Source organism: Cyprinus carpio, chromosome B4, assembly GCF_018340385.1.
Source record: "Cyprinus carpio isolate SPL01 chromosome B4, ASM1834038v1, whole genome shotgun sequence".
Classification (NCBI taxonomy): Eukaryota; Metazoa; Chordata; class Actinopteri; order Cypriniformes; family Cyprinidae; genus Cyprinus; species Cyprinus carpio.
The window spans coordinates 33,879,330-34,023,508 of record NC_056600.1 but is presented as its reverse complement, the minus strand read 5'-3'; the positions used below and the strand labels follow the sequence as shown (position 1 = coordinate 34,023,508).

General features: G+C 37.5%; 2 protein-coding genes, 1 long non-coding RNA gene and 1 pseudogene across 5 annotated transcripts; 3 read left to right on the top strand and 1 right to left on the bottom strand.

The window, feature by feature from the left end:
* The window catches only part of LOC109073695, a 33,331-nt pseudogene extending 3,790 nt beyond the window's left edge, over positions 1-29,541 (top strand).
* A 5,268-nt stretch (positions 29,542-34,809) lies between these two features.
* On the top strand, positions 34,810-42,466 carry LOC122137208. 2 transcript variants are annotated; one of them, XR_006154693.1, is made up of 3 exons: positions 34,810-34,905; positions 35,504-35,641; positions 42,338-42,466. It is a non-coding gene; the product is annotated as an uncharacterized LOC122137208 (long non-coding RNA). The 2 variants fall into 2 exon arrangements; XR_006154692.1 differs by lacking the exon at positions 42,338-42,466 and adding an exon at positions 42,123-42,274.
* Positions 42,467-67,991: 25,525 nt separating this feature from the next.
* LOC109081144 (gastrula zinc finger protein XlCGF57.1-like) lies at positions 67,992-96,448 on the bottom strand. Of its 2 annotated transcripts, XM_042722961.1 has the most exons (4): positions 96,196-96,448; positions 90,293-90,481; positions 78,891-79,650; positions 67,992-69,518 (listed from the first exon to the last, which is right to left on the bottom strand). In XM_042722961.1, exons 1-4 carry the CDS (start codon positions 96,239-96,241, stop codon positions 68,969-68,971), a joined length of 1,545 nt encoding a protein of 514 aa, XP_042578895.1. In that variant the 5' UTR covers positions 96,242-96,448; the 3' UTR covers positions 67,992-68,968. The 2 variants fall into 2 exon arrangements, with proteins under 2 accessions (XP_042578895.1, XP_042578894.1); XM_042722960.1 differs by lacking the exon at positions 78,891-79,650 and having other exon boundaries at positions 67,992-69,618.
* Positions 96,449-101,802: 5,354 nt separating this feature from the next.
* On the top strand, positions 101,803-113,948 carry LOC109060545 (gastrula zinc finger protein XlCGF8.2DB-like). Its single transcript, XM_019077715.2, has 2 exons — positions 101,803-101,855; positions 113,031-113,948. Exons 1-2 carry the CDS (start codon positions 101,807-101,809, stop codon positions 113,804-113,806), a joined length of 825 nt encoding a protein of 274 aa, XP_018933260.2. The 5' UTR covers positions 101,803-101,806; the 3' UTR covers positions 113,807-113,948.
* The last annotated feature ends 30,231 nt before the right edge of the window (positions 113,949-144,179 follow it).

The following is a 144,179-nucleotide window of genomic DNA, read 5'->3' as shown; positions in this document are numbered from 1 at the left end:
AGGGATAATCAGAGACTCCAAACTCTGAAGAATGTCTATCCATTGTAGTAATAATCATAGAATCATCCATCTTGGTAACCATCCCTATTTATCACTGAAATTGCTAAATATTTAATGATACATGATAGTCCATGAAAACATTCATGGTGGATACTGTAAATCACTGCAGTTTTCAGTCCTGCAGTACAAGTGCAGTAATTATGATATGTGTAACTTGTATCCTTAGAGTGTCTCTCAGCGACTGACATCTAGTGGTCATTTTATTATCTGTGGCCTTAGAGATTTGCAGATACACCCATTTTGCACACTTCTCTCAAACACAAAAGCAGGAAATAATTTCCACTCCTCACTTGCGGGAAACTGAAACTTAAGAGTAGCTGAGCTGTGGTGTGTTTGTATCTCTGTATACTTGCAGTAAAATGGCAGAAGCCAGATTTTCTCAGGATGAGTTCTTGTGTGCAGTGTGTCTGGATCTCCTGAAGGATCCAGTGACGACTTCCTGTGGACACAGTTACTGTAAGATCTGTATTACAGGCTTCTGGGATCAGGAGGATCAGAAGAGAGTCTACAGCTGTCCTCAGTGCAGACAGACCTTCAGTCCAAGACCTGCTTTAGCTAAAAACACCATGCTGGCTGAAGTGGTGGAGAAACTGAAGAAGACCAAACTCTCTGCTGACTGTGATGCTGGAGCTGGAGATGTGCAGTGTGACATCTGCACTGGAAGAAAATACAAAGCCGTCAAGTCCTGTCTGGTGTGTCTGAACTCTTACTGTCAGAGTCACCTCGAACAACATGAGAGTTTGTTTAAAGGAAAGAGACACAATTTGACTGAAGCCACTGGACAACTGCAGGAGATGATCTGCCAGAAACATGACAAGCTCCTTGAGGTTTTCTGTCGCACTGACCAGAAGTGTATATGTGTGCTGTGTACAACGGATGAACATAAAAACCATGACACTGTATCAGCTGCAGCACAGAGGGCAGAGAAACAGGTATGAGCTTATAACAGTAGTTCACTTAAAAATATATATATTATTTACACTTCCAATTATCGTCCCAAACTTGTATTACATTGTTTTTGTGCCTAAGGAACACAAAAGAAGGTATTTTGAGAAATGTCTCATCTGTACATGCACTGAAAGTCAACAGGATACAAAAGTGTCAATCTACTAAAAAGGACATAATGGTAGCAAAAAAGTAATCCACACAACTCCAGGGGTTTAATCCAAGTGAAATTTAAATCATTATTCACACTGAAATCAAATAAAATATTTTCAGTTCATGCAATATTGGCTCCTCACTGTGAATTTAGGTGAGGCAGATTCTGGGTCATAGTTCTTGTTTATGATAAACCATTTGCATTATCCTAATTCTAATCAAACATATGCAGAAAATCTTGTCCTTGCCTAATTCCCGAGAATAGTGTTCTAATGTTTCTTGACAGGCTCAAGTACAAATGTGTAGAATGCTATCTTAGAATTGCCTTAATGTGCACTGTAAAAAAAAATATTTTATGAGATTAAATTATTTTACAATTATTTAATTATGGAAACCACGACTATATATATTTTATGAGAACAGGCTTTTGAGTTCATCAAGAATACATACAAAAATATACATATTCAGTCTTAATTTATGCCAGGAGTTATGTCAATCTAAAAACGAAGTCGAGATCGATATGAAGCTTGAGTCTGATGTTAATTGCATTCTTTTATATTAAAACTAGCAGTAACTCTGAACTAATGTAAACAAAGAACACTTCTGTGCGCTGGCGTCCTCCCAACGGTTAAGAGATCTTAAATAAACACTGTTAATAAACATTTAGTTAACCAAATGAAACAATACACATTTTAATGTTATAAAAGTGTGCACATTGAGAGAAATAAACAGCATATTATATTAAAAATTGTCTTTGATCTTTCAAGCTCTGTCGTTGCAGTCAGCGGGTGTTGCATTCCTTCAGTCCAAAAGAAGTGAAATAAAAAGCGCCCTTCCATAAAAAAGTATCTCACACGATTCAGGAGGGTGAACAAAGGCCTCCTGTAGTGTATCCATGTGTTTTTGTAAGAAAAATAACCAAATTCAAAATGTAATAGTAACTTTAATGTAGCTTGCGCCAACAGTTGTACACAGAAGCAGTTCCGGGAGCATAACAAGTCAAGAGAGTAGCGGTGCAACGAATCACAATTCTCATGATTCGGATTATATTATCACATCACATTTTGAGTGACAGATCTGATAACTTTTCTGATGAGTAAAAAAAATATGGTTCTTTATTATTCAAGTATAACACTTATTATTTAAAGAACAATTTACTACTTTGATACTACAGCAAAAACTAGTAGCATAAGTAACGATTCACTTAACTCATGATGTGATGTGATTCACGATACTCATTTCATATTACAATTTTCTTTTTTACCAAAATTAAGATTTTAAAAAAGTTATTTCTCAAACCAAAAGGCTGCACATTACTTTGTGAAATTGAAAATGTCAAACAATATACTAACTTGAAATTTTAAAACAAATCCCAAAATCAAATAAATAAATAATACAAATAAAATATTTTTTTTTAAAATAGGTTTTAAATAGGTTTTTCCTGTGCATTTTAATCGGGATCCAAACAAAGATGCTGCATACATGTTATTTAGATTGTAACATTTTTGAAATTTGAAACAAAAACTGACTTTATCTTTGTGATACTACATAAAATATCTTAACGAAACAAAAACAGCAGACAGGCTGAATGAGACACAAATGTCACTATCTGACAGCAGGTGGCACTTAAACAGCTGGTATTTATAGGCTGCTGCCCCTTTAAGACCGAATGCACGGATCCAACATACACAAATCCGGCGAAACACGGAAGTAAAGCCATTACTGCATGCCTTGCTGCTAAGGAAGTAGCAGAAGTAGCGTGTTGGTCCCGTAGGCAGCTGTAGCAGATGTTAGCTGTACGAAAAGTTATTTTTATTTAGTTTTTTTTAGTACGTATGCTGTCCAGTGATGCCGAGAAGAGCGTGTTGTGTGGTTGGCTGTTTTAACAACAGCACAAAACTACAGGCCTGGAATAAAACCGTTTGTGAAATTCACGAACCTTTGTTGCACATTGACTGCCCATGTTTACGGCCATACGGATTACACAGAGTTCCTGGTCGAGCTCAGTAGTATCCAGCTCGGTCGAGCGGAGGACCAAGATGTATTTATTGTTTGAATTTCATAATAAAATCGACAGAATCTGAGAGCTTTTTTCTATCATAAGTAACCTGCTCTGTCTAGTCTGTCGGTCTCCGTGTCCTCTTTGCTTCACGATTTTTCTGTGCGTGAGAAAATGGATGTGTGGCTTGAGAGCGTGTGAAAAGCGTCAATTGCGTGTGTCTCACATTTTATTGCATTTGTATTAGTTGTTTAAAGAGTAAAAAAAAATCTGTGGGTCTTAACGCAGTTAGAATCGGCAAATCGGTCGGACTAAAAGGGGAAATAATAATTAATTGGGTCGGTCCTAAATTGACAGGGTCGGTCGGGTTATGGCAAACAAGAATATTTTTAAGGATGGCCTAATAGTTATTTGAAGCTTGTGAACATATTAGCAACACAGCTAGTAATGACAGCGTTCGGTTTTATTGTTGTCATCAATTAATACACTTCTTAATTACATTACATTACATATTTTTACATTATTACATTATGTTGTCAATAAATTACCTTTATCAGTAAGTTTTGGCCACTGCCTGACATCATCTACCCAATGTTCCCTTTCACCAGACATTTTCTTTAATGAGCAGGATCCGCTTTCATTGAAATGTCACTAGAGGGCACCGGCAAGTGTCACACCGTCACACTTCGCAGGCACGCAGTAATGGCGGCAGGCAAGATGGTGGCGCCCATAGAGTTCGCGGCGGATTTGTGTATAATGATGCATGTGCGATTTCCTTCTCCACTGTTTACGTTCATTTAAGACATGAAAATACTTGCCGAGATAGCTATTTTGAGATAATTTTACTTGTATGTGTCCACTCAAGTGAAAGAGGAATCAATTCTGTGTTCGTGCTCTGCCTGAAACGCCGCTCTGTATGTGCTCACTTTGAGTGTGTGCGCACGAGGCACGAGCCCTGAATTAAATTCTTCAGGTGCATGAATGGTTTAAAACGCTTGAATGTTTAAATTGGTAAGACTTATTAACACGTGTAAATTATAAACTTGTGCAGTGTATATGGGGTCCTTTCAAATGGTAGAGTGGAGGGCAAGTGAACGCGATCATTTCTTCCTCTGTACTTTCAGTTTTAACACGAATAAACATGAATTAACATTTCATGCCTCATGTAATCGCTCAATCAGTGCTTCAATCACGGAAAGACATCAACAAAACAACTTGTATACAAAATGTCACGAAGCATTTCATTTATCTCAGCAATTCAGCAGTGTCCACAGCTTGTTAGTTCACTAGAGAAATGTAGTCTAGAGAAGAGCATTTAGCGAAATATCACACTATATACTCATTATATTTTACTTTACCTGTTAGACTTAATTAGGCTGATTGATGTATTTTTAAATGTATCTGTTTAAATTTATTTATGAAACATGTTATGACAGCCACTGTGCAACTGAATATATTTTAACAAATATTTTTTTGTAATTTAAAAGTTAATTTAAAAACTGCATTATGTGCAATTTACATGTTTGCTTTATTATTATTAAGTTTTATTTTTAAGTTTAGTGTTGATTATTATATTTAAAAATAAGCAGTAATTCAATTTAAGTTTGGGTTAAGTTGTTAATTGTAACCTTATAATGTAAAAGGGCTTCCTATAGTTTAAAGCATAAGCTGAGGTAAATTTTTATCATTAAAAAATTTTTTATTATAACTGAATGTATTTAAATAAAGAGCAACTTTTTAAGTAAATCACTGATCAAAAAAAAAAAAAAAGGATAGTTTTTTCCCCCTCCTTAACCGAAATCATACTTAACTGTGACGTTAAAACCAAGGTACGTACCAAACCGTCATATATGTGTGTACCCATATACCCTTATATTATAGTATACTTTTATTGGTTTGTCTTCTAGAAACAGTTAAAGGACATGCAGAAAACATTCCAGCAGAGAATTCAGCAGAGAGAGAAAGCTCTTCAGCAGCTGAGAGAGGCTGTGGAGTCTCAAAAGGTGTGTCTGGAGAAGAAGAGAAGTTTGTCTTAGTTTTGGTTAGGACTCTCCTCTTTCATTGAAGCTCACTGTGTGATTGTGATGTCTGTCCTAACAGCACTCTGCACAGTCAGCAGTGGAGGACAGTGAGAGGACCTTTACTGAGCTCATCTGCTCCATTGAGAGACACCGCTCTGAAGTGACACAGCAGATCAGAGATCAGGAAAAGGCTGCAGTGAGTCGACTTAAAGAACAACTGGAGCAACTGGAGCAGGAGATCAATGATCTGAGGAAGAGAGATGCTGAGCTGGAGCAGCTTTCACACACACAGGATCACATCCTTTACCTGCAGGTAACATTTAGAAGAACAGGATCATATGGCGCTTTTCCACTGCATGGTACAGTTCGGTACGGTTCACTTTGAGGGGTTTTCCACTGGGTACAGTACCTGTTACTTTTTTTAGTACCAACTCGGTTGAGGTTCCTAGCGAACCGTACTGTTACCAAAACGTGATGTGTAAACTCTGCTGATCACGGATTGGCCAGAGAGAATCGTCACTACCTGCAAAACAACCCATATTTTTCAGTCACTGCTAATCTGCAGTTTAATTTGGCTTTAAAAATAGAGGCCAAACCTCCTCCTCAGTCTGATAAGTGGGGAGAGATATGGAACTTAAATTCAAGCAGTAGAAGTTCAGAAAAATGGCTCACATCTCCAATCATGAGCCATATTTTAGTAATAAACATAAAATCCAAACCACATGACGCAAAACAGTCATTAAGAAGAAAAGTTATATTCATCACTGACCTCGCATTGATCAGCGCATTTCTCAAAATTATCAGGTACCTGTTCATCTAAGGAATCTGAAGTAGCGTCCTAATATGGTAGATTCCCACACTGCCACGCCAAATGTGAGGCAGGCGATACACATGCAGAAAACCAGATGCGGCAGGATTGGAATGTTCCAAACATATGATAACTCCAAGGAACGCACATTATGAAACAATAAAAGTCTGATTCTTTGGCAGAAAACCCCCGCTGGGTCCACTTTGCTACAAGAATAGACTGGATCCTGACAGCAAAGCCTTGTCTATTTTCTTCTCCTTCTTTGTAGTTTACATCTTGGTGGCAAGCACAGTGGATGGCATAGGTATGGAGGCAGAGATGCTAGTTGGTGTAGGTGTGTCATACACACCTTGCGTGCTTAGTGAGTTATACCAGAAGTTTAATGTTCAGCACAAACATATAGAGTCAAGTGCCCAGCTAAACACCATAGACTGTAAAAAAAGATGGATGACGCACCTTCAATCTCTTCCATTGAAGAAAAGTGAAGCCACCATTGTCCCAACAGGGCGCGGCCATATTGTGCTGATTTGGGACCGGAGTCTGTAGCGAGCGAAGTGGAGCCGCATCCTGTCCACAGTCCTGCAGAGTCGATTGCAAGCACACGCCCTTAACCCCGTTTTAATTAGCCTGACTGCTCTAATTTTTGTCTGCTGATAGGATTGTGTTAAAATAAGGTAAATACAACTCCAATATCCAATATACTCCTAAAGATACAGAAAAGGTCTGTTGGCGCTATCAGAAGCTATCAGTCTCAGCTGTCAATCATGACATCACACTCCTGTTTTTATAGCATCACTTAACTAACTAAAACCAAAGTTGTTTAAAAAATTAACACTTGAACTTACATCAGCATGATAAAATCTACATCAAATGACAAAAGCCATCTTTGGAAAAAAAATATTTTTAAGTGAAATTTAATTATTTAGTTTGTCTCATGTTCCATTAGGGGGTTTATGACTTATACTGGGACCAGGCACCTGTTGGCGATTGAAACATGATGGCAAACTCTGTTCAAGATCTAGGATATGAGTGCCTTGGTCCTATGATAGTCCAATGTGTAGTTTACATGTTATATGTTATATGCAAACTTAGCGGCCATTGAACCAAGGAAAACTGGAAATGAAATGAAAGAAATATGAAAAATTTATTAACTCTTTCCCTGGTAATGTTTTTTAAAAAAGTTGCCAGCCACTGCCAGCATTTTTGATCATTTTCACAAAAATTTCATGGCCCCCAAAATATTTTGTATGAATATATGCACATGCAATGTCAAAAGAAAGAACAGAGTCTCGGCTTTTAAACAAAAAATGTTTTTTTTTTTTTTTATAATAATAACAACAATAATAATAATAAAAGTGAAAGCAACATTTTGGACAAAAAGTCATGTTTTTGTAAAAGACTGTCTGGATCAGATTTAAAATGACGATCAAAACATAAATGGAATAGATCGCTTCCATCAACACATCCAAATCCTGCATACACCTATCCCATTTCCTGGATAGTCATTTAAAGGTACAGGTTGTAGGATTTGTATATTGGGGTATTACTCTGGTATAACAACATTTGTGTTGGTTTGATGATGGTTAGAAGGAGCGTGGAATGATGGGATTTGTTGTCTTCTACCCAACCGCTGACGGCCATCAATCAGACGGAGTAGATTACATACAAAGTCAATGCAAAGACGTGATCAGACTATGGATCAGACGCGTCCTCGCGCGGGTCTAGAGACGCGGTGCCCTGCGTTTGGCGTGTATGCCCCATAATACTAATCTTGTTGATCGTTATAATAGCATACGTTTTCTGTAAAGATACGAATCAAAACAACTCACCTGTCGAGTAAAACACAAGCGAGATCATCATCTCTTTCTAGTTGAAGTTTGTCGCGAAGCTCTCTCCATCTAGAAAATGCAACACCGATATTGATCCTCGCTCTTTCTCTCCTCTTGTCCCAAACTCTTCTTGGGTCATTTGGTTGGCCCGTACCCTTACGTTTACGGGAGCTGTCCTTGTCGACAGAACCAGCGGCAGACGGTAAACAGTAATTATGTTCCATAAATAAGTAACACAATCCACCATAAAACGTGCAAGAAGAAGTAAACAAGGAACTGCTTGAAGCAAGCTAGTGGTTTGCTGGACGCTAGACACTACTTCCGCATTTGTCCCCGACACTGTTGTCATGTGGTTTCTACGTCACAAAGGGTAACTAATGTCATTGACAGGCGACTGCACTGCCCCGTGTCACTGTTTAGAATGGGAATTTTCTCATGATTTACAAGTAGTTGAAAACATTAGAGATATTGTTAGTAATCAGCTGTACAAAATATATAACACTAGCCTAGTGGTTTTTGGATATTTTACTGCAAATATCTTACAAATTGTACCTTTAATTCTGTAAAATTAGGTGGCTTTGATTTATATGCTGTTTAATGCTTAATGATTGCGTTATTTTACATATACATCTGTTAACATACGCGAATGCTTGTTTTTGCTTCTTCTTTGACAGAGGCTTAATAATCTTTCAGAAGATGTGTAATAGCGCCCCCTACCATACACCAGTGAAAACACAAAAAGATGGAAAATTTCGTCAATGGCGGGGAAAGAGTTAACAATCAAAATGACGACAAACTTAACCCTCTGGAGTCTAAGGGTATTTTTGGGGCCTGGAGAAGTTTTGTCATGCCCTGACATTTGTGCTTTTTTCAGTTTCTTATAAATATCTAAATGGCTAAAGTCTAATCTCACTGTAATCAGCACAAACTGGGCTATAATAATATGTGAGCAGCATGTATGTACATGATTGTGTTTTTGAGAAAAAAAAAATTTTATGCGTGGTTAGTAAAAAACTAAAAATGTTAAATCACTTGAATAAGGCAATAAAACACATACAGAAAATTGGTTCCCAGGAATTTTGAGAACTGGAGCTTGTAGCCTAGAATTTTTTTTTTTCTAAATGATGTGAAAATCATCTTGTTTACTCACTTACAGAAAACAATATATTGATTTAAATTTTCTAAGACACTTTTTTGTTGGTAAAAGTCATATGCGAGTAGGCGTCAACTATCATGAATTCACACCTGAGAAGACAAAGGCCTGCATAATGAGCTGCATAATGAGCCATTCAGTCAGCTGTGTGACTGAGAGGGATGAGTTACAAGAAAGAATGTGAGGACAAAATAAATCTATATAATTTTATGTTTGTAGTTTATTTAGAATATATTTAATTATCCCACAACATAATTTAATATTCACTTGTGAGTGCAGTTAAACAGTTTATTAGGAAAAATCAAAGCTGACTTTCAAACTGAATTTTTTGCATCATTACTCCAGTCACAAAATCCTTCAGAAATCCTTTTAACAATCTTATTTTCTACAAAAAAAACATTTATTGTTATTATCATTATTATTATTATTATTATTATTATTATTATTATTAATAATGTTGAAAAGAGCTGAGAATTTTTTTTTAGGTTTTTTAGGGGGGATAAATTGAAAGAACAGCAATGATTGTTTACATTTGTTACAGTTACATTTATTGTTACATTTATATTATTTACATCAAGCTTTTGAATGGTATAGTAGTGTATATTGTTATTGAAACTTCATAATATTTCACTTGATTTATACATTTAGTCAGGAATTATAGTTTGGAAAAAAAAGTCTTTGAAAAAGTCTAACTAGTAAAATGTTTACACGTTATGTGAAAACTAGTACAAGTATATAAATAAATAAAAAGAGACTTACTCATGTTTATGAACTCTGCTGAATAAAGTGCTTCATTCTTTTTTCTGAGGAAATCCAAATCTCAAATCCTCAACCACATCGCATCTTTTTGGGGAGAATTATGTCTTATTCCTCTCATCGCGAAGCAAACAGTAAAATAAAAAAAAACTTGAAGAACAATCTCTCTGCGTTGTCTTCTGTTGTGTGGGCGTATTCAAAAGCCGCGCGCTTCAGTGAAACATTTGAATCTCAAAAGCGCGCTCGGCGCGGGGGGGCGTGGTCGCATTAGAAGATAATGAAGGGAGACGTGAAAAAACGGACATCGCGTTGTTTTCATATGGATTACTTTATCACAGAATATTTGTTTTCAGCAGCACTTGTTTAGTTTAAAAGTAGACATGTCAGGCTTTCTATAGATATCTCTCTCATGTCTCTGTGTTGAGTATTCACTGAGTTACAGTTCATTTTAATGACGCATTTGTATCTGAAGATCAGCGCAGACAAAGGCTGCAGACAGCACTCCTTGTTTGTTATCTTTATTTTATAAGTGCACAAAGTTTTGTTGTTATTATGTCTGTATACAAATAAAAGTAGACCCTTTACAGATTCGATTGATGTATTGTAATTGTATGTAGGATCAAAACTGAAAGTGTAATTTAAGTTCTTTTCGGGGTTATCAGGAGAAAATACCCCAAAACGCGTATACGCGTTAATCGACTCCAGAGGGTTAAAAGTATGCAGATGCATTGCTAGCTCAGGTTAGAAGCATAATCAATACAGCATGCCACTGCCGGTCGCCAATGAAATCAACTTATTATATCACGTTTAAACTGAACATACTCTCAAAATTATACTAAACAGATTGATGATTCAAATAAACTTACAGCCAATGCTTTCGACAGGGTTTAGAATGATTGACTCAGATGATATGCAAACATATGTTGAGTGTTCTCTGCGCCGTGAGTTCACTACTATCCAACGTGCATCACTTGTGGAAATACATCAAAATGTCCTCATATAGGAACTTGCATAATAGTGGCAGGTAAAACAAAACTTCTACAGAACATTAAACAATCATGGAATATAATATTTATAAATGCAAATGTCCACCATATATTATAACTATACCTTTATCCTCTACCTTGCGGACCTGTCCATCACTACTTGGGAAGACAGATGTGATTAAGGCCGTTTCTTGGGGACTGAACTTCCTTTAACAGCACAACATCTTCAGCTTGCCAGTTTTGGTGGGTCTTGCCACTTGCATTGAGGTTGGAGTGTACTGATATTTTCCTTTTGTCATCGGCTCCAGAATGGTTCTATGATAAACTTAAGCTTACGATTATTTTGGGAAATGCAAACCAGATCTGTTTTTCTGGTCCACTCAGAGCAAAAAAACCTTTGCAGAGTGATGCAACTGGTAGTGTTCATAGACTCTATGACTTCTATGTGTACTGCTCGTATACTTATACATGTGGAGTGTATAGCCCACCTTTTGTTTTCAACTACACCACCTCTGGTGCATCGAGTGACCACTGTCCATGGACAAAACCCCACGTAAATGGAGGAGATGTACTGAAGTGTTTAGGTGGGAGATCTGCCATCTTTTGAACTTCTTGCTTTCCTCTGAGTCTACTGTGGCATGTCACACAATTAAATATAGAGTTTATCATTTTTTTTTGCACCTACAATCCAAAAGCCAGCCAGCTGGGCTGCTGCTTGTGTGAATTGTCTGCCTTGATGGTGCACTGTGGAGTTGTAGTAACTCACCAACAGTTTGGCGACATGACTTTGCTTTGGGAGGATGATTGGATTCTTCACTTCTGACTGGAGAGAAGCGTGCTTAAGATGTCCTCCGACCCTTAAGAGCCCTTCGTTTGATGTAGGGATCAAGATTCTGCAGTGCATTTGAAATGAAAACTTGTTCGTCCCTCTACAGAGCAGCATTCTCTTCTGGATATAGGTCTTTCTGGGCATGTAGAAGTATTAGTCTCTTTGCTGCTGTCTGCCCTTCAGGTATCCTTTGCACAAATGGGATGTGCTGATGGAACTTGATGTGCAAGAACGTGCTTGACGAATCAGAAAGGAAACAGCTCTTAGCAAAGTTTCCCAGGTAGAAATGCACTGAAACCATTCCGAGAGGAGGCTTCTTTCAACTTGAGTAGCGAAGCTGGTTACGCAAGGTCTGACTTCAGAATTCACCAGTTCGAAGAACTCACACTGTTGCTTATGGGGTGGTTTGTATAGGAAGCTGGGTCCTGTGAACCATGTGGTGTCATTAATCTGCAATGTAACCACGGATCTTATTTCCAGGTCAGCTGGATTCTGGACTGTAGGCACAAAAATCCACTGTTCTGGAGAAGGTTACTGATGTATCCGCTGAGCACGTTTTTGCACATAATCAAAAAAGCATCTGGACTGACTATAAATATATCCTAGGACCATTTTGCTGTCACAATAGAATACTGCATTCAGCTGGTGGTATATTTCACAGAGAAAGTGTTCAGCCATTTCTACAGCCAGTACTCTCTGCACAGCTCCAGGCGAGGTATAGAAGGCTCAGGATGAGGTGACTTGATGTCACGGTTCATGGGTCAGTGCGTTCATCTTGCGTCTCTGTCTGATTGTGTGCGTCTGTTAACTAGCAGCAGCTGCGGTAATGAGCACTGGCTGCAACTCATTTGCGCTGCCTTTAAGTTTGGCTGGCATCCTGTTCGTGTTGTTGGTTCGTTGATTTCTCGTCTGACTCTCTTGTCTAGTTGTGTTCCTGTACCTTCAGTTGGTATTCTCTGGACCTTATTCCTCGCCCACCTGGGATTCCTGCGCTTGGTTTGAGTTACTGCAGCTTGAGGGATCTGGACCTTATTCCTCGCCCACCTGGGATTTGTGCGCTGGGTTTGAGTTACTGCTGCTTGAGTGGTCTGGACGTGATTGCCATCGTCTTCCTACATTCTCATTGCTGGCTATCTGAGCTACAAATAAACCATTTTTACCTCGCACTTGGATCTCATGACTCAATCATTGTGACACTTGAGGCATCTGAAATGACACAATTCAGTGTATGAAATTTAGAAAGTGAATGGTGTAGGTATATGGGTGGGATTTGAAGGTTACTTAGCTTTTGATGTGAGGTTTTCCATTCTTGACACTGTTTGAGGCTATCTTGTGGAGTTTAAGATTAGACTTGGAAAGTGATTTTTGAGTGCGCTTGAGTAGGTTGATTGCTTCAGCATTCTGTGAGAAAGAACTTGAACCCACATAGAAGTGCCTATTGACAAAATGTGAAGTGTCAGTAATGTACTTTTGTTCACCTCTCCATGCAGCTAACTGTAATTCAATTCAAGTTTATTTGTATAGTGCTTTTCCTGATACAAACTGTTGCCAAAGCAGCTTTACAGAAAATTAAAGTTTCTACATTTTGTAGTAGTAGCTTATCAGTGGTGAATATCTAAACTTGATGTCCATATGGAAGAAATGTACAATAAAAATCATGCGGTTAGTTTATGACATGTAATCAAACAGATAGTGAACACTATTAACAGCAATGATTATATGTTGCGATCAAGCTTCTAGCAAAATTTGGTAGTTTTGTATGTTGTTTCAGGGTTGGCATTTGTTGTGTTGAGAAGTATACAATACTTGTTCAATTTATAGTAATTCCTACTATTAACACATGTAATGCGGAACTGGCTCTAGTGGGAAATGGTGTTGAGTAATGCGAAGAACAAGAATAAAAAAAGAAGGTTTTGAGTGTTCGTTATACACCGTATGGAGTGTGTTCTGTAAGAGAGTTAAAAACACCACAGCATTATCTAAGGTCCTCTGAGGGGTTGGCATTGTCTCTTTTCAGGTGTTCGGTCATCTCAGATCTTCGTAAGGGCTGGATCCAGAGTGAAGCTTGTGTAATTCCTAGTTACCTCTGGATGCCCATCCCATAGTAGAAATAGAGAAGCAAATAGAGAAAAATTAGTGTAGCTGCTGTTCAACCTATGCAAAAGAATGATAATATCTGATAAGTATATGATCATGTATAATGATAAGTATAACTGAAGTACAAGGTTATGAGATGCATTTTGTGAATGCTTGGCTAAAGAGATGTATCTTTAAACTTTAATCATCCAAACTTTTAAATTTTTATCACACTCTGTTAGTTTAGATAATTTAGAAGTTTCATCTGGTCTAGTTGAAATATATAGTTGAGTATCATCAGCATAACAATGGAAACTAATACTGGGGTGCTCCGATCAGGATTTTTGAGGCCGATCACTGTTCACTGTTCACAGAAAGCAGTATCTGCCGATACTTTTTAAAGGCTTCTTTTTATAATTTATAACTACATATATTGATACTCCAATCAGGATTTTTAGGAATTTATTCAGGGCCTGAATTTCATTTTTGAAAATGGGGGAATTCCCCTCTTAGGTGACTCTTGTGAGAGGGGAAGCAGTACAGACTGTGCTTTCACAGAAGAGTCTGCTACTGATCCTTGGCTGTTTACCACAAAGGCACAAACACAACATTTATCCATTATTCAAATCCAAACATTGTAATTTTTTGCAATTATTATTTTTTTTACACAGTACAGTAATACAATCTTTAAAAGACATGTTTAAACAATAAATAAGCAACACGTTATTCAATACTTTTACTTTTGCATTTACTTCTAGATTTCTATATTAATTTGCTCAAGCAAGTGGCAAAACATTTAAACTACTTTTCTTACGTTATCACAAACTTACCATTGACAGAAATAGTCAACTCTACTGCCTTTCCTTTTTTAAAATATTTATTAAAAGGAATCCTGCCGTTCATAAAGGACTTTGTTTTTCTACCTCCACGAGTGCCATCTTATTGCCTTGTTTATCTAAAAGTGCTCTTTCCCTTTAAACCTAGCCAAAAAGCCACGTGTTTACTGTGAAACACAGTAGACTTTAATAATATGCATGTATGGTCTAATTGCTACATTTTCATGTCAGTCCATGTTCATATTTAATGAAAACAGCGCGCTGTTATTTTAATTCAGCACTTGCAGCGCAGCAATAGACTCGGTGCGGAAATGACCTCTACACGCTGCTGGACCGCAACTGTGTGTGCAGTGTGAACACTTTCCATTAACAATTCGTTAACATGAGTGCGGGAAAAAAAATACGCACTGCAAACGGAGTAATGTGAACCTGATGTGCGCTGCAAGTGTGCATGAGCGCACAGTCTCCCGGAGAGCGCTCAAGCGCTGAATGGTTAAACACAGGCAAGAATTAAAAAGTAATGCAATTTATAAACTTTAGTGACAATGTGACACTGCCTCAATTGTGCAAGTGACAATTCCTGTGTCAACTTTGCAGCTCGCTTATAGACAGACACTGTGTGTAGTGATTTGAAGCCATTTGTGTATTTTGAAAGAGAAAGAGAGAGAGAGAGCATGCGGTGATTCACTCCCGCTGTTTGTGAAGTTACTTCTCACACAAGGTTTTCAAATTACTTTGTTAGTTATTTAATGAAGAAATATAGCATTATAATTATTTCACCCGCACCGGAAAGAGACTGAGACGGTGCCGCTGCATGTCATGCCAATCCTCTGACTGCAGGCACATCATCAGCTTGAGATCCGTTTTTGAGATCGGCCTTTTTAGAGCCCGCCGATCAATCATCCCAAAGCGATTATCGGCCGATTGCGATCGGAGCACCCCTAACTAATACCATATTTTCTAATAATATTACCAAGGGGCAACATGTATATTGAAAATAGCAGAGGGCCTAGGACAGATCCTTGTGGCACTCAGGAAAACATTCCAGAATTTTTCTGTTACAATGCAGACTCAAAGGGCTCTACACGATCCCAGCCGAGGAATAAGGGTCTTATCTAGTGAAATGATTGATCATTTTCTAAAATAAATAAAAATCTTTTCAAAGACATGAACATCTTGGATGACAGGAGTGGCCCAGTTTTTCTGTTCGTCTTGGTGGAACTTTGCTTGCATGATCTTTAAGAAGATCTCATCTTTGAAGGCCATGAAATGTTTGTTATCATATTTATTTCTGTCAAATATCTTGAGCCAAAGTTCATCTTCTGCTTGCACACAACAAGTACCATGGTTGAAAAATGGGGAAAACAACAGATTTATGCTCCCTGCCATGGCACAATTTCTCTTTCATTTTGATCTGATTCTGGCATGGAGTGAGAAGAGATCTTGTGCACCACTGATAAGGCTGCCTGACGCACACCTAAAATTCAAATGCAACATTTTTGCATTCAGATGTGGATTTTTATTTTAAAATCAAAGAATATTCGAAATTCACAGCCCTTTTCTCCAGGATTTTAGTTTAAAGACACTTACCATCGGCTTACGGGCTTTGTCGATGCAGACATCACCTAAAATCACCCAGCCTAAATCTAACCATTACGCAAAAGGTGCATTGTGAGGCCTGTTGATTTGTTGTCACACTTTGTGGATGTACATGGATCATCCCAGCAATATTAAGATCTGAGCATCAGGATCTAGCTCCGGGATGGACTGTGCCAAAGATTTCAAGTGTGGATGATTTCATCACTTCATCAATGGTGGACGATCAAGATATGTCTTACCATCCAGTGTCTCTATTTGGAAGACAACCACTTTCCTTTCAGACATTTCTATAGAACCAGCACATGTTCTCAACAAATATGGAGAGGGGTTACTTTTGATTCAGAACAGTTGAAATAACTCTCCTTTGGCTAGCAAGACAGCTGGAGAGCACCTTGTGGACTAGTAACATACACATCTTTAATCCTCCTTACATTATCTGACGATTCCTTCCCCAGCCATTTAACTAACAGATCTAACTCTTTGCTAGTTGAGAGTTGCAAGTCTTGCTTCCCAGGCTCTAAAGTTTTCTGGATTATCATCAAATTTGCTAAGTCCTGTCCAAAGTCTAACATAGGTATGGTTTGGCTTTGAAAGAAATGTTGCATATCTGAATGGACTGAATACCTTTGTGAGGCAGGGTGCTGACATGTAGATGCTTTAGATGCAGTATTCAGGATGGAAAGAGGCAGATGGTATGGGGAATCTGGATATCTTGTACTTTGCAGACATTCACGATCACATATTCTCCTCCACTTCTGAACTATATCTGCTACACTGTCATATGCAGAGCTTATCCTTTGCACAGGCTGACAAAGAGTCTGGTGTCTCACCCGAGTCTGATTTTTTATATACTCCTCTTTTCTCACTGAAATCACATGTGATGAAAGTGCGCTTGTTTCACTTGGATCTAATGCTTCCACTTCTGCCAGAGTGGCTGCAGATTCCTTTTCTAATTTTAATGCTTCCAGATTTGCTTCCACTGTAGCGCTTTCCTGTTCCAGCCTTGCTTTCTCCTTTTTCATTTCATGTAAACACCATCTTGGCACGTGCTGCTTCTGCTGAGGCTCTAGCTTTTCAGAAGCACTAGCAACCTCTAAAGAGAGATAAAGTTTCTTTTCCTTTGTTCCCTTCAGTTTGAATGTTTCCTCTTGCACCCTCTGATCCATGGCTTTTTCTTTTTATATATTTTGCTTCCCAAGCATGTATTATAAGTAAACAGCAAGCCAGACTCTGTTCAAGATCCAGATATTATTAGAGTGTTTGACCATTTTGTTTGTTCAAGCAGACAGTACTTGTAGATCAGTTTAACTTTGTTTTTATTTGGTGATTTGCTTTTTTAAGGTAGTCCTGAGCTGGTCCTGAGCAGGAGCTAGTTGCTTAGAACCAGTTTAGCACCAGCACATGACAGCTCAAACCAGCTGACATGTTTTCAAAACGTACCTATCCAGCATATGCTGGTTTTTAACATTTACATTACATTTACATTTATGCATTTAGCAGATTCTTTTATCCAAAGAGACTTTCAGTGCATTCAGATTATACATATTTTTATCAGTAGTGTGTTCCCTGGGAATCGAACTTACAACCTTTTGCGCTGCTAACGCAATGCTCTTACCACTGAGCCACAGGCTCATATCCAGGGAGGATATGAGCGCCTTGCTCCTTTAATAGTCCAATGTGTGTGTGATGAGTGGGGCGAGGCTGAGAACCGTGGGAACGGAGTGAGGCCGGTGGAGTAATTGAAAATGAGTGACACCAGGACCTTTCTCGTCCTTCACTGTCGTTACTCCTCCTCTTATCCTTCCGTAGCTCCTCTGTGGGACTCGAGACTGGTGAGTGGTGCAAGTGTCGCAGCCACCCCTCCTCCACTCCCTCTCAGACGGCAGCGAGCTCTCCGTCCCACCTCGTCTTCCATTGGTCCAGCATCACCACCTCGGGCAGCCACTCGTGGTCTCCGCGCCTTCCTGCTCCCAATCTCCCCAGCACCGCAACCCCCCCTCAGCAGCAAGGGCTCTCTGACAGCGTGCCCCTCCTTCCTCCCGGGTTTCGGCACCAATGTAATGCAGTTCGTAGTTCGGGAGAAGGAGGCGGGAACCGGCGAACATTCAAATGAAACTTTAATAATAAACACAAAAGAGTGCGACAGCCCCTCACGGACGACTGTCGTGCACAAACAGAAACAAAACACCAAATAAAGTCCAGGCCTGGTCCTCTCTCATCCTTCACTGTCGTTACTCCTCCTCTTATCCTTCCGGAGCTCTTCCGTGGGACTTGAGACCGGTGAGTGGTGCAGGTGTCGCTCATTTTCAATTACTCCACCGGCCTCGCTCCGTTCCCACGGCTCTCGGCCCCGCCCCACTCGTCACAGTGTGGTTTACATAGGCCACTGAACCAAGCAAAACTGGAAATGAAATGAAAGAAATATGGAAAAATTATTAACAAACAAAATGACATTAAACTAATGAACAGTGGAACAAGTAAAATGTATGACTGAGTTACATCTGTTTGAAGTCAATAGAGTCAGCAAAGTCAGTTTTGAGAAAAATCAAGTTAAAAGTTTTCTTAAGATTCCAAAGCAAAATCAGAGAGAAACATTGCATATTTTTCCTCCAGTTCTTTTCTTAATAACAATTACTATATTAATAATCACCTTTGGTTTGCAGCGATCGACCTGAAGGGACAGCTTGGAGGGCAGGACCTTGTACTGATATACTCATCCTTCGAACGCTAACCGCAGCAATGGTCTGTGGTACGGAAGGATCGACACATGAAAGTAAGCATTCTTCAGGTTGATCGCTGCAAACCAATCTCAGGGACGGATGCACCCGAAGATGTGTTTATGCGTCAACATTTTGAGTTGTAACCGGCAAAGGGCGAAGAACACGCAGGTCCAAGATTGGTCGTAACCCACCGCCTTTCTTGGGTACAATGAAGTAAGGGCTGCAAAACCCTGTCTTCATATTGGCTGGAGGGACTGGCTCTATCGGATCCTTCGCCAGTAGGACTGCGATCTCCGCACGCACGACAGGAGCATCGGACGGGGATGACAGGCAAACTGAATCGCATAGCCAAGTCTGATGGTCCGCAGGATCCAGCGAGACTGTTTGGGTAGCCAGGCACTCTGACACTATAAGCTGGACCAGCAGGACCACTGACGTACTGCGGTGGGGCAGCGAGGTGGAACGCAGGGACCTGGTCCATGGCAGACTGAAAAGGGGTCTCAGTATGCAGTGCAACACTTACCTGGTTCCATGGTTTGGCAGAGGGTGCGTAAGTAGGGCCTTTGATGACGCTCTAGAACCACCCGCTGCTGCCAGCTGGCGAGAGAGGAGGATGAGTGTGGTCCGGTTTTGGTCCTTCCGGGACTCAGAGACAGAGAAAACTGCTCTCTTGTCATTATTTTTGGGAAACCAGATTCTCCACCCAGCCCTCCTCCGAGCAATTCCCTCTCTCTCTGGGTCGCCCGTCCTGGGACCTCTTGCTCTTATGCTCACTGCAAGGTTTCACGGGGGCCTGGACAGGCGGGGTGGCCTGCCTATGCCCAGCTCCATGGCGCCGCTTGCTCAAAGCTGCTGCGGATGCGGCGTGGGAGCGTGGGTGGACGCAGGGAGCCTCCCTCAGCGACGAGCAGGCTGGGGTGTGCGGCCGGCGGACGGGTGGAGGCAGCAGCTGCCACCGGGGCAGGACGTGTTGGATCGCCTCAGTCTGCTCCTGTGCAGCATAGAAATGCTAGGCCATGTTTTCGACTGCGTTGCTGAAGAGGCCGGTCTGGGACACATGGACCTTGAGGAACTGAACTTGTCGGCATCCCTCATGTCGACCAGACGCTCCTGGACCACAAGTGTGGATGTCAAGTTTGCCAGACGCAAGGTCGTTTTTAAAAAGACGCACCCGGGAAATGGTCTTTTAAAGAAAAAGCTCTTTTAGAGTGCTGAAGCGCACAAGGGAGATGGTCACCTACAACCCAAATGAGGTAGTGCAGCCTGATGTGTGCAACCCACTCGACATGGGGAACCTCCTCCGCTGAAGCACCGTTAAGTCTTCTTCTCTCTCAGTAGAGTAGTCAAGAGCAAAACGATGTGATTGCTCGGCTCTGAAGCGAAAAGCTGAGTATGCGTTGCACCTGCTGCCTAATTATACTCGTGCTGCGATCAGCGGCAGCTGGATGTAATCATCACATGCCAGTATGCATTGGCTCGTTTAGTTTACACTCAAAGTTGATTGAACTCTCTAAGCGAGATCCCAATTCGTCGGTCACAACGTGACTCATAGTGACCGACTGAAAGCGAATTAAATTGTATACAGAACATTAAACAATCACAGAAATATAATATTTATAAATACAAATGTCCATCATAATGTATACACAGGCTCTAACAGAGGCAGAACAATAATGCTGGATTTTCAATAAAACATCAACCTTGACTACTACTGCTAAACGTCATATTAGTTTTGTAGACATAAAAATAAATGTAAACTTTTATTTATCTTTACCTTTTATTTGCAGTTGATTTCATCTAAGGCTGTGTGGCTGCAAGTCAGTTGTAGTTGTGGTGTTTCTTGTTTTTTCTGTTCGCTAATGCTCATTTATCTCTTAGTCACTTCAGCTTTAATTTAACACTGGGGATTTTGCTGTGTAAAATTTGTAGCTCTAATGTCAAACAACAACTGTTAGAAGAATATAAGCTAATGTTGTGAAAGTGCTAAATTGAAGTGTGTTACTAAAGATCAGTCAAGTCAACAAAAGCACACAAATCTGATAGTAGTGCAGGTCACTGGGTGAAGTGTGGAGATGATGGCCTTTCTTGTTTTCTGTAGATTTTCCAGGCTCTATCGACACCTGCTGAAACTACAGACATGCCCAACATTCCCTTCAGTTCTCTCTTCTCTTTTGATGGTGTGAGAGAGAATCTGTCCAACAGCTGAGAGACAAATTGGAGGATTTCTGCAAAGAGGAGCTCAAGAAGATCTCTGACAAAGGTAAAGTTTTGGAGATTCATCTGCTCTCAGAAATGAGTCCTTCATCATCTATTTTCTGTTGACATGATTATTCTGTTTATTTCCACAGTAACATTCACCAACATTGTTCCCAGGACCAGGAATGACTTCCTACAATGTAAGTTAACAAGCAGAAAGACTCACTGAGTTTTACATCCACCCAAATAATCCATTAGTAATTGGTTGATGGCTTAATCAGATTGAAAAGACTCCTGTTGTGTATCTGTTTCTGTTTAAAAAATTTTTATTGGGGAATCCAACATTCCAATACACATTGTAACATACATCTTATGATCCCACATTACAAACAAAAAGAGGAAATAATAAAGGAAGACCAACATACAAAGCACCAGAACAAGAAGGTAGAGAGAAAAAAAAAATACACCCTCCCTGCCCTAGGAACTTGAACCATACCACATTAATGTTACAGTCAACACCACAAAACAACTCAAACTCTAAAATTAAAAATAAACCAAATTCTTTCGAAATGTAATAACTTCATTTCTTTCCAACAACATTTTAACAGATGGGGATTCAATCTTTTTCCAAACCTTGATACAAGTTTTTTTTTTTTTTTGCTACAATAAGAACATAGGACAATAACTGTTGTTGACATTTTTTTAAATGAAGTAAGACTTTCTGAGATGCAAAGTATCACCAAGAGTGGGGTCAGGCTCCAATTCAGTATGAATCATCTGAATTAAGGAAATCACAATCGTCCTGAGCTAGAGTAGGGAGGTTGCAGCAATCCAGGAAGCTTTTTATGGCAATGTCATCGGCTAAGGCCCTAAAAGAGTATAATTCTTCATAAAATTGTTTGAACCTATCATTAATGTCTTTATGAGACGTTAAAATATCAGAGTTTTTCGACTTTACTTTTGCTTATAGTGCGATCACTTTAATTTTCTAATTTGTCTAGCCAATACTTTGAGGTTTTTTTCACCAAATTCAAGAAATTTTTGTTGTATAAATAAAATTCCCCTCGTTTTATGGTCTGAAAATATCTGATTGTATTTAAATTGTAAAGAAAGTATTTTTGTATAGATCTCCATAGACAGATGCATTGCATTTTCAAGGTCAGCCAATTCTACCCTTTTTCTTTTCAGCAGCCTGAAAATAAATTATACAACCCCCTGATATAAGCTTTCATAGTTTCCCACAATATTGAAGGGGATGTCCCAGGAAGATTGTTTATTTAAAAAAAGAAGGACATTTTTTCTCTAAAAAATGTGCAGAATTTTGGTTGTTTTAGAAGCTGCAGGTCAAATTTCCATACTCTATCACCCTGAGGCAAATTAGTTATGTTTAAAGAGAATGAAAGGGAAGGATGATCTTTAATCACAATATCATGATAAACAACGTTACTAGCAAGAGAAATCAGTTTAGTATCCACCAAAAAGTAATCAATTCGGGTATACACATTAGGAACATTAGAATGAAAAGAGTATGCTCTATCCTGTGGATTGTGTATCTGTTTCTAATGCGATCTTATATATCTCTTGTCCTTCTGAGTACTTTCTGCTGAATTAAATCAGTTATATGCTAGATAGCATTTTCCAAATAGACGTGGGCCATATGACCAAAATATGTGTCAGTCGATTAAACTTTTTAATCTAATTAATTACATGATGTTTAAATTTTCCATCTAATTAACTGCAAAATAAATTTGACTGTGAAAATACACACAAAAGATTATATAAACCTATTTTTGTGTTAAATAAGAAAGTATCAAGTAGACATTACAAACTGTAGCTTTAGAAAGAAATATTTTATTTGATTCAACATAAAATTTATTACACATAAACATTTAGACTACAATGGCCTAAAATAAACTATGGAACATAAAATAATATAATTTGAGAAGCTCAGTAATTTTTGTTTATACAATGAAAGTTATTGGTTTTGATTATAGCTTTATACCAGCAGTCTTCAAAATGCCTTCTTTTATGCTCCAAAAAAAAAGGTTTGAAAAGAGGGGGTAATGTCATGAGAGTAAATGATTAGAGAATTAAAAAAAAATTGGGGTGAACTATCCCTTTAATGTTATTATTATTATTATTATTATTTAATGACAATAATAAACTAAATCTGCCAGTAGCTGGTGTGGGATAAATGTTTTTGAGTCATTCATTCATTCGAATGGCTGATTTATTCAGGAATGAAGTAAATGGCTCTCTTTGTGGGCGTTTGAATCATTGGTTTACACGATTCAGAAGAGAAGCAGTTCCTACATCTTTGAGCTGTCCGTGTCAGGGCTGCCTTGTCATCTTCCTGGAAGACTTAGGGGCCGGCTGAAACAAGGGGGTGGAGGCATAGTCTCAGCATGGGGCGGATCAGCCGCAGGAGGGCGCCCTCGGCGATGGGCAGGCTGAGGCGTGGCCCGCGGTGGAACGGTGTAATGCTGCGTTCACACCAAACGCGAATAGAGCGTCAAATTCACATCTACCGCGTCTAGTTTGCCGCTTGAACATTTTGAATGCATTCGCGCGTCTAGAGCGAAATAGATGTTCACACCAAATGTGAATAGAGCGCGAAAATTGACGCGCGTCCGAGGCGAAATAATCCGCTTCTTGCGGGAGGGGCAAGTGCTAGGCAGTTGTCTGTTTGCATGATGGCTGATGTTGATCGAGCATTCGAGGCTATTCCTTTTTTTTCCTGCACACGTCCTCTGAATAAACACATTATCTTGTTAGCAAAAAGTAGCTATATTAGGGGGAAAATAGTTGTAAAAAATGGCGGGAAGGCTGCGGGTCAATAAACGTGTACGTGACTCGAAAGTTAAATGTGTATTTACAACACACTCTTCCAAGCGAGGTCCTTTTTATTCCTGTCCTCTATAGAAAATATGAACTTGTATCATATAGCTCCGGGTGACTGCTCACTGACAATATCAGTCGTTCCTCCATGTTGAATGAGTGACTCCTGAGCAGGCTCCTGATTGGTTAACGCGGCGCAAACTGACGCCAAAGTTCACCATTTTTCAACTAGGGCATCAGACGCGAATTCGTGTCAAACGCGTAAATGCACAAAAAGCACATTCGTGCCAGACGTGCGAATGAGGCGAATTCGCGTCTACCGTGCCGCGCTAAACGCCTCATTCGTGCTGCAAGACCTCCAGACGCGCGTAAACGCGTCTTTGCATTGACTTAACATTGAAATCATTCGTGCCAGACGTTCTATTCGCATTTGGTGTGAACACAGCATAAGGTGGAGGATCACGCTGCAGGATGTGCTGGATGGCCTCAGTCTGCCTTTGTACTGCCGAAGACTGCTAGGCGAAGTCCTAGTCCAGCCTGAGAGATTGGAGTGTAGAAAAAGCGCACTTTGTCGATGTCACTCATCTCAACCAGGCTAAGCCACAGAGGTCGCTCTTGGACCAGGAGAGTGGACATCGCCTTCCCAAGGGACTGTGCCTTGACCTTCATCATCCAAAGGGCGAAGTCATCGCCGTGCGCAGAGCTCCTGCATCAAACTTTGGGTCAGTTCTACCCTCGGTGCATTTAAGTGCCTTGGCTTGGTGGACCTGCAGGCTTTGCCATAGCATGCAGGGCAGTGGCGGCTTGGCCCAGCCAGAGCAACATAATCCCATTAATTTTCAATGGAGAGCTGGCGACACGAGCGACAGTGACCGTTGGCGAAGGAATGTGGGCGTGTCAAGCGATGCGTGTCAAGCGATGCGTGTCAAGCGATGCGTGTCAAGCGGTGAAACTTCAGAATTCTTCAACTTAATGCAAATAAGCAACTACCAATGGGAGTGAAGTCAGTGAAGAGCACGTGATTCATCTACAGTAGTGGAATGTCAGTGTTTGCTATGGGTGTAACTAGGCAACCAGTATAGGGAATGCCCACTAGTGACCTCAATTGCCAGCCACAAGCGACAAGCAGCAAAAAAGTTATTGGCAGTGTGAACGGGGGCTTCAGACCCCCATATGTCGAGTCACGACATAACTCGTGACCAACACATAGGGAACTGAATTTGCAAAGGCATGCTGTCTGAGGGAGGCTGCTTTCTGTGCACGCTCCTGTTTTAAAAGATATAGATAGCATTCTGAAGATACATATATTATGACAACACCCACAGTCGGATAGAGACTTCACTTACTTGTTGTCTCTGTCTTGCCTAAACAAATAACATATTCTAATATTTAAAGGTGAACTAAGTGGTTTTTGCCAAACGATGTTGATATTTGAAAGCACCAAAACAAACATGCCCATACCCCAAAAGGACCTTGCCCTTTTTTGAAATCTCCGCCCCACACGTACGCACACACCCATGGCAATGACGATCTTGGAAACAAGTGAAGATGGGACAAGCTTATTCAAACAAAAGCCAACACGGATAAGTTGTGTGAAACAAAGCAAAATCATTGATACTCACCTATCAAGAAGAAACAACGCAACCTCAGCATCCGCTTCGAGCCCTTCCCGCTCCTTGAGTTTCTCTCCACCGCTGTAAAGCTGCTCCGATATTTACACGGGTCTACCTCTTGCCTAATCGTAACCCTTCTTTTAATGTTTTGTTTCTCTGATATTTTCCTCATTTTTTATCTGCCATCTCTCTATATCTAAAGTCGATCTGCTAATATCCGTCCTGTGGACTCAAATTGAGTGCTCTCTTCTCTCGATCATTACAAGACATGCCCCCTTACTGCTGATTGGCTACAAGTGTGTTTGGGACTCGGTCCGATGCTGTGGTCAAAAACATTTTTCAAAAATCACTTAGTACACCTTTAACTGACAAGCATCATACTCCTTAACTCGCTTTGAATTTATCAAGCCACAGACATGACAACACTGTTTGCATTCGCCAGTTCAAGAATGCAAACAAAGACAAAGTTCATAAATTTTTGAGGCAATTTCCTTTTCCTTTGGGGCTTAAAATATGTGTCATCTTGGTCAGGGGTTTTTCAGACTTTTTGGACCCAGGGACCCCCTTACAGGGAATTTTTTTTTTTCAAGGACCCTCTCATAATTATAACAGTGTTTAAGGCTAAAGTTAATGTGGGTAGGAGTAATGCACATAACATGAGGGTTTTATTGGTGCAGATGGTTCCCATTTTATATGTACTTTTTCATAAAAGAGCACAAAAGGTGTGGCGCTGAGGCCATTTGCTCCCCGCTATATAATGTGTTCACTAATATTTACCTGCTAATGGGGGGAGGTGTCTGGGGGGATAGTTTGGGGGGGAGGGGTGAGGTGCACGCGGCAGAGGAGAGTTTGTTTGAGTTCAGCTTGGGGAAGAGAAAGTGGATAGCCTGCCGCGTTTTTATTGTTTTTGGGAAAGTTAGGACCCAGCGTTTTAGGTTGTAACATTCAGGAAATAATCAAAGGCCATTGGCTGCTTTGAGAACTGGGTCTCCATCTCCTGCCTGTTTATTCTGAGAAGCTGCACAACGCTACAATATTATTTACCATATTTTCAGGGATATTCAAGGGTTCACCTGCCCATTCAGCCTTGCTAGATAATGGTAAATGAACATGACTTGCCGTCTTCGAAGGAGGCACAAACCCGAGGCTCAGCACGAGCTCTGAGTTAGAACCCTCCATATGATTGTACCGCGTGTGAAGGAGAAATGAAGGATATAGAGGAGGAGAAGGGGGGCGGAGAGATGCTGGAATATCTGTCGCTGGGACGGCGTCTGCCTCCCTCTTCAGTGTGCCCAATGCCTTTCTGCATGAGCAGAATTCACATAAAGTTTAAGTGATGTATTCTAAACTGACATTTTACAGGATTCAGAGTCAGCCCTCATTCTCTCAGACGTTCCATGACAGCATGTAGGCGATGATTGTATGGTTTTATGGTTACACCCCATAACTAACTACTGTCTGTACACACCATCACTAAGCAGTGTTGTTTTGTAGATTTGTAATGTGTGTTTTTGATTTTTTATTGTTGTCGTTTTGTTATGTATTTTGATATTGTGTGTTTTTCATTGATAGGTGTAGGCGCGTAATTTTTTTTCCTCTCGAGGAAAGTCATTGCAATGGATTTTGATGGGATTTTGGCTACACTAGCCATTATATTAAATCGAAGAATGCGTATGCGTGCATCTTGACAGAAGCAGAGCAGAGAGCAGCTTCTGGGACGTGCCGTGGCGCGACTGGTAACACAAGTGTTGAGTGGCCGCGATCAACTCCGATGGCCATTTTGGAACCGTAACACACCGCAGACGTGTGCAGTGTAAATAGTCTAAGTATTATTGGCTGTGAAAGCCCCTTACACTTGAGAGAAGCCACAAATGAAGTGTTTCTTGGAGGTTATAGTACATTGAGGAATGATCATATGACATTTTATATATGCCATGTGACCTACTAATACGTTTCCATTGCAGTTTTTCAAAATAATCCTTTTTCGAATTGCCTGAAAATCCCCTTTATGCAAGCGTAAAAACTTTTTTTTGCGATACATGGGGAATTTTTGCAAAATTTACACATTTCCATTAGGCGTATTTTCAATTCACAATTTCAATTTGCGTAATTTGAAGAGTAATGGAAACACGCCTACTGACTCCCTGAAACACTTCTGGATATGGTAAATGGATTGATTGCTTTAGTTATGTTACTGCTGCAAAATTTTATGGCTGTGTCCCTTCTTAGTGGTTTACCAGTCCCTTTATTGACATTGAACTTGGCATATTCCATCTGACTGCCTTTTCTTGCTTCACACTTGAAAGTTACCTTTATTGGCAATGGCTGATCGAATAAGTAAGAGAACAATTCTTTGCGTACAAAAAGTATTCTCGTCGCTTCATAACGTTGCGGTTGAACCACTGATGGCAGATGGACTATTCTGACGATGCTTTTCATACTTTCCTGGACCTTGACACTGTTATTTATTTGGCAGTCTATGGGACAGTCACAAGCCTCCTGGTTTTTATGAAAATAAGTGCATGTTAACATAAATGTTCTTCCTGTAAAAGGTGAAATAAGCCATGATGTCCAAGTTTTATAACTAATCATATAAATCATGATTTAAACAAGACATCTTTAAAAATGGGGGTTTTTAACTCACATTCTTAGACATAAACTTTCTCTAATCAAACGACCAAACCAATAACACTCTACACAGAACACAATGCTCTACTATGGGAAGTGACAACAGGTCTAGAACACCAATCAGGAAGAACCAGTTATTATCAGCACTGTACCTGGACACAAAACACTTCCAAAACAAAAGAGAGAGAGGAAAAAATATAAAATAAAGGGTCTTAACAGACACTGCAGATTCACTGAACAGAGGCCATGACAAGTTTAGCTATATTAAAAGATCAAACAGATTCATAATTCCTGATTTTGATGTATTTTATCTCCCATCAGATTCCCATCAGCTCACTCTGGATCTGAACACAGTGAATAATTTCCTCCATTTGTCTAAGAGGAACAGAGTGATTACTTTCAGTAAAACCTTTCAGCCGTATCCTGATCATCCAGAGAGATTTGATAAAGTGTATCCTCAGGTGTTGTGTAGAGAGAGTGTGTGTGGACGCCCGTTTACTGGGAGCTGGAGTGGAGTGGAGATGATGGTGTGCATGTATCAGTGTCATATAAGAGCATCAGCAGGAAGGGAGAGGAATGTAAGTGCTGGTTTGGACGTAATGATCAGTCCTGGAGTTTGTACTGTTCTCCTGACAGATACTCATTCATACACAATGACATAGTGACTCATCTCCCTGTGAAGTCTGTCAGCAGGAGAATAGGAGTGTATGTGGATCACAGTGCAGGAACTCTGTCCTTCTACAGCGTCTCTGACACAACGAGTCTCATCCACACAGAACAGACCACATTCTCTCAGCCGCTCTATCCTGGGTTTATCGTTTCTATTGGATCATTAGTGAAACTGTGTTGATGAATCAGGATAGATTGTAGAAAGATTCTACCCGTGATGAAAGTTGGGACATAACAAAATACATGCAAAATCCCCGCTCGGAATCAATATGAGTCCATTCTCAGAGTGTTAAAAGTAACATTGAAGCAGTGGTGCAGTTAAATGGTAAGTTCACATTACACAATATTTCACTAGAAAGAATCCCCAACAACTCTGTCTCATTTGCAAAACACATACACAAACGGAGATAAGGGAATGACGTAAGATTACAACTCCTGCCTCTGAAATTTCCCTTCCCCTGTCTTGCTCTCTCATTGGCTGTAGGTCATCACCAATGTCATTTCCGGTCAAAACACATTTCACACTGCAAGTCACAGACAGGTCCATATATTTAGAAAGAGCCTCAATTCAACAAAGAGTTGCATATGAACAATTCAGACTTAAATCTTTATATTAGATGTTAGGGTAGTATTATTAAAATGTAGATAAAGAATTAAATCATTTATGTGATATAGTATTTATGTAGTATTTATATTATGATTTAATACATTGTGATGCACCATAATATAATAATTGGATCTAGATTTAAAATGACCAAAGTGAAAGACGAACTGGGTCACAATTACCCAGCATGTCTTCACGCAGAAAGCAGCGCTTTGTCCTTGGCAAATCCAGCCCATCCGGCCCATGAGTTCACCCATGAATGTTTTGCTGAGGTCAGGGCCTTAAATTAGAGTAAATAATAAATAAGACAGGAAAGAAGCAAATAATAATAGATATTATTGAGTATATGTACTGCAAATGTATTTAACAGAACTAATCTTTCATGTTTTTTTTCACATATAAATGTATATTTGACAGTAAACAACTGTTATTTATTTACTTTTTGATATGAAAAATATCCTAACTCATGTAGAAACTATAAAAACAACCTCTTTTAAAAGTGATTTGTATTCCCAATACTTAATATAACTATATTAACGGTAATATTTATAATACATTCTGACAAAACACAGTGTGAGTAACTGTAAAGTAAATTAATTTGTCACATTATTTATTAATCCCTTTATTTGAATTCTATTGTTTTAGCTATATCATGGCTACCTTTAACTTCTTTGTTTCTTTCTCTTTTTTTTTTTTTTAATCCCTTTATTTGAATTCTATTGTTTTAGCTATATCATGGATTCTTTTTAATTTTTTGTTTTTTTTCAATAAAAGGGATCAAAAAATTATTAATTCATGGACACCATTTTGTAATACGGTGAATAGCTGTGTCAGAAAAAGACATAAAACCAGTACCAAAGAATGTATGTGACCTGTTGAAATGCATTATTAAATGTAAGCTTCAAACATTTTATTTGTGACATTAAATAAAGTTGTCATAATATTGACAAAGTGAAAAATAAAAAATAAACCTACATATTAGAAAACTAGGCCATCAGTCATAATGTTCCCTTTCATAGTAATCATACTTTTTATTGTTTTATTTATTTTTTTGTTTTTTATAATATTATATAATGACTAGTTTTGTTCAGTAAAATGTAACTACATTAATTTCATGTGTCATAGAAGAGATGTTCTCAAGAGCACACATAAACGTCACATTCTTTGAATTTCCCCAGCAAAAATCTCTTGAGTACCTCATATAAAAATCCATCTACAGGCTTTCATAGACAACCTAGGAAGGCAGGGAAGGTCTCAAAGTTTTGTTACATTGGCAATTAGCAAGCATTTAATTCATGGAAATTCTTACATACAGTGTCACGACATTCTGAACAATGGTGCCAACCATCCCTTTGCACCCTTGGTGGCAATTTCATGAAAGAGTTACATGTGACTGGGTTGTATTTACCACCGTGGCCTTAATAGGCATTTTAGTTGACTAACTACTGTATCTCACTGACCACAAAACTGCTCAGTTTTACTCTTTAACACTCTGAGGATGGACTCAAATGGACATTGAGCAGTAAGCAAATTCTGAGAAACCGTTGATATTGAAATCACCAAAACAAACATGCCCCTAACCAAAAAGATCATACCCCTATATTGATAGATTCACCACCAAAATTCACGAACACGCTATGCAACACAGGCACCTCCCCCATCGTGATTGGACACACCCCTTACTGTCGATTGGCTACAAGTGTGTTTTTGTACTCTGTCCCATCCACTTTCAACAGCATTTCTCAGAAATCACTCACTGCACCTTTAACACCCGTACATTTAAAACATACAGTTGAAGTCAGAAGTTTACATACACCTCACAGAATGTTGTGGCCAAATTTTATTTTAACTTTGTAATAGTTGTGTGTTATTTTTTTTTTAGTTTTGGAATGAATAAGATACTTCACATAAAAGATGTTTACATGTAGTCCACAAGAGAAAACAATAGTTGAATTTATAAAAATCACTCCGTTCAGAAGTTTACATGCATTTGATTCTTAATACTGTGTTGTTACCTGAATGATCCACAGCGGTTTTTTTATTTTTTTATTTTTTTTTGCTTAGTGATAGTTGTCCCTTGTTTGTCCTGAACAGTTAAACTGCCTGCTTTTCGTTTTCCCTTCTGGAGCATCAATGAGTGTTTGAACCTTCTGTAATAGTTGCATTTGAGTCCCTCAGTTGTCCTCAGTGTGAAAAGATGGATCTCAAAATCCTGTAAACTTTTGAACGGGGTCATTTTTATAAATTCAACTATTGTTTTCTCTTGTGGACTATATGTAATCATCTTTTATGTGAAATATCTTATTTAGGCCAGTACCAAATAAACAATAACATGCATTTTTTATGATCCCTCTTATTTTGGTAAAATAATGAGCATTTTTGCAGATTCTGCAAGGTGTATGTAAACTTCTGACTTCAACTGTATGTTAAACTACATATTAAAAATATGAATGACTGTATTTTGTTATAGTTACATTTATAACCAAAAATAAATAAATACAAGTTCCACACTCTAAATATGTAATTTTGAAATGTTTATAAAGTCAGTTGGCCAGACGTTTCATCTAACAGTAAACATTTTCAAAGGACATTTTTTGAGTGCAGACCATTTTGTTGTTGTTGTTTTAGACACTTTAATCAAATTACAGTTACATTAAAAAAGTATTTCAGATTAACATTTAGATTACTTTTTATTAAACATGTCACATTTCATTTAAATAATGTAAACTCTTTAAAATGTTTTAACCAATGAGGAAATTGGTCATTTTCTTAATGTTTAAAAAAGCACATACTTACAAACTTCTGCATACTTCTTTCACTTTTCTGTCTCATGACGGATCTTTGATTTAGCCATTTGTTCAAATTAAAAGCTTTTTTTCTTTAAGATAGTCAGTGCTGGAAATAATGCAGTGGAATGATGAACCTTGTTGTAGGATGGCAAATAGACTCTCAAACATGACTGTAAACTCTTCATTAAAGCTGTTATGTCTTCATCTCTACTTGTATTCACTCATTTCTTAATATTTATTTTATATAGTCATTTACACGCTTTTAATTATATTTACTCTTTTACATGCTTTTAATTTTAATATGTTTCTATTGTTCCTTATTGTATTGTATTGTAATATTGTAATGTTATGCTGTGTTCTCTGTTGTCTTCAAAAGTTAGAGGTAAGGGAAGGTTTTCAGCATCACAGGATGATGCTTTGGTATTTGCTGAATTTGTGCTGTTTGGAGAAATCTGACTGAACATCGAAAAAGACATTACTAAGATTATTAACCACTGTGCCATAGTAACATTCAATAAAATCACTTGCATTTATCATTCTTACGCGCTTCACTAACTTATCCATTCATGGAATTCATTTCGTAATGTAGTTACTCTTGTCTATTTTTTTGTTAATAAACTTTGTTTATTACACTTGTGTTGATAATACACAGCAGAGAGAATAAAGGCATATTTACAATTCTGACCATTCTTCTTTGGATTTTTGGTTACATTATTGTCTTCTGTTTATCTGAATAATCCATCAGTGTTGTTATTTGCACATATATATTTAATAAAAAAAAGACACAATAGATTATGTTTGCATACACAGTGCTGGTACATATTTGGAGCACAAGAGTATATGAAATATATGAAATAGATTAATGTCCATAAACACTTTAAACAAGCTGTGAGCGGTGTTAAAATCATTGCAGTGTTCTGAACAAAAAACACTCTCGCCCATACCGCATGTGGTTACATGGTTCTTACAGAGATACGCTAATAAAGACAAAGTATTAGGACACTTGACCTTTAAACCACCTGTGTAAATACATCTAAGTGCCACTTCAGCTGCTTTTGTTTCTTCTGCTGTGGAATGATTAATTTTGTTGATACTGATTTTATTTGATTGGTAACAATCAATTATATAAATTATATGATAATTATATAAACTAAAAGTATTAGTAAAATGTAAGAATTTACATTACATTTACACACACATTTACACACAGACACATATTTATGTATATTAGGGGTGTTACGATACACGTATTCGCATTGAACCGTTCGGTACAAGGCTTTCGGTATGCATTACAAACCGAACGATTCGTTGGACTAATCCTATTACATTTGGAAAAATAGCTTAAAGTGTGTGAAATATAATGTTCTCAGTGCCACTGCACTCAACAAGGCCCCGTGGCGTAACGTTAGCGGACGCAAAATGAAAATTTTGTCATTAATCACTTACCCCCATGTCGCTCTTCTGTGTGAGCCGCGCTGCGCCGATGCGCTGTTTTTTGTTTTTTTCAAACCAAAGCATAATTATAAGTAAAAAACATATCCTTGTGGCGCAGCTGACACAGAAGAGTGTACGCCGCCTGCGTACAGCTCATATATAAATCCCACAAAGATATCAGAAAAAAGGATTCTTCATGCTGGTCACAAGCTGATGATTTTGGGCTTGTTTTGCAGCCACAGGACCTGGGCACCTCCCAGTCACTGAGTCGACCATGAACTCCTGTATACCAAAATATTCTAGAGTCAAATGTGAGACCATCTGCATGACAGCTAAATTTGGGCCAAAATTGGTTCATACAACAGTACAGTGATCCCAAGCACATCAGCAAATCTACAACAGACCGGCTGAAAAGAAAAGAAGCAAGGGCTTGCAAAAGCCCAGTCACAGTCCAGAGCTCATCCTGACTGAAACGCTGTGGTGAGAGCTGTGCATAAACCAATACCAGCAAACCTCAATAAACTGGAGCAACGCTGTAAAGAAGAGTGGGACGAGATTCCTCCAGAACCATCTGAGAGACTGATACAGAAAATGATTACTTAGTTATTGCTGCTAAAAGTGGATCTACAGGCAACTGATTCAGAGGGTGTCCTAACTTTGCCACACATGGCTTTTCCATCTGGGCTTTATTTCTGCTAAATAAATAATGACATGTTGAAATATGTCATGTGATGTTCTTCTTCTGAGGTTTTATTTCCTAAATTTTAAGACCTGCCAAGGACCAGATCATTTTTTTTTTTTATTATTATGTCCTGATGGAGGAAAAAAATAAAATAAATGACTTCCACATTTCCGGGGCTCTCAGAAGTGAAAGTCATCATAGTTGTGTAAACTTCTGTAGTGATGAATGGAAACGGCAACAAATATATGTTTGTGTTCTCATTTGCTCCAATAGCAAAATAAAAAAATATCCATGATAGTGTTTCAATGACTTTCCAAAAGAGGAAAAAAGGTAAATAAATAAAGAGAGAATGATTAGTAAAGAGTGAAAGATATTTGCAGTCACTCCCTCAGCCTTTGTATAGAAACACTTACGCAGCAGCGTTGACTAGTTTTATGTAGTTTAATGGCAAGGTAAGAAAAAACAAAGTATAGTGTTGTAAATGTACATTAATTTAAAGATAAAATATGTACATTTCTAGATTTATGATACTAATAACTGGAAATGTATTGTCATATGCATATAATAGACATTAGTGTTTAAACGGGACTTTTATTTTGGTCTGGCGATGTGACGTCATAAATCCGCGCCCCTTCTAGCGTCAACTCGCTCCCTGCGTTTGTTGTGATTCGGCTGAAGAAAGGTTTGTGGGTTTTAAGTATTTTAAATGCAAACTGTTCTATCAATTTATATGTTTTTACAAGCTACGAAAAATGAATGAATGAATCAATTTTAAATATAACGTTGTGATACTTTATTACTATCATTTCGCTCCCTATATCGCGGATAAGTACATCGTTCATGTACTGGAAGAAAAGAGAGAGAAACTGAGAATCCGAATCTTCTGAACCGAATCTTTCGTTAAATGATTCAGTGATTCGAATCAGCGCACGCGGACGATAAACGAGAACAACAAACAGACTGTGTAATGACAATTTTTACAAACTGCAAATTTACTCATGAAAGTGTAATCTATTAAATATTATGTACAAATATAATAATAATAATAATATAATTAAATACCAAATATAAATTATAAATACCTAATATTACCTTTATGTATTTATATAAAATATATATATATATATATATATATATATATATATATATATATATATATATATTTATATATATGTATATATATATTAATCAGGTCATTTAAATCCATTAACTCTATTAACCATGGATTAGAGACGCAACTCAGAGATTTACTTTCTGTTAATTATCCTCATCTTAAACAGGAAAAAGTGTCCAAACACACAGAAAACTCCTTGACTGAGATCCACTGAATATTATAAAGATGGAGTTTATTAAAGAGGAGAGTGAAGATATGAAGATTGAAGAAACATTCAAACAAGAAGATACTGAGGAACAAACAGGTTTGTTTCATTTTGAAAGCTGAACTCACTCATTTGATCCTCAATAAATTGTCCAACTCCACAGAAATTAATGATAATGATTGTAGAAATGAGAGTGTTTTGAGACAGACGTGTTGAGATCACATGACCAGACAAATAAGAAGATCCTGAATCAAATTGGGGGACAATGGTTGTCTATTTCATAAAAAACATGACAAAATTGAAGTTCTTCATTTAATCCCTTTAAATGGAAAAAAAGGTCATATAATAGATCCACTTAGCTCCACATTGTAACAGTCTTTTGTTAGAATCACCCCCTCTTCTTGAACTGGTCAATCTTTGAATACTAGAAAATATCATATCAGTAGGTTTATGGCCAGCATCAGCAAAATGTCTGGCCACAGGAGAATGAATGTCCATCCTTCTGATAGAGCTCCTGAGGATCTTTAATCGTCGATTAGTCTTGCGAATGTATTGTACACCACATGAAAGCACTTGAAATCAGATAAATGACAAAAGATGACACACAAGTGATAGACTCTTTCCAAATCAGAGACTGTTTTCATTGCATTTTCACAAGCTGAGCAAATCTTACACGGAAAGAAGCCAGTGGAATGAGCCAGAGTCGCATATTTGTTCTCCTTAATGAAGCTATCAGAACTGACCAAATGATTGCCTGACTATGAACAGTGAAGCTGTTATAAGGAGGTCTTTGAGATCTTGGATTGTGATGTAACTGGTGTAGATTTTACCTTTTCAATTGCTTGCTTAAGCCATTTATTAGGATATCCTCTAAGAAGAAACTGCTTGTACATCTTATCACATTCCACCTCAAAATCACCAATGTTTGTACAAATCCTCTTAATTTTAAGAAACTGATTATAAGGGAGACCTTTCTTCAGAAGAATGTAATGGAATCTTTTGGCATGGAGGATGCTATTCCGATCCGTGCGTTTTCTATACGGAGTTATGAATAAAGTGTTGTCATTGACACAAACATATGTATCCAAGTTGATCTTTTTACAACTTGTTTCCATTTTAAAGGGTCAGTTCACCCAAAAATGAAAATTGGCTTGTGTTTTACTCACCCTCGAAGCATCCTAGGTGTATATAACTTCCATATTTCAAACGTAATAAACACTTTTCTATCACTTCTGCCATCTGCCATCTGCGGAAGTCAGAAGTCTTGGTACTTAGGCGTTGCATGATTAGTGACGGAAACGGAGAGTGAACAAAACAAAACGCCAATCACGAATTAGAAGTACAAAGCGAAGATTTGCAAAGAGAAATGTCGGAGGATTTCGATATAAACCAAGAGGAGACTGGTTTTCCTTTGCTAAAGTAAGGAAACTTTGCTTCCTTTGCTCCTATAAACAAACTTGAGACACTAGCATTTCTCAGTGGCACACGCACTGCGCATACGTGTTGTGTTATCTGCCAGAACGGCTTCTGTGTATGACTGTGGATTCACTACAGAAGGCCTTCATTCACCTCCCGGAGCCATGTGAAGCACGTTTTATTATGGATGTGCACACTTTATTTGATGACTTGTGGACTGTTCGACTGCAACACCCGCTGACTGCAATAATACAGCTTGAAATAGTCAGGACAATTTTTAATATAACTCAGACTGGATTTGTCTGAAAGAAGAAAGTCGTATACACCTAGGATGCTTTGAGGGTGAGTAAAGCAAGCTAACTTTCTTTTTTGGGTGAACTAACCTTTTAAATTTGATTAAAAATTGATAAAGGTTCTGTAAGAGCTCCTATACAACTGACGATGGGACGTCCTGCGGGATTTTGAAGTGTTTGGTATACTTTAAGCAGCACATACAAATCAGGTCTCACTGGATATTTGCATGTTTAAAATTGCAATTTTGTTTCGGTAATCATTTGGTTGTCCATAAGTATCTTTTAATGGTGCAATGGATCACAAAACTCACGGTTCGGATCACATTTTAGTTTTTGAGTCACGGATCGGATCATTTTTCGGATCAGCAAAAAGGGGAGGAGACAAATGTAATTTGATTTCCATTTATTACAAGAACAGTACAGCAAGGAGTTTTCGGTTTTAACAAAAATAAACTATAGAACCTATGATTTTAACAAAAATAAAATCAAGAAATAAAAAGCCGAATAAATAAAATATTCAATACAATAGTTGAGAAAAACAACATGAGACCTGAAAACAGACCAGACCTTATGATGACAATTTATTTTTAATTTTTTTTTGAAAAGATGAGGATGTCTTCATTCTCTGGGGAGAGAGTAGATCTCTTAGCAGTCACTATGTCAGCTGCCGTGGAGAACACTCTCTCACTAGGAACTGAAGTGGCAGGCACAGCAAGGTAGCATCTTGCCATCTTTGCAGTGTGAGGGTTACACTCATTGTGTTTCCACCATGCCAGTGGATCACCACCATCCATTGGCATACTGCTTGCTGGCCTGTACGATCCACCTCCTCTATGATGGTGTTGGAAAAAGTCTTGTCTGTGTCTGACTCCTTCACAAAGGTATCCCCAAAAAGCTCTTCCATGGCCGACTTCTTTTGTGGAGGAGATGCCTTTGGCTCTGTGTCTGCTCCAGTGGGTGTTGACTCTGTGGCTTGACCCTGCTTTAACAATTTAAGTTAAACTATATTTCTTGGCATATATTTCATAGGCAATCAATAACATATGCCAATATTATTCAAAATAAAGATAAATCATTCACATAAATAATAGTTAATAGTTAAAAAATAATTGCACTCTTAATTATATTAATATTAATAATGTTATTACTATTTTACAGTGGTGAGATCACTGTACTGCGTAGGGCAGGTTCTAGGTAAGTCAAGGACTTGAACCTTGGATCAAGTGCAGTAGATCTATGAAGATAATCTTGTATATCAGGGAGTGGGTGTATCTGGAAATCAGGTCCCCTCTTATGGCAGCCTTGACATCTCTAGTAATGCTGCTGTCTTCCTCATTTCCACTCATGGATTGTAGAATCCTGGTTTTCAGAGGTTGGATCATGGACATAGATGATGCATTTTCAGTGCTCAATAGGGTTGTGATTGTTTTGAGCAGCTGGAGGCCCTCTTCTGCCACTTTCACATCATCAGACAGGGTGACAATGTCTCTGCACTTGTCTTACAAGGGGTAGTCTGTGATTTAATAGCCGTCCGAATCCAGAATGTCGGTGTTCATCTCTCACCACCCCCGTAAAAATTCCCAGCCGCAGTAACTACTGTTTTTTGGTAATTTAATTGCCGTCTGAATCCACATCTCTGAGTTTACATGAAGAAATCGATTCAAAGTTCAGTATTTAAAATTTCACTGTATGGTAGTCTAACTGTTGTACTTTGGTGTAATTTGCATACATATTTATTTCTGCAATGCTGAAAAGCATTTAAAAGAACAATACTTAATAACTGCTTCACCACAGTGACTGGGAGCAGAAAAAGAAAAGCACATAAACATTTGAAATGGGTCTTTATTATGGTGGCAGGTATGCAATACAATTTTAAAATGTATATTATAAATAGATATACACATAACGTATGCAGTTACAAACGTAACCTCGGTTCCCTGAGATACGGGAACGAGTATTGCATCTGCTGAGACGCTATGGGAAAAAGTCATTTTTTCTCCTGAACTGAAGCCTTCTTCAATAACGCAGTGTAACTGCACGGCCATTGGTTCATGCAGTACACTTTAAAAACAAACCAGTGGCTCGGCAGCGGTGCACGAACCTGTGGCCATGGGGGACGGAGGAAAGGGCAGGGCCATCTGGCTATATAAGTGGCCACTTTTGCCATAGGATTCAGGTTTCTCTGATCTGCTACGGCAGAAGAACAACTACATGTGTAACCTTGTTCTAGGCACCTCAGGGCCTAAGGGGACAAGAATAGTGAACACCTTCCAAGGCGAACGGGCTAAGCTCACAGAGGTCACGCCTGGCCTGAGTGATCACTCCAGACGACTTACACAGCCCCGGCACCCATGAGGTAAATACTCTGATGGGTTTGAGCATGTTACGGCAAAACTCTCCTGCTCAAAGCAGTACTTTGTAAGCAGTTACGCAGAAAAAAACCTTTGCCTGCAAGGCAGGTACATCCAGATATAAAACCTAAGACCTAGCTGACAGGACAGAGTAAATGAGGGCAGAAGCACAGAGTGTGTAATGACCTGTGCCCTGAATGGAGTAGAGAGCACCTTAGGTATATAACCTTGCCTCGGTTTCAGGATGACCTTAGAGTCGCCAGGCCCGAACTCCAGGCAGGTGGGGCTCACAGAGAGTGCCTGTAAGTCTGGCATTCGTTTGACTGATGCTAATGCTAGCAGCATAACGGTTTTTAAACAACAGGGACCGAAGGTCAACAGACTGCAGCCGCTCAAAGGGAGGCCCCTTCAGGGCTCTCAGAACAGTGAGCAGGTCACACGTAGGGACAGTGAGGGGAAGGGATGGATTCAGCCTTCTAACCCCCCTCAGAAAATGGACAACAAAGTTGTTTCTGCCCACCGACTGGCCTGCTATAGGGGCATGAGAAGCCTTTATAGCTGCTACATCGACCTTGAGCGTGGATGGGGAGCGCCCCTTACCCAGCAGCTCCTGCAGGAAGGACAATATTACCGATATGAGGGATGGGACCTCGCTGCATCTTGCAGACGGAGCTCTAGCCTGAGAAATGGTGTTTAGAACACACTCTCGGAGGCTTGCAGGCTCCCGTTGAGTGGCCAAAGATGCAGAGCCCACAGCTCAGGTTGCCATATCGTCCTGTTTGCCTGAGAAAGGAGATCCCGCCATGGGGCTGCTATGAGCAGCTGCGACAGCTTTCGCCCCAGGCATTCTAAGTGGCTAAGGAGGAGGGCTCTGTGAGATAGTGACTCCACCTCCGACTGGTCCAGAACATGCCATTCGGCAAGGTAATTGAGAATGTGGAATATCTGCCTCAGAGGGGAAAGAGCCGCATCCAGACCGCCATCCTTCTTTGGGACGAGGAAGTAATGGCTGTAGAAGTCTAACTCGCTCTGAACTGGAGGAACTGTCTCTATGGCTCCCTTTACCAGCAGATTTTTCACTTTGGAGCACAGGACGTGTGTGTGTCCTTGCTCTGAACCGAAGTGGGGACCACCCTGCTGAAAAGTGGGGGTCTTCGAGCGAATTGAAGTGAATAGCCTTGCATTATTATCCCCAGAACCCACTCTGATACTCCGGGGATGGCTTGTCATGCCTCGGCCTGGAAAGTCAGGGGTGGATTGGTTCGAGTGCCTGGTCACTGCAAGGGGACCACAGTACTCATGAGAAATGGAAGAAGAAATCCGCTTTCTTTCTGAAAATGTTTGTGTATGAATCTGACCGCTATAACAGCGGATAACCACTTGCCGCTTGAACGGGCCCAGATTTTGCAGCAAACACAAACTGACTGCTCCCGGAACAAGCTGACTGCTCCCGGAACTGGATGGGGTGATTTGCAGCTTAAGAGAGGCAGCTTGGGTTGTTGTCCGGCTGCAGCAAGACTTGGCAGTACAACGCCTGAGGCGCAGGGTCAAGCACTATTTTGGGCCAGGGTCCCTGGCGCTTCGGAAATTCTCTGAGTGTACTACCATGCAGAAACAAACTTGGTTTATTTTTGAAGTAATGTCTTGAAACCATGATCAGGACATTGTGGTATTTACTGAGGGTTCATTAAGGCCATCCATGTTTGGAAACAGAATCTTCTCAACTTCTTGTTCAGTAAATGCATAAGTAACTGCCTTATGCTGTGTTCACACCAAAACGTGAATAGAGCGTCAAATTCACGTCTACTGCGTCTAGTTTGCCGCTTGAACATTAAGAATGCATTTGTGCATCTAGAGCAAAATAGACACGCGTTAAAAAAGCAAGCATTTGAAGGGAAATTGACGCAAGTGCTAGGCGGTTGTCTGTTTGCAAGATGGCTGATGTTGATCGAGCATTCATTGAAAATAGTTGTAAAAAATGGCGGGAAGGCCGTGGGTCGATAAACGTGTACGTGACTCAAGTGAAATGTGTATTTACAACTTACCAGGTTGCCCGATCTCCTCACCGACACTCTTCCAAGCGAGGTCCTTTTTATTCCTGTCTCTATAGAATTATGAACTTGTGGTCATATAGGACATGATCAACCTTGATTACTAAGGTGGCAGCAAGTGAGATGAATAAGATAACAGAAAAACAGCCGTAGACTCACTGCGCCTTCAAAACAATCCAAACGAGGTGCGTAGGCAAACAAAAAAAAAGTTTCCCAGTGAGTAAAAGTACTTTAAAAAAAAGCCGCACACTCTCAAAAAATCACAAGCAAGTATGTGAAAGCAGTGTAAGTAAGTAAGTTTTATTTTCTTGAATTTTAATTTGAGGAAAGTTAGCAAGAAAAGGAAACCAGAATGAAAAAAAATAAAGGAATGTGAAGCACCCTATAGCGCATCCCAAACGTTAAGGGTGTGCTCACTTTGAAAGGCCGACACTTTTAAAAGTCCATAAAGGATGCTCTGCTTTTGCAGGATTTCCTAATTGCACCACCAGTGGTTCCTGATTACTGCTCCAGTCGCATAGCAATTGTGCGAGATGACAGCTGCCATCCTGAGTCTTGACAGCCTGGCCAATTTCACACTTCTGGATATAGCATACATGCATAACATATAAATATGTTTTGATGTTGACTATTTTTGTGCCATTAAACTGGGGTTAACTTTTGTTGTTTACTTTTCCACCTTAGAACTAATGGCACTGAAAGAGAAGAAAGTACTTAATGAAATTGAGAGGAAGATCAGTATGAGATTCTTCATGATTTTCACAACTGGAGAAAATAAAAATCTTGACGTCCACAAGACTATTAATTCTATGGTCAATCAAAATGGAAACCTTGATTTTGGAAACAGTTTCACTCATAAAGGAAGCCTTTACAGGCACATGAGAGTTTCAACACTGGAGAGAAGCCTTACACATGCCCTCTGTGTGGGAAACCATTTCACTCATAAAGAAAGCCTTAACAGGCACATGACAATTCACACTGGAGAGAAGCCTTACATGTGCCCACAGTGTGGAAAGAGTTTCAGTGATCCTGGAAACCCTTAAAGTCCACATGAGAGTTCACACTGGAGAAAAGCCTTTCATCTGCCACTGGTGTGGAAACTAGTTTCAGTCAACATGTAAATCTTGAAGCTCACATGAGAATTCACAACTGGAGAGAAGCCTTTCACCTGCAAACAGTGTGTGGAAAAAGTTTTCAACAGAAAAAGGAAATCTTAATAACCACACATGAGTGTTCACACTGGAAAGAAAACCCTTCACCTGCCATCTGTGTAGAAAAGGTTTTAAGGAAAAACGAAAACCTTTATTGCCCACAGGCGAATTCACAATATGGAGAGAGATTTTTTTAACCTGCCTACAGTGTGGAAAAAGTTTTCGGTCATAAAGGATACCTTAACAGGCACATAAGAACTCACACTGAGGAGAAGCCTTACACATGCTCTCAGTGTGGAAAGAGTTTCAGTCAAAAACGATACCTTGACGTTCACATGAGAAATTCACACTTGAGAAAAGTTTTTTTTAACCAAAAATGTAAAACCTTAAAGGGTTGGTTAACCCCAAAATGAAAATTCCGGGTCTGCGTCTTTTTCGAGAATGGACTGCATAATTCATCAGGCTCCATCAATTTCCCATGAACTCTACATGAATGAAGTCTTCCATTTTAAGTGCTGACAGAGTTAAGGCCATTTTACAACTGATCACGATGCGGAAAAAGCGAGGCGAATCGCCGACGAACATTGCTTTCACATAGAACAAAAAACGATTGTTTACCTTATGATAATTCACTTCTGCACACTAGGTGTTGGTTGCTTGCTGTGCATTTTTCCTCAGATATGCTTATGTATCTCGTAAATGAATTTAACATCATCCCCTGCTCAATACACAGCATTAAATTAAGATAAACAAGGTTCTACACCAGAAACAAACTATCTATAATGCTTACAAGAATAGGCTATATCCTAAAGTAAAATTAGAAGTACAATTAGCATCAAGCTACACTTGAAAATGTATGTAATTATTAATGTATTTGCTTACGCACTTTAAGCCATCATCGAGTGCTTGTAATAACTTCTGATGATGATCTATAGTTGGATTTTGATTAATAAGCAGACATGCACTATTTGTATGTTTGATAATGCTAAACTGCTAATAATCGTCATAAAACGTCCTTTATTGCTATAAAAATACCATGAGCAGCATACAAAAATACATACAAAAATATATTGTCAAAATTCATGTCTATTTGCTTTTCATATTTCATGTGTAGAAAAAGAGTGAGCACGCTCTAACTGATAACACTCATGCACATGTAAGAAAATGGAATGGTGCTCTACAGATCACATAATTCAGTGTTTAATTAATATAAATGTTATTCTGTATAAAGCCCAAACACATGAGAATAAATATGTGTTCTCTAATACCAATGATAACAAGAACTTAGCATCAACTCTCTTCTCTTATCTGGGATACTCTTCCTCTGTTTGTTTACACTATGTTTGTTTGTTTCTTCTGTTTGTTTCTTGCCTTTTTGTGCAACAACAGCAGCTGCTTCCGGTCACGTGATCCTAGCTCAAATCTTATTAGGGACGGCCCATGTTTTCGCTGTGCCCGAAACTGAAAAAGATTCGTCGGACTGGTTTAAAAATTTTATTTTTTACAATTTTCGGTGCGCGAATGTTCACTGTCTATGTGGAAGCATACATAAAAATCTATTGTTTTAGTCCAGTGCATCATCACGTCCGATATTCATTTCGCTTTTTTTCGGCACTCCATGTGGAAAGGCTTTTATGAATGGGGCAACTATGGAGAAAAGGGAAAGACCAAGAAAAAACACTACAAAGGACGATGAAAACAATCCAATCGTACCTGAATAAATTAGCGACGAGTGACGACGCAGCCACATGGGGAGAGCAAATTAGCCTGTCGAAGATTCCTAACGAGATCAAGGACTTTTGACAAGACAGCCACAGACAACTTCTTCAGGATATATAAAAAAAAGAACTGAACAAGCCTAATAAAAGAATCGAAGAGGCTGAAAATAGAATAGATGAAGCGGAGACCCGAATTCAAAACATGGAAGAAGTGCTGAAAGAGATGCTATGGATAACAGAACAAATTGAAAGCCCGGCTAATTGACCAAGAGGGTCGAGCCAGACTGTCACTACCCAAACATCAGGATTTACGGCAGAAAACCAGAAAGAGTTGAGGGAAAACTCTTCGGACATGATTTCTTTCCTGGAGGATTTTCCTTAAAATCGACCCTGGATCTGAACCCACCGGTGGATCTCCAGATTGAACGGATTCACAGAGTACTCACGCCTAATCCATCAACCGCAGCCAGACCATGATAATCGGCATTTTCTCAACTACAGGACAAAAGAGTTGGTTATCAAAATGGCCTGGAAGAGGAAAGTGATGGAATGGAAAGGCAACAGGATTTTTTCGATAATGACTATGCCCCTGATGTGCTGTGGAAATGGAGGAAATATCAAGAAGCTAAAAGGATCTTGAGGGAACACAACATCAAATTCCAAACACGATTCCTGGCCAGGTTAAAGGTGTTCTATTCTGAAGACACGGTTCTCTACAACTCCACGGAAGAGGCAACAACCGATATGGGGAAAAGAGGTCTCCCAGTGACTGTACACAGCACACCTTCTTCGTTGATTGAGCATGTTCAGTGGCTGACCTGGAGAAAGAAACCCCTCAGAGTAATCATGTTATCTCCATAAGAACGATATGATTGGCAGAAACAAATTTACCAGGATTTTTGAAAAGGTCCTGTTCACACATGATCTCTTAATGGTAACCTCCCGGTAATTTATCAGTGAAGACTGTATGTGTGAAAGGGGCTAAACTCTTCTTCTGTATGTGAATTTGAAATTAATGTTCATCTGGGAAAACTGTGCATTATCTCTAGATTTGTAACGGAAATCATATTATAAACTTTTGCCAACACAGGAGAATACATCAACCTGTTTCTAAATATGCTATTTATTGTACATAGTGATTTCAAAATAAACGTTTCTGGCATGTGGCCAACATTAAAATATAATTGGATTTAAACATTGTTTTATCACGCTGTAAAAGTGAAACGTCACAAAGGGCCGTTGGCGCCCTCTGCAGGTATTTGTTTTAATACATAATGTGCTTATGTTGGTTATGTTCATATTATGTATAGGCATATTACATTATGTATTTTAACAGTGTTGTTCAATAAAAAAACCATGTAATTACTTGGTTTTTTGATATTTTATTTTTGAGCCAAATTATTATTTCCTCATCGTTAGTTTATCTATTAATAGTCAATAAATCCAAAGCCTGGTTTTTCACTTAGGTCCGTTTTGTGTTACTACAAAATATCAATTACTCAGTTGTCAAAATAATCAAGTGGATTACTTGATTACCAAAATAATCATTAGTTATAGTCATAGATTAGTTTTTCTAAATACATTTCTAAATATTTCTAAATACAACTGCATTGTATTTACTTTTTTGTAATTAAAATACAAATTTTTGTCATTGATGATTTCTTTAAAATAGTATTCAAAAATTAGGGGTGTAAAAATCGGATGGTTCGTCACGATATTTTCCGATACCTCAAAAAAATTTAGACAATTACGATTCGATCCGATACAGGAGTATATCGATCGATATATCGGCGATATTTTGATATTATATATCTTTTTAAACAACCATCTTAATTTTTAATAAATCACAAATGCAACCAAAATATATAACAAGAACATTTATTTGAAATTGTTACATTCTGTACTTCAGTTGGGACAAAAAAAAAAAAAAGGCCTACACATTTTTTAAAATAATAATAAAAAAAATAAACAATAGGAAAAAAACAATTCTGGCTGGTGCAACCTATGGGCTCCAGTTGCTTAAAAATCTTTTCTGACAGATAACCAAATTACAAGCAATAGCAGAAAATAAATACAATACAACAAAGACAATAAACAGTGTTCAATTAAGTTCAATAAACAGTGCTTTTCAGGTTTTTCAGCTCAGTCTAAAAGAAATTTCCAGGGTGCGCTACAGAAATGTAAGGCTAATCACATGTAAAAATAACTGCAGCAGTCTTCACTGTATAAATTAAATGTAGATTAATCATTTTTTGATGTTGCAAACGATTATTTAGTTCAGGAGCAGTGAGCACTTGTATTTTTCTTTGACAGCAGGGCATTATTTATTATTTTGCTTTCACTTTAAGAACGAAGCACGGATTTAATTATTGAGACACATGCCATTTCTTTTTCTCAAAAACTGTCTATATGTCAAAGATATGTCTAACTGACTGTGTTTACTAGGATATTCGCCAAAAACGCGCATTTTGATTGAATTTTTGTCTGTATTTATTCATCCATGCACAAAAAGTGGAAGATTTAGTATTCGCGCGGTCTAGACGGCAGCCGTCTGTGTGCTAGCTTGCACTTCAGTTGTGTGCACTGAAAACTTTTCCGCCACACAGCGACTGTTCCACCAACAATCCTGAGCGTCTTTTTAATGCTTCACCTTGTGCCTTCGGGCAAGGGCAGTCCTTATAAATCGAGTCCTGATACGCGAGTTTGAGTAGGTAGGAATGGCACGCCTTGGCGATAATGCATAGACGGACATTATGTGAAAATGTGGACGAGTGCTAAAAAAAAGGTGCTTATAGTGCTTTATTTATTTATACTACAGATATTGATATTTTACGTGTGGCATCGATGCATCGTATCGTCAGACATCGTATCGATATATCTCTTACACCCCTGATTAAAATAGTGTCTTGTTCTACTATTGAACAAGTATCTGTATTTTTGTCTCATCCTCAATCGTGATACTAAGTGTAATTGTCAAACACCCTAGTCTTGATAAGTGGTCATCTAGGCTCATAATTTTCCAAGTGTATGATACAAGCTTTCATTCTTCAGGTCAATCATGTATTCATGAAAAATAAAATCAATTTGAATGAAAAAGCAGCATGAACGAACTTGCCATATATCCTTTCAAATGTTAAAGTTTGTCACAGTCCATTGCATGCTTTGCATGTGCTGCTGCTCCGCCCCCCAGACAAAAGTTCAGGCTCAGATTTTTTTTACATTTTTTTTTGGCTTTAATCCTGTAAATATTCCCAGGATAGATAAACAATTTAGAAAATGCTTAATTATGGCTTAATTATTTAATAAAAAAGAAATCAGTGGATTGGTTTGAGATTATTCTGTGACTGTATTGAAATGGGGTTCATATGATTCTGATTTTAAACCAAATACTTTAGGGCCTGGTTTCACAGACAGGGCTTAGACTAAAACCAGGACTAGCCAATAGTTCAATTAATGACCATTTAAGTAATTTTTATTTACGTGCCTTAGAAAAAAAACATTACTGTTGTGCATTTTGAGACAAAACAGATGCACTGATATATTTTAAGATCAGCGCATCAGTGGCAAGTTTCTTTCCAGTTAAAACAGCTCAGACTTACACTTCAGTCCCTGGGACTACAGGCTTAAGCCTTGTCTGTGGAAACTGGGAGAATATGTGCTTTTTAAAGTATGGGCTGAGAAGGGATCACTGTGCAATTATACAGGAGGGTGAAGAGGCAATCACAGATCAAAGGACATCTTATTACTACTTTGAATCACCGATAAGGACAAGAGACTTTTTTCGTTCTTTTAGAGAATTTATCTAGATTCCAAGGATTTTCTTCCGATATCTTCATCTCCAACAACATTTCTATACCCTTTCTATCAGAAAATTAAAAAAGGGACTGATGGAGATCCAAATAAGAGTGCTGCTAAGTTAAAATACAAGGCTGAACCAATGTTAAAGACTGTTTACTAAACTATATAAGAGCATTGAGATATTTCTCTCTGGCACATTAAGGAGAAATGGGAAAAGAAAGTGGTATTACTGTCTCAACTGAGGACTAGAAAAATATATGTACAACGGAACTTCCCCATTCTTTATATTGGGGGAGAGAATTTTGCTGGAGTAATACTGTTGTTGTTTTTTTTCTTACTCCTCCACAAACAGAAAAATAATTTCTAGGCTGCACCTAAAAGTCTTGGAGAGCATTGTGACTAACAGGATGCTACGCCATTTTCACCTATTTGGGGGATGTCCTAATATCCATAAGCTTTTGGAAAGATATGCAGAACGTATTGAAAAGCGCCTCAGTTGATTTCAGTTTTGAGGTACTTTACATGAGCAATGTGTCAATGGTTTTCCTGGGAATGGGAAGGTAATGCACCAATAAGTTGTTTGCCAACCGCCAGTAAAACCTAGAAGAAGAAAGAAGACTTTTATTTGGGCTTGACCATGGTGACTCGTCATAACGCTGTGCGCTTCTCGCTGAAGAAAGGTGTGTTATCCCCGCTTATTCCTGGTCATGTGCCAAGTTAGGGTGCGACGTTAAAACTAGTAATGCCGCTTTCTAGCGCAATATTTGACGCGGAAGGTAAAAATGACAGTTATTTGAATGATTATAGCGTTGTTTAAATGAATTATCGATGGAGAAAGAGAGAGATGTACCGTTGTGTTGTGCGTTACCACCCTGCGTCTGCGGCGTCTCTCTATACAAAGCAATTCCATTAACAAAACATAGATGTTACACACCTCGTGATAACGAATATAATGTAGCGATCTAAGTATCTAGCTATTTTGTTAATAAAATCACGGGGCAGCGTTGACAAGTTTTATGTGCGATCATCCGACTCTCTCTCTCTCTGCTGTGTGTGCATCAGTTAAAGGCAGGGCGCATTAATAATAAACGGAGTCGGATACTACTTTACATTACATTAAACGGTTTTACTGCATACTGCTTCTGTTCTGAATCACTCGCAAGATCTCTTCTGGCCTCAAACAAGCAAAGAGAACAAACAAACACAAGCATGTGTAACGACAACTTTTACAGACCAACTGAAGATGTTTTCCAGCATCAAAAACCAATATAAATGCTTAATAGGGCAGATCGTGAAAACTGTAATGTTATTTGTGTGCTTTTAAGAAATTTGAGCGCTAGTTTTGTTGGTTGTGTTTTTCTCTTGGCTGATTGAGACGCACCCAAAGGATTTAGTTTCGATTTATATTTCTCTCTGTCTTATATTAAACAGATGATTGTTGCAAACACAGAAAAACTGAGGTTCACGTGACACACTGTTATAAAGATGGATTTATTAAAGGAGAGAGTGAAGACCTGAAGATTGAAGAAGTAAAGCCTTCAAGAGTTAAAGAAGAGATACTGAGGAACAAACAAAGATGGAGTGTATTAGAAGAGGAGAGTGAAGACACAGTTCAAACTATGAAGATAACTGAGGAACAAATCGAAAAGGTTGGGTTTCATTCGCAAAGCTGAACCACGATAAATCATTTGAATTCTTATTCAAATGTCGGCATACCCTCTATGAAATATAGAAGTTAGCGTAAACACCACCATTTTTTTTGTATAACATAAAAACGTATTATTTTTTGCGTTGTAACGGGGTGATTTTTCGACCCGCCGGCTTGTTCCTCAGACCACAAGTGCTATACTAACCATGGTTACGTAGCATATTTACTAGGCATGTAAATAACTAGTAAATGTTTGCAATACAAGCAATAAATAGTCTTGTGTCAGAAACTCACCAGCCAACTTATAAAATAATAATCATTTCTCCAGCTGACGACAGTGATGCGGTAGACGTCCACTGGCATGCTGCTTATCTTTGTTCTTCATTTAAAAGTCTTTGGTGAAGCAAATAATATAGTCGCAGCGGGCTATAGATGTCAATAAACGAACTGCAGTCAGCATATCAATCAAATTTTTTGGGGGTTCATCGTTTTGAGGCTAACACAAACAGGTGATATCAAAATGCACCAAAGGAAAACTCTCAGTCGTGACTTCCTCCAACTTTCTTGTCAAGCTCAGTAGTAGAGATGTATCATCATAGTTGATCTAGGATGAGTGTTTTCCTTCTCCTTGGTCGTCCGTTTCCTGCGTACGTCGGGCTAACTCAGGATCAGTTGGCTGGATTTGATTGTTTGATGATTTGGCTTGATAAGATTGGGATAGTGTTGGATTCTTCCGAAGCAGCTCGATGCCCGGAGCTGCTAGTCAAAGTCAACATGGGTCGCTTAAGCGTGAAACTCTGCTTGGGAGGCAGCTTATTTCATGTAAACGAGTATTGAGACTTGCATCGTTTTATAATGTAGAATTTGATACTTAGAAATCTGTCCCAGCTACACGCGGCTACTTATTAGCAAGAGTATCCTATACTTATCCAGGGCACTAATAAATTTAAAAGAATATAATACTAAAAAAATATTATTTAAAGATAATATGAAGCATATTATTGTAAGTCTTTAAACACAGCAAGTTTTCTTCTTTAAGAGAATTCGTCATAAAATATTCATAATTGTATTAGAGTGTTTACACACATGCGTAATATAGGTCGAATGTTAGGAGTCATGCATTAATTGGAGTGATGACCAGCTATTATGGAGTGGCTTGATGGAGCGTCAGTCGAGATGGCAGATAACAATGAATCTTGACCCTTAAGAAACTTTAATTAAATGCTGTCATGTGAACGAATCTAGTTCCAAAATATAAAATACATGAGATTGCTAATGTAGCTATAATAATACATTGAAATAACAACTGTAAGTCTGTAACAAATAATTAGCTCAATCGTTTTAATATAAATACTTGGGAATAATTGTAACATTGGATTAAAATAGAAATAAAAACATGCACATCTCTCATTTATCTATTTATACAATTTAGTTTTTGTTCGGCGTTGGCTGTGTCCTTATAAAGTCAGTCCAGAGAAGTTTGTCAAGAAGTTTATTCGTAAGGTGTCTTTTTTAATTATATTATGTCATTAGGTTGCTGTCTTAGCCGCGCAGGCCATCTCGCTGCAGGGGGCTTCTGATCGTAGGTTTTGAGTATGCATAACTAACGCCGCTTTTAAAAACGGCTAACCCATGAACGCGGTCAATTATGCTCAGTTATAACTCCATCCAGTTATACTAATCATCGAACAACAGGTGCGCTTCAAAGAAACCGAATTAGCCAGATCGCTGATTAGGCGGCAATGATATAGTCTTAGATGTGACATTTCATCTCTCGGATGTTATAAGCGCTTAACGTCCAAAGAAAATGAACCCCTGAACTCAAGTAAGCATGCACGCGTGCAGGGATTTTCTTCACAATGTAAATTATGATTTTTTTTGGGGGGGGGGGGGGGGAGCCTCTTGTGTTTGATAATTTTAATTATGAAATAAATCATTAATTAATGACCCTTAATAGCGTTATGCCACGAGTGCCTAGTGGCATAAAGTCACCAGCATGACAGGATGTGGAAATGCAACTCACAACACCAGCTTCTCCTCACTTCCTCACCCGAATGAAAGGGATTTTTATTCTGAAAGAAAGTTTTTTTTTTTTTTCTTCTTTTTTTTCATTGTGTCTAAATGAAACACAATTAGTAATGACTGTAAATGAACAGATTGATTTGATGAAATTAAATTGTGCTGTGTTACATGACATTAACCCATTTAATCCCACTGGTCACCAATAGTGACCCTAAAAAAAAGTTTTCATTGATAAAACTATAAAAACTTACTGACTGATGTTCTAGGGCACTTTCTGCAAAAGGAAAAATAAGGATCTCAATTAGGTGGCTGGGCACGGCTAATCGAGACATGATTAATCGTGATTGTCATGCAGCATTTAGTCAGTAAAGGTCTGGTTCTGTGATTAGCAGTAAATCTTCCATCACCTGCTTTCAGAAGGAGCAGCGCATTTACTACACAGAGCCGTAATTTTCTCTGACAAGCTATGCTTCATAATCGTGCAGACGATATAATCGTAGGATTATGAAATCGTTCGCAATATGACAGCTGTTTGCGTAGCTTCTCAGTGAACTAGCGCTCTGTGTATAAATGCTGCTCCATCTGAAAGCATGTGAAAATACCACATTTAATACATGTTTTTACTCCCAAACTCACTTCCTAATGTTAGGCCGAGTGTTTGAAATAAATCCTTCTGTGAGGTGATGTGGCTTCTTAACAGAATAATTATAGGCACACAATGTTTCATTGTATTCTAAGCAGTGATAAAGGCTATGGCCCAATTAGCATCTCATATAGAAATACTTTATATTATGAATGAAAGCATTATAATAAGAACTCAGATAAACCGTATATTGCCGTAGTTGTGTGTTTATTTAGTCTCATTGATCAATGAAAGCAGGTAAATCGTCTGTTTATTTCGCTGCTGCAGGCGATTTCCCGGGATTATTTCTTCGGGGCATATTTGGATTTTTCAGGGCACGAGCGCGCCCTCTGGGCTTTGGATGGAGATTTACTGCTGATCACAGAACTGCGCTTCACTGAAAGATGCGCATGACACATCACAGCTTCTGCCTATTGCTATTTATTGCCCTTTGCATTTTAATTTCAATTAATTGTGCAGCCCTAGTCTCAATTAAATTTGTGCAGTTTCACATGGTTAGTGAATTGTCACATGACCAAAGCAGTTTCATTAAGCAGGCGCTTCAGATTCTAGAGAGCATTGGATTGGTCAGATGATTTGATGAGAACTGAAGTGCGAGGCCATGTCAAAAAAAAAAAGTTGTTCTATTTTGGCGGAAGTGATGAACTGCAAGGTTTGAATGCTTTTAATCTTCTAAATGTGAATTGTGTCACTGTTTTGAAGCACACTGGCTTATAGATAACCTTAAGACTAACATATTGATACTAACACCCAAAAACTTTAATTTGGATTTCACAGAGGATTACAGGCAACACCTCTTTCAGTAGCTTAGTGGGTAATATACAGCACACATGATGGTTTTGATCCTTTACATGACTGAATGTGATGTCTTGGCTTTGTTATTAAAACAAAAAACTTGTATTTGGTCTCTTTTTTTTTCTTTAGACCTGATGCTGCTGAAAAAGCGAGAGTCAGAGACTGAATGAAACGAAAGACAAAGTTCAGTATGAGAAACATCATGATTTCATAAGTTGAGAGAATTTTAGTTCCTCACAGACTAAAAAGACCTTACACAAAAGAGCTCAAAAGAGAGGAGCTATAAGTAATTTCAACTGCCAGTCTTAAAAAAAATTGTGGAAAGAGTTTCAATAAAAAAGGAAACCTTGTAGTCCATATTATGATTCCACAGGAGAAAAAGCCTTACGCCTGCCAACAATGTGGAAAAAGTTTCTCTAAAAAAGAACACCTTGAATACCACAAGTAGAATTCACACTGGAGAGAAACCTTACACCTGCCAACAGTGTGGAAGAAGTTTCTCTATAAAAGGAAACCTTGAATACCACAAGAGAATTCACACTGGAGAGAGAAACCTTACACTTGCCCACATGTGGAATACGTTTCAGTAAAAAAAACAGCTTTTCGAAAGGGCACATAAGAATTCACACGGGAGAGAAGCCTTACACCTGCCAACAATGTGGAAGAGTTTTCGTTAAAAAAACAGTCTTTCAAAGGCACATGCGAATTCACACTGGAGACCAGCCTTACAGATGCAAACTGTGTGGAAAACAGTTTCGTTTCAAAAAGGAGACCTTGAAATCCACACGAGGAATCCACAGCCGGAGAGAAGCCTTTCACATGCACTCACTGTGGAAGAGAGTTTTACACGTAAACAAACTCTTAATGCCCACATAAGAATTCACACAGGAGAGAACGCCTTACACCTGCCAACAGTGTGGAAGAAAGTTTCTCTTTAAAAGGAAACCTTGAATACCACAAGAGAATTCACACTGGAGAGAAACCTTACACTTGCCCACGTCATGTGGAACGTTTCAGTAAAAAAAACAGCTTTTCAAATGCACATAAGAATTCACACGGGAGAGAGAAGCTTTATTTACACCTGCCAACAGTGTGGAAAGAGTTTCTCTCAACACGGGAGCCTCAAAGGCCACATGAGAATTCACAACTGGATAGAAACCTTTGAGCCAGAGAAGGATTCACAGCTAGAAGAAGTTTATGTTATCAGTGCGGAAGGTATTTCACAGACAGGAAACAACCACAACAATCATGTAATAACTCACATCGTAGTAAAGGATTCATTGTGCCATCACTGTGGAAAAAATAGACAGAGCAACCCTTGAAATTCACTTGAGAATTTACAGTGAAGAGAAGCCTTTCACATGCCGTCACTGAGGAAAAAATTACAGATCCAAAGAAATCTTAATACTCACGAGGCATCGCACTGAAGAAAATGTTTACGTTTACTACATTAAAGGGTTCGTTCACCCAAAAATGAAAATTCTCCCATAATTTACTCGCCCCCAAGGCATCCTAGGTGTATATCAACATTTTTCTTTCTTTCAGATGATTCAGAGTTTATAATCTTAAAAATGTGCTGGGCTCTTCCAAGCTTTATTTTGGGGTGAGTGTTTTCTGTTCAACATTCCAAAGAAGTCCAATAAAGCGCATCTATCCATAGATAAAATGTGCCTCACAACGGCTCTGGGGGGTGAATAAAGGCATCCTGTAACAAATTGATGCTGTTTGTATAGAAAAAATATCCATATGTTAAAATGTCATAAATGGATGTATGTGTAGCGCCATTTCATGTGTGACAGTGAGGAAAACAAAAACACTGGTCACGAATTGAGTAGTACAAACGAGGATGTGTAAAGAGAAATGTTGGAGAGTTTTAAAAAAAATTTTTTAAATTAAAATTTTAATTTATGCATTAGCAGACGCTTTTATCCAAAGCGACTTACAGTGCATTCAGGGCTATCAATTTTTATCTATCATGTGTTCCCGGGGAATCAACCACCCCCAACCTTGCGCTTGTTAACGCAATGCTCTACCACATGAGCTACAGGAGCAGTTAATTAATAATCCAAGAGCCAAGAGAGACTGGTTTTCCTTTGCTAACAGTAAGGAAACTTTTGTTTTTTTTCCTCCTGTAAACAAAACATTGGGTTCTTGTGAGACTCACCAGCGCATGCGCTAAGCATACATTCTACATTTCATCCGCCCGGAAACGGCTTGCCCAATTAAAGTCATTTACTCACTCTCATGTTCCATATCCTGTGTGAGTTTCTTTGATTTAACATAACCCCCTAATTGAATGTTCTCAGGTCCATATGCTGATGCCTCACCTGAAGACCGGCAACTTTTGAAATGCTCCTAGGACGCTGGAAAGTGAGGAGAGTTGAGTTAGTATATTTGAGATGGTGACTCTATTTTAAAGTTGACAAGCTGCTATAATCTGGTTAGAGTGACTTTTTTTTTCTAGTTGGATTTTTTTTCCTTATATATTTTTGATTTGCTATGATTTGCCCCTTGTCTTTTTTGTCATTTGTTTGAAAGGGTGTTGCCCTTTGATTTCATTGTAAATAATGCAATTATTACCATGTTCCATCACCAAAGAGTCAGTAGACCTTGGGTGCCTTTTTGTTTCGGATTGTAAATTCTTTTTCTCCGGTGTTTGTTGTAGTCATGAAGTTAAAGAAGTACACTTTTATTTTCTTTACATTTCATCTATCAAAAGGGCAGCTGTGTCCAATTTTGGTTTTGCAGGTATTGAGAGGGTTGCTTTGTATTTGAGTGGTGTAACAGAAAAAACAAAATAAATAAAAAAATTGTGAAAAAACCGTAAAAGCAGGCACAGTACTCTGCAGTAGCCTCTGTTTATGTGTAACCTCCCTGACCTTGGACCAGTGTCATAACAAAGGTCTTTATGTATTTAGCAGACACTTTTTATTAAACCTGCTCCTTGAGTCTAGGTTGCATAGCTATGCAAACATAACATCTGGCAACTGCAGATATTTGTTTTGTTAAAGATAACTGCTTGATAACCTCTTCATTTAGGTGTTCCAGCTGGCTTATGATGTTGCTTCTCAACACAAGGGGTGATAACAGGATTTTTACAATTTTAAATGTTATATTTTAATTGATTTATATTATTTTATTGTGTGTTTTAAAGTGATTTTATGGTAGTAAATATTTACCTCTAAATTATGCATCATTTATCATCTGTAATACCATGGTGTAGCCAATAGATGGCTTATATTCTAAATAAATATATAAACATGGCTTTATATTCCTTAACTGCTGAGAGCATTGTTTTCAAACCTGATTACTTGTATTAGATTACACATTTGTATATATACAAATTTATACAATAGTTTTTTTTATCTGCATTTACACTCAATCTTTATTCTCATTAATCTGTCATTTGTTACAGAGCAAATAGTTTTTGGCTGAGGGCAACATCTCCTAACTTTATATTTTATATAACTTTAATGATTATCAGAAACACTGCTTTTGTAATTTTGACAATTTAATGCTGGCATTTTAATCTAAGTAATGGTCACTGTACATTCAAGTCATTTTGAGGGTTTGTCTATTTCATTAATTTTTCTTAAAGTTTACATATTAAATATATTTTTTAATTTATTTTTTTTTTTTTTTGTATATTTAGTATATTTTTTTTTTGTTTTTTTTTATTTTTTAGTTTTTTTTTTTTATTTTTTTTTTTTTATTTTTTATTGTTTAGTTATTTTTTTTTATTAAAGTTATTTAAAAATTAAAGCCGCGGTTCAGCTGCACAATTCAAGGATTTTAAAGGATCAAGCATTTATTGTCATATACCCAGTGAGGAAAAACAAGTTTCCCTGAGTAATGAAATTCTTACTTTGCTCTCCACAATGAATCTCAAGACAGTGCAAAAACTATACACAAACTATACACTATACACACATACATACAATGTAAGAAACGTGATAACAAAAATATGCTACAGTAGTAGGAATGTAGAATATGAAAATAGAAATATGGACTATGTATATCTATATATGCGTGAATAGAGTAGGAATATAGAATGTGATAAAAGAAATATAGACTATGTATGTGCTGCTTACTGACAAACACACATCAGAGATTGTGCAGCTCACACATCCAGGAGCAAAAAAACTTGCCAACGCTGCCCCGCAAAATTTATTAATAACAGCTTAATACTTGCTACATTATATTTTTCAGCAACGTGAGGATAAAAGCACTGTTTTTGAAGTAAACTCACTCACTGTAAAGAGAGACGCACATACACGCATCTTTCAGATCCCTCTCTCTCTCAAATAGGCAATATTTGAGAAAAAAGTTTCGCAATTTCTAATTATTGGGGGGACTAGCCCCCCTCAATGTCTACGGTAGTTATCGCCCTGATCAGACATGAAATATGTTTGCGGCATCGTACAGTCTGTAATATGATGGTAGCAAAACTTAGTAATTATAATTAAATATATAACATTTCTTTTCAAAAACATGACGGTAAAATATGAATACGTGTAAGGGAAACAGATCAATTTAGCTTAAAGGGAATCTGGACAGAATCACTGTTTCACGGCTGATCACTGAGACGGCCATCGATTCGTTGAACGAGCCGTGTAACATCAACTCTGCAATGGATATTAATCCATAGTATAGTGAAAACACTATTAATTAGCACAGTAACAAGATGGGCAGTTTAAGACATTAACTTGTAAGCACAAAACACAAGATTAATCTAAGACAATATAAACTAATCTAACACATGAACACACGCATTTACACATTCACACCAGCTGCAGGAAGATAGAAAGTTAGGAAAGAATGAGTTTAAGAGAATGAAAATGTGAAATTCCAAGTATATAGCAATAAGTGAAATTGCATAGACATGAACAACCATCAGTCACGTAATTAACCCTCGCATTGAGTTCATCAATGAGGTTAAAATATATTAGATACACCAGTTCAGCTCAGTCTGGAGGTAAAGTTACTTGAGTTGCCTGTGTAAGGGGTTCCCTTCGGTTGCTGATTGGCTGGAAGTTCAGTGGTAGCTTGTAGTGGTATCTTGGGAAGCCAATGGTTGGGTGTTGGCTGAAGATGCAGAGTTGTGGGCTGGCTAAGGTTTTGAGATGGGCACTCGAGGTTGTACTCTGAGACACGGCGTTACAAAATTTAACTCAGAACACGAAACTCTCAACAGAAAGGAAAAGAAACTAAAGTTAAAGAATAGAAGTAAAGTTTGAAGAGACTAGGTGGTGTTTCTTCTCATCGTGGCTAAGTAGCAGCAGGAACGGCGCTCAAAGAACTTCAGACTCGTGGTGCTAGGATTTGATTTACAACATCCTGTGTCTTGAGCCTTTCTGTGGAATTCAGCTCCTCATGTTTCAACCATGCTCTCGATTAGGGTTGCCAACCGTTCTGTATAATACGGAATTGTCCCGTATTTAAGGCATCAAAGAAGCGTTCCGTATGAAAGCAATACGGAACACAGTTCGTCCCATATTTAAGGCATATGCCATATGACCACCTAGACCAGAGGTCGGCAACAGTGGCGCACAGTGGGATAATGGCTGGCACGCGAGCAATAGGGAAAACTGCATACTGACGTACATTTTGAGGTAATAACTTCTCATAGTCACACAGCCTGTTAGGAGCTATAAATACTATTAAAGTGTGAGAATTAACTTGCGCTAGTCTACGGATGCACATGCAACCGCTGCACATACTAGGCGCTTCAGATCAAAGCCTCAGTGATCTAACAGCGCTCGTCAATTTCAAAATGACTGAGATGGCCAATCAAATCAAAGTGGGTAGGTTTACTGTTGACAGAATCAGAGCGCGCAAAAGTCAGTTTGTTGGGTGCTTAACCAGAAAAATAAAAAATGGCACGTCATGCCAAAAAGGTTGCCGAACCCTGACCTAGACCATATGAATAACAAACTCTAAACTGAGAATTAATTATTTTTTTTTGTGATTGATTTGTGAACATAGCCGTTTGAAGGAGGCTTTAAAGGGATAGTTCACCCAAAAATAAAAATTATGTCATTAATGACTCACCCTCATGTCGTTCCAAACCCGTAAGACCTCCGTTCATCTTCGGGAAAAAAAAGTTTAAGATATTTTAGATTTAGTCCGAGAGCTTTCTGTCCCTCCATTGAAAATGTATGTACGGTATACTGTCCACGTCCAGAAAGGTAATAAAAACATCTTCAAAGTAGTCCATGTGACATCAGAGGGTCGGTTAGAATTTTTTGAAGCATCGAAAATACATTTTGGTCCAAAAATATCAAAAACTACGACTTTATTTTTTTGAAGCATCGAAAATACATTTTGGTCCAAAAATATCAAAAACTACGACTTTATAATTTATCCGGTTCGCGAACGAACGACTCACTCGATGTAACCGGATCTTCTTGAACCAGTTCACCAAATCGAACTGAATCGTCAATGTTTCGTTCGTTATCTGGCTCGGCTCGGTGTTCATCAGTTCTCTCTTCACAGCAGTTCAGTCAGTGTACTGTTTGAGTAAATGAATTACTCCGGGATATTGGTTTATTTGAACTCAGAGGGAGTGTCAGCCATGTTAAAAAAGTTAACAGCTTAAGTCATTTGTGGATTAATGCTTATTGTTTGACGCGTACCGTTTCAAACGATTCAGTTCGATTTGGTGAACTGGTTCAAGAAGATCCGGTTACATCGAGTGATTCGTTCGCGAACCGGATATCACTAAACTGCAGTGTTGTGAACGCGCTCATAACAGACCCGGGAGAGAAGTCAATGCTGAATAAAGTCGTAGTTTTTGATATTTTTGGACCAAAATGTATTTTCGATGCTTCAATAAATTCTAACTGACCCTCTGATGTCACATGGACTACTTTGAAGATTTTTATAACCTTTTTATAACCTTTCTGGACGTGGACAGTATACCGTACATACATTTTCAATGGAGGGACAGAAAGCTCTCGGACTAAATCTAAAATATCTTAAACTGTGTTCCGAAGATGAACGGAGGTCTCACGGGTTTGGAACGACATGAGGGTGAGTCATTAATGACGTAATTTTCATTTTTGGGTGAACTATCCCTTTAAGGGTGTACTCAGACTAGGCACGTTTGGCTTGAACCGAGTGCGATTGTCCCCGGTCCCTACTCCCCCGCTGGCCTCCGCTCACATTGCACTTTATGTTCCGGGCCGGTGCACGCTTACGTCAATATGATGTGACTGTTTTGAAGTAAACAGGAAGAGAAGTGCTCTCGCTCAGAATAATGGATTCCATTGCTGTGTTCACGTTTTTGTTTATTATTTTGAGTCGTTTAGTACGCAGTGACACACGGCCCTCTCACAATGTGTTGCTGAACCGATTTGTTGCTTTTGTCGCTCTGAGATTTTCAAGAAATCGTGCTGCACGTATCAGGAGGTTTGCAAGGTGGCAGCTTAAGTTAAGCGAGGTTCACAGCTTTAATAACCAACTACAGTTCCCATATATCGACAAGGTGAGAATGTGTTATAAACCCAAATGTTCTTGAATGAATTGAAAAGTGTACTGTACAGTGAGAAATACAATATGTTTGTTGTTGTAATGATGTAACTACTCATGTACTAGCCCTTACTGGTTAATACTGTATTAGCTAGTAGCAACATTGTTGTAATAAGGTAACTGTACTCTTGATATATAATGGTCTGCTGTTTATTAAATTCAGCTTCAAAGTGCTGTAAGGTAATTGTCTATGCATTAATTAATATACAATTAACAATATTTTGCCATTCTGTGGACCAACGTGTAGCAATATGCATCTGGAAACTGGCCACAAATGTGGAGTTCAGAACTATCTCCCATTTATTTGGGATTGGTCAGTCAACAGCTGTAACTATTGCAAAGCATGTTGCCTCGGAAATTCTCAACAATTTGCTTTCCCTCTACATCAGAGCACCCTCTCAACAGGAATTGAAGATCATAATTCAGGGTTTCCGAGACAGGTGGGGTTTCCCACAATGTGGAGGAGCTATTGATGGCACTCATATTGAGATTTTAGCTCCACCTGTCAGCTCTGCAGACTACTACAATCGGAAAGATTTCTACTCAGTTATCCTGCCAGGTTTGGTTGACCATCAACTTTGGTTCTGGGACATTAATGTGGGTTGGCCAGGAAAGGTCCACGATGCCAGAGGTTTTGCAAATTCCTCTTTGTTTGAGAGAAACACTGTTCCCTCATATCACAGAGAGGTTTGGAGCAGTAGATGTGCCAGTTCGTGATTTTGGGGGATACAGCTTATCCATTATTGCCATGGTTGATGAAACCATACCCCGAAAATCAGCAAACAACCCCTGCACAGATCACCTTCAACAACCGTCTCAGCAAGGCACGGATGAGTGTGGAAAGGGCATTTGGCCTTCTAAATGGAAGGTGGAGATGTTTAATGAAAAGGTATGACTGCCACATAAAGAACATCAGCACCATTATTGCAGCCTGTTGAGTGCTTCACAATTTTTGTGAAGTTAATGGTGAGGAATATGATGAGGTTGAAGTTGAAGAGGAAAATGAGACCAGTGAATTCAACTTCATTCAACTGCCAGGTCAAATGCCACCAGAGATGTCTTCTGTTCTTATTTTTCAAATCTGTAGAGATTTTTTTTGGATGATGCTGGTATTCATATCAGTATTTAAAACACTACTTTCACTTTTTTGATGCTGCCACTACGTTCATAATGTTCTTTGTATTTCATTTGTTTTAGTTACTTTGACCAATTATTATTATTTTTTATTTGCGATGTTGCAAATAAGGTCATATTGTTCATTGTATTTAATTTTTTTTTATTTACATGATCTAATTTTTCTTTATGTGGTGCTGCCAATAAGTACATGTTTTTCATTGTATTTAATTTATTCTGTTAACGTGAAACGTTTTTTGTGATGTTGTTAATAAGTTCATACTGGTCATTGTTTTGCATAACATGACTTTTTTTTGTGATATTGCCAATAAATTCATATTGTTCCTTTCATGAACAGTGCAGACATCATTTGTTTATATAAAAGATAAAACATCAGATAATTATAAAAATGTTTTATTCAACGCAAACTCTGAAGCACTTCCAATGTGGAAAAACTGAGTACTTTACAGAACACAACCAGTGCAGTGGTAACATATAAAAATAAAGAAATAAAACACTCAAATTACTATATATCAAGGCACTTTTGGGAAAACAACTTTGTGTAATACAGATAGTTTTCTCAAAAATGTTGTCCCCATATACTCACCCTCAAGTTGTTCCAAGACTTTTGTAGTTTCTTGGAACTATTCTTCAAAACAACAACTTCTGTGTTGTACAGAAGAAACAAACTCAAAAAGGTTTGTAACATCTTGAGGGTGAGTATATGGCAAAAAAAAAATCATTTTTAAAAGAACTATCCCTTTAGTGTGCGTTTTATGTGTACTATAAATTTGAATTTATAAATTGAATAATTCAAAAGGGCAGAAAACTAAAAAATACAAATACACATCTAAATTAAATGACTGAACAAAAATGAACAAAAAAGTAATGTAGGAAACCTGCCACAAAGACTGGAAAAAATAGGGATAAACTAAAAAAAAAAAAAAAAAAAAAAAAAAAAAACTGTCAATGAATTACTGACGTGCAGCCATTTTGGGCCTGGAAATAATGCCTCTACAAATATACTTATAACTATTATATTATATTTGAGCAGTCTGTAAGGCAGCATAGGTTTACATTTAAATAAACGAGCGTGTAGCCTACAATTACGAGCCATTCTATAAGGTGACATTTCAGCACTTGACAAATGGACAGCGACTCCTATGTAGCACTTAAAGCAAGGCTACGCGGGAGATTTTTGGGAAACCCACGTGAAACAATAACAAACGATCGTAAAATTGCTCGTAGAAAATGCTCTTAAGCGCTAAGATCTATCGTTATCGGGAAACCCGGCCCAGGGCTTAGTTTCCCAAAAGCTTTGTAAGCCTAAGAAGTTCGTAAAAACGATCGTACGACTGATCTTAATATTACGGTTTGTTTCCCAAAAGCATCGTAACTTAAGTAGCACTTGAAAATCATTGTAGATCTACGAGTGCTCTGGAGTAATTGTAAAGCCCTAAGTGCATCGTAAGAAGACCGATTTATGCGGTCACCTGCAGGACAATCGGCAGATTACACCTTTAATCACATGAATAAAGCACTTGAATAAGGTTATAGTTAAATTAGAATTTATAAATGAAATAATTAAAAAGGACAGAAAACAAAAAAATACAAATACACATCTAAATTAAATGACTGAACAAAAATAAATAAAAGACGAAATGAAACATCCTTCAAAGACTGGGAAAAATAGGGATAAACTAAAAAAAATAAAATAAATAAACTGTCAATGACTGATGTGCAGTCATCTTGGGCCTGGAAATAAAGTCTCTACAAATATACTTATAACTTATATTATGTTCGAGCCGTCTGGAACGCAGCATTAGGTTAGCATTTCTATAAACGAGCGTGTAGCCTACTACAGTTACGAGCCATTCTACAAGATGACATTTCAGCACTTGACAAACGGATAGCTACTCCTAAGTAGCATGATCAATAAGGAAAGTCCTCTTTCTTTAATGTAGGTAAGGTTGTTAAATACCTAGATAAAACAATTTAAATAACTTTCAGCGTATTCTTAACCTTGAATATAATTCTTCAAACACAAAATGACCAATGAAGTGTCAAGCACCCAAAGCAGTCCATATTAATTCTATAAGTTATCTTTAATTGAGAAATATGCATTTATACTGTCTGTAGTATGCCTAATGTATAACCATTACACACACGCATATCAGAAGTCAGAAAGAGCTTTATTGCAAAGTATGTTTGCACATACAAGAAATTTGTTTTAGTGTCACAAGCTTCAAGAACACAGAGACAACAACACACAGATTATATATATATATATATATATATATATATATATATATATATATATATATATATATATATATATATATATATATATATATATATCTGTTCACATCTTATTTTTTGTTATCAAAAATAAAGAAAAAATAATAATTTTGTGAAATAGCCTATTATTGCAATTTAACATAACAGTAACAAGAACAGTTTTACTGAGAACTACTTTTCAAAAGTTTGGGGTCAGTACATTTCTTTTTTTTTAAAGAAACTTTTAGAATACTTTTATGTAGCAAGGATTAAGTTGTTAAATGGATAAAAAGTGATATTGTTAGAAAAAAAAATATATTTTGAATAAATTCTGTTTTTAACTTTTTATTTTATTAATGGAATACAGGCAGTGTTGGGAAGGTTACTTTGGAAAAGTAATAGGTTACAGATTACAAGCTACCCTATTTTTAAATATAATAGTAGTGTAACTTTTTTCAATTACTTTATTAATGTAACTAATTACTTTTTGATTACTTTTCTAAATTTCTAATGAAAGTTTATTTTCAACTGTTAATAATTTTTTTAACATTTACACCATGCAGGGTTAACCTTAAAGTAGTCCTCAACACTGTCAGACTTTCAAAATCCTTCATCACTTGAATTAAAGGGATACTCCACCCCAAAATGAAAATTTTGTCATTAATCACTTACCCCCACATTGTTCCAAACCCATAAAAGCTCTATTCGTCTTCGGAACACAATCTAAGATATTTTGAATGAAAGCCTGGAGGCTTGAGACTGTCCCATAGACTGCCAAGTAAATAACAGTCTCAAGGTCCATAAAAGGTATGAAAGTCATCGTCAGAATACTCCATCTGCCATCAGACGTGCAATCTGGGTTATATGAAGCAAAGGGAACACTTTCTGTAAGCGAAGAAAACAAAAATAATGACTTTATTCAACAATGCCTTTGTCAACAGTCTCCTCTGTGTCTCTCTATATCACTGTATGCTGCGTATGCTCTTCTGTATCATCCGCGCCACAAGGATGCATCAACAAAACAGCGCATCCTTGTGGAGAGGATGATACAGAAGAGCATGACGACGACTTTCATACCTTTTATGGACCTTGACACTGTTATTTACTTGGCAGTATATGGGATAGTCAAAGGCCTCCCAGTTTTCATCCAAAATATCTTAAATTGTGTTCCAAAGACGAACGAAGCTTTTATGGGTTTGGAACGACAAAACATATACTTTGAGATTGATCTGAAGTTCAATGCAGATTTAAAATCATAAGAAATTGTTTACTGATGCTGTTTTTGAAACCAAATCTTTGCATAACTACAGGAAACACTGCATCTAAGAGTGGTTTGGGAAAAAAATTGTTAATTAAAAAATAATAATAATTATACATTAAAAATACATCAGCTCAAATACGGTTATCTAATAAGCATACGTACTATTCTGTGTACTAAACACCTGAAACATTGGTGTCTCTTTGTATATGATATGACGATAGTTTTCTCAAAATAAGTAAAATCCTCATGAAGTGACTCAGAGCAGTTCTAGAGATTATTTTTATGTGTTCATGAACTCATATATTGAGATGGCAGAGGCTGAAAACACAGCGAGCTTCAGAAGGCCTATGTGTAGTAAATGAAACCGCATGTCTGCACCATTCATTTTCAAGAGGGGCAGACTGGGAAATAATTTCAGACCGAGAAATCTCAAACTTATACAAACAAATTATGAAATATGGACAACCCTATTTTTTTTTTTTGTGGTGATGTCATAAAAGGTTTTTTTATTTTTTTTGTTGGGGATGTGAAATATTTTTAAGTTTTCTCTTGTGATGTGCATTTTCTTTTAGTTTTTTTTAGTTAAAATCTGAAAACACTGTAATCAGTACAAACTGGGCTACAATATTATATAAATAGCATGTATGTACATGATTGTGTTTTTGAGAAAACAGCGTTTATGCGTGGTTAGTAAAAAACTACAATTTTGAAGTCACTGAAATAAGGTCATAAAACACCTAGAGAACATTTGTTCACAAAATTGTCAAACCTGGAGCTTGTAGCCTAGAATTTTTGATTTGTTATGATGTTTGTATAATCTTGTTTACTCACTTACAGAAAACAATATAACAGAAAACAAATTGATTGACACTTTTTGTTTTGAAAGGGCATATGCGAGTAGGCGTGATTGACCGTGAATATTAGTGTGATTCACACCTGAGAAGACAAAGACACACATAATGAGCCTTTCAGTCAGGTGTGTGACCAAGAGGGAAGAGTTACAATAAAGAATGTGAGGACAAAATAAATGTATATATTTTTATGTTTACAGTTTATTTAGAATATATTATTCCACAAAATAACTTGAGATTCACTTGCGAGTGCAGTTAAACAGTTTATTAGGAACAATCAAAGCTGACTTTCAAAGCTGAATTTTTAGCATCATTACTCCAGTCACACAATCTTTCAGAAATCCTTCTAATATTCTGATTTGCTACTCAAAAAAACATTATCATTATTATTAATGTTGAAAAGAGCTAAGAATAATTTATTCAGTTTTTTTTTTTTTGACGAATTGAAGGAACAGCATAGTTTGTAACGTGGTTATTGTATTTATCATCACTTGTGTGCTAAATAAAAGTTTTAATTTCTATATATGCTGACTCCAAGCTTTCGAATGGTATAGTGTATACTGTTACACTTGGAGTAAGACTGGAGTAATAATGCTGAAAAATTTAGCTTTGATCACAGGAATAAATTCAATTTTAAAATATATTCAAATACAAAGCAGTTATTTTAAATAGTAAAAATATTTCACAATATTACTGCTTTAGCAAATGCAACTAAAACATGAAAAATCTTACTGTTCAAAAGCTTTTGACTGGTATTGTATCATGTTGAAATATATAAATGAAGATCACATACCTAGCATTTCCAAAGTGTATAATGTTTATGTGTTCTGAAGGACATAAACATTTTTAAGAGACTCATGGGAGTGTGTTATAGAACATAATAATAATAAAAAAAAAAAAACTCCTGGCATCGTGAAACATTGAGATGATGTGAATGAAACTTCATAATGTTTCACTTGATTATACATTTAGTCAGGAGTTATAGTTTGGATAATGTCTAACTAGTAAAAAGTGTACAAGTTATGTGAAAACTAATACAAGTAGATTAATTAAAAAAAAAAAGGGCCTCACTCATGTTTATGATCAAGCCGCTTCATTCTTTTTTCTGAGGTAATCCAAATCTTATTCCTCTCAGCACGTCTTCTTGGGGTGAATTATGTACCGGTATTATTCCTCCCAGTGCGAAGTGAACAGTAAAATAAATTAAAAAAAACCTTGAGGAACAGTCTCGCTGCTTTGTTTGCTGTTATGGGGGCGTTTACACTCTGCACGCTTTACGTTGTCTATTATAATATCAATAGTGTGCTCAGCGCATGGGCGCATTAGATATAATGTAGGGAGACCTAAAAGACTGGACATCGCGTTGTTTTCATATGGATTACTTTTTTTACAGAATATTTGTTTTCGGCAGCACTTGTTTAGTTTAAAAGTAGACGTCAAGCTTTCTATAGATATATCGCTCATGTCTCTGTGTTGAGTATTCACTGATTTACAGTTCATTTTAATGACGCATTTCTAAATGAAGATCACGCAGAATGAAGGCGGCAGACATCGCACCCTGTTTGTTTTCTTTATTTTATAAATGCACAAAGTTTTGTTGTTATTGTGTATAAAAATAAAAGTAGACCCTTTACAGGTTCGATTGATGTATTGCCCCCGAGTCGGACGTTACATCTTCGCAATCAATTTGCATGTTTGTATTCATAGAATCCATCCGCCCTTGTAAAGATTTACCAAGTTCAGCTTGGCGGGTGATATCCTGTCGCAGTTCGTTAACTGCTGAGTTTGAGGATTCAATCATGTTCTTTAAAGTTTAGATTTCTCCAGAGAGTAGAGCCATGCATTTCAGCCCGAGCCCGACAGGCCCCGACTTTTTTACGAGCTTAGGGCCAGTTTTCACATCATAGTTCAGACATGGGCTGGGCCTCGGGCCTGTTTTAAGCTTATCCTTATTTTTATATTTTAGACATCCATCAATTAGTGATGACAAAAAAATTGCAACGCTGGTGGAAACAACACAAGACCAATCCTGAAGTTGCCGATGTTGACTCGCCATCTACTCATTGGACGCACCGTGAAAGAGAAATGCATCTTTACAGATTATGAATATGTTTATAATGAAAGAGTTTTTGTTTTTGATTTGTTTTATTTAGTAAAGTATTCATTTAAAGCTTCCTATAGATATATTTATCAAGTCTGTGAGGCATGTATTCGCTGAGTTTCAGTTCATTCAGTTCTTTTTTCAAAACCGCAGTTTAGTTGTTTCAAAGGAGCTGTTTAAGTTGACAACTTGCAGTTTCTGAATTTGTTAATTCATCATTCAACACTAAGGCACATCATATTTAAGGAACATTTTAATGCTTCCATTTGTTTTTATTAAAGCACACACATAACAAGCGCTGAGCACGACGTCCATCTCTGGCTCGGCACCAGCCAAAGCACGAAAGCATATTTGAATTTAGCAGTTAATCACGTTCAACAATAATCACACTGGTGTGGTTGTACATATTAAGGAGTAACTTTACGTCCGAAACTCTGATCACATGTAAAGGGCTTCTCTCCACTGTGAATCTTCATGTGTTTCCTAAAGTTTCCTTTTTGAGTGAAACTCTTTCCACAATGTTGGCAGGTGAAATGTTTCTCTCCAGTATGAATCCTCATATGGTCATCGAGGTATTGTGTATATGTAAAACTTTTTCCACATTGAGAGCAAGTGTAAGGTTTCTCTCCACTGTGAATTCTCATGTGGGTTTTAAGGTTTGATTTTCGAATGAAGCTCTTTCCACACAGATTGCAGGTGTAAGGTTTCTCTCCAGTGTGAACTCTCATGTGGTCTTTAAGGTTTCCTTTTTCAGTGTAACTCTTTCCACATTTTTGGCAGGTGAAAGGTTTCTCTCCAGTGTGAATTCTTATGTGGACATCAAGGGTACGTTTATATGTAAAACTTCTTCCACATTGAGAGCATGTGAAAGGTTTCTCTCCAGTGTGAACTCTCATGTGAACTTCAAGATTTCCTTTTCTGGTGAAACTTTTCCCACACTGTTGGCAGGTGAAATAACTTCTATTTGCTTTCTTTTTAGCTCTTTTTCGAGTCTTTTCAGAATTAAAGTGATCTTCTTCATTGAGTTCTTGACTCTCCTCTTTCAGTGTCATCAGGCCTAATGCAAAAAAGACAAATCCAAATTAACACCATTTATAATGGCACAAAGAACAAACATCAAAATCAACTATGTCTTATATGCACTGAGCTATTAAAGGAGGTGTTAAATGTGATCTCAAAAGTTCTTCCCATTATTTGAAGTGATGATGATAAAAAAAAAAAGTTTATTGTATGATCTTAGTTGTGTACTGTATGTTTCACTGCTCATTTTCGAGGTAATGGGTCATGTGATCTCAACATGTCTGTCCATGACTTCCAGTTTGGTGATGTAAGAGAGGGCAGCAGAAACGAGAACCTCCAACCACACTCCTTTTAAACATATTTAAGCGTCTTCTTTTTTGTCTAATTGTTTTGCAACATGAACGATAAGTACTACACTTAGTTCAGAAAGCGACGATTAAATCCTTGAAGACACAGAATTCATCCCTTCCATGACCTTGAGAACAGATCCAGAAGGGCTTACCTGTGTATCATTAATATTCCTGAAGGCTCTGAGGATGGAAAAGACCCCATCGGATTCATAACTGGGCTACTTAAAGATACCAATGGATCTGAAACACCACCTGAGCTTGAGCGAGCGCATCGCGCACTTCGCCCAAAACCTGGAGCATGACAATCTTTAAGACCATTCAATGTCTGTTTCCACCGTTTTCCAGAAAAGAAAAAGGCACTTTAATGGGCTGGCAGACATGAGGTAAATTTTAACGGAGTGTCCCCAAGGCTATACCCAGATACGAGCGCGGCCTTAGCGAAGAAACACGCCGGATTCAAAAACTGTATGATCTAATTTATCTAATATAAGAAGGTTAGATTCCCTTCCTAGTTAAGTATAATCTGTCATCAACCAATAAAACTGAATGGTATTTAGTATGAGCTAAAGGTTACACACACACACACACACATATATGTATATATATATATATATATATATATATATATATGAACATGGAAAAAAGCAGGAAAAATATATACCTCAAATTTATAATAGTGATAATGATTTAATGATTTAAGACAATAAAGACAAAAGGAAACACTTCTAATCATTTTTCATTTGTATTCACACACACCTAAAGTGAATGTTATTGACTGTCTCAACCTTCCCTAAATTTATTCAGTTTAAATTTCTGCACTATTTCATTTGCAATTTCCAAAGTGTTTTGAAATCCTGTATAAAATTGCAAAGCATTTGTATTTATATTTCCATCATAATATTCAAGCAAACTGTGTGTGATAATCTCCATTTTATGAAGTATCATGTGATGTGACCATCAAGAAACTACCATTTTGGGACTTTTATGTTGAAATCCATTCAAAGTTGCATCATACCATTTTGCCAAGAGCCCATAGAAGCATCAAGCAAGTTTGTAACTCTCTTTCAAATTTGGAAAAAAAAAAATACCTTTTTAATGGCTGGTATGTAGACCACATTTGGATATCATGTGGTATGACCTTAAAAAACAACGAATATTAAGTTATTTCTACATTTATTATTTCTAAGCATTTATTTTTATTATAGATTTCATAATGACCATTCATGTTAGCTAACTTGTTTTGTTTAGGTGGTTTATTGTGCTTGTAAATTTTGACTGAATTTAAAAAAAAATGTGGTAAGACCGAATAACATGTGGTGCGACCACTGCAGAGTGTTATCTGCTTATTAAGTCTGACGTCATGCATCACCGCTTCCGTGTCCAAATGCGTCCCGTGTCAGATACCACAAGAAAACAACAAAAGATGCTAATATACACTCACAATGTGATATAATACTAACAAAAAAAAATTATAATCCTAACCTTTAACGCCATACTGAAATCCCAGCGAGCCAGATAATGAAAATATAAATAAATAAATTATTTGTGTTTGGGACACTGTGAGCATGGAGACTGTAGTGTTGACCGAAGGTTGAAAACGTTTAGCTTAAATGTTTAATATGAATAAACAGTGCTCATAAACAGCTGCTGAGGTAGTATTCTCAAGTGGCGCGAGTTGAGGCTTGGACCTGGAAACAGCGCTCCTTACTTCACCACTTAACAACTGAATAGATACATGTCCCAGAATGGAAGATTTTGTGCTTTTATATTCAATTAATAGTTCATATACACAACATACTTTAATTTAGTATCATTTGGAATAGCTTTTTATGCAATTTGGGTAATTTTAGGCAGTTTGTCTACACTTTGTACAATATGAGAAAAAATGACACCCATCATGTTCTTATGCAGTGAAAAATACATCACGGAGCAAAGAAGACACTGACAATACGCCAACAAGCAAGACAGAGCAAGGTACTTTCTGTCTCAGAGGTCATATTTTGTCATTTTTTTGAGAAATTCAAACAACAAATACTGTTTTGTGTCGTGACAGTTCCCTGTAGCACCTCAGTTCAAGTGGCATGTGAACCGATCATCTCTTACTAGTCATAGCACAAAATAAACATGAACGAGCATCAGAAGGTATCTTGTTTCAACTGTGAAAAGATATCATACACTATATTTCAATTTCAAGTCCACCGACGTTAATCTACTCTCCTGTCTGGTTTGTTTGTCGGACAAAAATGGCAGATTTGGCATTATGATTGCTCAGATTGCCTGTTAATCAAACACCCAGCGAAGGGTCAATTGAGCAGCCAAGGTTGGGTAAAATTTAGAAATAACTGGGTCTAAAACAATTACTGCAGTTAATGCCATGGTGCTGCACTTTTCACACGTTTCTTTAAAGGAAATTTAAGGTTAAAGTTAAGGAAATTAATCAATTTTAATATAAATCATGGTCGCAACTCGTGACTTTTTTTATGGCTACGGCTGATTCATCTAGATGGAAAAACATGGAAATCACTTAATGTAAAATTTTAACATGAATCCTGTCACTGTTTTTTCCTTAGTATTTTGTTATTTCATTGTTCTTTTTTGTGTATTTTACTATGAAGTACTTTGGTAGGCCCTGGCCTTGGAAATGTGCTATATAAATAAATGTGACATTGACATTGACATACAATTGGAACCTTTTGTTGTGTGCTCGTCATTTTATCAAGGACTGCTTTTCTAATCTTGCCTTTTATTTTCATTGGTTTCTAATATTCTTAATTTGGACTAACAAACTCTACGAACCATAACCTGTAAGTACGATTGATACATTATGTGTACATTTTCAAGTGTTTTTTTTTGTGCTTAGGCACATGGACATATAAAGTGGGTACGGAAAGTATTCAGACCCCCTTAAATTTTTCATTCTGTTATATTGCAGCCATTTGCTAAAATCATTTAAGTTCATTTTTTTTCCCTCAATGTACACACAGCACCCCATATTGACAGAAAAACACAGAATTGTTGACATTTTTGCAGATTTTTAAAAAAAGAAAAACTGAAATATCACATGGTCCTAAGTATTCAGACCATTTGCTGTGACACTCATATATTTAACTCAGGTGCTGTCCATTTCTTCTGATCATCCTTGAGATGGTTCTACACCTTCATTTGAGTCCAGCTGTGTTTGATTATACTGATTGGACTTGATTAGGAAAGCCACACACCTGTCTATATAAGAACTTACAGCTCACAGTGCATGTCAGAGCAAATGAGAATCATGAGGTCAAAGGAAGTGCCTGAAGAGCTCAGAGACAGAATTGTGGCAAGGCACAGATCTGGCCAAGGTTACAAAAAAAATTCTGCTGCACTTAAGGTTCCTAAGAGCACAGTAGCCTCCATAATCCTTAAATGGAAGACGTTTGGGACGACCAGAACCCTTCCTAGAGCTGGCCGTCCGGCCAAACTGAGCTATCGGGGGAAGAAGAGCCTTTGGTGAGAGAGGTAAAGAAGAACCCAAAGATCACTGTGGCTGAGCTCCAGAGATGCAGTCGGGAGATGGGAGAAAGTTGTAGAAAGTCAACCATCACTGCAGCCCTCCACCAGTCGGGGCTTTATGGCAGCGTGGCCCGACGGAAGCCTCTCCTCAGTGGAAGACACATGAAAGCCCGCATGGAGTCCAAGATGGTGAGAAATAAGATTCTCTGGTCTGATGAGACCAAGATAGAACTTTTTGGCATTAATTCTAAGTGGTATGTGTGGAGAAAACCAGGCACTGCTCATCACCTGTCCAAATACAGTCCCAACAGTGAAGCATGGTGGTGGCAGCATCATGCTGCGGGGGTGTTTTTCAGCTGCAGGGACAGGACGACTGGTTGCAATCGAGGGAAAGATGAATGTGGCCTAGTACAGGGATATCTTGGACGAAAACCTTCTCCGAGTGCTCATTACCTCAGACTGGGCCGAAGTTTCACCTTCCAACAAGACAATGACCCTAAGCACACAGCTAAAATAACGAAGGAGTGGCTTCACAACAACTCTGTGACTGTTCTTGAATGGCCCAGCCAGAGCCCTGACTTAAACCCAATTGAACATCTCTGGAGAGGCCTGAAAATGGCTGTCCACCAACGTTTACCATCCAACCTGACAGAACTGGAGAGGATCTGCAAGGAGGAATGGCAGAGGATCCCCGAATCCAGGTGTGAAAAACTTATTGCATCTTTCCCAAAAAGACTCATGGCTGTATTAGATCAAAAGGGTGCTTCTACTAAATACTGAGCAAAGGGTCTGAATACTTAGGACCATGTGATATTTCAGTTTTTCTTTTTTCATAAATGTGCAAAAATGTCAACAATTATGTGTTTTTCTGTCAATATGGGGTGCTGTGTGTACATTAATGAGGAAAAAAATGAACTTAAATGATTTTAGCAAATGGCTGCAATATAACAAAGAGTGAAACATTTAAGGGGGTCTGAATACTTTCTGTACCCACTGTATACCTAGTGCAGCTTTAGGTTTCCAGGTAAAACACAATATTGCTGTTTTACTGAAATAGTTCTGATAATTCGCTGTGAACCCATTATTTCCTAAGAATGTGTTGATTAATGTAGACTGTCATTGTTCTAATTACTTCGTTTATTAATAAAAAATATAGTGTAGTGCATAGGTTTGCTACTCGTCCCTTAATATATGGAATGGTCCTGTAAAATGATTTTCAAAATAAAAAAGGTAAAATGATGCGTCCAATATCAAATCAATATGGGACACAATTTGTCCCGTATTTTTAAAGGCCAACACATATTTGAATAAATAAGTATTTTGCACTGTTTATAATACTGATAGCAATTATAATGAAATCAATTTCATAAGTAGTATTAAAGAAACTTATTTGCGCATGATTTTGGCGTCGTTGTTTCCATAGCGATGGAGTCTCCAGAAGGCATGCCGTTAAAGCCTTTTCAGATGAGCACAGCATGCGTTAAACAAACCTGCACGGTTTAAAACATCTAGGAGCTCACATCTGCCCTTTGAAAACAAGACTCCCCAGATGTAGCGCTGAATGGGAAAGTTATCAATGTGTCTGTTCAGTAACTAATGATGAACGCGCAGTTTGCAGAGAGGCATTTCAGTTGTTCACGGTGGACTGTCTGACTTCCAGACAGGGACAGTTCACCCAAAAATGAAAATTTTGTCATCGTTTACACACCCACAAGTTGTTCCAAACATGTAACAATTTCTTTCTTCTGTTGAACATAAACGAAAATACTTTAAATAATGTGGGTAACTAAACAGTTTCTGGTCCCCAATGACTGATAGTATTTTTTTTTTTTTTTTACCATACCTTTACAGTGACAGACACACATGTGCTTCTAAAGGTATAGGCCTATTGTTTTATTTTAAAATTTGGATAGTCTGTTAATATAATACACCATACATTATCAGAGCTTGGTAATCATATTTTTATTATATTTTTTAGACATGATTAAACAGATAAATTAATATATATATATATATCAATGATAAAATAATAAATAGGGCCTGACATTAATTATAATATTATTATAATTAATGTTAGGCCCTATTTATTAATTTATCATTGATATCAAATCATAAATATACACATAGTAAATAATCATGTCATAAACAATTTGGCATTTTAAAAAGTAAAAAAATGCTAAATTGTTTAGATAAATTGGGACAGATAATTACATAATAATGTAGTCCTAATTCAAGCAAATTAATAATAAATAAATAAAAATTAATCCCATCCATAACAGCTGCAGAACTTTATATAGCACAAAAAGACTAATAATAATAATAATAATAATAATTAATCATTATAAATAAGTAAATTTAAAATAACAATATTAATGTGTTCTGCTGCAAGTTTACGTAACCTACTTGGTTTATTCGGGGTTGTGAATGGGTGTCCCTTATTTTGCCTCGCTGAAGGTAGCAACCCTAGTAGTGCACAGATTTTATAATCATTGTGAAAGTGCTGTTTATGTAGTTATAGGGTAAATGCAGAGAGTAAAAGACCCGGTAGAGAGAGATGAGTTATTAGCCTGGTGCGCATGTCATACAGCTGTTCTGCGTTATAATTAAAGGTTAAGACACGGAGCGTCTTTTGTCTATCGCTCTTCAGACATTACAGTAGACATATTTTTGGTTTTCAAACTATATTGTTTCATCAGTTAGTCACGTTATCACTCTGGTAGCATCCACCATTATTGTTTTGTTAAGTGTTTACAGTTTAGCAGCTAAACTTTAGCTGTGGGCATGTTTTGCTTGAATACGTGTTAAAATAATGACATAAAAACATTTTGTTTAAGAACTCACTGGAGCAGTATATTAGTGTTTTATGAAAAGGTGCATGCTAGGGTTGCCAGGTTGTCACAACAAAACCCTCCCAATTGATGGTAGCGCTCGCTAACTTGCTCAAGCGCTCCTCTTTATGCCAATCACAACAGGCTTGGCCAGCTGACCAATCACAGCAGAGCAGGCTTATGGAAGGGAGGGGTTTACAGACATTTCACTCTGAACTGAATCGAATGAACCGTTTCGAAATCATGGACAAATGACTCCATGTATACATGTATATTCTGGGAAAATTAGTGTTTTCTGACCTTAGATGCATTTAAACCTGTTGTAGGGGACTCCAACACAATATTAGGACACTTTAAAAAACCATATGACCTGCTCTTTAAAATATTGCAACCTTGCAAACAATAATAAAATCAGAGAAGGACTTTAACTGTAAGTGACAAGCATACGCAAAACAGAGGGAACAATATGATGTTTGTTAGTAAAATTGTATAAAGCCCACGTTTTTATAAACATCTTTTTAATTTACCGCTTAGGCAATAACGTTGACAATAACATATGAAGTCTTTGTAAAATAATTTTTGAAGATATGTTTTCTGTGGACTATTATGTTTGGATTTGCTTGAGAAAATATAAATATACAGTAAGTAAATATACAGTATACGAGTTGGTTTTGCATCAAAATACAATGTGATTTTCTGCCATCGAGATCTGACAGCAAGAGCACATTTTTCCGCTTGGGCAAGCGCTTCGCGGACCACTTACTTTGTGTCTTAAATCTGCGGCAGACCAGCAAACCAATGAGAACGCGTCATAATCCTGACGAGTCATAGCTACAGAGTTGAGGCGAGAAAGCTGCAGAGAATCCGCACTCCCGGAAACAACCGCAACTGGTAGATTTGAAGAAAATTACTGCCGTTTGGCAAATAAATCATTGTACGTACTTATTTCATAACTCTTTAAGCTTAAAGGTACATTTCAAATGACAAGGGATCAACTTATAATCATGTTTATATGAATTATCCTGTGAATTTATTCTCTCAAATGGCCTTGGTATGCGGAGCCTTCACATCTTATACGGACAGAACGCCTTCTCTATATATATATATATATATATATATATATATATATATATACACACATACACACACACGCACTGTACAAAAAAACCCCAAAAACACAAAATCTCAATGAATTATTTCTGACTGGTTTGCTTTGGCTCCGTTAAGAATTCATTCCCTATCCTGATATCTGAAAAGTCGAAAGAAGTGTCTGAGGGCGGTTTGACTCGTCACGACTGCCATAAATATGGTGAGCCACCTGGATTTCTATCTTTCCACCGCCTTCGAGGGAAGGGACAGACTTTGCCATTCAATTGCTCCAGGAGCATCTAACATTTTCACCCTCTGCTGACTCATGTAGGCCCACGAGCAGGATGTTACATCTTCATGATCGATTTGCATGTTTGCATTCATAGAATCCATCCACCCTTGTAAAGATTTACCAGCTTGGAGGGTGATTGGGCCAGTTTTCACGTCATAGTTCAGAAAAAGGGGTGAACCTCGGGCCTGTTTTAGTCTTCTCCTTATTTTTATATTTTAAACATTCATGAAATAGTGATGAAAAAAGATTGTCGTTCTGGTGGAAACAACAGAAGACCAATCCTGAAGTTGCCGATCCTGACTCGCCATCTACTCATTGGACACACCGTTAAAGAGAAATGCATCTTTAGGAATAAAGATTGTTTATAATGAAAGTGGGGTGTTTTTTGGACGGTTTGTTTTATTTCATTAAGTAGTAATTTAAAGCTTTCTATAAATATATTTATCATGTCTGTGAGGCAAGTATTCGCTGAGTTTCGGTTCATTTTTGTGAAGCACTCCTGTTCAAGACCGAGACGGCAGAAAGCATATTCTGTTTATTTTCTTTATTTTACAAAAGCACTATTTGTAGATATTGTGAGTGCACACAGTGGAAAAGCAGACCATTTACAGTTCCAAATGATGTATTACTCTTACCTTTATGAGCAAAAATGACAAATGAAAATTTTCTTTTATTTTAGATGCAAGAAGACTACCGAATCCTGCCCAGAAGAATGTGCACGTCTATGCAGAACCATGCGTCGATAAAGTGGCTGTTTTGTTTCTCCTATGTATAAATCTTCACAACATCTACAACAAAAGAAACAATTTTCACAACCACAAAGCGAGAATTCTGGATAGAGAAGAGAGGTGGTTTACAATCATGTGGGGCGGGGTCTCTCCCCAACCACCACCAAATGATGCGACAGCAGCCACAGCACAACAGCACCAGTGCGCTCACCACACACCAGCTACAGGTGGGCTTTAGTTGTTTCAGAGGAACTTTTCAAGGTGACACAACTTGCAGTTTCTGAATTTGTTAATTATTCTCAACACTAAGGCACATAATTTTTAAGGAACATTTTAATGCTTCCATTTGTTTTTATTAAAGCACACACATAACAAGCGCTGAGCACGACGTACATCTCTGGCTCAGCACTAGCCAAAGCACGAAAGCATATTTGAATTTAGCAGTTAATCACATTCAACAATAATCACACTGGTGTGGTTGTACATGTTAAAGAGTAACTTTACATCCGAAACTCTGATCACATGTAAAGGGCTTCTCTCCAGTATGAATCTTCATGTGTTTGTTAAGGTCTCCTCTTTTAGTGAAACTCTTTCCACACAGTTTGCAGGTGAAAGGTTTCTGTCCAGAATGAATCCTCACGTGGTCCTTGAGGTGGTGTTTGTATGTAAAACTTTTTCCACATTGAGAACATATGAATGGTTTCTCTCCACTGTGAATTGTCATGTGGATTTTAAGGTTCGGCTTTCGAATGAAACTCTTTCCACACAGTTGGCAGGTGAAAGGTTTCTCTCCAGTGTGAGTTCTTGTGTGGACATCAAGGTTATGTTTATATGTAAAACTCCTTTGACAATGAGAACATGTGTAAGGTTTCTCTCCACTGTGAATTTTCATGTGACTTTTAAGGTTGGATTTTTGAGTGAAGCTCTTTTCACACATTTTGCAGGTGTAAGGCTTCTCTCCAGAATGAATTCTCATGTGGTTTTTATGGTGAACTTTTTGTGTGAAGTTCTTTCCACACTGTTGGCAGGTGAAAGGGCTTTCTCCAGTGTGAACTCTCATGTGAACATTAAGGTTTCCTTTTTCGGTAAAACTCTTTCCACATTGTTGGCAGACAAAAGGTTTCTCTCCAGTGTGAATTCTCATGTGGGAATTGAGTTTTCCATGCTCTTTGAAACTCTTTCCACACTGTTGGCAGGTGAAATAACTTCTATTTGCCACCTTTTGAGCTTCTTTTTGTTTATTTTCTTCCTTTTGATTGAGTTCTTGACTCTCATCTTTCAGTGTCATCAGGTCTAACGCAAAAAAAGACAAATAAAAATTAACACCATTCAGGGTTCCCACACCTAGGTTAGCTTCAAATTCAAGGACCTTTCAAGGACTTTCCAGGTCCAATACCCTGAAATTCAAGGACTTAATGTGACATTTCAAGTGAGAGCAAGGTTACATTGTGTTACCTTGTAAGATACATTGTTATAGTTTTCATGTGTCAAACACAACTATGCAAAAAAGTATTAAATTTTTTTTTTCCATCATATATTCTTTTTGTCATATTTCTGTTTTGCATAAAACTGAAGAATATTCAGTACATCCTATACTGTATTCTAAAATGATCCGATATCAAGTTTTGCTTTAGGGTTGCCAACTTCAGAAAATGAAAATAAGGGACAACTGTGATTCTTTATAAGAAAATAAGGGACGCTCAAAATATTTGTTCTGTACCACATAGAGTATGTAATTTCTGTCTCTACAGTAAAGTATGTGTATAAAAGGTTCTCACAAATAATCACGTTTGTTTTGCTTAACCTATGTACAATTATTCTAAAAATAGTTTGTCATACAAAAAAAGTCACGCATGTTATACACAAGCATTGGCCTGAGTAAATTTTACCACTACAGAATTGTGACTGCACAAATGTAGTAATTTAGGAGGTGAATATACTGTGAAATTACATACAATATATGGCATACAATTTGAAAGTATAACAACTAAATGTCTATGAAATTTCAATTAATAAAGCATTTTTTTTTAAACAATGACATTTACAATTTTTAACTAAAATGTTTTTGCAACCATGTAGCCTTTGAATTCATGAAAATGAATATTTTTCAATTAAAGTGTTTTAAAATTAAAACTGAGTGTGTGGGCTGCTTTTGGTGCTTGAATTTGTTCTTCAATATTAATGAGGTCCAGGTTTAGGAATATGCTATAAGTTACAAATTTAAAAGCGTTAGCGCAAGCCCTGCTCGCTGTGAAAGTGGGAGCGACCAGGCAGCAGAGGATTCTACAAGGTCTTAAAGCCTTCCTTGAGTAGCTACGTTCGCAATTCAAACAATGATTTGTGCAAAAAAAAAAGGTTAATTTGTTATTTGTATGGTCTAGATCAGCCCTTCTCAAAGCCCGGACTCTGGCCCGAATTTGGACCGGGAGGGAATTCGATCTAGACCAGCCTATATGCTATACTATATACTATACCAGGGCTTCCCAAACCTGTCCTGGAGGCCCCCCTGCCCTGGACCTTTTGTATGTCTCCCTTATCTAACACACCTGATTTCACTCATCAGCTCATTAGAAGAGACTGCAAGAACTAAATGGGGTGACATGATTAGGGAGACATACAAAATGTGCAGGGCAGGGGGTCCTCCAGGACAGGTTTGGGAACCACTGTACTATCCTATACCCTAGGTTTAGGTTACACTGAAGTCCCTTCAACTTAATTGAAAACATCTTGAGTTATAACTGCAATACGCTGTTATACAGCAGTGAATTAGGCCTATATTATTAACAAAATATGTGTATAGCAAAATATGTGTTAGCTACATAAAAGTAGCCTACTGCTTCATTGGGAATTTAGTTGTATAAAAATGCAGTAGGCTACTTTTATGTAGCTAACAGTTCAGAGAATAAATGCAAGTACATCGTAATGACAATGAATATGATAATTGCATATATAAAGAATTGTTATAATTGTATGATAACATACAGTGTGTGTATAATTGTAATAATTTTTTCAGACCTTTTCACGTTGATGAGAATTCAGATTTGGTCCTCTGAATGTAAACTTTGAGAACCCCTGGTCTAGATGGTCATACGGCATATGCCTGCGAATATGTGACAAACTGCGTTTCGTATTGCTTTCATACAGAATGCTCCTCTGATGCCTTAAATACGGGACGATTCTGTATTATACTGAATGGTTGGCAACCCTATTTTGCAAGGATTTTATTGAAAAGAGCTTAGGCTCATGTAACCATAAGTTTTATGGTATTTTTATGTTATTTTAATTTTTTTTTGAGTTTTTGTTTTATATTTTGTCATTAAATGTTATTAAGCCTTAATGTCAAGTGGCGTGTCTGTGAAATGTTGAGGTACCATCGTAGTAGTTTCGTGCGAGCGTTAATGTCATGGCAAAGTACAGTATCTCACAGAAGTGAGTACACCCCTCACATTTTTGTAAATATTTTATTATATCTTTTCATGTGACAACACCGAAGAAATGACACTTTGCTACAATGTAAAGTAGTGAGTGTACAGCTTGTATAACAGTGTAAATTTGCTGTACCCTCAAAATAACTCAACACATAGCCATTAATATCTAAACCGCTGGCCACAAAAGTGAGTATACCCCTAAGTGAAAATATCCAAATTGGGCCCAATTAGCCATTTTCTCTCCCTGCTGTCATGTGACTCGTTAGTGTTACAATGTCTCAGGTGTGAATGGGGAGCAGGTGTGTTAAATTTGGTGCTATCGCTCTCACTCTCTCATACTGGTCACTGGAAGTTCAACATGGCACCTCATGGCAAAGAACTCTCTTAGGATCTGAAAAAAAGGATTGGTGCTCTACATAAAGATGGCATAGGCTATAAGAAGATTGCCAAGACCCTGAAACTGAGCTGCAGCATGGTGGCCAAGACCATACAGTGCTTGAACAGGACAGGTTCCACTCAGAAAAGGCCACGCCATGGTCGACCAAAGAAGTTGAGTGCATGTGCTCAGCGTCATATCCAGAGATTGTGTTTGGGAAATATACATATGAGTGCTGCCAGCATTTCTGCAGAGCTTGAAGGGGTGGGGGGGTCAGTCTGTCAGTGCTCAGACCATACGCCACACACTACATAATATTGGTCTGCACGGCTGTGGTCCCAGAAGGAAGCCTCTTCTAAAGAAAAGCACAAGAAAACCTGCAAACAGTTTGCTGAAGACAAGTAGACTAAGGACATGGATCACTGGAACCATGTCATGTAGTCTGATGAGACCAAGATAAACTTATTTGGTTCATATGGTGTCAAGCGTGTGTGGCGGCAACCAGGTGAGGAGTACAAAGACAAGTGTGTCTTGCCTACAGTCAAGCATGGTGGTGGGAGTGTCATGGTCTGGGGCTGCATGAGTGCTGCCGGCACTGGAGCTACAGTTCATTGAGGGAACCATGAATGTACTGTGACATACTGAAGCAGAGCATGATCCTCCTCCCTTCAGAGACTGGGCCGCAGGTCAGTGTTCCAACATGATAACGACCCCAAACACACCTCCAAGATGGCCACTGCCTTGCTAAAGAAGCTGAGGGTAAAGGTGATGGACTGGCCAAGCATGTCTCCAGACCTAAACCCTATTGAGGATCTGTGGGGCACCCTCAAACGGAAGGTGAGGACCGCAAGGTCTCTAACATCCACTAGCTCCATGATATCATCATGGAGGTGTAGAAGAGGACTGGAAGGCAGTGCTGGAAAATAATGGTGGCCACACAAAATACTGACACTTTGGGCCCAATTTGGATATTTTCACTTAGGGATGTACTCACTTTTGTGGCCAGCAGTTTAGACATTAATGGCTGTGTTTTGAGTTATTTTGAGGGGACAGCAAATTTACTCTGTTATACAAGCTGTACACTCACTACTTTACATTGTAGCAAAGTGTCATTTCTTCAGTGTTGTCACATGAAAAGATATAATAAAATATTTACAAAAATGTGAGGGGTGTACTCACTAATGTGAGATACTGTACCTCACGTTGGAAACACTTAATGTAATGCGTAAATGCGCATAACTAAAGTAAATCAAGCAAGCTAGTATGCATAAGCCACAGAGTGTTGGCGAAATAACACATTAGCGGACCAGAGGGAATAATATGGAATTTTTTCCAGAAAACTTGTTGCACAAAATAAATTCAAGGACTTTCAAGGACCTGTATCTATGTATGTTTATTTTCAAAAACTTTCCAGGGCCTTGATTTTTATTTGTATTTTTTCAGATTCACAAACTCAAGGATTCCAAAGACCCGTGGGAACCCTGACCATTTTAATGGCGCGAAGAACACACATCAAAACCAACAACATGTAGCTCTAATTCGCACCGAGCTATTAAAGGAGGTGTTAAATGTGATCTCAAAAGTTTCAGTGCTCATTTTCAAGGTAATGGGTTATGTGATTTCAACATATCTTTACGGTCGCTTCAACTCCTGCGTCAACCGAAGTATTGTCACAGAGGGTCAAGGTGGAGCTTTTGTACAACTGGCGTTGGAGTTAAAGTTTTTGTTCTCGCTCTACACGTCTCGGCATTCAAACTCACTCTCGCCATGGCATTTGCCCTGCAAACCTATCTTATCCTCCAATAACTACTATCTGTTCTGAGAGTGCGTGGCTTGACTCTTTGAACTTCGCACATTTTAATGCTCGTTCACTGAACAATAAGACTGCACTACTTAATGATATCATCTTGGACAAAAAACTTATTTCTTCCGTATTTGTGAAATTTGGCATCAGCAAAATGACTTTCTAAATCTTAATTTGACTACCCCATCTGATTATATGTACATCGATAGACCACGGCTAACCAGGAGAGGAGGAGGCCTTGCTGTTATCTTTAGATCTGATGTATCTGTGACTGAAATTGCCACTCCTAGTGTAACAGCATTTGAGTGTATTACTTTCAGAGTTAATTGTGCCTCCCCTGTTCTCATTGTTTATCGTCCACCTAAATCAAATCCTGTTTATTGAAGAACTTACTGAACTCCTTGCATTGGTTAGTTCTGTTTGTTCAGCTATGGTTCTCATTGGTGACATTAATATTCATGTGGATAATGTAACTTGTTGTCAAACTGTAGATTTCCTGGAGACACCTGATTTTTTTTTTTTACTTGACCCAGCATGTTAATTTTCCTACCCATAACAAAGGTCACATACTTGATCTGGTGTGTTCTGTTGGCGTTGACATCAAACAGCTTGATCATAAGCTTCTTACTTTTAATATACCTGTCCCTTCTACAAGATCATCTTCTCAGAAGAGAGTAATTAGGTTTGAAATGTTAAGAATATTGATCCTGATAGTTTCTCACGTCTGATTTCTGAGCATCCAACAAGTTATACTGATGATGATTACAATTCCATTTTATCATCTACCTTGAATATCCTTGCTCCTATGAAGGAACGTGTTTTCTCATTCACAAAATCATCTCCTTGGTATACAAATGAGCTTAGGGCACTCAAGGTTAAAAACAGGCAACTTGAGCAGCAATACAAAAAAAAAATCAAGCTTAACAGTTCACAAGCTTATGTATGATGAACATTTAATTCAGTACGGTGAGGCTCTTAAAGGGGTCACATGATGCAATTTCAATTCTTCCTTTCTCTTTGGAGTGTTACAAGTTCTTGGTGCATAAAGAAGATCTGTAAAGTTGCAAAGACTAAATTCTCAAATCCAAAGATATATTCTTTATCAAAGTTAAGACTCTGCCACGCCCCCCTCAACAGGGCTCTTTCAAACACACCCCCACATCTCTACGTCACTATGTGGAAATATTCGGTAATGCTGCCAAAATGTTCCCGCAAAGTAAGCCCATGTGGTTTCATTAACCGCAGTTAGTGTTGAAGCAGCCATGTCAGGGAGATGCACTTTATTTGGCCTTCTGAAAGTAGATGCATTTAGGAATCTTTAAGATTACTTACAACAGAACAGCAATGCATTTTATGGATGACCGTTTCGTGAACCCCCGAGAGGAGTTAATTTTAACTTTGCTACGACAATCTGGCGCTTCTGAATCGGCTACTGTAAGTATGTTTTGTTATTAGTTTAAGTATTTGCTATTGACTGTTAATGTGTGGAGAGAGAGAGAGAGAGAGAGAGAGAGAGAGAGAGCAAGAGACAGGGTCACACAGTGGAGTCAGCTGTCTTAACCGTCCATGGCTTGTGCACATGTTCTTCTGTTCAGCAGTGTAACAGGTTTCTTAATTTTTTTGAGGTTAAAATTTAATCCATCTATAAGTCTATTGGGTTTCTCCCCAGCTCTGTGCTCCCTGAGGTTCTTCCACCAAGTATTCCTATGGTTTTGTTCTCTAGTTCTGCAACAATTACCACTGATGACATCTCAAAATTAGTGTTGACAATGAACTCAATCACTTGTATCCTTGACCTTATTATTCCAACTAATGTTCTTAAGGGGTGTCTGTCGACAATCAGTCCCCTCATATTAAATATTGTTAACTAGGGATGGGCAATATCTTATTTGCGATATACCGGTAAAAAGTCTTCCCACAATAAGAATTAGTCTATCCGCGATAATAACGATAATAAGTCTAGTTGTTTACATATTTCTGTGTGCGACTGTGTGGAGTGATGTGAAGGAGGGCGGACGTGAAATTGAGCAGCTCCTTCTACAATCTGGAACAGCTTTGGATAACGCTATACAGTGCGACAAAAATCAGTCTGAGCCTTGAGTAGATGTACTACAGTAGCACGTGCAATACAGTTTTACATGTGTATGAGTCGTTTACACAACTGTTGTCCAACAAAGATATTCATTAATGTGCTTTTTCTCCATATTAACATCATAACATAGTCAAGTGTTTGAAATAACTTATTTTTGAGATCAGATGTGCTTTTGTATCAGAATAAGCCAGAAATGATACTATTTTATATACAGTGATAAAGGCTATGCCGATTACCATTGCATTATAAATATACCCAAGATTGCTTGAAGAACACAGACCATTTTGTACAATTGCATGTTTATTGTCTTCAGGTTTCCTCAGTCAAGATTTATCTATCTGTGTTTTATTCAGCTACAGCGATCACTGGATATCTCTGTCCAGATTAGTAATTTCCTGGACCATTACTTCTACTGTGCATATGTGGATTTTCTGTGCAAGGGCGCCCTCCGGCTTCCAGTATGAATTAAACAGTTGTGTGTAATGCTCACAACACCTTATTTTGGCTAAAATAGGAAAGATAATACTTTTCTCTAAAAGAAAAAAGACAGGATTCCCTAAATTATCGTTATTGCAAGAAAGATCAGAAATTATTGTGATTAGCTCATGTCGCCCTTCCTATTGTTAACACTTCTCTTATTACTGGGATTGTTCCGTGAACTTAAGGTCGCAGCTATCACACCAGTCCCTAAAAAGCCTGGATGTTATACCTCTGATCTAACAAATTACAGGCCCACTTAAAATCTTCCTTTTCTGGCTAAAGTCCTGGAACGTGTTGTTATGCAACAATTGCATTCTCATTTGTCATTAAACAACCTTTCAAAGCCTTTCCAATCTGGGTAAAGTCGGGGCACAGTACTGAGACCGCTTTGGTTTGCATTATGAACGACCTCCTGGTCTCAGCTGACTCTGGTGCCTCTACCATTTTGGTTTTGTTAGACCTGAGTGCAGCATTTGTCACTCTATATTACTTGATGGACTAAAGAATTGGCTCGCTATCTCTGGAACTGTGTTCGATCGGTTCATATCCTACCTTACAAATAGATCCCAGTTTGTTGTTCTTGGAAATAACAATTTAGACATTAGTCAGGTCCAATATGGAGTCCCTCAAGGTTCTGTTTTGGGGCCCATACTATTTAGCATTTATATGCTTCCTCTGGGGCAAATCGTTAGAAAACACGGTCTTGGGTATCATTTTTATGCTGACAATACCCAAATATACATCAGTTCAAAGTCTGATGTTACAGTTTGTTCTGCAATACTTTCTGAATGTTTGCAGGACATAAAAGTATGGATGCTTCACAACTTTCTAAAATTAAATAGCTCTAAGACTGAGGTTCTTCTTATTGGCACACCAGCAGCCATCCAAAAAAGTAGCAGTTTTTAATTTGAGACTGGATAACAGCTCTGTACTGCCATCTATACAAGCTTGTAACCTTGGTGTGATATTTGATGTTAATTTGACATTGGAGGCTCACATTAGGAGTGTTACTAAATCAGTATTTTATCATCTCAGAAATATTGCTAGGATTAGGACTTTCCTTTCTACACCTGATACTGAAAGGCTCATCCATGCTTTTATCACTTCAAGAATTGATTACTGCAATTCTCTTTACATTGGTCTATCAGCAAAATCTATCAAACAGGCTTCAATATATCAAGTTATCACACACACAGCCTCATAGCAGAACATCAGTGGTGTCCTCTGTAACTTGCACTAGCTTCCAGTTCAATTGCGTATTGAGTTTAAAACACTTGTTTTAACTTATAAAACTGTGCATGAATTGGCTCCTTCTCATCTTTGTGATTTAGTTACCCTTACATGCCTTTTCGTCCTCTTCGCTCTGCTAATTCTCTTCTTCTTTATCAGCCCCACTCCAGATTAAAACTATGGGACAGAGTGCCTTCTATTGTGCCGCTCCGAGTTTATGGAATATGTTTCCTTCAAATGTTCGAAGTGCTCCTACACGAAGTACTTTTAAGAAACTGTTGAAAACCTACCTCTTTAAAATTTCTTATCATGATTAAGCGGTTGATTACGGTTTTGATTTGATTTATTTAGCCGTTTTATATTGTATCATTGAATTTTGCATTTCAATTGTTTTTTTTTACATTGTTGTACATCACTTTGGGTGTGAGAAAAGCGCATTATAAATAAAATGTATTGTTACAAAATCGCTAGCCCGACGTCCTGGGGCTATTGTTTTTCCAGTCGGGCTACCAAAATGTATCAGCACTCTGCCTGATGGGCTATCTAATGCAGATCTCCCGCGGGTCTTTAAAAACTCCTAAAGTGAGTAGCATTAAACTTAAGGCCATAAAATGTTTTAAACGTGTCGTTGGCATTTTTATTTCATTTCACCTATAATTCCTGATAAAGCAGCGTTTATGAGCGCGGAGCTGCTTTGTTTACAGCCGTCGGGGAAACCGCAATTAGAGCTGTAATCGGGCCTTAAAAGTTAGGCCCGACAGGACCTGAGCCCGACAAGTTTCGGCCTGAGCCCGACAAGTACATTTTGATTGACAGCTTTTTAAAAACCCGAACCCGTTCATAGCCCGACATTATTCAAATGTGCGCGCACACACAGCTCTTTTGCCTTTTGTCAAGAATGAGTCATTTATATATGTTTTAACATAATTTGTTCATAACTAACGTAGACTAGACCACTTGGAAGTTGGAATAAAGAAATAAAATAAGTCCTCTGTAACATCTTAACATCTCAGCACTCTAAATAGGCATAGGCTCATTTAGCCTGTAAATAGACCAATGCACCAATAAAAACGAGTCTTTTTTTACAAATTAAATTAAGATAAATTTTAAATTAAGATGGGTATTTGGCAATAACGAAATTAAGATAAAGGCTCCGCCGGATTTGCTTCACCACTATCAGCTGACATTTAATAAAAGAATAGTGCCAACAATGGCGTATAGACTCTGTCCACATTATGCATTTTTAGACTTAATGAATATTTAGTTATCATTTGAAAAACCTTTACTCACAGAGATTTGGCTAATCCTACATGTTTTTGTGGAGGAAAATTATTGAATCCACTGTAGATGGCTTCAGCGCATTCCTGCGCTCACTGATGGTGCGTCATTCACTCATTATTCTCATTATAAACATGGTCAAACTTTTCAAAACTTTTCCACACCTCAGACCTTGCTTTAGTTGCTGGTGCAACCAAAACGTAATCGCCAGAGGCAAGCCTCCATTACACCTACTCAGCATTCATTTTCGCGCTAATCGGAACACATCACATGACTGCTTGTTTACCTCGCAAACCGGAGCGCAAACCCGAGCCCGGCCCGAGCCTGCGTAAGATGATAGAAATTAAGCCCGAACCCGACCGAACCTGTCGGGTCCCGTCGGGTTCGGGCAAAGATCTTCAGCTCTAACCGCAATATTTCAGTGCTCCTAAAGCACCACCTCGTGGCAGAGAATGAATTTGCATTTCCAACAAGCCTTTCTTGCTGTTTATGGTCAGATCAATGCAAATATCAACTTATGTTTTTATGCAGCAAACACATAGAGCTGTAAATGAGAAAGAAGTTAATGTACCTTCTAAAAATCTAAACAAGACAGTAAAATTTATACGTTTTAAATGACAATTTAGATGCTTGATTTATCCCTTTTTTCATAGAAAATGGTCTAAAGGCTGAAATGCTGTTGTATAAGATTTTAGTTTAGAAAACTAGAAAACCTGTATCTGCACTATAAATCATGTAATTTTAAGGCTCAGTACTGTACGTCACCATACATTTGAGACATTGTCCAACTCCACTCATATGGTGTTCATTTTACTTGTGCAGCTCTTAAAATGGGTCACAAATTGCCTTAAATTTATTTTTAAAAATTCTGCAGATACCCTGTTAATAGTGAAATAATATTCCTTCCTTCATATTTGTTGATATTTGTGTATTAAAAATATTTTTGATTGGCATTTAAACACCTAAATGTCTTTTTTTTTATTTGGGCTAGTTAAATTAATTTTCGGGCTACCAAAATCTTAAGAGTACCTGTCTGAAGGGCTACCAGGGTTTTTGAAATTTTGCGAGCCCTAATTATTATTATTATTATGTCTGTCCACATGAGGTGACCCGCTCCATGTCAAATAAAATTACTTTTATTACAACACTCATGTGACATCATTCAAAAATGTCTTTCATTTTCTGGAGAACTGGGGATTATAATGAAGATCAAAGGAGTGAGTTCAGCTTTGAGAATAAAAACCAACCTGTTTGTTCCTCAGTATCTTCACGTTTGACTCTGAATGTTTCTTCAATCTTGATCTCTTCACTCTCCTCTTTAATAAACTCCATCTTTGTTTGTTTCTCAGTATCTTCTTGTTTGAATGTTTCTTTAATCTTAATGTCTTCACTCTCCTCTTTAATAAATGCCATCTTTATAATAGTGTTACGTGGATCTGTAAGAGATGAATCACAGATTCCTTAAGTTATCGATAACACAGATCTTCTGTTTCACACAAGCAAGTGTGAAGTACTATCAATTCACAATTAACTATGAAGCATTTGTGATATTTCCAGTTAAGAATTAAATGAAGTATCTTTATACAAGCTTTTTTTCCCCCCAGAAGAAATAAATAAATATGGTTCACTGATTAAAGCTGTACATGTTCAGTTATATCAACCAGTAAAAATGACAACATACTCAGGTGTTACTCCTCATCTATCATTGTTAGGAGCGAATGATGTCCGGTTTCTAAATATAAGATGCTTTAAGCAGTTTATAAGAAACACATAAACTGTAGAAGTAACGTTACATCCTTAATAGGGTATTTAAAAAAGTACACCCTGCTGAAAAAAAACAATAGAAACCATTACAGAATTTGTAATGGTTTTAATGGGAATTCTAACGGTTTTAAATGGACACTGTAATGGTCTCTGTTGGTCTCTATTGTTAATTTGATTTCTTCTACAGGTGGCATATATTGTCTATTGGATACCATTAAGGACCTATAGAACACCTTTGGAAACTTATGGTGGTACCCACCCAGCACCAGACGTCATTTGGACGTCGTTTTTTGGGGCTAAAACCCGTCATGGCCTTCTTTTAGATCAAAAATTTATGTTGAAAGTTGGTCTTTGCTTGGTTTGTTGGATTTGGTCCAAATTTAGCCCCAAAATCAACAATGGTCTTTATTTTGTCTGTCAGATTTGGTCCAAATATAGCCCAAAAATAGATGTTGAAAACTGGCCTTTGTTTGGTCTATCTAATTTAGTCCAAATTTAGTAAAAGCACGTTTATTTCGGACCATATATAACCCTAACATCTAGTCATGAACATAAATATAGCTAGTGAAGAAATAGATTCGACATCTGACTGATGCACTGTTAAATATATTGAAATGTATTTTGAAAATATGCAAAAATACATCAAACATGAAGCTTAAATATTAGTGTCAATTGGTAATCATGTGTAAATGTGTACGAATAATCATGCGTTTTTTATCAATGTTTTTTTTTCAATGTTATTTCTACACAACGTTTACCATTTCTAAATTATATTATATTATAAACGTAAATTCTGCATGACTTCTACGTGCTGTAATGGGTGCACGCACTGAACTGGAGCGGGGGAAGACACCATGGAGGCGGCAGCTCAACTGTCAAGAAGTTGAACGCTGACTCTCAATGTGGTTTTCACTAATTTTTTTAGGTAAGTTTTGTCTCTAAAATTACACAAATAGTACATAAGTGTTTCTGGCACTTTATTTCTTTCATGTAAATGATACGCTTCCGTTTAATATTTACTTTATAGAAAAGGTTTAGTGTCGTCAGAAAAAGTCCTTTAGCATCTCAACCGTAAGGCTAACTACAAGAGGTAACGATAAACTTGAGCTCTTATTTATGAAAGTTTGGGCTTTTATTGTCATCCTGTGTGTAGATGAGCTCTCTCTCTCTCTCTCTCTCTATATATATATATATATATTTGAAATCTATATCTATATACTCTCTCATATATATATAAACAGATGAATGGAAGTAAGCTAATTAATTTAACCTAAAAGTATGCACTGTACAGTTAACGTAACCGGATAACGTTACATCACTTACAAAGAGCGTGAAAATGGGATGAAACCTTAAGGTTTTGATCTTTCATGGTAAACACATAAATACCACTTGTTCTGTGATTTCAGAAGTGTAAAAAAAAAAAAAACCCTCTACGACACAGAAGTTCCCGATTTAAAAATTTCTGAAGGGAACTGCTGACAGAGATAATGGAAACACGTGTATGTGTGTGTGTGTGTGTGTGTGTGTGTGTGTGTGTGTGTGTGTGTGTGTGTGTTTGCTTGTTAGTTATTCTGATGTCCACGCTGTAGGAGCATTACTAAATTAGTAAAACAATTTTTTTTTTTTTTTGCGTATTCTGTAAATAATAATTTTTATTTTCTGCATTTCACCTCTGCTATAGTTTATTTATAATAAACCTGGCATTGTTTAATAAATATTTTTGTCTCTGTGACAGTATGTTTGTTCCTAGATTTTTCCATGCTGATGGCTGTGCTCTAGAGTCATATCTCCTGTTGAAGAACATTTTTAGACATTATGAAACATATGACTAGTAAGTAATATCTCAAACATACACTACCATTCAAAAGTTTAAGGGTCAGATTGATCATGTATTTGAAAAATCTTTTATTCTCACCAGTGCTGCATTTATTTGATTAAAATACAGTAAAATAGTAATATTGTGAAATTACCATTTTTTTAATAACTATTTTCTATTTCAGTATGTTTTAAAAAGTGATCAAAGCTGAATTTTCAGCATCATTACACCAGTCTCCAGTGTCACATAATCCTTCAGAAATCATGTCTTGTGAAAACGAGAATAAACAAAATTTTACAATATATTCACATAGAAAACGGTTATTTAAAATTGTAATATTTCACAACATTACCGTTTTTATTTATGATCAAATAAATGCAGTTTTCTCGGTGAACATGAGACTTATTTCAGAAACATAAACAACTGACCACAAACTTTAATAACAAGGGATTCAAATATTAGTCCATTCTAATAAAGTGCAAGTAGCGCTTAAAAATATTAATGTAAATAATCATTTTTTCCTTTGGTGATTTGTATTGTATATCCAGAATGCAATGGACAGCGATGAAGAGTCCCATTCTCTATCTCCAAGCTACACACTTTCACACCATGTCTACACTGGATGCACCAAAGTGACTGTTGAAAATCATTTGAACTTTGTGTCAGTACATCATAAATAGAAAGAGGGATCAGTTTACCGTTTGTGATTTGTTGTATTGTGCCGCTTCCAGTATAAACAGCATCACTGATTATAATAGGTTCTGTTGTATTTTGTTGTGCCGTCCAGTGTAGACACAGCGTTAGAACTCTTATTAAATATCATTACATATGATGCATGTATGATACCATTCATCATTGATAGATCTTTTCTATTTTAGAGACTGAAAATCATCAATAAACCACAAGGTAATTTTAACATATTTCAAGAATACTAATAAGAATAAATAAAAATGCATCTGTAACTTAATATTGCTTCTTATTTTTCAGTGGGTTGAAAGTTCTCATTAAACACAGCTTTCTTCTCATCTTTGTGCATTTTCAGATGTTGTGCATATCTCTGAATCAAATTTTTTAACTTTAACTTTGTTTAACGTTTTAACATCATAATATTGGTTGTCTTCTTTATCTTTTCAGAGTTTTGCTCCAACCTGGTGCAGTGCACCTGAACACATTAATCAAGGTCTTCAGGTTTACTAACTATTAGTGTTGTCACGGTACCAAAATTTCAGTATTCGGTACCAATACCAGTGAAAATCCACGGTTCTCCATACCAATTTCAGTACCAAATCAAAACACAAAAACATGCTTATTAATATTTTTTTATTATTATTATTAGCCGCACTTATGCTAACTATTAACTACTCTAATAACAGCGTTCATTTCAATCCGACATTCAAATTACAATTATATATATCCTGATAAATATACACAGAATGACAGTCACTCAATGCTCTTTATTGAACTGCTTTTATAGTTTTTATAGCTTTTATAGTCTCCAAATTGTCTTTGCCAACTATTTCAACTTCAAATGGGTGTAGCTCAGTCATTTTTTGTCCGATTCCAACAAATTATACATCATTTTTAAGGACTTTTAATGAGAATAAAAACCTATTCAGATTTAAAGTCTGAGATTAGTCCATCAGTTCTTGAATTTCACTTTTTGTTTGTTTGTTTGTGTGTGTGTGTGTGTGTGTGTGTGTGTGTGTGTGTGTGTGTGTGTGTGTGTGTGTGTTCCAAACAAGAGTGTCTGTCTCAGAAGCTAAAGAAAAGAGGCCACACCTCAGAGGAAATAAGCGCCTCCTAAGTGTACGGAAATACCCAGCTGAGAAGATCAGTGACATAAACCAGATAAAACTGTCAGTGGTAAGTATTTACATATCCATATCTGAATGTAATTACTACAACCTCTTTTCAAATAATGACTCGAAGTGAATAGAGACTATGTACCATAAAAAGTAGACAATGTAATTATTCAAGCCTATTTGTGACACTGGACCACAAAACCAGTTATAAGGGTTATTTTTTTTTAATTGATCTTTTTATGTCAATAATAATAATAATAATAATAATAATAATAAGTTTTCCATTGATGTATGGTTTGTTATGATAGGACAGTATTTGGCCAGGATACAACTATTTGAAAATCTGGAATCTGAGGGAGCAAAAAAAATCTAAATATGGCGAAAAATATTTAAAGTCCAAATGAAAGCATGTTATTAATCAGAAATTTAGTTTTGATACATTTATGGTAGAAAATTGACAAAATATCTTCATGGAACATGATCTTTACTTAATATCCTAATGATTTTTGACATAAAAGAAAAATCAATCATTTTGACCCATTCAATGTATTGTTGTCTATTGCTACAAATACACAGCGGACAATAATTAATGACAACAGAAAAGAAGAAATGACAAGAAGAAAATATAAAGACTGTCTGTGTGTGTCTCTCTCTACAAACAATTAATTACTTCAAAAACAGCAAAAATATATATGCATCTATTAAAGCAGCGCATGAGTATGGAACAGTGATTAAACTGACCTGGAACCAGTATTCCAAGAATTCCAAGAAGAATCCAGTATTCAGACAGACCATGGAATAACTAACATTAACTAATGGAACCTTATTCTAAAGTGTATTTGTTTTAAAATATGTTTCACTTTGGTCTGTTACTGTAGGAACATTGGCTTTACATTTCCATGCTCCTAAACATGACACTGAACAAAACAAACTGGTTGTTTTACTCATGAACATAAAATGTGTAATGGACAAAAGTTCATATCTATCAAGAACCTGAATCTGCTCCAAGTGCCCCCAAAGTGTTGGACAAATTTAAACATGATGATGTTTTGTCAACAACTAAGTTTGCAACTTTTTTGAGATATAAATATATGTATGATAATCTCACATACTGGAAATGTGGTTTAAGTGGTACATTGTCCTAATGATTTTTCCTTCTCTTTTGCAGGTCTAAGACAGCTACAATGAAGCCACAAACACACTTCATAGTTCCTGTATTTCTATAATGCATTAATTAATAACAGTAATTAAAAAAAAAAAAGTAATGTAAAGGTTTTGTGTTAATTCCAGCTTTGTTGAGTATTCTGTGAATAATTTTGATTTTAGGTGCATATACTTAATTCTGTGCAAAACAACCTGAACTGTTAGCTATTGAAATGTTGGTGTGTAGTTTAAATAAATAAATTATATTCTTGACAAAACCTGTGTATAGTTGTATTAATAACTTAAATAATGTAATGAATTAATTAATGGCCTAATTTCCAGCTATCAGGTAAACATTCAAATCAGAACCAATACAAAACTGCGACAGAAACCATTAAATATGTGCAAATAAAGACCAATACAAATTTGTAATGGAAACCTATACAAACCAATAAATCCTAATGGAATATGCCCAAAACACAGTACGGAATGGAAACCATTTGGTAATGGTTTTAATGGTTAATTGCTGATGGTTTGTAATGGTTTCTATTGTTTTGTTTTTTTCAGCAGGGCACATAAATGTGATGATATTAGTGAAGATAGTTTTGAGACCATAAACACATACCACATCCAGTAACACCTTTAGGAAACTCGGGAGTGAAGAGCAGCATAGATTAGACGGGTCCGGCGTCTCGGTTGTGAGACCGTGTCCCAGACAGAGAGGGTCAATCTGGAGACGCCGCGCGCGCGCGTGTGGACGGCGAGTCCGTATATGTTCTGACCCGATGGCGTCATCAGCCCACGTCTCGCCCCTAGTCACAAACCTCTACGAGACGCGACAGCAACATGAACATGAACCAACACTGACCGGTCGTCTTCTTCTCTGTTTTTAGTGCATCTCTGTGGCAGAATTACAGCGTCACATATTGCTCTGGCATGCATACTACAGCGTTCTGTGTCGAACACTGAATCACTGCAGTTTTATATATAGATAAAGTGCTGTTTCTGATCAGATCCTCTTTAGCAACTCTTCTGCTTTACAACCAATTGTTTTTTTCTTTAATCCAAACTGTACCAATATGCAACAAATGATGTAAAATGAGGAAACCTGCATGTAAAATTGTCAAATGCATAAATATGTACATATTCCCATATATAAAATAAAAATAAATAAATAAAAATAAATAAATACATAAACATGTAAAAATGTACATAATTCAAATGTTCTCAATGACTTTATTATTATTTATTAACAAATATTTACACCCAGTTAAGTTCTAATTTTTTTTTTAAATGTCGGTTCTTGATAAATCTGGCTTTATGTAAAAAAATTGTAATAATTTAATGCAGTTTTTATCGTATAATATCGTATATAAGCCGTGTTGAGGTAAACAGCCAGTTTTATTCTGTGAAACCTTACTACGTATATGGAATAACCGTTTTATAAAAGCAATAAGCCCCGTGAAGCCGTGGTTTACAGTAAATAGTAGAGCTTTTTCGCATTTGGCTCCCAAACTCTGGAATAGCCTTCCTGATAATGTTCGGGGTTCAGACACACTTCCTCTGTGTAAATCTAGATTAAAAACACATCTCTTTGGCCAAGCATTCAAATAATGCATCTCATAATCTTGGACTGCAGTTATATCTGATCAAATGTGCATTATTATTCTTTAGCTTGGGTTAAACTAATTAATTTTACTTGGCTGGAACAGCAGCTACGCTAATTATGTCTAAATATTTGTTTCGGTTTGATTTACACAAGCTTCAGTCTGGATCCAGAACACCTGAGAAGAGATGATGCCAACCCCTCAGAGGACCTCAGATGATGCTAACCCAGAGACAACATACAGAACTACCACATTTTGCTATAAGTTTGATTGCAACATATAATAATTGCCATCAATAGTGTTCATTGTCTGTTTGATTACGTCTTTAATTGATTTTTCCGTACATTTCTGCCATATGTACATTTACTGACATCACTGATAAGATACTACTAAATATATTATAGAAACATATATTGTGCAGCTGCTTTGCAACTATTTGTATCGTGAAAAGCGCTATACAAATAAACTTGAATTTAACTGAGTTTAAAAGCAAAGAGTGCTTTAAAACTCTCTAGACTTCTGTCAACATACATGGATTGTAATTTAATTTGTGTTATAATTTGCTATTAGTATTATTTTAACGGTTATTTTTTTTTGTTTTTTTTTTTTTTTTTTTGTTTATTGTTTTGTGATTTGTTGGTTTAGTATGTTTGTTGTTTGAAGGTTTTTTTAATTTTGGTGTGGAGGTTTTTATTTTTAAGGCTGCGCTGCGCTCCTGCGTCTGTGATTCGGCTGAAGAAAGGTGAGCGCTTTGATTCAAATGTTTAAAGTGTTTAAATCAATACAACTCCTTTACGTTCAGTAGAAAGCGCGCGCGTGCTGAACGTAAACAACGCTGCTTGCTTTTGCTGCGTCCCAATTCGCATACTATCAGTGTTAAATAGCGTTCGAAAATAGATTTAGTATGTTGGAAATTATGCCAAAGATTCCCGGATGGTGTACTGCTTGAGATTAAAATTCGAAGTGAATTGAGAACTACAAACACGCATAAAAAGTGTTCAAAAACTACAAACATGGCGGATATTGCGAGACCAACGGACAGGCCTAGAAAAGGGTTTGAGTGATAAATAATCAATGTCTAACCTGATTAAATATATTTATCTAATGTTATGCGCGTTATATTTCAGCTGCAGCAACATTGTGAACATTGTGAACATTGTGAGTAATCAGGCTGCACTAAAATAAAATACTAAAATAGTAATCAGACTACAGTTGATTGTTTATGGATTACATGATTACATATTATTTACACAACAGCAATACTTCATTCAGAATGTATTTATTCTTCCTTTTTAATGTTTTTAATTTTCCTTTCTTAAATAGCCCAGCACTTATGTACAGTCAGAAAGCCTTGTGGTTTTCTGGACCTTCACCCAGAGATCAGTCATTATTTTACGATTACAAAACATTAAATGCACCAGTTTTTTGTCACCTGAACCTCTTTCACCTAATACGTTTACTTGAAGTACCCCTGAGGTTTTAAAATAAATATTTTAAAGGTCCCATATTGTCAAAACTGAACTTTCCTGGCTTTTTTCATGATAACGGAGGTCTAGGGGCTATTTAACTACCATATACATTTCAAAACAGTCAGTCCACAGTAAAATACATACATTTCAATTTTAACAGGCAACTATGTTTACAGCTACATTATTGTTTCAGCCACAATAAATCACAACAATCTATATACAATTACAAATGATTATATATATATATATAAATCATCAGTTTGTTGTTTTACACACATACATAGACATTTTTTCATACACGACATCGTGAGATGCAAGAAATCTGTAGACTCGTCCAAAACAACAAAAGACAATACTTTATGGAACCTTTTCTAAGTGTGCGCTGCAAACATGAGCATTTTTGACGATCATTTCCGTCCAGTTGCTCGGTTTATTGTGTTTAACCACAGCTGTCATTGGTTTCTTGTCTGGCAGTGGCAGCAGATATGCGATCAAATTTCTAATCTGAGGCTGTATTACCCAACATCACAACGAGATGATATTTTAAGCTCCTTACTCCTTAGGCTACAATCGAGCTGTTCTTAGCAGACCTCCTGAGAAAGGAGCTGTAAAACTATATTGAGATGGTTTTTGGTAATTATACCGCAAAAATATATTCTTAAGGACATCAGAACCTAAAATAAAACTCCAGAAAGGTGTACAATATGTGACCTTTAATAATGAAGTATCACATTTGCATGGTCATTTTTATTTAGTTTTATTTCAGGTTTATTTGACAGGGACGCCGCACATCAATAATACATAAATGTACAATGTCCCAGAATGAGCCAGAAGGCTATTTTGCATCTGCAGTCCCTGGACTGAAGGTAAAAGTGTCCCTCTAAAAATATAAAACAATTAATCAACACATAGATGCTCCAAAATACGTATATAATTGACACTATCCCTAAACAAAAATTACATCTGCTTAGCAATTATACTATATCTACAGCCTAGAACAGATTGATCTCCGCTAGAAAAACAGTCAAGACAAGACGGCAGCAGAATTTAGTTTGTAAAATTCATGTTCACAAGGCTGGTTCTGTGACATTAATTAACTAATGAAATTAGTTAAAATTTTTCAGTAAATGTTTTGTTTTACTTTATTCATTTAAAAATTGTTTTAACATTTTTGTGATTTAATTAATTATTAGCTTTTCATTCAACTCATAAATCCCCTCACCAAGTTTGGGAAACTATTGCTGATAATTAAAAAGTTGGTGGTTACCATTGACTTCCATAGTAGGGAAAAATAAAGTACTATGGAAGTCAACGGGAACCACCAACTGTTTGATTACCAAAACTTGATTAAGTGGCCTTTTATTGTGGCCAGCCTAAGGCACACCTGTGCAATAATCATGTTGTCTAATCAGCATCTTGAGATGCCACATCTGTGAGGTGGATGGATTATCTCGGCAAAGGAGAAGTGCTCACTAACACAGATTTTATTCAGATTTGTGAACAATATTTGAGAGAAATAGGCCTTTTGTGTACATAGAAAAAGTCTTAGATCTTTGAGTTCAGCAAAAACAAAAGTGTTGCATTTATAATTTTGTTCAGTGTAGGTTATCTTCATATTATGTATGGGCATATTACATTATGTATTTTAACAGTGTTGTTCAATAAAACCATGTGATTTTTGATGAATATTATTAAAACATTGTCTCGTTTTAGTGAACCAAGTATCTGTACAGTATTTTGTCTCATCTCATGAACTAAGTGTATTATCACACCCCTGGTGTCCATGAGCATGATATAGCTCATAATTTCCCTAGTGTATGATGAAGCTTTTACTCTTCAAGTTAATCATGTTCAAAAAATCACTTTGAATGAGGAAATTGATAAATTTGCCATAGTCTTTGCATGCTTTGCTTGTGCTGCAAGTTATTTGTACCATTTTGTTTTATTTGTTTATTTATTAGAATTTTAATGATAATAACAAATATTGCGATCTCTGATTTTATTTCTCGAAAACCAAAAAAGTAGTGCTTTAAAGTCCTGGAGTTTCATTCTTTGTTTTTTTTGTGTTTATGTTAGAATCATAAATTAAAATTTTATGATTTTATGGATTTAGAGTGTTGTACCTGTGATGCAACACCCCTACCTGAAGCGTTTTTGGATTTTCCCCTTCCCTTAAACAAATGCTTTCAGATATTTTTTATTAAAAAACAAAAACATAGTCTATAGGCTACATATACTTAAAATAGTACAATGACAAATTCACCTATATTAATCTCTTGAACTTTTATTAACAAAATTAATAAGGATATGTTTTACCCTCGTTTAACACGCATATGGATTTTCCCTAAGGCTACCTTAAAACAATCGTAGTTTGTGGTTTATTATCTTATTAAAACACATCAGCCATAAAATAGTACAATGGCAAATTAGCATAGGCTATAATAAAATTCTGACTTTTATTAATAAAATGAGTACGATGGATATAACCTTGTGTTGTAACCTTAATAAATAAGGTCTTAAGACACTCACTTATATTAAAGAAATGAAAGTTTTATTAACAAAAGTAGCGCTTTTGGATCCGCCATCATATGTCAGTTTTTTTTCTCATCATTATAATAGTATTCAATATTAATAGTATTCATTATTAACTGTAAATATCACAAATGCTCTGTAGTTAATAGGGAATAGAGAGAACTTCACACTTGCTTATATAAAACAGAAGATCTGTGTTATTGATAACTTGAGGAATCTGTGATGCATCTCTTACAGATCTATGTGACACACTGTTATAAAGATGGCATTAATTAAAGAGGAGAGTGAAGACATAAAGATTGAAGAAACATTCAAACATGAAGATACTGAGAAACAAACAAAGATGGAGTTTATTAAAGAGGAGAGTGAAGACATGAAGATTGAAGAAACTTTCAGAGTCAAACATGAAGATACTGAGGAACAAACAAAGATGGAGTTTATTAAAGAGGAGAGTGAAGACATGAAGATTGAAGAAACATTCAAACATGAAGATACTGAGAAACAAAAAAAGATGGAGTTTATTAAAGAGGAGAGTGAAAATATGAAGATTGAAGAAACATTCAGAGTCAAACATGAAGATACTGAGAAACAAACAAAGATGGAGTTTATTAAAGAGGAGAGTGAAGACATGAAGATTGAAGAAACATTCAAACATGAAGATACTGAGGAACAAACAGGTTGGTTTTCAATCTCAAAGCTGAACTCACTCCTTTGATCTGTATTAAAATGTCCAGCTCTACAGAAAGGAATTATATTTTTGAAGAATGTCATATGAGTTTTGTAATTAAAAATGTTTTATTTGACATGGAGCAGGTCGCATCATGTTAGGGTTGCCACCTTCGTTGAGGCAAAATAGGGGACACCCATTCACATTGCAGGGTTCTCACGGGTCCTTGAAATCCTTGAAAGTTTGTGAATCTGAAAAAAAAAAAAATTCTAGGCCCTGGAAAGTTTTTGAAAATAAACATACATAGATAGAGGTCCTTGAAAGTTCTTGAATTTATTTTGTGCAAGAAGTTTTCTGGAAAAAAATCCATATTATTCCCTCTGGTCCGCTAATGTGTTGTTTCGCCAACACTTTGTGGCTTATGCATATATGGTTTTATTTTTATTTACGTTAGTTACGTGCATTTACGCATTACGTTAAGTGTTTCCCGCATAAGGTACTTTGTGTAGTACATTGCCATGACGTTCACACGCACACAAAACTACTACAATGCTACCTCAAAGTTTCACAGACACACCGTGAAATTAATGTTGAATTGCTTTGCTTGTTAATATGTAAACCCATGAGGCAAGAAAAACTTAAAAGCATATTCATGTATCTTAAGACTTATGGTTACATGAGCCTAAGCTCTTTTCAATAAAAGCTATGCAAAATAGGGTCGCCAACCATTCCCTTTAGCCTAATATGGAATTGTCACGTATTTAAGGCATCAGGGAAGCGTTCTGTATGAAAGCTATACGGAATGCAGTTTGTCCCGTATTCGCAGGCATACACTGTATGGCCATCTAGACCATACAACTTACGAATTAGTCATTCTTTTTGCACAAATCATTGTTTGAATTGCGAACGTAGCCTCTCAAGGAAGGCTTTAAGACCTTGCACAATCCTCTGCTGCCTGTTCGCTCCCACTTCATAGTGAGTGGGGCTCGCGCTAATGGCAATCCCCTTCACCATCCGCGTTTTGGTTTTGCCAAATCAGTTTGGGTGAATGCAAAGAATGTGATTATTTATCATAAGCACAACATCCAGCTAGGCAAGAAAAATGTAGTCTACCTGGGGAAAGATGTCTTTCAGTACTGTATATTAATGTTGTTAACTAGAGAAATTTTTTGGACTACCTGTAGCTTTTTTATTGAAGATGCAGGACAACCACCTAGCAGTGCATTACAATAGTCCAGTCTAGAGGTCATGAATGCATGAACTAGCTTTTCTGCATCAGAAATGGGTAACATGTTTCGTAGCTTGGCAATGTTTCTAAGATGGAAGAATGCTGTTTTTGTAACATGGGAAATATGAAAGACAAGTTGCTGTCTAATATAACACCCAGATTTTTTTTACTGTAGAGGAAGTAACAGTACATCCGTCTAGTTGCAAATTGTAATCTACTAGATTCTGTGTAATGTTTTTTGGCCCAATAAGTAATATCTCTGTCTTATCTGAATTTAATAAGAGAAAATTATTGTTTCTCTGTCTTATCTGAATTTAATAAGAGATATTTATTTTATTTTATTTTGGATTTTAATATGGTATAGTTGATTTTTATATTTGAGTATATTAATGTTTTTTTTGGAAACTAATCCCATATTTTCTAATGACATTACCAGGGGGCAACATGTATATTGAAAATAGCAGAAGACCTAGGACAGATCCTTGTGGCACTCCATATTTTACTGGTGATAAATGAGATGACTCCCCATTTAAATAAAGTGGTAGCGATCAGACATGTAGGATCTAATCCAGTTTTTCTCCATTTGCGCTCAAGGCTACGAGTTTCTTTCTTGAGAGAGTGGGTATTACTGTTGTACCATGGCACAGTACGTTTTTCTCTAACCGTTTTTCAATTTGATGGGGGCGCCAGCTTCTAATGTATTAGAGAAGATAGTGCCCATGTTGCCAGACATTTCGTCTAGTTCATGTGTATTTATGGGTACACAGAGCAGTTGAGATAAATCTGGCAGGTTATTTGCGAATCTGTCTTTGGTGGCTGGAACAGTAGCTCTGCCCGGATGATAATGCAAAGCCATATAGTAAATATCATCAAAACGCACAATGCACGATACAAGGAAATGGTCAGTAACATCATCACTTTGATTGTGATTATTTCTCAGAACCTTTTATACTGTACACCTTTTATACACACACTTAACTGTAGACACGGAAATGACAGACTATGTGGTACAGAACAAATATTTTGAGCATCCCTTTTTCTGTCCCTTATTTTCCTATGAAGAATCACAGTTGTCCCTTATTTTCATCTGCTGAAGTTGGCAACCCTAATGCAAAAGTTAATTTCAGATAATTTTAGAACACAGTATAGGATGTACTGAATATTCTTTAGTTTTTATGCAAAACAGAAATACAACAAATAGAATATCGAAGATCTCTGTCATATGGCCAAAAATAAATGCAAAAAATATATAGATTTTTTTTTGCATAGTTGTGTTTTACACAAGAAAACTGTAGCTAAGTATCTTAAAGGGGTTATATGATGCAATTTAAAATCTTCCTTTCTCTTTGGAGTGTTACAAGCTGTTCGTGAATAGATGAGATCCCTAAAGTTGCAAAGACTAACGTCTCAAACCCAAATGATATTCTTTATTAAAGTTAAGACTTGTCCAAGCCCTCCTAAAATGCCTTGTTTAAACACATCCCCACATGTCTATGTCACAATGTGGGAAGATTTGCATAACACCGCCCAAATGTTCGCGCAAAGAAAGAAGGAATAACTTTTACTCTCGCCGCAGTATTGTTGCCACACCATGTCGTGGAGACACTACTTTGTTTGGCCTTCCAAAAGAGTACGATATCTGCTTTGGCATGCCTAGAGCTGATCCTTGCTGGTCGCTGAGGAAATGCATCAACTTCGCGCTGTGGATCGTTGGATCGGCTTTCACCGTGGACGAAGCAGAGTCTAGCCCGCCAGCCGCTCCTTCGTCGAATCCGTCAGTCACGCCTTTCTCAAGCCTGCCATGTGTGATGCTGTGTGTTTCGTTGTGAAAGCGAAACTACTATGTTTGGCCTTCCAAAAGAGGACACAACTTGAAATCAGTGGTCAAGTTGTTTTTAAAACACTGTTCCAGAACAGGAGCAGGGGGAGAATTTGCTCAGGGCACGCACCAGACTGTTCAGGATCATGGCAAGCCTCACCAACTACCCGGACGACGCGCTCTGTGCGTTCTACAACACCAGTTTAAACATTGTGCACAGAGCTCCGTCGTCCGAGGATGGTCCCCGAGCAAATTTCGCTGCCTTCGTGGAGTGGACACTGGTGAGAAATGGATCTCCATTCCCCACCTGTTCCCAGGGATTGATCGCCAGTGCCACTCCCGACCCAGAGCCCAGCTCACCATCTCCCCGATGTGCGGAGCGCATGCCTGAGCCCGCAGCTGACGGAGAGCCAGAGCCTGATGCGACAGAGTTGAGGATCGCCGCGGAGCCATACGCCGAGACATCAGACCAGATGTGTGATCCGGCAACACCGCCTGCCATGAGGGAGAAAGACAGGGTGAGCGTGGAGAGGAGCTCCGCCCCCTGCACCGCGGCTGAGGGTGTGCTGGATATGGAGCGCCAAAAGGGCCAAAATGAGGAGGTGGATCTTATAGACTGGGAATCAGAACTGGAAGTTGAACTGCCCCCTCTTCTCTCTCTGTCGTCTCTGCTAGTCCTGTCCAGCCCTCCTTTGTCCTTGGTTTCCTCGTCCAGCCCTGAGGGGGCTTCCAGTTCTCCAGTGCCTGCTCCTAGAATGTGTCTTCCAGTGCCAGCTCCTAGAATGTGTCCTCCAGTGCCAGCTCCTAGAATGTCTACTCCAGTGCCAGCTCCTAGAATGTGCCCTCCAGTGCCAGCTCCTAGAATGTGCCCTCCTGTGGCCGCTACCCCAAATTTACCCCCCTTCCACCTGCCCGCTCCTACCTCCTCCACTCGTCTGGTAGCCCCTCTGCTCACCCTCAGCCCACCATCATTGCTGTGCGAGCTCCGTGGGACTGCCATCCTCCAGCGTCGCTGTGGTCCGAGTCTCCTTTACCTCCGCCTCCAGCCTCTGAGGCCTGGACTCCGCCTCGGCCCATTGACCCGTCGGCTCCACCATGGCTCCTAGCTCCCTCCTCTCCGCCATGGCCCAGCAGTCCACAAGCTCCATCTGGCTCCCTCGCCTCGTTCCTCTGTCCCTCTGGCTCCGTCAGGCTCCTTCATCCCCTCGGCTCCACCCCAGTCCTCTGTCGCTCTGGCTCCACCACGGCCTCCCGGATCCATATCTCCGCGAGGTCCTAGGCGGAACGGATGGTGCTGCCTAGGACCTCCGGATCCTCCCCGTCACCCTGGCTCTTCGGCTCTCCGTCTCCGCCTCGGGCTCTTCCTCCACCTGCTCCGCCGCCGTTGGTCAGCCCCCTGGAGTCGGCGGCCAAATTCTTGTCCATGGTTCCTCCCACCATTGGCTCCACCTTGGGCTGTCATTATGGCTGTGGCCTGGGCCCTGCTGGGCTTCTCCTGCTCCAGGTCCCTCCTGTCTCCTCCCTGGCTCCTTCCTCCGTGGTCTCTGTCTGCTGGCCCCCTCCTGGGAGTCCGTCCTGCACCGGAACCTCCTCCCAAGTTCCCACCCACGCCTCCCTCTGTTGTTTCTACGGTGCGAGGTCGCACATTCCGGGAGGGGGGAGTAATGTCACACCCCTGGACTCATTATGTTGTGTTTTCCCCTCATGTGTTCCATTCCCCATGTTCTCTGTGACCCAGTTTCTGTCTCCCGTGATTGTTGATTAGTTCCCAGGTGTATCTCCTTAGTCCCTCGTTAGGCTGTCTTTATAACCCATGTCCTTTCAGTTTAGTTTTGTCGGGTCTACAAGTCAGTACGTGTGTCTTCCTCCTGTGTTCCATGTTGGATTTACTCCTGTGTTGGATTAATAAAGACTCTCTTGATTATTCTCGACTCAGTGTTCCTTCCGGCAGCATAGCGTGACATCTGGTAAAGTAGCCTACAATGCCGTCTACACACAAAGGCTATTTCTATGAAGTGGGGCAGTTCCAACTTTGCAAGGACAGTCTGGCGCTTTTGACGCACAGCCTGTAAGTACGTTTTTCGTATATTTAAAGAATTTGACATTGCTTAAAACTCGTGTTTGAATCATCAGTGTAGAGTAGCGCTTGTTGTTTGTCGTTTCTCCAATCACAAATGCAGACATGGAACCTGGTTTTGTGTCTATGCGGCGTGATACACAACGCATTAAAAAAACTGTATTATAATTGTCACAGTAACAGTATTATAAGTCATTATAATCAGTAATTATGTCCCCACTGGATGCAACAACTGCCTCGTTTGTAATGGGTTTAATTGATTTTGTCTGGTCGTGCTGGGAGACGGCATCACAGTATGGTAAGGGACTTAACATTTCGGTCACATGATTGAGGTATTCAGCCAATCACAACGCACTGGATAGCTGACCAATCAGAGCGATGAGCTTTGTAAAAATTGACGTGTTTCAGAGAGGCGGGGCATAGAGGAGCAACAATAACGTACATTATGTAGGAAACAATGTGTTTTTTAACCTTAAACCACATAAATAAATTGCATTACACCAAATACACAACACAATGTTCTTTTTAACCATGTCATATGATCCCCTTTAAGGTAACATGATGTAACCTTGCTCTCCCTTGAAATGTGTCCACAAATTAAGTCCTTGAATTTTAAGGGTATTGGACCTGGAAAGTTCTTGAAAGGCCCTTGAATTTGAAGTTAACCAAGGTGTGGGAACCCTGTGGATGGGATTATTTTTTAAATTGTATTTTTTATTAATTTGCTTAAATTAATACTACATGATTAAATAAATATTTGTCCCATTTTTATCCAAGAAATTTAGCTTTTTCAGAGTTGTATATCACATGATTATATATTTATGATTAATAAATAGGGTCTAACATTAATTATAATCTATTAATTAAAGTGTCTAATAATGTCTAAAAATATGATAATTATGTCTACCAAGCTCTGATAATGTATGGAATATTATATTAATAGACTGTCCAAATTTTAATAAAACAATAGGCTAGTGTCTCTTTAAAGGTATGGTTACCCAGGTTGTTATAAACCTGCATAAAGTTCTTCTGTTGAACATAAAAGAAGATACTTTGAAGAATGTGGGTAACTAAACAGCTTCTGGTCCTCAGTAACTTCCATAGTAGAGAAAAAAATACTATGGGGACTGGATAATGTTTGGTTACCCACATTCTTCAAAGTATCTTCTTTTATGTTCAACAGAAGAAAGAAAATTATTACAGGTTTGGAACAACTTGTGGGTGTCTTTGTTATATTGCAGCCATTTGCTAAAATCATTTAAGTTCATTTTTTTCCCTCATTAATGTACACACAGCACCCCATATTGACAGAAAAACAGAATTGTTGACATTTTTGCACATTTATTAAAAAAGAAAAACTGAAATATCACATGGTCCTAAGTATTCAGACACTTTGCTTAGTATTTAGTAGAAGCACCCTTTTGATCTAATACAGCCATGAGTCTTTTTGGGAAAGATGCAACAAGTTTTAACACCTGGATTTGGGATCCTCTGCCATTCCTCCTTGCAGATACTCTCCAGTTCTGTCAGGTTGGATGGTAAAACGTTGGTGGACAGCCATTTTCAGGTCTCTCCAGAGATGCTCAATTGGGTTTAAGTCAGGGCTCTGGCTGGGCCATTCAAGAACAGTCACAGAGTTGTTGTGAAGCCACTCCTTCGTTATTTTGGCTGTGTGCTTAGGGTCATTGTCTTGTTGGAAGGTGAACCTTCAGCCCAGTCTGAGGTCCTGAGCACTCTGGAGAAGGTTTTCGTCCAGGATATCCCTGTACTTGGCCGCATTCATCTTTCTCTCGATTGCAACCAGTCGTCCTGTCCCTGCAGCTGGAAAAAAACACCCCCACAGCGTGATGCTGCCACCACCATGCTTCACTGTTGGGACTGTATTGGAAAGGTGATGAGCAGTGCCTGGTTTTCTCCACACATACCGCTTAGAATTAAGGCCAAAAAGTTATATCTTGGTCTGATCAGACCAGAGAATCTTATTTCTCACCATCTTGGACTCCATGCGGGCTTTCATGTGTCTTGCACTGAGGAGAGGCTTCCGTCGGGCCACTCTGCCATAAAGCCCCGACTGGTGGAGGGCTGCAGTGATGGTTGACTTTCTACGACTTTCTCCCATCTCCCGACTTCATCTCTGGAGCTCAGCCACAGTGATCTTTGGATTCTTCTTTACCTCTCTCACCAAGGCTCTTCTCCCCCGATAGCTCAGTTTGGCCGGACGGCCAGCTCTAGGAAGGGTTCTGGTCATCCCAAACTTCTTCCATTTAAGGATTATGGAGGCCACTGTGCTCTTAGGAACCTTAAGTGCAGCAGAATTTTTTTTGTAACCATGGCCAGATCTGTGCCTTGCCACAATTCTGTCTCTGAGCTCTTCAGGCAGTTCCTTTGATCTCATTATTCTTATTTGCTCTGACATGCACTGTGAGCTGTAAGCTCTTATATAGACAGGTGTGTGGCTTTCCTAATCAAGTCCAATCAGTATAATCAAACACAGCTGGACTGTAGAACCATCTCAAGGATGATCAGAAGAAATGGACAGCACCTGAGTTAAATATATGAGTGTCACAGCAAAGGGTCTGAATACTTTGGACCATGTGATATTTCAGTTTTTCTATTTTAAAAAATAAGCAACAATGTCAACAATTCTGTGTTTTTCTGTCAATATGGGGTGCTGTGTGTACATTGATGAGGAAAAAAAATGAACTTAAAGGATTTTTAGCAAATGGCTGCAATATAACAAAGAGTGAAAAATTTAAGGGGGTCTGAATACTTTCCGTACCCACTGTAGCTCTTATTTTTTCAAGTGTATGATACAGCTTTCATTCTTTAGGTCAACCATATATTCATGAAAAAAATAAAACAGTTTGAATAAAGAAAGCAATAACTTTGCCATAGTATCCTTTCAAATGTTAAAGTTGCCGCGGTCACTGCTTTGCATGTGCTGTCCCGTCCTCCAAAAAAACAGGCTCACGATTTTTTTCGCTTTAACCCCTGCAGTTAGTGTTATGGTTAAACTAAAGTATTACTACTTTTTGAGCGCAAAAGAAAAAAAAGTCTTTATTAAACAATTAGTTTCCTCCGCGTCACCCTAGCGGCATTTTAGAGAGTGTCCACTGAACTTAAATTGCATATGCTCTTTTGTGTCAGCTGCGTCACGTAGATACGTTGTTTTCATTAAAATCAAAGTGTAAACGACGTAAACCGCATATCCGTGTGGCGCAGCTGAGACAAAACAGGATACGCAATTTACGTTCAGTGAATACTCTCCAAAATGCCGCTAGGGTAATGCGGAGAAGACAAATTGTTGAATAAAGTATTTTTTTTTCTTTTGCGCTCAAAGTATTTTCGAAACTGGAAGAGAGGTCGGGACATATTGAGCAGCCCCGCCCCCTTTTTAAAGTAGCCAATAGCATTTTGGTTATGTCGGCTTGGGCCAGAGACGTTGAGCTCAGTAAATCCACATTTGAGAGCCACAGTCTAATAGATTACTCCTAGATTCAATATGAAACTCTTAGTAAAACAAAATAGTGGTCATAATCATGCTGAGGCTGTGTAGTTGTAAAAGTTTTTAATAAATGCAGACTAGCGCATATGATCTGCTCTGTGTGATCAAGTCTCTGGACCAAAGCCAAAGTCTGGATCAGACTGTGAGCGCTGCCGCGGTTCGTGTGTAATGACGTGAAAACAGATATATATATTTTATTTACTTATTTTTTTCTAATGAAAATGGCAAAATCGTTTTATAAAGTATATGCGTTCATATATGATTAATTTTCGCTGGAGGAAACCTGGGGTGTGATGAAGGGTGAACGCAGTGACAATGTAGTTTACAGTAGATATGGGAACCTAATGCTCCCCCATGATATTTTTTAAACTGTATTTATGACAAATAACTGCACAGATGCAGATATTATAACAATCTATCATTAAACACAGACCTTGTCCTCGGTTTCTCGCTCTGTGGATTAAAGGACACACTGAAAGACAGGGAGGAGCCAATCAGAGTCTGAAGGTGTTTTCAAATGAAATTTAAAGGGTACTGAGGCTATCATGAATTTGTGTAGTTTATGGAACTAATCACTAAATTTTAGTCATAAAAATGGCCTAGCGATGGCCATGCAGGGAATATTACACTGTGAACAAGTGACTGATTTCAGCCAGCACTTATGCGTCTATAGTTATAGTGCAGGGGCCAGGAGTTTTGGATTCTAGAGAGCATTTGATTGGTCAGAAGATTTGATGAGAAGATGAAGTATGATGTGACGTCAAAAAATTAATTGAGCCGTTTTGGCAGAAGAGATGAACTGCAAGCTTTGAATGGTTATATCTTCTAAATGCAAATTTTGTCACTGTTTTGGTGCACACTGTCTTACAGATAACCTTAAGACTAATATATTGATGCTAACACCCAAAAGACTTTCATTTTGATTTCATGGTGACTTTAAACATAACACTGCATAAATGTAACATCAGTTAAACTACAAAGCTGTCGCAGAAGCGTGTATAATTACAAACTAAATTTACCATGACTGCTATTTACTTCTAAAGTAATATTCATGTAGGATAAATGTATGTGAAAAAGTCATTTCTTTATGACCAGCAGGATTACTTGTAATAAGGATGTAAATGCAAAAGAAATGGCATGAGGTGGCTGTTTTAACTCAAAGGGTTAGTTCACCCAAAAATGAAAATTAGTCCATAACTTACTCAACTTGAAGTCTTCCTAGATTTATATGACTTTCTTCTTTCATACGCATCCAGTCAAAGTTATTTAAAAAATTGTCTTTGATCTTTCAAGCTGTTTGATGCCACTCAGCGGGTGTTGCACTACATCGGTTCATGAGAAGTTTAATAAAAAAAAGGGTCCTACACGGCTCCGGGGGGTAAACAAGGGCTTCTGTAGCGAATCAATGCGTTTTTGTAAGAAACATTTCCATATTCAAAATGTAATAATCACTTTAATTGAGCTTGCGCTCACTGTTGTAAAATGTAAGCAGTTCCGGGGGGAATGACATATGATGTCGGTGTTGCGGATGCGTTGGTGAGTCTCGTGAAAACCAACGTTTGTTAACAGGAGCAATGGAAGCAAAGTCTCCTTACTTTAGCAAAGGAAAACCAGTCTCCCTTGGCTTATATTGAAATCCTCCGACTTTCTTCTTTACAAATCCTTGTTTTGTACTTCTAATTATTTTGTTTTGATCTCTATGCTGCGTTTTCACGTGCATCACTTCTGAGCGGCGCATATGCAAAGCTGACCTCATACGTCATTCCCCCGGAACTGCTTTGTTTATAACTGTGAGCGCAAGCTAGATTAAAGTGATTATTACATTTTGAATATGGATATTTTTCTTACAAAAGTGAAGTGACATACAGCCAAGTATGGTGACCCATACTCAGAATTTGTGCTCTGCATTTAACCCATCCAAAGTGCACACACACAGCAGTGAACACACACACACACACCCCATACACACACACCTGGAGCAGTGGGCAGCCATTTATGCTGCGGCACCCAGGGAGCAGTTGGGGGTTCAGTGCCTTGCTCAAGGGCACCTCAGTCGTGGTATTGCCAGCTCAAACCCACAACCTGATAAAACGCATCAATTTGCTACAGGAGGCATTTGTTCACCCCCCGGAGCCTTGTGAGACACTTTTTTTTTTTTAAATGGATGAGCTTTTTATTAAACTTCTCACAGACACATGCGGTGCAACACCCACTGAGGGGCATCAAACAGCTTGAAAGATTAAAGACAATTTTTAAAATAACTCCCAACTGAATTCATCTGAAAGAAGAAAGTCATATACACCTAGGATGACTTCAGGGTAAGTAATTTATGGCTTAATTTTCGTTTTTGGATAAACTAACCCTTTAAAATATTAATCAATAATCTTTGCTCTTTTTTTCATCATCACTTCGAATAATGGGAAGAAATTTTAAGATCACATTTAACACCTTCTTTAGAAGCTTATTGCCTATAAGATCTACATGTTGTTGGTTTTGATGTTTGTTCTTTGTGCCATTAAAAATAGTGTTAATCTGGATTTGTCTTTTTTGCATTAGATCTGATGACACTGAAAGAGGAGAGTCCAGAACTCAGTGTTCAGCATGAGAAATATGATTTCATGACTGGAGAAAAGTCATTTAGTTGCTCGCATACTGAAAAGAGTTCACGAAGAAGAGCTCAAAAGACAGCAAATAGAAGGCATTTCACCTGCCAACAGTGTGGGAAAAGTTTCAGCAGAAAAGAACATCTTGAAGTCCACACGAGAGTTCACACTGGAGAGAAACCTTTCACCTGTCAACAATGTGGAAAGAGTTTCATTAAAAAACAAAACCTTAAAAAACATATGAAAATTCATACAGGAGAGAAGCCTTACACATGTTCTCAGTGTGGAAAAAGTTTTAAACATAAACAACACCTCGATGACCACAAGAGAATTCATACTGGAGAGAAACCTTTCACCTGCCAACAGTGTGGGAAGAGCTTCACTAAAAAAGGAAACCTTAAAGACCACATGAGTGTTCACACTGGAGAGAAACCTTTCACATGTTCTCAATGTGGAAATAGCTTCACTAAAAAAGGAACTCTTAAAACCCACACGAGAATTCATACAGGAAAGAAACCTTTCACGTGTTCTCAATGTGGAAAAAGTTTTAATCATAATCAACATCTCAAGGACCACATAAGAGTTCACACAGGAGAGAAACCTTTCACCTGCCAACAGTGTGGAAAGGATTTTACTCAAAAAGGAAACCTTAGGAAACATATGAAGATACACACTGGAGAGAAGCCCTTTACATGTGATAAGAGTTTTGAATATAAAGTAGCACTTTAACATGTACAATCACACTGGTTGTTGTTCAGTGTCGTGATTAACTGCTAAATTCAGATATGCTTTTGTGTTTGGCTGATGCTGAGCTCCATTGACATCTTCCATCGGCAGACACTTCTGGACCCCATGACCGTTTATGGCATTTAATGATTATATTGTTAGTTTAATGAGTTGATTTGAACTGATGTTCCCCAGGCTTGACGACTCACAGGATCGCCCCAGCGTGACTTTCTTGACCTCAGGATTTGCCTTTCTCTACATTCAAGAAAAACACGTGCTTCTCCTTTTACAGATAAAAGAACATAGAACTCGCATGGACGATGTTCAAAAGACGATCATTTAAAAGTATAAAAAGGGGAACTATATTCACAAATAATATGTTTGGTGTCTTATATATGCTTGATGTGTTTATTTTAACCTATGAAGTTTAATCAATGCTTTATAACCCCTTTTAGTAGATAAGATTATTAATGTCTATGCAAACTACCCAATATTTTATGTGCAAGACTTTGAAATGAACGAAAAGCTGTTATTTTGACCAGTGTGTGTTGTATGACACTGTAACCGCACTGGGTAGTACATTAACGTTAGCTCAAATGATTAATCTTAATAATTAATCAGGAATATGATTAATTTATATATCTCACATGACAGTTACATTAAAATTATTGAAGATGAAAAATAGGTTAATTGTATATATCAATAACTCATTACAAGGCACTGTAATTTACTCATTAATATGTCAATATTCCATTCTTCATATCAATTAACGTGATATCTTTTACTGGGAATTAATGCAAATCAAACAGTGGTTTGTCCAGCAAAACGGACGTAAGATTAACTTATCAACTTCAATAAAGTTATCACTTCTTATAATTCCAGGAAAAATAGTTTCTGGCCATGAAACCATTCTCCTGTCCTTATAAAATTTAGGTTACTGAAAAGTAACAAATAAGCTTTGTAGCTAAGATCAAACATTTCATTGACTTGTGATGTGAGCATTTTAGACAGAAGCAATCATGAATATATATTGGATTTTAATAATTGAAATAATACATTAAACTACGATTCACACAGAGTAAATATGCGTATAACAATACTAAAAGTAAAAACAAATACAATACAAAAACGGATAACAGATGAGAGAGAGAGAGAGTGAAAGGGTGAGCGAGAGAAGCTGAGAGAGAAATAGGCGAGATCCTATGATCGCCCAGTATGGCAAAATCACATACAGTAACCTTTGAAAGACAACAAGGAATCAGATCACCTTGAAAAAGGGAATAGACAACCTTAAGCAGCGTTTAAATCTCTATAGAAAATAATACTTGCATGTGGGTATCTTTGTGCCTGCTAAAGACGAGCGTGCGTGTGTCATCTGTTAGAGCTGGGCGTGTTCTCTCATGTCTTCCGGGGCGAGCAGACTCTCGCGAAGTTTCAAAGGTTCAACGAACGTGGAGTTACCAAAGAAATGATTCAAAGTTCGTCTCCCTCGTGTAGGGAGAGGCGAATATAAGAATAAAACTTGGTAAAGAAAAGAAAAGAAAAACGGAGATGAGAGCTCCCTAAGGAGCCATCGCGACAGACGTTCTCTCCGACGAAGTGCCAAAACAAAGTGCCACGAGAACTCTCTGTGTCAGTCTCTTATGGAGCGACTGGGTTCACGCCTTTTAAACACACATTTAAAGTTTGATTAACACACGATAAAATTGCAGATACTCCAATTTGATATGGAAGACATCTAAGCACAAAAAGGAAATACAGTCAATACATTTAGAATACATTTACTTCCCTTGTTCCTTACAAGAATTCCTAGCGAGCTGGGCTTTTTCTGTTTCTCCCAGTTGGGTCATAAAGTTTTATGACCTGGTCAGGAATTTAAACCCAGCCATGCTGGCACCAGGCCGGTCATTCAGCTTGCAGAGAGTTTGATTTACCTGCATGAGTTCAGGGGCTAAAAGCTTTGCCTGCAAAGATATTTCCCCCATGTGATAAATTGAACATTAGGTTAAATTAGGTTTTAGGGGTTAGAAGATTTTCTCTGCTTTTGTGATTTACTTGGTGCGATCTAAGAACGAATAACTTAGGTTACTAGACTTTGGGACTCCTCAGAACTCCGTTAACTCTCATCCTTTTGAACTTTAGATGTATGTGTGTGTTTTTTCATTAGATTTAGATCCATGTAATCTAGATTAGTCAAATAAATTCTTGTTTCATTATAAGAATCATTGTCTTGTGTTGTGTATTTGAAGTTAAACTTTGCCCATATCTTGCAAACCTAGCTCGTAGCTTATAAATTATCACTAGCATGTGTTAACCCGTGGCCACAGAATAATACAAATATCCAAATTGTTCAGATATAATAATGTTAACGTCTCGCTTGACGAGCAGTTGATAAAGTGTAAACTAATCAAAATTGGAATCAGTTCTAATCAGGTTGATTTTGAATCTTCAGATTCAATTCCCTCTTAAAAGAGTTAATTTCTTACACTTTCAAAAATGAACCATGCTTTTACTGTAGCAACCGTGAATGTAGTAACCAGATTTACCAAAGTAGGTTGCATTACATTTAACAAAAGTTGTGCAATGAACTTCTACAAAATAAAAAATAAGTTACTATTATATGAAGCAGACTTTATTAATGTGGAAAAAAATGCTACTAATGACATAGTAATAGTGTACTTGATTTTATTATTTAAAGACACCATAAACGTATTAAAGTATATCATATAAATGGAATTTTAACATAATTACAATCCAATTGAAATCAATTATTTGATCTATAAAAATGTGTGCAATGCATTATAAATACATTTTGTATATTATGATGTATACTTATTTTTTAAAGAATTGTATTTTCTATGTATGATGAGTAAATTGAAAAGTGAAAAATGAAAGATGGTTTCAGTTGGACTACGAGTGGTAACTAAATATATATATATATATATATATATATATATATATATATATATATATATATATATATATAATAAATTATTATTATTTTTTTTTACGAAGAAAGTATGTTAAAAGCACGTTTTAGTTTATATTCATGGTGTCCCAAAACAGCGCAGTTGAGTAGACTTGGATGTTCTTAAAGGGTTAGTTCACCCAAAAATGAAAATTAGCCTATAAATTACTCTCCCTGAAGTCATCCTAGGTGTATATGACTTTCTTCTTTCAGACAAATCCAGATATAAGAGTTATATTAAAAATTGTCTTTGATCTTTCAAGCTGTTTAATGACACTCAGTGGGTGTTGCAGTGCATCAGTCCAAAAGAAGTTAAATAAAAAGCACCCATCCATAATAAAAAGTGCCTTACACTGCTCCGGGGGGTAAACAAAGTCCTCCTGTAGTGAATCAATGCTTTTTTTTGTTTAAGAAAAATAACCTTATTTAAAATAAGGTTAGTAATAATTTAATCTAGCTTGCGCCAACAGTTGTACAAGGAAGCAGTTCCAGGAGGATGATGTATGGAGTTTTTTTTTGTTTTTTTTGGGTTTTGCATTTAAATGATTTCTGTGTTTTATTTCTCTCCAAACTGCCTTTGTTTGTGTGTCCATGAGTCTGCGCGCTGAGATGAGGAAATGCTTCCCCGCTTATAACGTGCATCTGAAAAAGCAACAGATGCTGAACATCTTCCCTTGTAATGACTTGTAATGAGAAGGGTTTCTAAACCTGTGGTCCAACAAAACCGAACATTATTACAAAGGCCTACTCCAACATCAGACAAATGTTTGAAATAACTTCTTCCTGATCTGATTGTGGCTTCTTATCACAGAATAATGCAGAAATATATTCAACACTGTAATAAAGGCTATGTCAATTAGCAAGAGATTATAAATATACTTAGGCTTATTATTAAAATACCTGAGATGGTTTTAAGAACACAGATAAACATTGTTACAGTAGAGAGTTTATTGTCTTAATGTTCTCTTTGAATGTCATAATTCAAAGAATTTCTGTCTTTTATTCAGTTAGCCACAGCTGGATGCTTAATAATGCGTAGTTTACTTGCAGAATGCAAGCTTCTAGAGGCACATAACTCTGAAGTAATGAATTTAGGTAAAGGGGTGCAGAGCCAGTGTGTCACGCTATGCTGCCGGAAGGAACATGGGTACTAGGAATGAAACAATTAACATGGGACATGGAACACATGGAGGGAAAACACAACCTAATGAGTCCAGGGACGTGACACAGTGGTGGTTTTGTAGGCAAACATTAATGCCTTGAATTTTATGCAAGCAGAGAATTGTTCATATTCTGCTGTTCTGTGGCCACGGATTTGTGGGTCTTGTCTTTTTCTACTACAGATGATTTGCAGGACCCTGTACATTATAGAACTACTATTAATAAGTTTTAATGGTTTAACTAGCACAGCATCATGTCTCCATTGTCAACATGCATGATTTGTGTCGATTGCAAGTGACATGGTTATTTTAGTTTCTTTTTTTTTTTTTTCACCACCTGGCTACTGTTGTAAAATATTTAGAGATTAAATGAAAAAATAATAAATAAATAAAAAGACTGCAAGTGACATCACTAGTGGAAGCGCAGGTGTCTGAGAGAGCAAGTGCAAGTCTGCAGCCAGACCCATTACTACTTTGACTGTTAATCTTTTTGAGCTCATTTCCCTGCTGTCTCTAAGTCTACTGCAACACTGAGGAAAAAGTGTGGGAATACTCTCACAAAGGAGTGAGAAATAGACATAACAAAAAAATTATTTAGTGTCTGTGCAGCTGTCTTTGAACAAATGCAGGTGTCATTGTAACCTATATAAAAGATTTGATTATAAAGCTAGGTTGAATAGTATTTCATGTAACTTGAAAGAAATTAGAAATGGGACCTTATTTTTACAGTTTGTGTTTGAAAATTTTCTTTTTCAGATACACTGAAAATAAAACTGATAGCTCATTTTTGTACCATCTGTGTCTTTTCAGTACTGAAAATAGTGAGGAAAAGCTCAATTTTCACCTTCTCTGTAAATATATATACCCAAGAAATATATTTAATTAGGGTCTGTACAGCTGCCTTGGGAAAAAAAGAAAAGAAAACAAAAATATCAAAATGATGTGTGTACACAGCTGCTGACAAATCTAATAAAATGAATGCTATAAGGATTAACAACCCTTAAAAGGGCTGATTCTGTACTGTGTCCACCTCTAAAACCCGACTGAAATTTATCTAAAATATTTTTTGTTAAAAAAGTGGTTAATTGTTTGAGCTCAATTTTTTCAAGTACCTTAGACAAGCCAGGCCATTTTGAAATTGGCCGATAATATTTTAAATCATATGGATCCAGTCTTGGTTTTATAAGATAAGGCTCAACAATAGCTTGCTTAAAGCAAAGTGGTACAATACCATTCTGTAAACTACTATTAATAATGGATACGATACTTGGGCTGACAATATCAACACCTTCCTTAAGAATGCACAGCGCAACTGCATTAGTAGGACAGGAAGATCGCTTTAAGTGGAGCATAACATCTCTAACATCAGAGTGTGACACCAGTACAAACTGACTAAAAGGATATTATTTCTTTTAGCACTGGGTTGGTAGTCATTGATAAAAAGCTTGCTTTTATTCCATTTATTTTTTCAACAAAAAACTTATATTAAAATATATTCCGCATTGCAGATTATAAGGTAAAGATAGGTTTTATACTCGGACAAAACAGTCTATTGATAATAGCAAAAAGCTCACGTGGTGGGTTATTAGCAATTGTATCAGACAAGTAGCTTGCTTTGTAATATTTTACAGCCTTTTGGTAATTTGTCATACTTTCCCTTAGCATCTGCAAGGAAACTTGGAACCTATCTTTCCTCCACCTCCTTTCTGCTCTTCTACATTCCCGTCTAAGTGCACGAGTCTGTTCATTTAGCCAAGGTTGAGTGTTAGCTTTTCTTTCCTTCGTTTTATATGGAGCAATGGAGTCCATGATGTTCATACAGACAGAATTAAATGTTGTTATCATCTCATCTGGATCAACAGAGGGAGATGCAGACTCAATACATGGAATTTGTGGAGAGGCAATAAAGGCATTTAAAAATTCTGAAGTTGTAAATGAGGTGAATATACGGGAATATACCATAGACATAGGAGCAGAAGGACATACACTTGGGAGGTTCATATTAAATACCACCGGACAATGATCAGAAATGATCAGGCAAGATATTAAGATCACAAATTGAAATTCCCAAAGAAAGAACAAGATCAAGGGAATGGCCAAGTTCATGAATGCTACTCATAACAGATTCATAACAGAATCAAATTAAAAGAGTCCAACATGTCTAAGAACTCAGCTACCATGGGTTTTCCTGGGCAGCAAACATGTACATTAAAATCGCCCACAAATAAGATTGAATCAGACGATGCTACAATGTGGGACAAAAAAAATCTGAAAATTCTTCAGTGAAGTCTTTGTGATACTTAGGTGCACAATAAACATTTACACAAAGCACTGGTTTCTTATAGTCCAACATCATTACTTGGGCTTCAAAACTCTGATAGGTCATAAAAGGCAATAAACGACATTTAAAACATTTTTTTTTTTAAATAATAGTAAGGCCACCACCTCGACCGGAGTTTCTAGGAGAACTAAAAAAAAGTCACAAGCAGCCGGTGTAGCTTCCATAATAGGAATAAGATTGACAGCATTCAGTCAAGTTTCAACAATAAAGAAAAAGTCCAAGTCGTTTTGTTTATAAAAATCATTTAAAATAAATGATTTGTTTACAAGGAATCTGGCATTAACTAACGCCATCCTTACCAAGTTATTCCCAGTCGGCACGTAACTATTGAACTCTCCTATCTTCCTCAAGTAGCACAAATTACCAGGGTTTATTCCTTTCTTGGTATAATTTGGCCTTGGTACATAAGGTCTAGGCACGGAGAACAACACCTCCGGACAGACAGCGCGAAGACATGGGAGTCGCAAATCCTGTGCCCTCGAGGAAAAGACACTCCATGCTCTCTCTGCCTTCTCTGATGCTCAGCAACCCCATCTCCTCCTGCGTTTTTTCCTACTATCGGCATTCACCGTCAGTCTAAGGATCTCAGCGGGTAGAAGTCTCACAAGCCAAAGATGAGAGTAGTATTGTCCAGCGCCAGAGAAGTCAGGTACAGATGAATGGATATTAAATAATGCTAGACGATCGTAAGTCCACAAAGTCTGACCAAATTGGGGAATTAAACATACCATAAAAACAAAACAAACGAAGCAAGACGAGCAGCCAACACACCACCGGGCACCATCTTGAATGCGCAAATCTTGCGTCCAGCACGCCCCAATGCTCTTTGAATGCCTCCATTGACAAACACTAGTCTAGATTCTGCAGAGTGTGTGACAGTGAAAGGAGGGCATTCTTTCACTTTTATACCCTCATCTCTACGCCAATGATGGTATTTCAATAAGAGCCCTGCACGGGCCTCAAATTTAGGCCCCAGCCCGGCCCTGGCCCGAGACTCTCAGGCCCGAGCCCGGCCCGTGTCCGACAGCTTATTAGAATTACCGGCCGGAGCCCGTCTCCCCCACCCCCTTCTCCCAAAACAGCTTATACTACTGTTTCAGCTGTTAAAAATAGTTCAGTTTTGGATGTAATGGCAAAGTGATTATATTTTGTTTCATTTTTTTATTAAGTTAATTTTGAAAAACGTTTGGAGCATTTTTTGTTCGTTAAATATAAGTTTTTGTTTTTTAAAGTAATGACCAAGCGACCAGCGGCAGACAGTAAGCTGATCATATGTTTGATCAATTTAGCTTTCTCAAATCATCATGACTTACCTAAAATAAAATCTATAGATAAACTAAAACATTTCAAACATATAACAATGTTTAAACGTTAAACCTAGATAAATGTTCGCTATATCCAATAGTTTGTGCTGAGAGTAGAAGCTATGCGCACTTTGCAGGACATAGAGGCACCAGCGTGATCACTTGCATGTTTTCCGTGGATATGCCGTCATTTTTGCTCATAAAGTAAGAGTAATTCATTATTCGTAACTGTAAAGGGTCTACTTTTATTCTTGTTCACTCAGAATATTAACAAAACACTGTGCTTTTATAAAATAAAGAAAACAAACATGATGCGCTTTTTGCCATCTGGTCTTGAATAGGAGTGCTTCAAAAAAAATGAACCGAAACTCAGCGAATACATGCCTCACAGACACAATAAATATATCTATAGAAACCTTTAAATTAGTACTTAACGAAATAAAACATATCAAAAACAAAAACTCTTTTATTATAATCATAATCTGTATAGATGCATTTCTTAAAGGCGCGTCTGATGAGGAGATGGCGAGCACTGCCCATGACCTATTGGCTCGTTGTTTGTCATGATAATTAAATCAATACTCTTTCAAAATGCAGCTTTTCCTGAAGCATTGGGAACTTTTAATAACTCCCCACATTCCAACTTCTCCCTGATGCTCTGCATGGTCAACTGTCACCTGTATGCTAATGCATGTGTATATGCGTTGCGTATTGCGTAGGCGATGTATAATATTTATAATAGCCTATAATCATTATAACAATATTTCATACTGTAGTCTATGTGTGCTCTGCGCGTATATGGGCACAATAAAAGGAGAGAAGGAAAATGAGCCGGATCTGTAAAAAAAAAACAAAAAAACAGGCCCGAGCCTGGCCCAAATGGACTCAGCGTGTCGGGCCCCATCGGGCTTGTAGACCTCTAATTTCAATGGTGGTGACAAGTTCAAGAATCATGTAACTGCATTCTTAGACCTGTTCATCATATTCTATCCTTGGATGAAGGCCCTCCTGTCACACACCAACACTTTTATTCACATAATTTTTGCTTACTGAAAATGTATTTAAGAATTAACAGTATTGAAGAACTCCATTACAACATATAATATACACTCTAATTTAGAATCTGTAGTTAATGTAACTTCACCTATGACATGTTTGGTATTTATGAATTTGTATGTTGATGATCTATCATAACGAATGCATAAAACAGTATAAAAAACTGAATATACAAGAACAGTAATAATACACATGATGACCTGATGATATGAGTGTTCAATCTCAGAAAGGTTTGTTTATGAATTAATTAGAGACCTTAATTAGAGTCCTTTTCTATGGGCATTATGTCTTTCCTATGGGGAAATGTAGTGAGAGTTGCTCTGCCCACATTCATTGAAGCAATAAAACCATTGTTATCAGATGATTTGTCATTGGTTGCCATGAAACCAGAGGCCTGTTCTGCCTTTTTGAGGTGTTAGTAGTGTTTTGTGGAAGTTGGCTTGTTGAGGGGTGTTAGGGATTATTTGTTAAATATAGCAAATAATTGTGTCTGATTTGTCCAAATGCTACAGGAGGCAATTCAGATTCTGCTGTAAAGCAACTCTAAAAGACAAGATTGCTATTATTCAGCTCAAGTCAGTTCAGATCAATAACTGTGAAGTTCATCAGTTTGAAATGACATCAATTCAGATGTAAATAGTTCTACAAAAGATAGCAATGCAGTTATTCATTTAGAATCAGTTCAGTGTTTATTGAATTCAGTTACCAATGTCAATGTTTTAAAATGCGACTCAGCTGTAAAGCAGCTCTACAGTAGATGGTATGCACCATCATGTGAAACTCAAGATTTACTTTTTTTCTGGAAGTCTTTCCACAGTGATAGCACATGACAGGCTTCTCTCCGAGGTCCCTGCATGATTCCTAGGTTTTTCTTGTCTGTAAAACTCATTCCACACTGATGACATTTAAACAGGTCCCTCTTGAGTAAGTCTTCACGTGATACTTAAGGTTACCTTTTTGGTTGAAACTTCTCTCCAGTGTGATTTCTCATGTGAACTTCAAGGTATCGCTTTTGACTGAAACTCTTTCTACACTGAGGGGATCTGTGTTAGGCTTCTCTCTATTGTGAATTTGCCTGTTAAGACATCCTTTTTTAGTGAATCTCTTTCCACACTGTTGGCAGGTATTAAGTCTCTCCAAAGGGTGAATTCGCCTGTGGGCATTAAGGTATCCTTTTTGCTTGAATCTTTTCCCACACAGATGACAGGTGAAGGGTTTCTTTCCAGCGTTTACTTTCATGTGGTTTTTAAGGTTTCCAGGATGTCTAAAACTCTTTCCACACTGACAGCATGTGAAAGACTTCTCTCCATTGTGAGTTCTCATGTGGCTTTTAAGGTTTCCTTTTTGAGTGAAACTGTTTCCACACTGTTGGCAGATGAAAAGCTTCTCTCCAGCGTGAATTTTCTTGTGGACTTCTCTCACTTCTGCCGACTGATAAAACCGGAAGCCGCTCCGGTGGATGACATAGCACGTCGCCGTTGCGTGATTAGTAACGAGCGCAGAGAGAGAACAAAACAAAATGCCATTCACGAATTAGAACCACAAAACGAGGATTCATTAAGGAAAATGTTGGAGGATTTCGATATAAGCCAAGTGGAGACTGATTTTTCTTTGCTAAAGTAAGGAACCGTTGTTTCCTTTTCTCCTACATTTACCAGAGGCGCACGCATGACCCATCCGCTGGAACGGCTTCTGGTTTTCACAGTCTGCAGAAGTGAGAGAAAAGTTTTTTTAAAGCATATACATTTTTTTTTAAAATGACCAATCGTTTTGCTAGATAAGACCCTTATTCATCGTCTGGTATCGTTTATAGCCATTTGAAGCTGCACTGAAACAGAAATTTTGACCAACCATTTGGAGTCCATTAAAGTACATTATATGAAGGAAAATCCTGGAATGTTTTCATAGAAAATACATAAACATCTTGGATGACATGGGGGTGAGTAAATTATCAGGAAATTTTAATTTGAAAGTGAACTAATCCTTTAAAGCACTAAATTTAAAATTAAATAAATAATAGAAAACAGTGTACATTTTAACTGGGAAAAGGAACAGACATTTACTCATTAGAGCTAGTAATTTGGACTGTATTATCTAGCTTACATTTGATTTACAGCTACTGCTATGATACAAATACACATATTAGGTTTATAATTGTACGTGTCAGCACAAAACAAAACAATAGTGGTTCAAACCAGTGAGAATTAAGTTGTCACCAGAAAGTCATTTCCCATTCTATCTTTTAGGCCTGGTCCACACTAGATTATTTAATCACCTGGATGTTAATATTATTTTATGTAAACATCAATATGGTTTTCGGAAGCGACACTCTACTGAGCATGCCCTCATTCAACTTGTGAATTATATTTCTTCAGCTCTTGACAATAAAAAATTTGCTCTTGGAGTCTTCCTGGACCTGAGTAAGGCATTCGATATGGTTTGTCACAGTATTTTGATTGCTAAACTTAGTAGATATGGAGTGGAGGATGTTGCCTTGAGATGGTTTAGAAGCTACTTAGCTAACAGAGCGCAATATGTATACCTATAAGGCTATACCTCCATGAAGTCACAAATTATGATTGGGGTCCCTCAAGGATCAATTTTGGGGCCTCTTCTATTTTTAATTTATATTAATGATATGGCCACGATTTGTACTAAACTCCTTCCAGTACTATTTGCAGATGATACAAATCTTGTAGCTTCTCACCAAGACTTTAATATTTTAATCAAAACGGTCAACGAGGAACTATCTTCCATTGTGGAATGGTTTCAATGGAATAAACTTACTCTTAATATAAAAAAATGCAACTTTATGATTTTTTTGTAATATTAACAAACATTATCCTATAGAATTATCTAAAATCTTTATTAATAGCACTCAAATTGAATTGGTTCAGCATACCAAGTTTTTGGGAGTCATTATAGATAGTGGTCTTAGATGGTCTAACCATATCAACTTCGTATCTAAGAGGTCAGCTAAAATGTTGGGTATATTGAGGAGGGTTTGTCCTTTAGTTCATTCCTTAGCTTTTTTAACTCTATATTATAGTTTTTTGTTTCCATTCATTAATTGCAATATTGTTTGGGCAGCTACCTATCCTACTTATCTGAAGAAATTAATAGTCATATAGAAAAAATATCTTAGATTTATTTCTCATTCAAATAGATATGCACCTTCGGCACCCCTTTACAATAAATTTAAGGTTCTCCCTATTGATAAGGTAAATATTTATCAAACATGTCTATTTATGCATAAGTTTGTATATAGAAAACAAGATTTACCAGACTCCTTTCTCACATGTACACTCATTTCAAACTAGACATAGCAATAATACTTTTGTTTTACCCTACACACGAACTACAAGACATCAATTTAATATTTCCTTTAGAGGTCCTAAGCTCTGGAGTGATTAAGCCCATCGTTGCGATCAATGTCCTCTTATTCGGTTTTCAAAAAGCATCTGAAGATGGTGATGATTGCTAGCTTGATGCCCTTATGTAGTCCTTTCTAGGTAAAGCTTGCTCTTTTTGTATTTTTATCTAGATTGATCATTTTTTATGTTATTGAACTGTTGTTTTGAGTTGTCTTTTGTTGGTTTTTTTTTTTTTTTTTTTGCTTATGCTTTTGCTTTGTTTCGTTTGTTGTTTGTTTTTTTTCTATTTTGTTTTTTTGTTTTTGAGTGTTTAGTCTGCATGTCTCATGAGTTAATATGAGCAGGAGTGGAACTCTGTACAAAAGCCTAGAGTGGCTTCGTTCCCTCCTTGCATAGTTTTGTACTTGTACTAAACATGTGCTAAACAAATAAACTAAACTAAACTAAACTAAACACTAATACGTTTCCATTTGAAAAGACATTATTTTCCTTTTTGTTTTGGCCTTTCGTCCACACTGAGACGGCATTGTTGTCAAGGAAAACGGTACTTTTTGAAAACACTCTCCAAAGTGGATAAATTTAAAAATGGCGTTTTTTGTGTTGTAGAGTGTACTGTAGCCCACAACTGCCCCATGTATCACTTTACATTCTACACATGCACAAACATTCATACATAAAATATGAGCATTGTCCAGATAGTTGTTGTACTTCTCTGAAAATATGCATGTCTTTCATTTTCTTTTCCCACAAGATATTAACTAATAATCCTGAAAACACTTAAACTGGAAGGTGCGTGGCGAAAATAATAAAAAAATATAGCTGCAAGCAGCGATTCCGGGGCCAAGCCCAGAAGGGCTGTAGCGCAGAGCGGGAAGAAGAGAAATGGCAGAAATGGAATGTACATAGAAAAAAACAGATAGGTTCAGAAGTAGGGAAGTTCAAAAATGAACAGATGTTCAGATGAGAATGACCAAAAACACCTTTCTGATTCAATACAAACACGCACGGAAGATCCAACATCTGGAACAGAATCAACATTAACTCCACTTCTGGCCACAGCAGCTCTCAACATCTGTGCATGTGCCACTCTGGATTCGAACCCACAACCTTAGAGGTTCAAAACCAGCGGCGTAGAAGAGTGCACCACTCAGTCGATACACCTTCAGCAAGCCGCAGAAGAGAGGTTAAAGTGTGAGAATGAGAACACCAAAAAACTTCTTTAGCTAGCGTAACATGCAACGTTAAGTGTAATGCAGCTTATGGTTAACTTGATAGCTGAAGAGTCATGTTAAACAGTATGGTAACTGGTTAGCCTGTAACTTATAAGCAGGCTAAGATTACTAGCATAACTCGACAAATGTAGGCACGGCCTAGTTTGGAGAGGTATTTCTCGGGAACAGTAGTGAATATAAAAAATCTGTTCAGTCATTTCTGTGCGGCTCAGTCAAAGACCGTTTCTGCTAATGTTCATAATAATCAGACAAAGTTTGGAAGAGTAGAAAAAGGTTTTTGTGATCTTGGGTTGCGTTTGTTGGCATGCCAATTATGGACTTTATGAGGTGGTTTTCAATATTTATGGTTTTGATGTCATTGTCGGTTTTAACTGTGAGGTTACCATATGTGCAATTTTGTAATGCTGAGGCCTTATAGAAAGGGTTACATTTATTGCAGTGAATACGTGTGGCAGATGTTGAGATGTCTAGGAGGACGTGCCGTCTTGGGCAGATATTGATTAGATGAATGGTGGCGCCAACAATTTCTCCAGTGATGTGTTGAGAAGTGGTGTGTTGTACTGATATGTGTCATCATTACATGAGAGTTTGGTGAATGTGATGTCTTTTGTTGTGGACAAGCAGATGTTACATTTAAACTGATGGATTGAGAGGTTGTGGATATTATACCAGACACCAATGTCAACAATTTGAATGCCCCAGAGTGTAAGTTCAATGGATCCGGTTTTGTCAGCTAACCACGTAAGTTGATTTGAGGAGAAAAGTGTCATTGTGCACAACGCTATGCCCTCTACTTCCCTCCTTGATGAGCCGTGCTCTGATGTTGATCTGAAAGGGGGAGAGGGGAAATATCCGGCAACAGTCAACAGTAATTAGTAATGAGTATTTGAAAGGTTTTAGCCCATACCCTCTGGTACTAGGTGTCAATTTTTTGACTTCAGCAATGGGAAGTTCTTCTTGGTTGCTCTTTATAGTAGTGTTAAACACATAATCCAATGTATCCAAACAGGAAACATTAGATTCATGGGTGAAGAACTGAGTTTTAAAGATAAAAACTTACTGGTCATTATTTATTGTGAGAAACTGTGTCTGCAGCTCTGGCTTAAAGATGTATAATCTTCTTATTTTATGTTTCTCTTGAAGCATAGCTTAAAAATATGGTCGCTTGTTTCCTTGTTTTAAAGTAGTTACGTTGTGCAAGTAACCCATAACACTGCCCTTATGTGATGGTGTTGCCGCTGCCATGTCCAAGTAACTGAAAGAAAAATATGCAAGGTTAAAAAGTGTTACTGTATATGAAAGTGAATCAAGAGGATTAAAATTACATGCTTTACATTAAATTGGAAATTAAATAAATATGTATGTTGGCAACTGCTGAATATTATATGGACAACTCTAGAAGTATTAAATCTAATATAAATATTTTCGTTACCTTAAAGCAAGTTTAATGCAATGTAGGCTGAAACAAATTGATGTTGTGGTTTGAATAAAAGAGAATATGGTTTACAAGAAAAAGAAAAACACTATATAGTCCATTTAGCAAGTTTGTGTAGGTTTTAACTGATTTTATTAAATACAAATCATTTGTAGTGTACAATGCCTTACCTTGCTGTTATGCACAGTTGCTTTTCTTGTTCGGAGTTGCTGCAGTTTTGGTTGCAAGAATTAGGTGTCTTCAGGTTTCACATTTAAATGGTTAGGCTAAGGCCCCGTTTACACTAATGCATTTTCGTTTTAAAACGGCATTTTAGAATGAAAATGATCCTCGTCTACACTGGCGTTTCCGCTGCATTTCAGAAATGATCTCCGTTTACACTACACAACCTAAAACGCATGTCACGTGACCATTCATGCAGGTACAGCCATAGATATGAATAGGTAGATTCCCTATTATTTAGAGCAGGGGTTTTCAACCTTTTAGGACATGCGCCCCCCCAAGTTTGTCTAATTTCACTCGCGCCCCCCCAAACCACCTCCTCCCCATATTCACACCTAATTACTTTATAAATATTACCATAAATGCAAATAATCCATTAAAGCTATTAAAGCAGCTAACTATTTTTATTTTGCTCTTTTCATTAACATTATTTACATAAGAAATGCACAGAACCGTTACACGTAAATTTGATATTTTCTTTACTGTTTACGTTCACCCAAAACATCCGACTGTGCTTACAAGGATACTTGTCAAGACAACCATTGGTATTCACCTGCTGTCTGAGAAGGCTAAGGCTATCTGTTTGTGCACCTCACATGTGTGCAGGCGCGGTGTGCATAGAAATTATGGCGTTATTTCACTGACAAATGTTGAGAGCGCATTATTGAAGCGCTCGCGCGCTGATTTTCTTTGCTCTCGCAAAAACCGGGGGTGCCCGGAGAGAGTTTGCGCACTTAAAACGTGTCTCTCCTCTCACTCAAACTGTGCACGCTCAAATCTCAGTGTGCTCATGCCCCATAGATATTAATTATTTTCGCACCTGAATTAAGCGTTGTCAAATGTTATCATTAGGCACTTTTAAAAAGTAGTATCAAAACAGATTTGTGCAGGGCCTTTCCTTGATTTTTTTTTTTTGTTGTATTTTTGTTTTAACATAAACTGGTTATTGTAGCTACTTTGTTTTACTATATCTCTTTTTTGTTTGTATTTAGGTTTGTATGCAGTTTTTGCCATTTCCAGGGCTTAAAGTTCTCTGGCACCATGCCGGATTAACGGCGTGCAGCGTTTGGCTGCAAAAAAAATAAATAAATATCCTGCATTTAAAAAAAAAAAAAAAAATTCTTGTTGACTAATCACTTTTGAGTCCATGAGTTCGCCTACCAATGGTATGAGAGGAGCAGCTTTCACTCTCAACCAAACTAACATTACTAGCCAATCATAATGGTTTGCTTTTATACGAGACGCGTGTGATCGTATCAAATTACAGAGTTGCAGTAATGGAGAAGCGAGAAGTAATGAATGGAGAAGCGCGACAAAAAGCTGTGAGGCGCAATGGTCAAAGATGTCCATCTAGCGCATAATTGCATAGAAATGCTAATTATAAAGCAGTAGAGCTTTGTAAACAGCTCAGAGTAATCATGTCATCTCCATAAGAATGATATGATTGCCAGAACAAATTTACCGGGATTTTTAAAAAGGTCCTGCTCACACATGATCTATTAATGGTAATTTACAGGTAATTTACCAGTGAAGACTGTGTGAAAGGGGCTAAACTCTTCCTCTGTATGTGCTGTGAATTTGAATTAACGTTCATCTGGAAAAACAGTGCATTATCTCACTAGATTTGTAACGCAAATCATTTATAATCCTTTGCCAACAAAGGAGAATACATCAACCTGTGTATAAATATGCCATGTATTGTACATCGTGATTTTAAAATAAAAGTTTCTGCATGTAGTCAAATATAAAAAATGTAATGGATTTAAACATTGTTTAATCACGCTGTAAAGTGAAACGTCACCAGTCATTAGTTACAGCCCTAGATTAGTTAAGATATTTCTAAATACAACTGCATAGTTTTACTTTTTGTAATTAAAAGACAAATATTTTGTCATTGAAAATTTCTTAAAAATAGTATTAAAATATTGTGTACGACATGGCTTTCATTCTCCAGGTCAACCATATATTCATGAAAAATAAAATCAGTTTGAATAAAGAAAGCAATAACTTTGCCATAGTATCCTTTCAAATGTTAGAGTTGCCGCAGTCACTGCTTTGTATGTGCTGCCCCGCCCCCGGAAAAAAGTTAAGGCTCAGGATTTTTTTTTGCTTTAACCCCTGCATTTCCATGCCTCGCGCGTCCAGTTTTGTGCGGGAGCAAAGAAAATCCGTAAGTGAGCGGAGAGATATTAATGTGCTTTCGCACTACATATGCGCTCTCGACATTTGTCAGTGAAATAACGCCATAAGAAATGCTTTATCACAGCACGTGAGTACCGCATTGAGATGTATTGGGCTTAAATTACTTAAAATTACTTTAGTGTTTAAACTGACGAGGCTTAAAACACATGAGAACGAAACACTTTCTTGAGGAAGCAGCACTGGCCTGAACATTAAGACAGTTTTTAGGATCTAAGTTGACAGATGGGGGGCTGAAACTCACCTAAAAAGGGTTTAGAACCGCCCCTGGTATAGTGTGGGTAATTATAATGAAACATAAATATATAACCAGTTTACCTGATTCTATGTGATGGCTGAGCGTGTTTCAAAAGTCTCCATTTTGGTCTGTTTACACTGAAACGCAACTAAAACGGGGTCAGCAGCGTTCAAAAGTCTCCGTTTTCGAGGGTCGAAAACGCTGGAGTAGTGTAAACAATAGGCGTAACCGTAGCAAAAAGTTATGTGTTTTAAAACGAAAACGCACTAGTGTAAACGGGGCCGATACACCTGATTCTGTTGAGTGAGTGGTGTGTTGACAAGGTTGTTTAATTCAATTAGTTGATTTTATAAGTATCCAAACTACACTTGTATGTAATCTATATAAAACTGATAGTTACATGTGATGTTGTGAATTTTTTTTTACAGTTATTTAACATAACTGTATATAACATAAAATAAAATAATAATAATATAATAATAATAATAAAATCACCATAACCTGTGATGTTATTTTGAAAAGACTAACTAATGTTTACTCATATTGCCTAGTTATTTATTCAGTTTATTCTTTTTGTAGTTTTATGCTGCAAAGAGGCGTATTTGTGGCTCTAATTATTATGCTTTTGTGTTTATTATATTTTTACTGAAGACTTTGTATTCACTGTTTTTACTATTTAAATAATTTGATGACATTTTCATTTTTTTTTTTTTTTTACTTTGTATGAAGAACAGTTATTAAAGAAAAAAAAACATTTCTGTGATATTTACTTTTTAAAATTAATAAAAAGAAAATACATAAAAAAAAAACATTTTTGTAATTCCTGGCACAAAAATAATAAGTAAAACTGGTCAGAAATTAAAGTGTGAGCGTTAGATCTTAAAATTATTATTATTATTATTATCATTATTATGGAAATATGTAAGAAAGGTATGCTAATCTTTAGTTGCAGTCAAGAATCACGTCATGTGAGTAGTGTATATCAATCAGCAAAAGTGGTTGTGGTCATTCTTCTGTGTTCCTACAGCAGGTAAGTTTGGTTTCAAGCTGTTTGTGTATTGACTTGGTTTTTTTTCTTACTTTGAAGTAGAAGTGATTTGACGAAGTACTGTAACATTAATGAATGTTCTGTTATCAAGCTAAAGTGGATATGTTGAACCGTTTAAGAACATTTTTATGCTGTTTGTTGTTTGTATTGACAATGTGGTCAAATTGACTGCTCCTTTAATAACGAGTTTCTAAATGAAGATCACTGCAGACTGCGCACCTTGTTTTCTTTATTTTATAAATGCACAAAGTTTTGTTGTTATTAAGTGTGGATACAAATAAAAGTAGACCCTTTACAGATTCGATTGATGTATTGCTCTTATCGGTACGATCAAAACTGAAAGTGTAATATAAGTTCTTTTTGGGGTTATCAGGAGAAAATGCCTCAACATGCGTATACGCGGGCATCGACTCCAGAGGGTTAACCCTCTGAGGTCTAGGGGGTTTTGGGGGCCTGGAGAAGTTTTGACATGTCCTGACCTTTTGTGCTTTTTTCAGTTGCTTATAAACATATACATGGATAAAGTCTGAAAACACTGTATTCAGTACAAACTGGGCTAAAGTAATATGTAAATATCATGTACATGATTGCGTTTGAGAAAACGTTTATGCGTGGTTAGTGAAAAACTACAATCTTGAAGTCACTGAAATAAGGTCATAAAACACATACAGAACATTTGTTCACAAGACTGTCAAACCTGGAGCTTGTAGCCTAGAATTTTTTGCTTCAAAATGACATGAAAATCATCTCGTTTACTCACTCACAGAAAACAATAGTGTAACATACGGACTGGCGACAGAGGATTAGTGGAAACTGGTATTTTATTGAGACCCGCAGAATATGACAGAGGATGAGTAGTAAATGGAATGGGAATGAGAATCCTTGCAATCGGGTAATGCACTTGCCGGATGGGATGACCAGAGTAGCTGGTTGGGGTGACCAGATTGGAGGATGGTGAGCACACACCTCGGCGATGGTGAGTAGTAGAGGTACTTGATCGAAGCAACACAGGAGAGTAACTGGAACCACGGGGAAGAGAAGGCAGATCGCTTGGAGAGACGGTAAACACAAGAGGTAAGTATTAGTATGAGTCAATTCAAGTAACTTAGCAGGGAAGGGGTCCTGCTGATCAGTCACGAGATCGGACCACTGATGAGCCGAGGTGTGTGCTTATATAGTGCTGGGGAAGATTGGTGATTGAATGGTGAACAGGTGCAGGAGATGAGTGCTTGAGTGAGGGAGTGCGCTGAGGGTGATGAACCTGACCGACTTATGACAAATAGATTGATTTAAATTTTCTAAGACACTTTTTGTTTGTAAAAGGCATATGCGAGTAGGCGTCAACTATCATGAATATTAGTGTGATTCACACCTGAGAAGACAAAGACCTGCATAATGAGCCTTTCAGTCAGCTGTGTCACTGAGAGGGAAGAGTTAAAAGACAGAATGTGAGGACAAAATAAATGTCTATATTTTTATGTTAGTAGTTTATTTAGAATATATTTAATTATCCCACAACATAATTTAATATTCACTTGTGAGTGCAGTTAAACAGTTTATTAGGAACAATCAAAGCTGACTTTCAAAGCTGAATTTTTAGGATCATTACTCCAGTCACACGATCCTTCAGAAATTCTTCTAATATTCTACTAATATTCTAACTTCTTTGTTATTATTATTATTATTATTATTAATGTTGAAAAGAGCTGAGAATATTTTTCTCAGGTTTTGTTTGATAAATTGAAAGACCAGCAGGACTGGATGCTGAAAATTTAGCTTTGATCACAGGAATTCATTAAATTGTAAAATATATTCAAATAGAAAGCAGTTATTTTAAATAGTATAAATATAGAACAATATTACTGCTTTGGCAATCTGGTATTGACTGGTATCGTTTAATGTTGAAATATATAAATGAACATCACATAACTAGCATTTCCAAAGTGTATACTGTTTATGTGCTCTCAAATAAACAATGATAAACTGCATTATTAACATTATTGTGATGGTCACTGATACTAGTAGTACAGTAGAACAGTTAGATGATGTAAATGAAACTTCATAAAGTTTCACTTGATTATACATTTAGTCAGGAGTTATAGTTTTGAAAAAGTCTGTGTAGTAAAATGTGTACACGTTATGTGAAACCTAATACAAGTATATAAATTTAAAAAATAAAAATAAAAAAAAAGACTTACTCATGTTTATGATCTCTGCTGGATAAAGCGTTTCATTCTTTTTTCTGAGGAAATCCAAAACTCAAATCCTGAGGTAATCCTCAGCGCATCTTCTTGGGGTGAATTATGTCTTATTCCTCTCAGCGTGAAGCAAACAGTAAAATAAAATAGCTTGAACAGTCTCACTGCTTTGTTTTCTGTATGGGCGTTTACAAGCCGCGAGCTTCAAATGTAACATTAAAATATCAAAAGCGCGTTCAGCGCGGGGGCGTGGTCGCATTAGATATAATGAAGGGAGACGTGAAAGACGGACATTGCGTTGTTTTCATATGGATTACTTTATCACAGAATATTTGTTTTTGGTAGCACTTGCTTAGTTTAAAAGTAGACATGTCAAGTTTTCTATAGATATATCTCTCATGTCTCTGTGTTGAGTATTCACTGAGTTACAGTTCATTTTAACGAGTGGTCTGTATGCAGGCATTAGCATGACAGTGATGTGGTCTGAGGCACCAAGGTGGTGGAGGGGGAGGGCCTTGTAAGCTCCTCTCTGTGTGGTGTAAACAAAGTCCAGAGTGTTGTTGTTCCGTGCTGAAAAGTCTATGTGTTAGTGAATTTTTGGGAACACACTCTTTAAGTCTGCGTGGTTGACATCCCCATTTGCTGCTCACTGATGTTTTGGTACAGTTCATTTAGTGCCTCGCTCCTGTTGCTGTTGTTGGAGCAGGGAGGAATGTAAAAAGCAACTCTAAAAACTATTGTGTAGCTCAAACAAAAAAAATCAACGCAACAGTTTGCATCAATATATTTGCGTTATGACAACTTCTAACAACATTACGTTCAGCCAACAAACTATATTGAGTTAGACAAATTACCTTTTACTCTTTAGACAGAGGTATTTTTAAGTAGCATAAACTCTATTTTTTAAGTTGAGTACTTGAAAAAATTAAGTTGTTCCAACTATTTTTTTACATACATTTTAAAATAAATTCAGTGTTATGTACTTAATTACCATAATTATAAATGCAAGTTTTCAAGTTCACAACCTATAAAAAATTATGTTTGTTTGTTTTTTTGTTCTTTTTTTTCTTCATGTTTTTGTTCATTCATTTAGTTGCTTGTAAGAAATTAATTCATTCAACAACAATTTTGTTAGTTAACTTTTTTTTTTATTTTGAACTGCAGTTTCAAAAATTGAGTTTCAAAATTTTGCACTTTGCACAATTTACAAAACAAAAATGTGTGCTCCCCACAACTTATAAACAAACTGGCCCTACAGATTTGCCTTTTGTATGCATACTCAGTTACGCCATCACAATGAATTAATTCCAACACAGCAAAGTTATTGGCATTTACATATTTTTCCACAGTGTCAAACAATCTGTAAAACTTTAAACTTTAAAACTATTTCTTCACAGTAAACCCCATTTTTAAAACATCTAAGATTGCTACTGTCACAAACAAGCATATATAAATGCTAATGACATTCATATATTAACCTCAGTTTTTCATGCAGTATGAAATATAACACAAAGTTCAGCCTACAGTAGACTTCAAATTAACAAAAAAATAAAAATAAAAAAGTGAACAAAATTTCCTCTGGAACAAGCAGAGATTTCAGAAAATATTGTTCTTCAGACGCATTACTTTTGCACTGGGTTTCAGTCCATCAAGTTCAAGAAACAGCTTCTGAAACACTTCACAGGTATATTTAAGCTCCTTGGGGTAACTCAGATTCAGAGCATATATTATGCCAATCAGCAGAGCACAGCACCTTGAGATATCCATTCCATTCAGGATGTTGATGCCCTCAACCACAATGGTTGCCGTCTTGTGGTCAAATCCTGAAGTAGGTTGATCACCGATGAAGGCAATTGTCATCACTTGCCTTTCAATGTCTTCCTCAAACTCTTGTGTGTTCTTGTAAAGCAAGAGAAAATATACTGTAGATAGCATATTAGAGCTAATCAATTGGATTATTATTGCTGATTTTTTAAGTTAATCTTACTTAATTTAGTTAATCACTGGAAACTTTGTTCTATTTTAACTTTAACTGTATTTTAACTCTATTTTTTAATTTTATTTTAATGACCATGCACCTAGTTACTCAAATGGCCAAAATAGGTTGCATCAATACGTAACGATCAAAAATATTTTATCATAAAAATAATAGTAAGTTTCATGAAATAATTCAAATGGTTAAGTGAAAAGCAACAGCCATACACATTTTTACAAGTCTTTTTCCATACATCTCTTTATTAAACTAAATAGCCCATTGTTATGATATCACTGACCTGGGTAGACCCAATGTGTGGCCAGTGTACCTAAAATTTGAACTGAAAGAGAGCAGTGCAGGATCTTGACCATCATCAGGCAGCTCCCTACCTTGAATTTCCACATCACTGTGTTGATCTGTGTTGGCTGAACTTACAAACCTTTTTATTATGTCTTCCTTGAAGTCCATCAATGAGTGAGGAGTATGTTTTCGGCTTCTGTGGGAAGCAAATGTACCATAAATATTAGTGCTGAAATTGTAGTTCTAAAATATACAGATGACAGTCTCATGTTTTTTCAAATGCCGACCCAGGTGTTCAAATAATTCTCTTTCTGTGGAGACTGTCTTGGCATTGCAACAAGGACAAGTAAAAGAGATACTTTCTGCAGATCTGAATCTTTCCTGAGTTCCCTTAGAGCAGTGGTTCCCAAACTGGAGTGGGCGTGCGCGCATAGTTGTTTGTGGGCTGACCACCGGGGGTGCGCCAGAGAATGTTTGTATTTGATGGCGGGGAAGATGGTTTTTTTATTATTTTTATGTATTTAACTGAGGTAAACTTCACATGCGAAAGTTTTATTAAGAAATAAAATTTCACATTACTAGCTATAAATTACTCATGATTTAATTTCATTTTACAAGCACGTCTGTGTCACAATAGCCCCGCCCTGTTCATATTAGGCGCTAACTGATAATTCGTTCATTTAATTTTCACTTACTACATTCATCAAAATGGACACCTGGTTAAAAACGGGCACTTTAAAGAAATCAAGGGACAGGAATGAGCCATCTACATCGGCCTCTTCTGTGGAGATGTGCACCGACCACGGCGCTGTATATATTGAAAAACCCGATCAAACAGACTCAGATGATAATGAACGGAGTGAAGAGGTGGGAACAGAGAAACCTAACAGAGATGTATTGGTCAAGAGAAATAGGCCTGCATGCCAGAGGGAGAAAATGTCAAGTAAGAAACGGAAATACAGTGACAGTTACATTGCTTTCGGGTTTACATGGATTGGTGATGCAGAAAGTCCAAACCCGCAATGTGTAGTCTGTGGTGAAGTTTTAGCTAATAGCAGTCTCAAGCCCTCATATATGGTTCGGCACTTACAAACAAGACATGCATTACAAGACATGCCTGCAAGTTTTTTCCAAGGAAAACTGGCAGAACTGCAGAAGAAGAAAAAAATTATCCACTCCCATTCAGGCTTAGGGACTTCCAAAAATGCACAGAAAGCTTCATATCTGGCGAGCTACCACATAGCTAATAAAGGTATGCCCCACACAATTGGAGAAAATCTCTGCTTACCTGTTGCCAAAGACATGGTAAACTGTATGCTCGGGGAGAAAGCAGCAAAGATGCTGGACAAAATCCCTCTCTCTGACAATACTGTTTCTCATCGCATTGATTCGATATCTACTGACATCTTCAACCAGCTAATAAGCAGAATAAAAAACAGTGAATTCTTCTCACTGCAAATCGATGAGTCTACTGACGTTGCGAATCTAGCTAATCTTCTTGTGTATGTCCGTTATTTATTTGAAAACACAGTTCATGAAGATTTTTTGTTTTGCCGTCCCCTTGTCACACATTCAACAGGGGAAGATATTTTTAATTTGATGGATAGCTTTTTCCGAGTACACGAAGTTGACTGGGCACGCTGCGTTGGAATTTGTACAGACGGTGCGAAAGCAATGACGGGGAGGCACAAAGGAGCAGTGGCTCTCATCCGAAAAATTGCACCAGCAGTTTCCTGGGTCCACTGCAGCATCCACCGGGAAGCCCTAGCGACGAAAAACATGCCAGGTGAACTTTTGACTGTACTTCATGACGTCGTGAAAATCGTCAACTTCGTCAAGGCTCGTCCGTTAAATTCGCGTATTTTTCGCACTATATGCAACGAAATGGGCAGCGAGCATGAAACACTTCTACTGCACACAGAAGTTTGCTGGTTATCGCGTGGAAAGGTTTTAGCAAGGATTTTTGAGCTCAGATGTGAAGTTGAGGAATTTTTTGTTCACAACCCGTTTCACTTGTCTTCATGCTTGCAAGACGACATCTGGCTTCAGAGGCTGGCATACCTGGCAGACATATTTTCTACTCTAAATGAACTTAATTTAAGTCTGCAGGGTCTTAGTACCACCGTTTTCAACACCCAGGACAAAGTTGAAGCACTTATTAAAAAGCTTGTTTTCTGGGCCAACTGGATAAATACAAACTCCACCGAGTGCTTTCCTCTTTTATCTGAATTTTTGCAATCCCGGGAATCTGTGCTAAGTGATTGTGTCAAAGGCCTCATAATTGAACATCTCAACCAGCTCAGCCAAAATCTGCGGACTTATTTCCCCCCTATGGACCAATCTCAGACATGGATTCGGAATCCTTTTGATGTTACTCCTCCAATCCCACATCTCTCATTTCAAGAGCAAGAAAAGTTACTGGAGTTATCATCTGATGGGAGACACAACATGCTTTTTAAAAATAAGTCACTGGTGGATTTCTGGGCTTCAGCAATGGTGGAGTATCCAGGATTGTCAAAGCAAGCACTTAAAGTGTTGATGCCCTTTGCAACCACATACTTATGCGAGGCAGGCTTTTCTGCACTGACATTGTTGAAAACAAAACATCGACAAAGACTAGATGCAGAGAATGATTTGAGAGTAAAACTGTCATCCATTACCCCGAATTTTGATGATCTGTGTGCAAACATGCAGGCCCATCCATCTCACTAAAAAAAGGTAGTAATCTTTTGTATTTATAACAGATTTTTTTATGTTTTCTAATCTACAGTGAATATTTGTATTTAGTTATTGCAATTAAAAATGCGAAGTTTAACCAGAGTATTTGTATTTAGTTGTTGCAATTAAAAATGTGAAGTTTAACCAGAGTAAAGTGTTGGGGGGTGCTTGACAGGTGTCAAACACTAGAAAGGGGTGCATGCTGCAAAAAGTTTGGGAACCACTGCCTTAGAGTGATGTCTTGACAAATGTGATCTAAGGCTACTCCATGTTCTGAAAGAACAAAAACAGTCTTGATAAAGGCATGGCAGTGGTTGCCCACCATGACCATGGTATAGCCTGTAATGTTTTAGCAATGCTATTTGTGTTTTGGTTTCAAATTTACACATTTTACACCCCAAACCCATTTTTAGATATGGGCCAACATAAAAAAAATACTGATCAGCCTAGAATGTCATAGTACATTTGCATTAACTGTTCATGCAAATCTCAGCAACCAGTAGATATTCGTAATTGATGCCAGAAGATTCACTGAACGATAATTTAACAGTAACTGACTGTATGCCTTTAAAGGTGCCATGTGTAAAAATTGAGGTAAAAATATCCAAAAAATGACCTACACGCATCAAAAGAATGAGAAGAAATAAGGGCGATGATGTCATTAAAAAAATGTCAAGTTATAGTGCTGCAGAGATATCAACCTTAATTAGCATTAGCATTACTAGCCACGGCCCGACAGGTGTCGTAATACCAGTTTCGGCCATGGGAGGCGGTATGCGGGCAACATAACCACCAGCCAACCTGCAATACACGAATAACTCGCACGGCTTGTGGGCGTACTTGAAGCTGATGTCAATCGTGTGGAAGGTACAGCCCACTACTTCATTTCAGTTCAGGGAAGAGAGCGGAAGGATGGCTGAAGCCCTTGGCAAGAGACACCTACCACCACCACCCGCTACAGGGAAACAACCGCGCTCGGAATCACAAATCAAATCCGATAAGAAAAGGAGCCGAAACAGAGTAAACATCGGCACTGCTTTCCATCGCTGGAGACAACTGATGGACTTGAAAGAAATGAGCTTCGACTCTGAACTTGCAACATTTCTTTTGGATTGGTAAGTAAGATGCTGTTAGTATTTCGCTAGAAGTTTGTTTTATATGTTTGCGTATTTTTTTCGGGAAGTTATAACATAGAAATGTATCGAAGGCTGTTCGATAAACGTGCTAATGTTAGCGATGGCTAACCGTAGCTGCGTTTGATAATTAGCTAGCTATAACTTACCCACAGATCCGATCCGGTTTTCACCTGTTATCTACCAAAGCCCGTCTCTACCAAGCTGATGCTAAAATGTAACATTACCTAAGAAGCTTGAAATGTCTTCGATGATAATGAACCCGAGAGAGAGAGAGAGAGAGAGAGATAGAGAGAGAGAGAGAGAGCGAGAGCGCCCCGGCCGCGCGCGCACTCACTCACTATATTCAGAGCGGTCAAGTTTTTGAAAGCGTGTGAAAAGAGTCAATTGCGTGTGTCTCACGGTGAATGCTTGAGAGTTGGCAGCTCTGGTTACGTTGGTTGGCGCTAGTTTGGTCAACATCAGCTGTCTGATGTTGACCAATGATGTTGACAGAATGCTGTCTGTCAAATTAATTTAATTCAAATAATGTGTATATACAACTCAAAATGTAATATGAACAAAACGAATATGAACATATTCACTGGTAAAGGTGAAGGGGAGTAGCTTGAAGATGTCATGTTTCAAAATCACTTGACATCACCCAACGTTCCTCTGGAGGCAAAACGTCCTTTAGGCTTCGGCTATGGCTCTAGGGTTGTTGTGAAGGTAGGGGCAGAGCATAGAGACTATGCAGTTTCTTGTTTGTTACTCTAGAGTAGACCATTTCACTTTATTGAGGCATACTGCCCCCATCTGGTATGGAATGTGGAGTATGACTTGATTTTTTTGCCAAACATTACACATGGCTCCTTTAAGTGCAGGAAAATAAAATACAAATTTTAGGTTGCATAACAACAGTGACCAAAATCCAGAATATCTCTTTCTGCAGGTTGTACTAACACAAAAACACACTGTATAAAAAAAAGCAATTAAAAAAAAAGAATAAAAAAATAAATAAAAAACTGCCTCTACTATCTTTTTTACAGAGATCAAAAGTCTGTTAATGTTGGTCAAACAGCAAACTGCCTACAATAAAACTTGAATGCTATCTGTGTGAATGAAGACAGATTTTTAAAAATGTGTCTGTGCATTAAATTATTTTCCTATTTACAGCACAAATGAAATTCCCTCTCTGGCTGAGCATATTTTTCAATGAAAACGTTTTAACATTCTTATCCACTGCTATCCTGGTCAAATTACACTGCTAACATCAACTGTATTACCAGGTGTAGCTAAACCTCTAGTTAAATGGAGAGAATTTATTTGTAAATGAAATAAAACTCAGATTACTCACCTTGAAATGTCCTTTGTGTCATACTGATCAGCCTGAAACATGTCTGAACTTGCTCCTTGCTCGTTAAGTGGGGGAGGAGCTTTGAAATCCTGAACTCAAATGGTGTGGAAAAATTAAGTTATCAAGCCAATTTCATTGGGTTGCTACAACGTAAATATTGTTTTAAACTAATCAACACATATATTTGTTTAAGTTGCATACATTATTAAGTTGATGTAATTATCAACATTATTCTGTCATGACAACTCATTAAAATAATGCTGGCAACTTAAAAGGTTTAATCAAATTAACAATTTAGAATTTTTAATTTACAACAATGTATTAAATTATGTAGTGGTAACATATCCCTTGAATTATTTTTTAGAGTGCAGTATGGCTGTGTATTCCCTCAGTAGATAGAACGGCCGGCACTAAATAATCATAAACTCCACCAGGGGTGAGCAGTGTTTGCAGACCACAACAGCATTGCGGCACCACGCGTAATTGATGTAAGCACAAAGCCCGCCGCCGCTGGTTTTACCTCCCGCAATGAAAACTCTGTCCGCTCGACAGCATGTCAGCTGATCAAGAGGAATAGTGTGGTCCGGAACACTGTTGCTGAGCCATGTTTCCATGAACACAAAAAACACAACAGTCTCTTACAGTTCTCTGAGTTGGTGTGCTGAGGGGGTCCATGATGATGGTCTGCTGTGTGTTCCGCCTCTTTTGGAAATCCAGCAAGTAATTTTGTTTCAAGAACCGAAATCCTTTGTAGAAGTCTGTGGCAGTTCATGCAGCAAGTAGATTCCAGAACAGGCATTTTCTTTCTTGTCTGTTTGAGTGTAGACAGCTGTGTTTTCCTGTCTCGGAAATTTAAGCTGCTGGCAGTGGGAGGCAAAGATTCTTCTTTTTTGTAGTATTATTCCAGTCCCGAAAAGTTTTTAATTTAGTGTTTGTGCCAAAAATGTGTTATTTGAGCACTGTGCTGCTGAAGTTAAAATCTACGAAAAATATGAGAAAAGAACATAAACACGGAGCAAAGCGTGGAGCAGTAAGCAAGACATCCAAGCAGTAGCAAAGCCAGAAGCAGCATTGCACATATTGCAATAAACTTGGGATTTCACATTTTCACTCTCCTAAAAGTCATTCTTTCCTCATTTTCTCTTTTCCTGCAACTTGTGTGAATGTATGAGTGCATATGCTTATGTGTTAAACTAGTTTATATGTCTTAGATTTATCCAGTAAAGTCTTATGTATATCGAAAAGATAAGTATCTTGTGTTTTGTGCTTACAAGTTAATGTCTTAAAATCTTGTTGCTGTGCTAATAAATAGTTTTCACTATACTTTGGATATTAATATCCATTGCAGAGTTGATGTTATTTGGCTCGTTCAATGAATTACTGGCCGACTCAGTGATCAGCCTTAAAACAGCGATTCTGTCTAAATTCCATATAAATTTATAAGTATTTCTCTTTGAGCTAAATTGACCTGTTTACCTTACACAGTGGAGTTAAAGAAAAAATGCATCGCACTGCACATAATTTGTCTATAACTAATACTTAGCACGTTCAAATGTATTAAAATAACATGATCAAACAAAAAAAGTGAATAAAAAAACACCAATTATTTAAAAGATACAGCCCAAATTTTGCCAATGGCCCAATGCATTTTTCTCGGGTCCAGTTTGATCAAAAGAAACCCAACTGGGTGGAAACTTGCCCAATCTGGCAACACTTCCTGGTTCTGTGTATGAGTGTTCATGTGAAAAACAGGTTTGTCTGTTAGTGTCAGAAACGTCCACTAGATGTCAGTGTCAGACAGACACTGTGAGAAGTTACAGACAAGCAGGAAATAAACTGCATTAACACTGCAATCTAAACACTAATACACTTGTACTGTGAGACTGAAAACTGTGTCCTGGTCCCCATATTCACAAAACATTTTATCTTACCACTAAGAGTTCTCCTAAATAGCAGTAAAAGATTTTAGCTGAAATTTTTCTCTTAAAACCTATTCACAAAGCTGCTGAGACAAACTTTTACTAAGGAATAGACAGAAGTCTTAAGCTAAGAGTAAGGGGCGGGGTTGAACTCGTTGCTATGGATGATGTCAGCATGCTTACTAACTATGCACACAGTAATTGGCTGATAAATTGGTTT

Coding starts and splice junctions, on each gene's coding strand:
- LOC109081144 (XM_042722961.1), bottom strand. CDS start 96,241: ATGCTGCTCTTCACTCCCGAGTTTCCTAAAGGTGTTACTGGATGTG. Junction 90,482..96,195: donor TAAAGGTGTTACTGGATGTG/GTATGTGTTTAT, acceptor CATCTCTTACAG/ATCCACGTAACACTATTATA. Junction 79,651..90,292: donor AGATACTGAGGAACAAACAG/GTTGGTTTTTAT, acceptor TTTTTGCGTTAG/ACCTGATGACACTGAAAGAT.
- LOC109060545 (XM_019077715.2), top strand. CDS start 101,807: ATGAAGATTGAAGAAACATTCAAACATGAAGATACTGAGGAACAAACA. Junction 101,856..113,030: donor AGATACTGAGGAACAAACAG/GTTGGTTTTCAA, acceptor TTTTTGCATTAG/ATCTGATGACACTGAAAGAG.